Consider the following 144179-nt stretch of genomic DNA (forward strand, 5'->3'; position numbering starts at 1 on the left):
AATAATGCTAGAATGGATGAATAATTCCAGAACTGATGAAAATTCAAAATTACTGATAGACATAATTTTTGAATTTCTGAAACAATTCCAAAATTCAGGGAAAAATATAAATTAATGAGAGAAATAATTTCAAGATATATTGAAAGAAAATATTTTTTTCAGAATCACCTTAATAAATAAAGATTTATTTAAAGTGATTTCACACAGATTAAAATTAATCAGGAGTGGGTGTATTGCACACGGCGAGTTTACAAGCCAGATAGCAAAAAACGCCAGCTAGTAGCTAAATAAGTAGCCCGACCCTATAAAGCCGGGTTTTCCCTAGGAGTATAACTTTTGCGCCGTGTGCAGCGTTTTTGGTTAAAAACCTGAAATTCAGGTTTTTTTACCAATCAGCGTTTTCACGCTGCGCGCGCTGTGGAAACCAGGTCCTAGGGATACCCGGCTTTAACTTTACTCTCTCTAGTAGAGTGAGCGGCGACTAGCGGCTAAAAATCCGACATTCCCTACTGAACTCGACCAATCACAGAGGAGCGGGAATGAGTTACTCTCGAACCGTAAATTTAGCGGCGTAAACACTGTAAGAGAAGTGTAAACAACAGATTGAAACCTTCCGAGCCGGAGAAAAGTTAAAATCAAAGCTGCATTAAGAGTTCCTTTCAAGCGGCTTTGGTTAAAATAGTTCCAGAAGGAAGTGGTTGGGCCGTAACTATAGACCGTTCAAGTATTACTTAAGCAAAATTTTATGGGATTTTACTCCTCCCCAACCCCACTTGTCAGCAAAATCAAGTAAACTGGACCAAAACCTTCTAGATTAGTACCGCTATTAACCAAGGGGGCTTCGGCTGCCCTCCCCATTCTCGAGAGATACGCGGGTGGGGGATATAATGATATATTGTATAATGGGTGACCCCAAGTGACCTCCAAGAGATAAAAATTGAATTTAAAAATTTAAATTCAAATAATTTTAATGAAATATTGTATAAAAATATCTGTACTGTTTTCATTAATTTCTGTAAATTTAAAATGTTTTTTGAAAGCTTGTGATGAGAGGAAATATTTTACCCTGTATCCCCCCCCCCCCTTTAAAGGTAGGTCCTGTGTAAGCCCGCCCCCGGGGCCCTCTTTACTTCTCTTGTTGATCTGAAGCAACCTAGTGGAATAGATTGGGATTTCAGGACATTGCACTGCTGAGGTGAGCACCTCTGCCAATCAACAAAACAACCATTAATTGCCATTGTGCTTTATAATATTTTACTAACATCTTTTGCCAGCAAAACTAAAAAAATAACTTTTTGATTCCTTAATAGTTCATGTACATTTTGAATGCCCAGAAGAGCATCGATCAAGTTGGTTTCAAAACCCCTTTCATCTAAACCAGTGTTTCTTAACCTTTTTCAGCTCATGGCCCCCCCCCCCCATGGATCACACTTTTTTCTCGTGGCCCCCTGTCCTATCCAGGGCCCTTCATCCAAGAGTGAGATACTCTATTTTTTATTATGAATGAAATTTTAATAAACCAGATCAATCTCTGGAATCCTGGCTAGGCACAGATTCAAATGGTGGATTATCATCTCTCCCAGGAGTCAAATTATATTGTAAAAAACGGTCTGTGTGAAATACAGGACGATTCAACGAACATGCACGATAAATCGACCCTACCAACACATCAACCGTTGTTCTGGCGGCCCTCCATACTTAGCTTTAAGTAACATCTTACATATGAAAATCATAGTAGCAGATCCCATATAGTGCAGTCCCCCTCCCTCCATTATAGACATGAAGATCCGGTTCATGCCCACATAGACCCAAGGGTTAAGACGCCCCCTTCTATGGACGAATCTGATGGATTCTGAAAGTAGTCATATTTTTCAACTATGTTTCACTTTTAAAGCTTTTCTCTTCACAGCTCTCTATGACTTCCTTCACCACCTGTCATGTATCACCTTTCTTTTGGTTTTCTCCCGTGGCCCCCCTAGAATATCCCAGGACTGCAAGGTGGCCATAAGGCCCCAGGTTGAGAACCACTGATCTAAACAATAATCTTCAATGCATGGTTTGCTGAGCTGTTTACTAATATGCGTAGCATATCTAAGTGCCCTGTGAGTTTCATTTCATTAAAATGTCAAATGTGGTCAAAATCTGGTCCAAGTACTGATGCATCATTTTCCAAATCACATATCAATGCTTTGATTAAAAGGATGAAAAATGATTCTATTAAAAATCTATATCAGTGCGATGAATGCTCATTTGACAGAAAATTTTTGATAATTATGTCTTTAGTAGTATGAGATACTGTATTAGATTTGGTTGGAAATGAGGGCAGGCGGGTCTGGTGCCTTGGGTGCTGAACCAGAAGGGGCGCCAAATTCACTCTTTAACTGCTTCCTCTACATGCAAGGGGCGCCAAAATTCCAGCTTGCCCTGGGTGACAAAGTATCTAGTTGCAGCTCTGAATGAGGATAAAGTACTGTATGAAGAAATTCGCTCCAGAATCACTTTTGTTTGTTGAAACACAATTTCCCATAAGTTTCTATGGAATATTGTTTGATTTATTCCAGGTATGGCTCAAAATTTAAAATACCAAGGAATGTTATAAAGACGATAAAAACTGACCAAACGCTAAAGTGAATAGCTTTGAGAGCTATAAATGAGAATTTATAGGAGTATAAGATACAGATCTTTTTATTTTAAACTATGCACACAAACACCAGCTTTATTCTGCTTAAGCCAGTGTTAACACAGTCGAGTGTGTAGGTGTCCCCCATCCATTTGTGTTTTTGTATATCTGGAGAAAAGATTACAAAAAAGGGGATGTGAGTAAATCAATGCTCAAGTGACATTCTGACAATGATTAGCTTAAATTCATCTCATGATGCAGCTGATTTATGTCATTGCTTGCATTTGTATCAAAGAAAATGTTCATTAATTACATCCATTAGCCAAGGCAGAAAAACTATGAAAAAAAAAATTGTTAGCCAAGGTACTGTATCCTTGATAAACTGATATATTCAATTTTCTTCAAACCCGATTTGAAGAAAGCCATGCCAATATGTTCTCATCCAAATGCTTAGATAATCTTCATTCCAATCCCTTCCTTCCTTGCTATTAAAAGCAAATATAAAACCCTATTTCCCTATTGGCGCTTACGTAATATTTGAACGGTTGTGAGAATAATAGAAATGTACAAATTATACACAGTGAGAGGGAAAAAATTTTTGAACGTAAAATTTTTTATCAATCCATATGTTATTGAACGACGTTTCACATAAATAAACAAAGTTGCACACACTATGTCATAGTCCCAAAGGCAATTAGAAATAAACATGAGTTTATATATTTTGAAATTTAAAATTTTTTTTAATTGCTGCTTGTATTTCCATAGATTGAAAATGCTATTTTTCATAGTATTCTGTAATACTGTGCAGATGTACGTGGTGTTTTGAATTTTTATACATTATAGAATAAGCAATTTCCTGATATAGCAGAGAGGATCAGACCATCAAAATCAATATGAGATCAGACATTCTATAGCATTGAAGATAAACATATATATACAGTAGATAAACAGATATAAACTGTAGAATAAACAATTATTCTAACAGCCGAGCGGATAAGGCCATCAATAAGACATTGCAGGCACGATTCTACAATATTAAAAATAAACATGATCATGAATTAAATTTTTAATATTATAGACCATGTTGCTCTGCCCAAAGAGACCTTTTTCACACTTTCAGTGGCAATCCTGAGATATCTTGTCAAACCTGATCTGCTTTATTTCTGTCACCCCGAAATATTTTGTCTTCTATTAAAATGCAGTGAAACTGTTTTTACAATAAAATGTTTCCCATTCCCCTCCAACCAATCAACTGTTAGTGGGCAGAGTTAGCTATTGTTCTAGGTTAGATAAGAAGAAGAAGCGAGAAAAAAAAGAGAAATATATGCTCAATATATAAATAATACAAAAAGGGTTCTCTTCATAGAAAGCCATACACATAATGGCAAGGTTTTGCAGTTCCAAATGTGGCAATTTCAAATGCTGATCAGGAAAATTTCAAAAACCACTTAAAGGGTTAAATGGGAGTTTGGCTTAGATTTGCACCTTAAAATTGAAAAACCAACTTAAGCTGACCATCCCAAACAGTGGGGCTAAAACAACTTTTAATAACTTACCACTAATCATGAGCTAATCCCAAAATATCGGTCTGAGGATGTGTTGTATCCATAGTACTGAGTCAAGAAAAACTTTAAGGGTTGTGGAAATGATATTCATTTTCTAAATTCAAAAGTCATAAGCTTGTCACAAAAGTTAAGCGATACAAGCGGAAATTGTAGTAAACCACTTTGAAAGTGCTCAAATGTTAATGAATTTAGACAGCTTTATTTATTTATTTTTTTTTTTGGTTCCTTTTTTTTCCACATTGAATAAATCATGGAAACATGCGCGAAGAGACTTAGACATTGTAAATTCTATTTTATTTCATCCCAAAGATTTCTTTAATTCTATTGATTCATATTTAAAAGGGGTTGACAGAAATTAAACATATAGTTAATTACAGGAAAGCATACGTAGAATTTTCTCAAGGAGAGGATTTTCAGATTTTTTTATCCTTCTTTGCAGGAAAGTACATATACTTACTGTAGAAAATATAATTACAAGAAAATGTACTTAATATGCAGGAAAAATAAGAACAGAAAGGTATATGTAATGTAAGAAAAGTAATTACAAGAAAATGTACTTAATATGCAGGAAAAATAAGAACAGAAAGGTATATGTAATGTAAGAAAAGTAATTACAGGAAAATGCACAATGTAGGAAAAATTACAGGAAAATGCACAATGTAGGAAAAATTACAGGAAAATGCACAATGTAGGAAAAATTACAGGAAAATGTACTTTTAATGTAGGAAAAATAATTAAAATATACGTAATGCAGGAAAAATAAAAAAAAATATACGTAATGCAGGAAAAATAAAAAAAAAATATACGTAATGTAGAAAAAATAGTAACAGGAAAATGTATTTAATGCAGGAAATTGATGAAAAAAAGAGAAGTGTGTAGAAAATATTGATAGAAAAAAATAAAGATGAGAGCCAGAAAAAAATGAGAAAAGAGCGCAGAATATTACAAAATTACGGAGAACGCGCTTGCGCATTGTAAGTTCCGAACAGTTTCCGAAGTATTGTGGACGAAGTAACGACCGGCTGTGATTGGCCAAGTTCACCAGGGAATGTCGGATTTTTAGCCGCTAGTGAGCGGCGGGTGTATTATCATGGAGGAAAGAATGGCGCTGGTCGTGTCACCTCCTGTTATTCTTTCCTTCATGGTGTGTTATAGATCAAAAACGTTTTTCAGAATTGCTGAAAAAAAAATTATTTCGGAACTAATCAAAATTTATAAATGGTAAAAGAAATAATTTCAGAATGAATAAGTCTGGAATTATTCTTATCCCTGTTTAATTGCCCTTCTATTGGTTGACCTATGAAACCCTTCATGGGAAGTTTCAATTTGGCTGGCAAATTCCGTACCTGATTGACATGTGTGGTGTCATCTGCTGGGAAGACTGAAACTTAAGTGTTATTATCAATCTAGATGGCAGTGTAAATATAGTACATTGGTCTATGAAACCAGTGATATTTAAAAAAATAACGAGTTATATATAGATCCTGTGTAAATTAAAATTACTTTTTTCGACGATTTTAACCAAAGATTATGAAAAAAAACAGTCGAAGGGGTTAAAAAATAATGGAAGAAAATGTCCCGTGTAATACAGGTTATATGGTCAAATTTTTTATATGCAAATATATTCATACATACTAGTTGGCAACGTGTACAAGATAAATGAAGTTTCGGCCGACCGAATTGAAGTTTGGTAAGTCATATTTTTGTAATTTTTTCATTAATCCAAGATCTATGTTGCTATTAAAGTGTTGAATTTCATTCACATTTAATCCAGTGCAAATCTTCATTGTTTATCACGTCCATCTTTGTGATTTTTTCCCCTCAATCTTCAATGGTCTAATTACAAATCTGATGACCACAGAATTTAACTAAGACATGCTTTCTAATTTTGAGTGGATAGAAGGCTCAAGTGCCAGAGATATTTGACTTCCCCCCCCCCCCCAATTTATTTCTCATTCTTTACGAACTTCACTTGAACAGCTATACTACTCCCTTTTTGGTGAAGTGTTGGTGATTTTTTTTCCTTTGTCGAGAAAATCCTCCGAAACCATGACGAGAAGTCACCGAGAGTGAAACGGTGGCATGCTTTCTGAAGTTTTTCTTTGCCAAAGAAAAGAAACAGCCAAATGGGGAATAACACTGGCTGTTAAAATGAAAGAAATGACGAGGTTGATTCCTAATGTACTGTAACTTAGGTACACTGTTACTTAGCGACTTTTATATCGCCATACCCGATTTAGCGCTCTTTCCTAGGGTTATCAGCAGAGTGATAAGAAAACCCAATTTTATTTTAAAATTTGCCAGAAAATATGTTGGCGACTTATCAGTTTTAACTCAGAAACTTGGCGAAAAAAATGTATGCGTATGTTGGAAATTAACCAATGAATACAAAAGCAATAACATTCTCAGACTAAATAAGGGATCAAGATTAAAGTATAACAGTTAATTTTTCAAAAGCTTGGTCAGTGCCAACATGGCGAATTTCTTTCATTCCAAAATTGCCAACCCTAATAGCTGAATTGGTATTTGTTAGCTTTGGAAACCCTTCAACAACTGCATTTATTAACCATTCAATTTTTTGTGTATAATTTTTTTGTATTTTTCCATATTTCCCACACATTTTGATTATCTTTCATTAGATTGATTTCATGTAATAAATTGAATTTTTTATGTGATTGTATGTACTCTTTGTCTGCCATCTTGAATTGACTGCTTCAAAAAGATGATGCCTCGGCACAAACCCATGCTTATGGAAAATTAACCTATATATATATATAATATATATATATAACATCCTTCAAACCAGATACAGGATTGAAAATAATAATAATTAGGAATCTCTTTTAAATAATGCAACAGTCAGGGTATAAAAAGTTCTGGGCTTGGTCAGAAAAAATCTCTACGTTCATCAAAAACACTGCGGAACAGATGTAGTATGGTCCGCCGTGACTTTGGCGACTTTTTCCTTGCGATAAGTCGCCAAGACCGCCATAATGCTTCTCTGGGTTGCCGTATTTTTTAACACCTTTCCGGTTTCGTTGGGTGATACCAGTTGGCGCTGGCTTCGCCAAACAGGATTTTTCTTTTGTTCACCGTGTTTTTTCAAAAATTCTAAACAGCCGTTGTTCCATTTCGAGCGCATCTCTCTTTTTGATTATTATTCCTCCCTTCTGTAGCTCACGTCATTTGGATTATCTACTGCTCCTTTTGTATCATACCGTTTTATTATTTCATTGTATTTATTAGTTACTCATACATTACCATGCCTTCTGTTTATCGGTTTATTATTTAAAATGAACCTACAGAATTTTTCATGCCGGATCCGTTTATTAAAAAAAGGGTCCAGGTTTTAGTTTTAATACATACAATATTTATGCCCGGAATTCCTTATGCCCCGATTTTTTTATTATTAAAAAAATGGGCCAGGTGTAATGTTTTTTAACTGATATTTTTTTTCTATTTTTATGCTTGATGGTTTCTATTATGTTTTGCATGCACTGTATTCATTATTTTTTATGGTTAACCCTCACCCTCTGTTTGGGATATGAATCGACACTCAATGTGACAACCCCCTTTGTCCCGTCAAAAATTGATGTTATATTAACAAGCATCGACTGTATCTACATCTATAATAGCCTGTATAACTTTTATTGTTGCAGTGTGAATGTTTCTTCAAATTTATATATATGCACAGTATGTGTAATTATTGATTTTTGCTTTTAGGTTTTGTTCTCTCTTTTCTGCACTCGAAATGAATATTTAGGAAGTATTTTTGGCTGCGACTGTAAATATGACCAGCAAGGATTTGCAAGAGGTTAATGTCTATTCATTTTTCTATTCATTTAGTGTCTGTATTGCATGAATAATTTACATGTTAGGTCAAAGTTTCTTTGATGCTTGATTACAACTTGAATTTAAAGAAAATCACAATTGAGTTGTGCCGGAAGAAAATGCCCAGCAAGGTGGCTGAGAAATGTTGATTCCGTTGTTCCATTGATCTTCCAGATTGTTCTTTCTTTCTTTCAAACTGAGCACAACTCAGGTCTATCACCATCTATGGGCGATTTACTACCTAGTGAATTGTGCTGGAAGTGTAACTGTGTGTGTACCTAACAGTCTTAATACGTATGTAGTGTTGTGTTTGATTTTTCAGTGCTGCCATCTATATTTCAGAAGTGAAGTGAGTGATGTGTTATGATTGAATTTGTGCTGTTTGTAGGTCTGTGGCGAGACTTTTTAAAGGGGAGATCGGCTCGCATTCACTTCTTGAAGTTGGGAACCACAGAAAACCAACTTCAGCCGACCACCACTGTGGCGACTGTCCGATTCGAACCCAGGACCTCGCGATGCGAGTCCGTCACTATGACCACTCGACCACTACAGCGGCTCCAGATTGTTCTGCAATATGTCGCAGATTTCGGCATATTCAGCTTTGGGGTGCTTGCCTACAGCAATTGCTATTTTGTCTGTGATTGTGAGTTCGAATCCAGATTCTCTATTAGAATCACATCTTTTTTTCAATTATATTCAACTTGCAAGTCTGAGTTTGATTACCATCTATCCTTCACTAAAGACATCTGAACAAAAGGAAATTTTTTGTACTCAACCACACTAAAAGTAGCTTTTCTCTGATTATTCCTGCAGCCTAATTGTTAAATCAGGGTCAAATTGATTGAGAGCATAAACATGCTCGAAATGGCAAATTTTAAAAGCTATTTACTCACTTTGAGGTTGCTGTTACAACTTATTACTGACAGAAATTGAAAAAATATCTATATAATCCTATAAATAAGAATTATAGGCTAATGTAACCTATAAATATATATAAACATAATAGGAATTAACACTGAAACAACAGAAGCTGTCATTTTGACCACAAAGCTACTCTAACGTGCGATTACAATCAAACGGTTTATCTCATGTTGTTGAAATTTCATGACTTTTCCCATCTTGTTATGGCTCTTTAAATTCTTAAAATATGAAAGTTCCAAATTTCTCTCTTTCTCTTAGTTAAGTGATAAAATGAAGCTATACCCCTAGAATGGTGGTAGCGGTTATTTTTTGACTGCTATAGAGATATTTAACTTATATGATTGTTAAACACGCTGAAATGGACGGTCTTTGCATGCAAACAATTAATATTGAGGGAACGGTTAAAAGAAATACGATAAACAGTTGGGGTAAATGCAGAAGCTTACCATACGTAGAATAAGACAATCATAAATATTTTTTATTGCCATTGTATAATATTTTATCATGTATATGTAGTTTTTATAATTGCTTTTTTTTAATTGGGTTGCTGTATTTTTAAATATATGACATCCATATTTGTTATGGGCATCTTTTTCCTCAGCCACCTCGTTGGGCATTTTGCCTGTTGTGGCCTTGTATTTGTATAACAGATTTTCTATCATGGTGTTCGCTTTTCTCTACTACTCATTTTGCACCATTCAAAGGTACAGCTTTGAAGTAGCTCTTTGCCATACGTTATTCAATTCATTTAGTGTTTCTATTGATCTTTGCAGTTTTACTGCATTGCATATACTGGTCCAATATCGCACCACAAACCATGAATAGGGTGAAAAAAATTCATTTCATCGAGAGTTTTTATTCCTTAAGTAGGAGTTCGACTTTTATTTTCATCAGAATTCCAAAAGAAATTTGTTCAATTGGAGTTCAACTATATAGCATGGTTTTTCTATAATTTTTTTAACTCAATATAGCAAGTTCAAATGAAAAAGTGAAATTACGGAAAAGATCAGGTGAAACTTCTTTGAAGGTCTTCAAGTAAAAAAAATGAAGATTGGTACACAGTTATATTCCATTACTTGTTGTTTTACTTGTCAAATTTGGTACTTGTTGAACATTGGGGATCATCTCTAATAACTGATGATTTTAATATCTGAGATGATTTTGCAGGCACGGATCCAGGGTGATGTATCAGGAGGGGGCATTTGATTGTGTAAGTTTGTAGTATCGTCCCATAATTTATGAGAGCAGATAAATTTTTTTCATATTGTCTTGCTTTTTGGTGGGACGATCACCTCACTCTGAATCAGTGATTTTAAACACAGACCTATTACTCCCAGTTTGCCAAGGTTCTACTGTAATGCCTCATCGTAGAAATGAGATAATTTATTTGGAACAAGTGGCCTTTAGTTTGAACTAATTATTTTCGATGTCTTGAGACTGCCAATTGGATTTTTTTTTTACATGTCATAAGAAAATGTCCAATCTTAAAAGTGTTGGCAGTAGCATTGTTATCAATGCTAAGTTATCATTTGAATGCAATATTATAAAATACATATTATATGAACGCATCAGTTCTTTTAATTTTCTCCAATATGTTTTTCCCACATCATTTTATTTTAAAAAAAGTTTTGATTTTTCATTAATTTTTTTATTATTACAGGAAGAGCTTGAAGTTTTGCGTTCCATATACTATGGTGATGATTGTTTTAAGGAGCTGTCAGCAACATCTTTTCAGTATAGGGTAAACGTTTTAGAAACCATGTTTTCTGTGTTTTACTTTATTAAATTTATGTTGAACAAAAAAAAAAACCCCATCATGAATTTTAAAATTTTAGTTACTTATAATCTTTTCATTTGCATTCATACACTATGTGTTAATCAACTTTAAAATCACGCAAAAAAATACTGTAATTGTAAGACTATCGTAGTTTCAACTGACTGGCAGTTTTGCGTGCATGTATATACAACTTCTCTTTTCTCCCAGTCAACTGCTGTGCTTGTGTGTGTGAGATATCACTGTCGTATACAATGATACCTCTGCAAACAAACGTCTCGGCTTACAAATTTTCCATGATATTTCTACCTTTGCTAACGAGTATGGACAGGCCACAACTAGATATCTTGTTAGCTAGAACAAGCATATATTTTAGTAATGTAGAAGAAGCATTTAAAGGTGAATTCAGCACCTGAGGCAACCAGGAAGGGCCAAACCCGTCTTTGCCCCTCTAGTTGCAGCCCCGAATATGGATTACACTAACAAAGATTTTTGTTGATATCAATGCACATGCTAAAATGAAACAGCCACATCATAAGCTGAATTTTCGTGCCAATCATCGTCATAGAAATCTTGAGCCATTTCATGTAAAATGAAAGCTTAAGAGAAAATACATAAAAAATGCACCCCTAAATTTGAATATTTCTATTGCACACATGCTTTATTGCAAGACTCCTGGCTTTAACCTGAGCTGCTTATACATTCTGAGAGCTATCTTTTTCATTTGTATGTACTAGACAGAAATGAGCTGGTCACATCACATAGAGATGAGCAAACTAAGGCCCACAAGTCAGATATGCCCGCCAAGGAGTTCCATCCGGCTTGCCAAAGGTGTTCCGGTAGAAAAGTATTAATTCACACAACACAGTAAATTCCTAGGCTGACCATATTTCTTTCATAAAAATAAAGGAAGCAGAAAATCAGGACCCATACGTGTACACAAATTATTGCCAAAAAATTGTCAAATGCAAGTAAAGTTGCCAACTATAACTGAAATTGCTGAAAAATCTCCAATCATGTGAAGTAGGGAACTTCCACAAGAGGCAATGGGTGAAAATTTATGTAACTCACCAAACAAAACATATATGTTTGGTAAATATGTGAGATTAATATGTTTATTCAGTATGATTAAAATTAATTATGATGTAAATTACAATTGGCCCCCTCCGTATTCGCTGTTTTTTTCCCCTTTATTGGAATTTTTTTTTTTTTTACAACACTCAGCAATCGTTGTTCATGTGTTTTGTCTACAAAATTTGAGTTGTGCTTGTTTAGGATGGCTCATTTTTCTAGTGCTACTGATAATGCTTCGAAAAGGTAAATAAAAGTGAAAACTTGACAAGAAAAATTGGATATATTGACTATGCTTGGTGAAAGTAAGTCAATACCTGCTGTGGTCCGCCATTACAGAATAACGAATCTATGATGAGATATATTAAAAAAAAAAAAAAAAAAAAGGAATCAAATTCGTTCAGCTGTAGTTGCACCTGTGGCAGTCAAACTCTGCAGCGCTTACAGGAACCATGTGTTTCTTGTACAGAAAATGCTGTTTTTTGCGGGCACAAGACTGATACTAACAGGTATTCCATTTGATTGTAATATTATAACAGAAAAGAGGCAAAAAATTTTACTTTTCCATAAGGAAAGGGCTGGTGAAACATCTATTTCATCAGAATTTTATGCGGGTAAAGATTGTTTCATAGGTTTAAGAAACGATTTGGATCACACAATGTAAAAATCACTGGTGATCAAGCCTATGGCTACCAGGAGGCAGCCAGAAAATTTCCAAAGACTTTGTAGAAAATTATTGAAGAGAAGAATTATGCACATCAGTAGGCGTTTAATGCTAAAGAAACTGCACTATTTTGGAATAAAATGCCACAAAGAAGTTAAGCAAGAGGAAAAAAAGTGAGCTCCTGGTTTTAAGGCAAGTAGAGATAGACTTACTATGTAGTTTTGTGCAAATGCGTATGGATACATGATAAAGCCCACCATCATTTTAAAATCTGTGAATCCGTAAGCATTGAAGGGAAGGATAAGCCAAAGCTCCCATTATTTTGGACAAACAATAAAAAGGCTTGGACTATGAAAACACTTTTCCTGGATTGGTTTAAACTGTGTTTTGTTCCAGATGTCAGGAGCTACCTTGAGAGTGAATACATGCTATTCAAAGTTCTTTTGATACTGGATTGACCGAGGAGGAATTGATGCAGCTGAGTGGTCCTGAAACTGAAGCAGTACCAGATGAAGAAGATCACGATAAAGAAGTAGAAGACAAGTTCATCACAAATAACACAGCAGAAGGGCTTCTCAAGCTCAAATCTGCAATAGATTATTTTCATAACATAGATCTCTCCATTTTACATTCTTCACAAAAATTAGTAGAGGAAGCTTTGTCAACATACTCCAACATACTTGATGATGTGAAGAAGACAGGGCAAACAGAAAAATCACAACGTTCTTTCAGAAAACATCGCCAACAGTTGCTGCACCCTCTTTTATATTCCCTTCTACCTCTGCATCACCCTGCTCTTTCTCATGATGTTTAGTAAACGAGATATACAAAAAAAAACCCATGGCTTCGGTTATTCCGATTTCCATATTTATTCAGTCACCTCCGGAACCTAACCCCCGTGAATACGTGGGAGGGGAGCAGACAGTACATTATGATAATTATGACTAATTCATGGAAAGAAAATCTTGATTTTAAAAGTTCAAATGAGCCTCACTGAAAATAAGAGAGAAAATGGTAAATGTTATAAAAATATTTGAACGTCCAAAATTATGAAAATGTCCCATAAAATACATGTCATATGGTCACACTATACATACAAGTTTCTGGCCCACGAGCGACAGAAATACTGCATATCTGGCCCGCAGACTGAAAAGTTTGCACACCACTGACATAGAGCAGTGGCACATGACCTTCTGGCCAAATGTTGCCCTTGAAGCTGTTTGATGTGGTCATCGAAGCGCAACCTAATATCAGACCAATATGTAAAACCAAGACTTGAAAAACTGTAAAGGTTCCAACTGATGACAAATCAACAATTCAAAATTTTCTATAATTGAAAATCTAACCGGAAGTAGGGAATTATCTCCGCAGTAAAATTAAGATTCTAATCATGCCTCTTCTTGCTTATAAAACATTTTCAGGTTATGGGCAGCGCATGGAACCAATTAAATGATTTTCTATAGAACCCTATGGTAAATTCTGTTTTGGTTAGTGGGGATTTTTGTTAATGAATGTGATCCTGGAACGAATTATCTTTGGCAGATGAGTTTTCACTGTACACAAGAACAGATTTTTGGTTTCAAAAGGTTGTGTATAAAAATGCTCAGTCACACAGGCTGATATCTAGCTGTTTGTATGGGGAAAAGGTGGAAAAATTTACCAAAACTATTTTGCAATGTCTTTCACTCAAGAGACAACTGTTTTCTAGGTAATTTTGTAACTAAACCCAGATTTTTTTTTTTTTTTTGAAGTAGATTTCCACCCAACCTATGGACTGCCAGTTGATTGACTGATGTCTCACTTAAGTTGATTTTTGATTTAGTGTTCTGCAGGATGACTTTCTACGCTCCCATCACTTTTTTATATCAGGATCTGTGATCAATTCACAGCTGAGCATAGCCTGGACCTAGAATGGAAGTGGGGATTTTTTCCACGGCATTGCTTTAAAAATGAGAGCTTTTGAATAAAACATGATTCAGCTAGCTGATATGAGCTATTTACAAAAGGAAAATTATTTAGGCTTACTGCAGTGCCATGACTTAGAATAGATATTAATGTAGTCCAACAAGTAATTTCAAATATAAATTCATATTCATTGTTATAGCCGCAGCACATATTGTTTGAAGTACTGGTAGTAAAAACTACCAAAAAACTGGGTAGATTTCATGTACCTTTTATTGCCAAATATAGAGAAGAGAACTTTGCTTATTTTTTTTAATTAATTAGGAACTGTCAATTTTAGCGAATTATATATTTAAAAAAATTTTTGATGCAAAATTAAATTTTTTTAAAGTTTTAATTATTTATACTTTTTTATTCTAACAGATAGGAGAGAATGAAGATGCCAAATCGTTTTTATTGGAATTCTGTTGGGTAGAGAATTACCCCAACTGTGTGCCTGAAATGAATTTGAATGCTTTTTATAATAACCATATGTAAGTACTCTGTTTCATTTGATTTCATATGTTGTATTTATCCTAACCTCCATAGTTCATATTCTTCTAAACATGAAAGTTTTATCCTCCCAATCAAGTACAAGACAACCAATACAATATAATTAGAAATTATTATTATATAGAAATTTGCTAATATATTTTTCAAAATAATTCTTGACGAAACTTTCCTTTCCCCCCCCCCCCCCCCCTCATTACATTGAATAAGGAAACCTCTGTATATATGTGAAATAGCAAATATTTTTCCCCTTGTTGCTTTATTTGACGGTAATTTAAAAAAAGTTTTGAACCACAATAAAACTATACTTTTATGTTAGATTTCCTTAATTTTGATTTTTATAATTCTTAATTTTAACCTATGTAATTTCAAAAGTTTTTGTTTATGCCACTGCTCTTTCCTTTCTTGGTAATACCGATGTGTTTGTAAGAATTGGATTTTAAATTCCCAATTTTGAGTGCAGTCAATCATTTCTCTAAAATGCACTGTTATTAGAAAAGAAATCTGAACTCTGATAACTCCTAACTGCTTTCGTCAAAGTTTTCACGCTGCTCCAGAACTTTTCTGAGTTTTAGTGTTAAAATTTTCTTTCAGTTCAAAGTTTTTATCCTTTAAGTTGAAGCTTTTGGAAATGAGAGAAATCTGAAAGATAGCATTTAGCCTCCCAGTGAGAAACCACGGCTGTGGTGTTCATAATGCAAATGACAGTCAATTGTTTTAAATGGATTCTTATGCATTGTTTTGTGGATTTTTCCAATTGTTTTTATGGATTCTTTGGTGATCAAAATGTATCAAGTATGGATCATTTGGGGAATTGAACAATTCCACCATGGAGGGAATCGTGATAGGCTCAATGTAGAGGCTAATAGATACATTTCTCAATATTGATGATATGGTGCTGATTTACGATGACATGTCTGATGTAGAGATTGTTAAGCCGCTGCACGAGATGATATTTCTAGGAACAAAGATGATTTTTTCTTCCTTTTTGGAACAAAGAAGCAACTCGCCAATGTCGCAATAGTGTAGCAATGGTGTAGTGCAATGTATAATGGAGAATGTTGTTGTGACATTTAATGTTCACGCAGATTTATTTTTCTGCTTGCAGAAAGTGAATGACTTTTTTACGAGAGAAGGGCAAAGAAGAAAGAAAAGCAGTCAAAAATCACTGCATTTTTTGACAGAAAATAATCTTGTTTGCACTTTATTTATAACACGTTTCACACACACACATTTATACGAGTATCATGTATGCATCCATTTTGTGATATAGTTATGTATGCCAGTTTATTTTTTAATATTCTCATTCAATAATTAATTGACATTTCATTAGAGTAATTTATCTTTGAAATTTTTTAATCTCCAGCATTTGACATGTGTTTTACTAATGCCATATATATCTTAAATAGCAGTGTTATTTTGATATGCTTTTCTTTTTCCCCAATTTGAATTTGGAATTTCAAATTAGTCAAGCTAACAATAACTTATATGTTTTTTTTTTGGCCGCTGCACATTGGGGCTATTCAAGTATTTCAAGTATTCGTCAGCAGATTTTTTACAATTTTTTATCCCCTCCCCCCCCCCCCCTTTGTCAGCAAAATTTCGTCAGCCGCTTGCAATATTTCATAAAATATATTTATTTATGAAATTATTATTATTTGCAATATTTAAAAAAGGGTGTTTGATGACGTAAGAAATCTTCAACCCCTCCCCCCTTGTCATCAAAGGTCAGCAAATCCGAACCCCCCCCCCCCCCCGGTTACTGATGCAATACTTGAATGACCCCATTCTACTTATCAAGATTTCACTATATATTCTGTTACTTATGCATCTGAATCGAAGTCTTCCAAAATTATTTTATCTCTCCCCCCCCCCCCCCACCTTTCTTGGGGAAATTTTTTTTTCAGCATTCCTTTTTTGCTAAGCTGAATCTATAAGATTCCCCATATTGCATAGCTGCCAAGTCTCCCGAATTTTTCGGGAATCTCCCGAATTTTAGCTTCATCTCCCGACCTCCCGAAAAGTTCTTAAATCTCCCGAATTTTTACAAAAATTGTAATAATCCCTAATTGTCCCTAAAAATTTCCTACTTCATTGAAAAAAATCCCTAATTGTCCCTAAAAATTTCTACTTCATTGAAAAAAATCCCTAAGAATTTTCTTGGGAGGGAAAAGGCTTTTGCTTTTATTCTTTTTCCCTTTTGAAATGACGTCACGCGTAGTAAGTGGAGAATAGTGGGAATTTCTTCTTTTTATGAAAGTTTTGCAGTGTGAACCCTCCAATGGCAACAAGAAAAGTTATTTGTCTTATCGTGCAGGGAAATAGCTTAGCAGCCAATAGTCCTGGATAATAATTGAACGTTATAGTGACGCGCATATGGGAAACCTTCCTCTTTGTTGTTGAAGTCACGTACATGCAGTAACGAAACATGGATACTGATAAGCCGAAAAAGTATTTAATTAATTTTAAAAATACTTATTCCAATGAATTTCCTTTCGTCAACCGTTCCAAAAAAGGGACGACTTTTGCTTTTTGTACAGTTTGTGTTACAGATATCAACATCGGTCATGGTGGAAAGAATGACATCATCGTCCATGTGAAATCAAAAAAACATCAAGCAAGTGCCAAGAAAAGTCAGTGTTCTTTAAAAATTGACTCTTTTTTTCCTTCATCTTCCGATGATTTTGGGGTCGTTCGCGCAGAATGTTTGTTCACATTATTTTTGATTGAACACAATTTGCCGGTCAGCTGCGCCGATCACGTAGGACCATTACTGAAGAAAATGTTTCCGGATTCCGAAACTGCAAAAAAGTATGGATGTGCTCGCACAAAAGCAACAGCTATAATTCGCGTGATTTCTGAAGAAGAACAATCTTCATTAATTGCGGTTTTACGCCAGAAACCGTTTGCTATTGCTACCGATGGTAGTAACAAGGATGACAAACTATATCCCGTTGTTGTGACGTATTTCGATGATAAAACTTTGCAAATTCAAAGTGATTTATTGTGTGCTCCTGTTTTGAACGGTGATGCTACAGGGACAAACATTGGCAATCTTGTTGTTGACAGTTTGGTGTCCAGGGGAATTCCAATAAAAAATTGTATTGCCCTAGGTTGTGACAATGCAAATGTGATGATTGGGCGTCGCAAAGGTGTTGCGTCAGTTTTAACTGATCATCACAGTGAAATTTTTGTAATGGGTTGTGTGAGCCATCTCACTGATCTGGCTGCTGGACGAGGAATGGCCTCTTTGCCCGTAAATGTAGATGAAATTTTAGTTGATGTTTATTACTATTTAAAACGGAGTGCAAAGAGAGTGAGCAAATTTGAGCAGTTCCAGGAACTTCATGGAACAGAAATGAGAAAAATCCTCAAACATGTCGAAACCAGGTGGTTATCCATGGGTCGATGTTTGAATAGATTGATTGAACAGTGGGACCCACTGTTGAGTTTTTTTACTGAAGATATTTCAAATACTTGCAGGAAAAGAACAGACACAAACTTAGATTCTTATAGAATTCCAAAAGTTCGAAAATCATCAGAAACGACCGAGATCACAAATACAGGTTTAAATTTCAATAAAATTCCTGAAGTTTCCAAAACAGCCTCGAGTAGAAATTTCAAGGGGAAGGAGCGAACAGGTATAAAATCAAAACACAATGAACAAAAAATTGATACACCCAGAAATCAAAAAGAGCGTGTCTTTGAATTTCTTTTATCAGATCTGAATAAGGCATTCTGTTTGTTCTTGAAAAATATCATACCTGTATTGGAAAGGTTTTGCTCTATTTCACAGTCACAGTATCCTTTGATACATGTTTTACGACAAATAATTATAGATCTTTTTAAGGAGCTGCTCTCGAAATTTGTGAAAGCAAATGTTGTAAAAGAAAATAAATTTCCACTGCTTGTGGATTACCATAATCCTGAAAACCAAAAAAAAGATCTTGAGATTGTCATTGGCAGTCTAACTTCAAACTTAGTTTCGTCTTTGCCAGATAGAGATAGAGCATTTTTCTTTTTGAATGTAAGAAAATATTTTGTTTCTATTTTGGATTACATTCATCACACTTTCCCTCTTAATTCAGACGTTTTGGTCAATGCTGAAGTTGCAAATCCAGCAACTATTTCATATTCTGACTTTTCAAAGGTCAAGTATTTTGTTGAAAAGTTTCCTGTCATTTCATTTAAGAAAGAAGATGAAACTATGGAAAAGGTCTTGGATAATTTAGAGTCACAGTTCTGTGAATTGCAGATGGAAGATTTGGCTGACTTGTTAAATAACAAAAAACGAGTTGATGTTCAATGGACACGGATTGGCAACATCACAAATGCAATCGGGGAAAAAAAATATGAAAGACTATCCAAAGTGATGCTGTCCATACTTGTAATTCCTCATTCCAATGCTGAATGTGAGAGAATTTTCAGTCAGGTTAGAAAAATAAAAACTGACTTTAGATCATCTCTTTCTAATGAGAACCTGGAAAGCTTACTTGTAGCTAAACATTGTCTGAAAACGAAGTGCTTTCAAAAAGATTTCACTAATGAATTTCTGAAGAAAGCTAAGTCTGCTACACATGCACAACTTCACTTTTAAGTCATACCTTTGCATTGTATTTTTATTTTCCTGTAAATTTTTTCGATCCAAGTATTTTTTATAAAAAATTTTCTTGTTAAAAGTCCTTTGACTTTTTTTTTTTTTAAAAAGAAAGCATTCCCACTTCTGAGTAATAAATTTACATTAAAGTACTTTTTCTGAAGAGGCTGTATTTAGTTTAACCACGTGTTTTAAAATAAATTTTTGATATTCTTTCTGTAAATGCTGCTTTAGATCGCCATTGAAATTTTGGCATCCACTTTCATTTGTTTTTTATGTAGGGATTTTGTTTTCAAGGGTTTAACTTACATGTGGGGAAAATCCCTATTTTATTTGACTTCAATTTTTGAGTAGGGATTTTATTCCCTACAGTTTAACTTTTATAGGTGGAAAATCCCTATGTTATTTGAAAAATCCCTATCTTATTTAAAAAATCCCTATCTTATTTAAAAAATCCCTATTGTATTTATTTAGGGGTGGTTTTAGTAGAAAATACGGGTTCGCGCGAAAATCTCCCTAATTTTCATTTTCAAAAGTTGGCAGCTATGATATTGTATCTGTTGTTTTTATCACCCTTGCTTTCTACCCGCCCCATAATGGGGCAATATAGCCTACTCTGGGAAACACTGACCTACATCATCAATATCACAGTCATCCAGAGCAACTTTATCTTGAAAATTTCCTTTCTCTCAAATATTTTGCATTTGGAACTGCGAATGAAATTCTTTTCAAGAAGAGTTTTCTTTTCCTTTTTTTGTTATGTATAACAGAATATAAAGGGAAAGAGATTACCTTTTGGTAATGAAATAAATGAGAGATAAGCAAAGAGTTACCCACATATATCAACCCCTAGACATCTATAATTTGGGGGGAGAGGAGGTTCCATTTATTTTGTGCATTGAATTTGTAGTTATTTCTTTCTCACAAATATATTTGTTTTATTACAGCGTTCCTGAAGTAAAGGACAATATTATTTCAAGATTGAAGGATGAAGTAAGGTTTCTTTTTTCAGTATATTTTTTTGGGAATGCTAAAACTTTTCATAGTTTGATCATACTACATGGGGTATGTAAATTTCGCCCCAACATTTTGGCTGCCCTGATTGTATGAGTGAGTGGGTGAGTGATGAGTGAATGGCCATAAAACTGATCAAGTGGGTAGATGAGTGATGCTATGAATGAGTGACTAAGTGTGTGACCATATGAGTGACGAGAGACCAAGTGAGAGTGGTCATTCATACGGTCTCTCCCTTTGTCACTCATATGGTCATCTTGATCACTAATATGGCCAGGCACTTGGTCATTCACTCAACCATACAGTCACTCATACTTACTCGTACAATTACTCACACGATCATTCGTTCACCTATACAGTTGTTCACACTCACTTACTCATACAGTCAGTTGCACGCTCACTTGCTCGCTCATGTGTTCACTCATACAGTCAGGGCAGGCAAAATGTTGGAGACGAAATTTCTGGATCCTGTATTTTACTGCTGTATGTAATATAATCAAGAATTTTGATTGGAACTGTGGGTAAAAAAAGTACACAGTTCCTTCGATTCAAAATTGTACCCACCAGAAAAGCATTGTTTATAGTATGATGTACACTGCTCAAAACAATTGGGGAAATATTTCTATTTAATTGTAATTTTTAAGCATTTTAATTGATAAAATATTGGCAAATAACATTGTATTCACAAAAAGTTGTGTCACAATAGTTAATTCATCAACTGAATTTCAATAAATTAAAAAACTACATATCCTCTAATTGTTTTGAGCAGTGTACAATTTAAACTGAATGCATAGAGTAATAGCCATAATCTCTCTGGACACAACCTAATGGAACATGAATGCAGGGCTCCCACTTGTCCTACCAAATCCTATCAACAAAATTTGTATAATCGATTTTAATTGAGGAAGGAATCATTGATATCATACCAAATAATGCAAATGTAATAGATTGCAATTAATGATTCTGCCAAAGTAGAACTTCTATCATTTTTAAAGTTATTTGGTGGGGAGTGTATATAAACCATTTGGTGGTTTATTAATTTTGAGGATTCAACAAGTAGAGCAGTGATTAAAAACTTCTGTCTGGTTGAAAAAAAATAATTTTGTAGATTCCTGTGTATAAAAAAGAACATTCTTAAAAACCATTTGCTGCTTTATGGTCTTGAACAGTAATTAACATTCATCATTCAAAATTATAATTTTGTGTGTAGGTGACACAACAGTTTGCATTACAAAGCAGTTGGATTCATAGGCCTGTTCTAAGTTTCGTGACTCTGATTATACCCAATAACATTCAATTGTCTTCTGTATTTTTAGGGCATGCAGTGGCATAAACAATATTTACAATGCTCATCAAAGAGCTAGGAATGAAAGTGCTTCATTTGTCAAAAAATGATTACGCTAGCATTGAGCGCTAAAATTCAAACAAATCCTTTTAAAAAAAGGGATGGACAACGCAACAAAACACTTTTGGAAGTGGTCTAGAAAGAGCATCATTCTTAAAAACTTACATGTCATCATAATTTTCTGTGTGCACTGTCAAAGAGAGTTGACAGACTGGACTGTGGAAGACTCCAAAAAAAGTATGTAGTATATATATATTGTGAAACAGACAGAAAAGAATTATGTGTGGTCTGATATACCCTATTTTGGCAAAAAATTGTTTTTGTAACCAAGTTATTTTTATCGTTCTGCTTTGGCTCAAGTCAATCTTACAGGATACTGAAATAGTGTGCTATGAAAAAAACAAATTATTTTTCAAAAAAATTTTTTTTCAGGGATTTATTATTATTATTATTATGTGATTATTATGTTGTCTAAGGGGGTACCCCCCCCCCCCATCCTACTCTTTTTAATTTTTTGAGTGGGAGCCCTGTGAATGGTAGGCTATTTTATGATTCATTCGTGTTTATATTATAGTGTGTTTTGAATATTCAGTGATAGAATAGGAATTCAAATGTACTGCATGTGATTTTCTATTTAAAATTCCTTTTGAATTTATGAAGGAATATTCCATTTTTTAATCTTGTTTTTTTTTTATGAATAATTTTCTAATCCATTCAATAAAAAGTAATTGATTTGAAAGTGTGTAGGAAATTTTTTATATAATTATTATAACAATAAATGTTCCATGTATCCATTGCTGATAGGCTGAATTACAGCTTGGCACAGCTATGACCTACACATTAATAGAGTGGGCAAAAGAGCATTGTGAGAAGTTAATGGAGGCACAACCAGAGAAACATTTATCACCTGAATCGTCAATACCTGATATTGATGTAAAGTGTGCATCAAACGGACAAGTAAAGTTGAATTCTAAGTTTTTTCTCACATTCAAATCAAAAACTTGTGATTTGCATTGAAAAATCCTGATACAAAAATACTCTGCAGACCATGAAAAACGTTGTAGTGAAGCAATCATAATTACATGGAGAGGCAGCATTAACATCCCTCATTACCAAATTTATGCTATTGTCGAAATCTCTTTTAAATCAATGTTGTTAGTACCACCAAAAAATAGATTCATGAGCATTTATTCACCATAAAAAAATATAATTTATTAATAAAGTTCTCTGGCAGATGTTTTGCCTCTGTAAAGACGTTTGCCTCAGTGATATTTTCAATTATTAGGTGGAACAAAATACTGTTATCAGATGCCCTTGGACAGACGAACATGTGATGAGTCAATTTTGAGCAAGATGCTATAAAACATCATTGCAACGGTTTTAATAATTCTTCAAAAAATATTGTTATAGAGGAATTTATTGTAGTTAAGAATATTGTTGTATCGAAAGAAGTTTGACAATAGGGAATTCCAAACAAAATTTTTTTAAATATTGCTGAGGAATTTATTGATGTGTAGAGTATTGTTGTAGCAAGGTTTGTCAATATTTATAGGTATTATGGGTATGATTTGAAAAAAGAAAACACCACAAATTTTTTTTTTTATCACCTCAACATTTCAGTACATTTTAGTGCCACTGGGCAGTTGAGAATATGACAGAACAGAATATGACTGGGTATTGTCGTGCTTAGGTTAAATCCCTGCTACTGATACAATGATGGTCAGTTGAAGGTTCCCCCTCCCCAAAAAAAAATTTTAAGATACAAATGCTATATTCAAAAAAAAAAATTCATATCAAAATGATCATTGCTCGTAGGTAATAGGCAGATAAAAATCAGAAATCAGTATGGTATAAATAATGTAATTTATATCTAAAAATCTAAAATGCATTTAGTGGCAGGAAGTGTATTTTTTTTCAATTGCTATAAACATGCTTGGGAAAAAAAATGTCGAAAGTTTCACGAAATACACCAAATAATAAAATAAAAACCTTGTTGAAAAGTCATGCAAATACATTTTTTAACATCATGACTGTAATTACAGGGTTCATATTCTGTCATATTCTGTTCTTTCTAATACATGATCAATATAAAGTAGGGAATCTCATTTTCTAAATTTTCATTTTGATAACACATTAAGTGCTCATTTCAGTTCCTGAAGTTCGCTATTCTTTCAATAATTTTTTAGGAACTGATAGGTTGTGAATTAAAAGTAGATTTGCATATGATTTTATAGCAAGTAAAGATGTTTCAATTGTCTTTTTTTTATTTATCAAAAAAAAATATTTTTTCAGAGTGTACAAACGACAAAAGCTGAAAAAAAACCAAAACTTTCAAAGCAGCAAAAGAGGCGACTGTACAACCAACTAGATGCTAAAGGAGAAAGGCCAAGAGGTTGGAATTGGGTTGATGTTGTGAAACACCTAAGTCAAGTGGGCCCTAAGAAAAGTACTAATGAAGCTAGTGGTGGTGTGTCTTAAATTATATTCACTTCAGTTTTATTTATTCTGGAAAGAAGAAAGTACAAACTATATTTTGTATCAAGGTAAAAATTAAATTATTTTTTAAAAACTTTGGAAAGAGGGAGAGAACAAATTATTTTAATGCAAAATATTGGAAAGAATGAAGTTCAGATTCATTTATATTGTGACATATATTGAATAAAATGTTTTGAACTTAAGAGCATTGTAAGAGAAAGGAAAATTTGATTCCTCATATAATGAAGACAAAAAAAAAATTCCTTGTATTTCCAATCATGATATTTTATTCATCTGCAATTTGAAACATGATCAAGTTTTTATTAGACCCATTTTATTTTATTTTTAAACAAGTTTAGATGATGAATAATATTGTTGCTCATCTATAAAATCCAAGTTAATAATCTGAATCCATGGTTTCACACAGCACTGAAAATCACAAATAATATGGTAAAGGCTCGATTACATTGGGCACGTATACTAGCTACTTGCTTGCAGTTTTACTCGCTGCTACTAAAATCACTTTGTATAATAATGTTATCAAGTAAACTCGCTGCTGGCTCTGCCAGTGCGAGAAAAGTTGAAGGGTAGGCTACTTTTCTCACCACTCGCTGGCTTTTTTGTTATCTCTCAGGTGCAATATGGGTGTGTTTACTTTTTCCCCTCTCGCTTTGGCTCATAGCAATAGAAAAAGATGACAATACACAAAAAGGAAGGGAAAGAAAACCAGTTGCTCACTCATCTAGTGAGAGATTTTACTAATCCTGTGTTTAATTGTAATTTTTCTGCCCTGATTGAAACCAGTTTGCTGGCCAGCTATTTTGCTCGCCGGAAAATAGCTAGTAAACTTGCCCAATGTAGCCTGGAGGATCATTATATCACCCACCATCCATCTGATGTATCATCAATCACCATTTTCAATACATTGCTGGATGTAGTGGGACTCGTGTCGTATACTCCTGTCAATATTTTTTAAACCTGAAAATAATTTATTTTCTTATTAATTCCCTGAATGTTTGGTCATGGCACAAATGCATTCAATTTGCCAATGAAGTTCATTCAGAAACTGAAAATTTAAAATTTTGAAGCATAGCACCTTTTTTGCTTGGTATTTTGCCGCTTCCACGATGAAGAATGATGAGTCCACCCAGTTGTATAGGTGTCTTACATAGGATACCCTGTTATAACTTTGTGTGCACTCACACGAACACTCTTGGATGTCAATTCAGCATTAAAAAAAAACTGACATGCATTTTTCCAATAGCTGCCAATGTGATATTGAGTCAAAGTAGTTGACAGGTTAATGATGGAAGTTGTATTGTTGACAAAATTCATTTATGTGATTAATATTTTGTTTTTAAGAAAATCAAGATTTTATTTAATTTATGAGAAGTACATATATTTTTTTCAGCTTATTCCAAATATTCATTATTGAGTCTTATTTTTTTTCCAAGAGCCATTTCGTCAAAAGTTGAGGTGTAAAGTAGGTTATGATGACATCTGCTCCTATAAAATAAATAGTACAGTATATTTGAGTCTGCATTCACTTCTATTTAAAAAAACAAATGTAAGTAGTCTCAAACCCCTTTGTATTGTAGTGCCAAAATTTTCAGTGAACAAATCTTCCATATATAGGGATTACACACGTTAATTTATGATTTGATTTAACACCAAACTCGTTATAGTGCCAAAAATCTGACTAATGGTGGTGTTACATCAGGGTTCGACTGTATGTCATTAAGTAAAAAGAAAACAGAATATTTTCTGCTCTTCTCAATATATAAACATAAAAATCAAAGAAAAATTTCACATTTCTGATAAATTAGGCTTTGGAGTGAAGAGAACTCCCATCGTGCCTTTGCTAAAACATATAAACATTTATTTTTTTAAAGATTTGGTGGAGTAATAATTTTTTTTATGATTTTTTTTTAATCAGTGTTTTTCAACCGGGAGGCGGAGCATTCTAAGGTTGGCCACAGAGGTGAAAATCAAGTACAAGGGAAGAGTCGTATAACAGGTGATTAAAGGGGAAGCACAGAGGCTGTTGAAAAACTGTGACATGGATCTTTTGCGTGAATTATGGTACAAAAAAAAGTGTGAAAGTGTGACTATTTTAGAATCCAGCAAACCACCTGTAGAAACCCTCCACAGGAGGGAGGGTGATGGCTATCTAGCCCAGGGGTACAGAGAACCATCTTATTCATAAATATTTTGTATGCTATTAAGTTATGAACTTACACTAAAATCAATTTAATAAATTGAAAGAATGTCACTCCTGGATGTTGAAGAAGGGTGGTCTCTCATTGAAACGGGAGGGAATCACCGGAAAAAATGATGATCAAAAGGGGACCATGGACAAAAAAAGGTTAAACACAGATCATTTTAAATTTAAAGCTTTTAAACTGTGCAATTAATTTTGATCTTACTCCTGATTTTTGACATGAGAAAGTCAAGACTTGACATTGTAACTTAAGTTAGGCCTATACTATTATCAATGTTTTTTTTTCTTCAAATTAGCCAATCTGTTTTTAGCAGCCTTATTGACAAAAATTAATGCTGTAAAGATTGTTTTTGAGAACAAAATTGACTGTAACTTACCTGCTCGCCGCATAGAAGTAAGTGCCTCAAAAACTGCTGTCTTCAAATCAAAAGCGCCAGCTTTGGCAGCGTGAACAAGCATTGCATATTCTCCAGAAACTTGGTACACAAAAAGAGGGTGCTCCGGATACTTGAAATAAGCAGCACATCATGAGATGTATTATCCACTTTTATGAGCTAAAAACAGCAACTTCAGTCACTTGCACTTTGATATGGCCGTAATTTAACACTCCATACAGAGGCGTATGCAGAGAGCCCATGTCCCCCCCCCCCCAAGACTATCAAAAATTGAAAATGTTCTACATTTATTTAAAAATAATTAAAATACCAAAAGAAAATACCTTTATATGCTATCTTAATCAATTTCTGTTAATTTGAAAGGCTTTTTGAAGAATAGTAATTGAAAATTCTCTGGAAGAAATTTGTTTGCCCCTCCCTCCCAAATCTGGTATGGCCCCCTCCAAAGATCAATTTTGTGTATACCCCTTGTTCTATACCAAGAATTTTGGTGTAGAAAATAGAATGTAACATTGCAATGTATAGAAATTTGAAGCTCCTGTTCTATGCAGACAAATCTTCAAAGCATTTGAATGGTTTTTCTTTCTTTCTGTGTATACACATTTGATTTTTTTACACCTACCAAATTGTGCTACCCCTGATCAACAGTGATTTCTGCAAGGGGCTGCCTGGAGACTTTACTTTATACCCTGAAGCAAAATATACACGTTGGTTTTTTTAAAAATATAAGCTTAGGAAATTGTTTTTCTTCTTCGGTAACTTATCAGCAGGAAACAAGCATATTCTTTTTCTTTGTATCCTGACTCAAAGTTAGTAAAAACTACTTTTTGTTATGTTGTTCTGACTGTAATGTGCATGCACTTTTGTGAAACGGTATAACAATGGTTCTACCGTCACAGAAAATTTGCAAAATTAGAAAAATAAAAAACAGTCACAGAAGTCAAGAAAAACTTGAAATTAGTTGTTTGCATTCATCAATAAAATTAAATTGTAGTAATGAATGCAAACAACTGATTCACAAAAATTATATGATTATCCGTTGTCCAAAGAATTGGGGGATTGTTGTAATCGGTTCTTCATTTCCATTAATTTTGGTTCACTATTGTTGTTACTGATATTTACGACCATGATGAGCGTCCAAAAAAATTAAAATTTAACAGATTTTAAACATTAGAATTCTCAATGCTTACAATTTCCTCTACTAAAAACTAATAACACATTAAATTTTTTACTTCAAGACAGTGGTTCCCAAACTTTTTGAAGCGCTGAACAAGAAATTTGCCCTTTTGACAAAAAATTTGTTGGCGGCTCTCCCTACATAGCATGACCATATGTTTGTTTTCTGGGGCATTCACGATTTTTTGGAAGTTAAAATGCTGTCTCCTGAAAGCCCTTTTTGGGTAACATTTTTCTTGTTTTTAATTTGGGGATATTGACTTCTAACGATAATTATTTTCCTTTAAATATTATTTTTTCTTGATATAGTTAGCATTACTTATGCAAGATGGAATTGTAGCTAAGTGTATGTTCCTTAACTTAGATATGCAGGGTGAGATTCAAAAAGAATAATCCAATTTTTCAAAATGATTTTTCACTTGAAATCGACCATTAATAATATTGTTCATAAAACATAGGCATTTCTCCCCTTACATTCACATATTAATTATCATTCTGTGTTTTTAATTTTAAAAGATATATAATTTTGAAATTGGATGATTCTCTTTGAATCACCTTATATACGTATCATTTAGATATATTGATTATTACACAAATGGAATTTGATAAAATTACATTATATGATACATGGTATGTTGCTCAGCTGAGTTGAATAACTTTTTTTCAGTTTTAACATATTTTCACAGTTGCATTGAAAAAAATTTCTTATTTGAACGTTTTCTCGCGACCCCCCCCCCCCCCCACCAACCCCAGTTCATCGCGAGAGATTCTCAAAAAACCCACACTTTGGGAACCACTGCTATAAGAAATTGAATATTAAGAGAAAATTTCTCAGTGATTTGATTTTTCAACTCACTTCATCTTTTACTTTCCGAACAATATCCAAATATGGCATTCCAGGCTTCACCATAATCATGTCTGCATGTTCATCGATATCTCTCTTCTGCAAAAGAATTATTCCATTTTGTTCATATATTCCAAAGTATATATAAAGTCAAACCCTGTTATAACAAATTTCAAGACACAGAAAATTTTATTTTGTTTTAAATAGGGGTTTGTTACATAAGCAGATACAGGCTCCTGATCTGCTTATGTAATTAACCAGGGAAGGGGGTGTCCATTTCTATCCTCTGCCTAATACAATTTTTTACTGAACATAACGCTCTTTATCCCCCTATGCTTTATTATAACTAGTTCCTTTCCCTATGGTGGGATTTAAATGTGCAGTCAACGCTTGTTATAGTGACCATTCCATTACAATGACCAGTAGTATAAATCCAAAATGTTTTTCTATTGTGTAGTGACTATCTTATTTGTTTTCCTTTTGATAAAATGACCACCTGATATAATGTCTGTTATGAACGTCAACTGCATAAGCATAAAAATATTTTTTCTTCATTTGTAGAGTTGCACTATTTAAAAAATATATGTTTCACTTTTGTGAACTATCTTGAAGGAAAGCTTTTAGCAACACACTAACACAGTGTTTTCCAAAATCTGCAACTGTGTTTTCTGAAATTTGCATGTACCAGGATTGGGGGATAATAGTTACAGATAGAATATAATATGCTGTGGGATTGCTCAGGAAGTGGAAGTATTTAGAAGAGAAAAGTTTGAAATTTATGCACTCTCTAATGTTCAAAGTCAAAATGGAATAAAATATAGAATACCTTTTCTTGTTGACCTTAAATTCTTCATCACCCCCCCCCCCCCGCTTCTTCAGGAAATCTTTTCCTTCATCACCCCCCCCCCCCCCCCGGATCCTATGTCATACTCATAGCTTCTATTTCTCTCCCCCCCAGAGAGCAACACTGCTCTATATGATTTGATCTGAGATTATTGCAAAATTTTTCTCATTTACTTTTTCTTGTTTTATTTATTCTTTTTTTTATTTATTTTTTGTTTTTTTTTAATGATACAGTTTTCTGTCATATAAATTCTGGTGGCACTTGTTTAATACCTTCCATTTTTGCCCCCTAGTTGCTTGTATCAGTTTCTTTGTAATTGAGATTATTATCAGAAATATCCTCATTCTGAACTTAAAACTAAATATCAAAATCAAATCTTACCACTGCTCTCATTGCTAGACCAGTGCTTCCTGGAGGTAATTGGTAAGCCTTACGATCGCCAAAAGATGGTGCTGAACTCACGGCATCCCTAAAATATGTACTCTTATCAGCAGGGTCATATCAGTTTTGACCGGGGTGGTTTTAAACACCTGGTCAACATCAGTTCTGACCAGTTTCAACCACTTGAAGTGGTCAAAACTCAAACTTTATAAAAAAAATTCCATATTAATTCCTAAAAAGTAGTTCCATGAGATTACCTTAGTAACCCAATTTAATTAATGAGTATTCAGCTTAGCCGAATATCTGTGTAAATCTAAGCAGGGTATGCTGATTTAAATTGTGATTAAAATCATGGTTTAAATCACTTGATTTTTTTTGTAAATCCCAAAATTTAAACTGTTTTTTTCTTTGCGTAACTTCAATGATATTGAAGTACAGTGGAACTTTGGTTAACGAGTGGTTCGGTTAACAAGCAATTCTCATAATGAGCGAAAATCCCAAGATTTTACAAGGGGACACCAGTATTGATTGGTAAGCGATAATTCTAGGTTATGGTGTCGCAGGGAATTTTTCTCTAATAGGGTTATTAATAAATGGAATAGCTTACCCCTGGAGGTAGTAAATTCTAACACAATTGACACATTTAAAAATAAATATGATAAACACGTGTTGGGGTAAATCGAGAAGCTATCCATACTTAGAATAAGACAACCATTTTTATTGACATTGTATTAAATTTTATCATGAATATATAGTCTTCAGCTTTTATGATTACATTTTTAATTGCTGTATTTCAGAAATATATATGGCATCCATATTTCTATGGGCATCTTTTTCTCAGCCACTTTGTTGGGTATTTTGCCTGTGTCCTTTGTATTTGTAGAAGAATTGTTAAATAATGGAAAAATTTCTTGCTGTTTGTTTCAGCCATTTGAAGACACGTATGGTAAACCACCAAAAATGGTCAAAACTGATACCATCCAGGGTAGTTGAAGCATCAGCATGGTTAAAACCACCCCTGGTCAAAATAGATGCAACCCTATGTTCTAACCAAAAATATTCTGATGCCTATTAAAAGTAAAAGTTGATTTTAATTTAAAATTCAATATGAGGTAAAAAAGTTAAAACTATTACTACATCAGTTTTAAGACTATTTCAATGTATTTCAATTGTTTTGACCAATTTTGGCGAGTTGAAACCAATTTTGACCAGTGTCCTTGTCAAAACTGGTTTTGATTTTATACACTCACATGCTAAATCTTGGGGGGGGGGGGGGCAAAACTTCATACCTAAAAGGGCCATAGAAACATGATGCAAATTTTGCTGAATAACTAAGAATAGCAACTCTGCCGCTGAATTGTGATTTTGATAATGTTTCTCGTATGGCACCTATTCTGTAATCCATCATGTCAGAAGGCGCAATAACGTGGCAGCCTATGAAGAAAAATTTTTAATTTATTTTTGACACCAATAGTGGATTTATATATTTTGTAATAAAAGAAATTGTTTTATATTTTGCAACAACAAAAAAAAAGTTTGAAAATAACTTGATGAACAAAGTGGAAATTGTTGTATAAACGAAAAAAAAAGGTAAATAGGAACTATAAAAAGCCGAATGTAAAGACAAAAAAAAACCTGCCTGCTTCAGCATATTTGAAGGATATTTCAGATAACTTTTGTAGCGTTTTTTTCATGTCAATACATCCATCAGAAGTTAAGATTCCTGTAAAATATGAACATAAACATTTTTTTGTTCAATGTTGATCTTTTTTTTCTTAAAATTTTGCTTTTTAGGCTATATTATACAGTAGGGCTCAAAAGTCTTTTGATGACAATAAATTTGTCTACAAATTTCATATTTGAATTTTTTAATGAAATCTATCCTGTGAAACACAAACACTGGATCTCATTACAAGCTATTGTGACAAAAAAATTGTTTATCTACACTTTGTAAAATCAGAAAAAGAAATTAATCACTTTTATGGTGGGTCAAAAGTCTTTTGACACAAACAAACAAGAATGCAAACAACTAATAAATAGTCAAATCTGGCATGTCATGGGCATTATAATAAATTAGAATGAGTCAACTCTTCATTGGAAAACCTTTGGATTGCATAACTACTTGCCATGTTTTGGCATGAACCCAATAGGTTTGTCCCATGGTCAGTGGGTATTTTTTCCATTCATTTTTCACACAAAAAATCATTGAATTCACATAGTTTCTGGCTTGGACTCGTCTATCGAACTCAATCCATAAATGATTCATGGTATTCAAGTTATAGCTCGTTATAGCTCTGACTTCACCACCCATAAAACTCTCATTTTGTTACCTTTCAGTTAATGCCTAATAACTTTTGAGCTATATTTATGGTCATAGTTTTGCTAGAATATCAGTAATAGTGGCATGAGTCACGTCGTTAATGATGACATGTGGTTATGAAATACATTTTTGTAACGAAATCTGTCCCTTGTGTTTTTTTTAAAAAAGATAAAGAGCAGTGGTGCGCAAACGTTTTGAAACACAACCCTCTTTTGACTAAAAAATTTATTGGCCCTACATAGCTGATATACACAGATTTTTTGCCAGTAAATGTACTGTTCCTAAAGCACTTTTCTCTGAATACTTGTTTTGATATTAATAGGCGATATTGACTTTCAAAGCTATTAAATTTTTTTTTAAATATCATATAAATATTTACTTTGTTTTTGATGTACTTAATGTCTTTTTATGCATAAGCATGGTTAAAACCACCCCTGGTCAAAATAGATGCAACCCTATGTTCTAACCGAAGATATTCTGATGCTTATTAAAAGTAAAAGTTGATTTTAATTTTTTTATTAATTTCTTATTGTTTTTTAGTATTAAACATTATATTTATTCCCTATAAGTTGCCTTTTTGGTATCATTTTGGAATTTCTAGAACAAATTAATTCGATTTACATTGATCCATATGGAAATAATTACCTTGGTTTTCATCGGTTTCAGATTTCGCCGACTGTTTTCGAACAGATTATCAATGAAAACAAGGTATCACTGTATTTTTTTATTATTATTATCGTAGTCATTTTTAATACTCGTGTAAAAACTATAAAAAGTCTGCTGCAGTCAAAATGATCCTATCATAAGCTTTTGCAAAGTTCTGCTATCTTGGGATTGAAGAGAAAACTAAGGTAAATAATACGATGTAATTAACTTGAATTAACAAATTTCAAAGACTGAACTAATTTATATAATAAAAAGTTGGTTTTGTGTGCATAAATGCATTGATAAGGGACAGGAAGTAAGCTATGCCAGGGATCTTCAACCTATCACCTGCGGGACGAATGTGGCCCTCTAAGCTTTTTGCTGTGGCCTGCTGACCATTTTTAAAAAATAGCTAATTCCTGTAGAAAAACTATAAAATTCCAATGAAAAATTGTTTTAAAGAGGCTACCGAAATCTGTACTTCTGTATTTCTTACTGTGAGATATTTTCCAGATTCAATAGTAATGATATGCATTTGATGCATTAAAAGGGCCATAGTAACAAATTCAGAGAACTGAGCCAAAAGTTTTTCAGGCTTATGATTTCATATAGGCTACATTTTATGTCGAGAGGCCAAATTCGGCGTCCAAAAGGTTTGCATAATTCAAGAATTTACAGAAATGCTAAAAAACACCTCAATGAAAGAAATGATTTTAGAGTTATTGAAAAAAAATATTTTTTTGGAGTTTTTGAAAAAAATAATTTTATAATTAATGGAAAAATAGTTACAGAATTACTGAAAAAAATAATTGCAGAACTATTGATAAAAATAATTTTAGAATTATTGGTAATAATTTCAGAAATGTTAAAAAGTAAAAAAAAAAAAGCATGGAAAAAATTAGTTTTTGAAAAAAAAATGATTTCATAATCAATGAAAATTTTAAATTTATGAAAAAATAATTTCAGAATTAATAAAAGGAATAATTGATCAAAAAGAGTTGATTAATTAATTAATTAATTAACAAAGGAAGAGATTTAAAAAGTGAATAAAAATTCAAATTTAATAAAAGAAATGAATTCAAAGTAAATGTGTTCAATAAATTTTTAGAACCCTGTTTAATAACCAAGAATACTATGGTATGACTTGGTGGCCTGCAGGCTTCGTGGAAAGTTCAATTTGGCCCACAATGTCTGAAAGGTTGAAGAGTGAAGACCTCTGAGCTAGTCCATGGTTTGCTCTACTTAATTGGGCCACTCTGCTAGCGGGGCGATATTTTTGCTCTCAAAAGAGACAGTAACAAGGTATTCAAAATTTCTGAAAAAATGATTGACAATAGGAATAAATTTCATTTAAAAAAATTACCACAATGTCCATTGCTAGTATAACCACACAAGCATACATCACATGCAACAAGAAGTTCTGGAAAAGATTCTCTCAAATGTTTTACTGCTTGTATGACAGGATTCTTATTCTCATCAGTGGCAGCACTTCCACTTTCATCCTTGAAAAGAAAAAAAAAAATAGGGTTTAGTAGAAATGTGAATTTCATGTGAAGTACAGAGGAAGAAAAAAAAATAGCTTGTAGTGTGTAACATTTTGTACCTTTTTTTCTTTTGCTATGATGCCAAATAATAAGATGCCTTTCAAACCACAATTGACAAGGGGTTTTAGGTGACTGGCAATTTTGTTCATTCCATATCTGTGTACGTCAGGTAAGCTAGGTATTTCGTTTATTTCGTCAGGCTGGTCCCTTGAAATAAAAACAAAAATTATGAGGCTATAGTGATACCTTGGCAAACAAAGATAATTTCTGTGTGCAGATGGCAACATGTCATAAGTCACTTTTCCCAAAAAATTGAGATTTTTTTGCATTCCGAAGTCTCATTCGTCAAAATTTTCTCTTTCAGTTTATGAGGAAACAATGATAAATTGTAATTAGTCAAAAAGCCACAGTATCACATTTTGGCAAAATACTGTTTACAAATTTACCATTGTGAAATTTTGAAAAAGTGACTTATAACATCTTGCCATCTCAGCACCAGAATCTCATTCATTAGCCAAAACACCATTTCTCATAGGTTTCTATGGAAAATCGTCCAATTCATTAAAGGTACTGACCAAAATTAAAAGATAAGTTTTTGTTTATGGAACACTCACGGAGCACTGTAAAATAAAGGCAAAAACTGACTGAAGAAGACATGCCACTGTGCTCTAATTTACCTGGGTCCCGGGGCCCAGCTTATTGGCCAAATCTGGGTCATTTTTGAGTGAAAGTGGGTCCCTCTTGAAAAAAATTTCCCCCCCCCCACATCATTCACTGGTATCCCTGTGAATCAAATAAGTAATTAATTTTTAAACACATCTTCAATCTAAAGGTTCATTGAAAAACAAAAAAAGATTAATTTACCAGCTTATAACTAGGTTTTTTTATTTTCATTGTCTACTGCTAAAGAATAAAATTTTTATGTGCATCCTTTTCCGAAATCCCAGGTATTTGACGTGCTATAGCGCATCAGCAGCAGCATCTCTGTGAAGGCACTGTTAGATAAATGATAATTTACGAGACGAGAAACCAAAGATCTTTTCATTTTACACTACGTACAAGCACAGAGCTGCCCTTACGAGATGCAGAGCCTGGGGATTTTTGACAATTTTGAGGCCCCAAAATGTTTTGGATCACTTTTGCGCTGATTCTATGCATTTTGTGGGAAGGGGGGAATCAGCATCAAAAACTTTATTTATTATAGAATATACAGATATGCTGCTGTCAGAAATATAGTTGTCTTTTTTAAAAATAGTTTTGACTTTTTTTTGTTTTTATTGAAATATTTTTATTTCCTTTTTTTAAAGTAGATTTTAGTTCATTTTATTTTATTCTAATATTTTAATTTACTTCTTCAAATAGATTTTAGTTATTTTTAGAAATAGTTTTGGTCACACACACATTTTTTATAAATAGTTTTAGTCTGTTTTAAAAATAGTTTTGGTCTTTCTAGAAATAGTTGGTTTTTTTAGAAATAGTTTTAGGCTTTTTTGTTCCAATAAGTTTTTTTTTTTCCCAAATAGCTTTAATACTTTTTTAAATATTTCCATTTCCTTTTTTTTAATAGATTATAGTTCTCTAAAAATAGGTTTGCTTCTTTTTTTAGAAATAGTTCCTTTTTTTCAAAAATGGTTTTAGTCTTTTTTTTCCACAGAAATATTTTTTTATTCCCTGTTTTCTAAATAGATTTTGGTTCTTTCTAAAATTGTTTTGGTCTTTTCACACAAGTTTTTTTTTTGTTGATAGTTTTAATATTTTTTTAAAAATATTTTCATTCCTTTTTTTTTTTAAAATAGATATTAGTTCTTTAAAAAAATATTTTGGTCCTTTTTTTTCAAATACACTTTTAGTCTTTTTTTTTTAAATATAGGGTTTTAGTCTTTTGTTAATAATGGAAATATTTTATTCCCTTTTTTAAATAGATTTTATTAACACAAAAATTAGAAACTTTGCCTGGTTTTAATTACAAATTTTGTATAAAATAGATTTGGTCCCCCTCCTTTTTTTAAATGGTTTTGTATTTATATTTTTGGTCGTTCTTTAAAAAAATAGTTTTGCAGGAATCACAAGAAAAGAACATCTTTTTTTGTTTTTATCCACTCATCATAATTTTTCTTATCTCAATAGATGAAGCCTCTTCATCTTTTGCATACTAAAGCAGAAAGTGGGTGAGAAATAATCATATCCATTAACATTGAAAAAAAAAAAGTTGCTTAACGGCAGGGGTTGGGTCTCACAGACCCAGATATAGATAAATTGGAATTGCGATTAAAAAAAAAATCTTTCAAAAGTTCCGGAAAAAGTTTGTTCAGTAGATAAACGAATTTAAATGGGAAAACTAGCCAGAACACCTAAGGAACAAAATTGTCCTGCCACCTGTCAGTAAATGAGGGAAGTACACGTGCATGGGTCTGTCAGACCAGCACGTCAGACTCAACTCCTGCACTGGAGGGTTAAAATGACTATATTATAGAAATGATACTTTTTTTTTTACTTACGTGACGAAAACAGGGTATAGCAAGTTCCATGGTTTGATGTCAGTGTTGTTTTCTTGAATTTGTCTCAACACGGGATGGAAATAGCCAGGGTGAAGTGATTTCCCCATGATTTTTGATCCGAAATATGAATCAGTCTTTTATGATCCGAAGTCTTACGGACTCAGTCTTGTGCATGCAACGTGCAACCGCTATCTAGCAAAGCCGCTTGAAAGTTAACTCTTAATGCAGCTTTGCCTTCCCCTGATTATTATTTTTTTACATCCCAACTTTTTGATAAAAACCAAGGGCACACGTAGACACGTTTGTAAACAATCTATATACTTGGGTGAGGTGCTGCCATCTATGTGCAGAAACGTATACTGATAATATTCAAAAAATATTTCCCGCTGTCATTTCAAATATTAAATAGCATTCGATAAAATTATTTAATCTGTTTTTCAAACAACCGAGGGAGGGGCAACAGGTCCGGCACTCCCTGAGAAAATGTTGTCCGCTAGGTCAGTCGGTTTTTCAAACAAATGATCGACCATCCCTGGCCAAGGGGGTTGAGGTGTTGGTTGAGGCCCTTCCTCAGTAAAAGTAAAAAAATATGATTGACAATTTTTTTTATTTAACGCCACGTGTATATAGGTACCAGAACCTGGGGGGGGGGGGGTGAACCACAGTTGGTTAACTCTTTAACCAGCTTTGGGGCGAAACCGGGTCCTCGCGATGCGAATCCGTCACTATGACCACCAAAGCAGCTAAATATGCCCCTTGTCCTTAACAAAGCTTACTTGAATTTCTTATCTATACTGGAGTTCGGGATGAAGGTAATTTGCAGAATTTATAAATTGTGTCATAATAAATGACGCGAGTTCTCCGTGAAATACATTTTAGACTTGCTGTAGCACGGTATTTCTCGCGCGCCAAGGGTTATTCATAATCATTAGCAATGTTTCCTGATTTCGCCGACAATTGGAAACAAGCTGATGAGAAGCGGCAGAGCCGTAACTGGGGGAAGGAGCAGGCGGGTCTGGGGTGCCGAATTCAACATTTTTTGTTTCTTCTACATGGCAAAAGGGGCATCAAAATGCCGGTTCGCCCGAGTGACAAAGTAATCTAGTTGCGGTCCTGAGAAGCGGTGATGTCATTTATCAATTATTTCAATTTCCCCCGATCAAATATGGTCACCGTAATCATAAATAAAAATTATAAAATTTTTCGGATGACCCATTATTCTTTGCTTGTCGAGGCCGAGCGCAATTTTTTTAAGTATTAACTTTATTTTCTGAAATCTGAGCATTCGAACAGCACAATGTTTTATGGTAGTAGTTCTCAAACTTTTGTCACCCGCGACTCCCTTACCCGATTCGTGGTTCATCTGCACCTCCCCAGAATAGTTTGGTGGATATTTTTCCATATAAAAGAACTCTTTCATAAATAGGCACACAAATCAATCTCCAGCTCGCCGCAACACCCACTTCACGCTATTAGTATACCATACCCACACTGTTCATCAATTGGCCTCTGAAATCTTCCCGCACGCGCTCTAAATTTCTTCCTTTACTCAAAAAAGGGAACAGATTCCTACCCCCCCCCACCTTTTTTTTTGTTTCTAAAGAACAGCTGAAAGGAAGTCAAATCTTCGAATTGTAGTTTTGGGTGATGAGAAAGGGGCCGTTCAAGTATTACGTAAGTAAAGTTTTAGCCATTTTTGACCCCTTCCCAGAAAAATTTCGTCATCGGTTCTGCCCCTCTGAATCCTAACGCTATTGGTGGGTTCAAAGAAGTACACAGGAGGGGGAATAGGGCACTCGTGCCCCCCTTGGCGATCAAAAATTTATTTTTTTTATGCAAAAAATATTTTTTTTTAATTGAAATTTCGGAAGAAAATACCTTTATATGTTATAATCCATTTCTGTTAATTTCAATGCTATTTGAAGGCTATGAACTCAAAATTTATCTTTAATTCATTGCGACCCACCCTCTAAGCCATATAATGATAAATCGCATAAAGGCCTTTGACTCGCGAACCAAATATGGCCCTGGGGGGTTATCTGATGCGGCCTGCCCTCCTCAAACCTAATTTTGTAAAAATGAAATAAGCGGCTTATTTACAGATCTCTTAAGTGTCCCATGGTACAATTCCAAGCAGCCTGTGGCACATTTTCAGATCACTTAAATGACCCAGGACACAGTTCCAAAACACTTAAGCGATTGGGGGAGCATAGCTTCTTTCCCGTATCTTCACCCATGCAATAGTACGAGTTTACTCTGTGAAATTCATAAGTGGTTAAGTAAGAAAGCAAATAAATGAAGGCAGAAAATTAAGTTCCAATGACTTTATACTATTTACAAATGTATACGAAAACAAGAGTGTATACAATAGAGCTATAAAACATAATAAATCAATCAATAAAATAATAAAGTTTTTTTTTTTGAAAATTTGAAATCAGCAAATGATATCAAGGCTAAAATTTTATACATGGATATAGAGATATAACAGATATACAATATGGTTTGGGTCATGACACATTTTTGGTCACAATCTGCTTAATCAAAAATTTTGATAATTTCAGAATTTACTTTCCCCCCCCCCCCCCATATACATATAAGATGTAACACATCTTTGAAAAAAAGGGGAAAAGTAATAACATATTAATATTGAATGACAAAAATAAAATAATTTTTACAATATGTTTGGCTACCTGAATTTGATTTGACAAAATATATTTTACAATTTATAGAAATTGTTTTTATATCTAAAAAAGTTACATTCTATTAAAACTGACTTTAAATCTTATGCATTCATCTAAAAATAATTCTATAAATATTCCGAGAACGTTCAAAAAGTTCTGCGACTTATTTTATTACGGAAAAACAAATACAGATAGAGCCTGTTTATTTAGTGTTTTCTTCAAAGTGACTTACCCTGTGCAATTATGAATTTTTTTTATTGTTTATTACGATGTAAATGCAGATTGCAAGATTTTTTTTGTCACACTCTACAGTGCCTTCCTCGCTGCACTTCTTTGGAACCTGAAAATTCTTGTCCCTTATGCTAATTTTTTATCCGAGGGAAAAGGAAGAAACCACACTGCAAGATCGAGGGGAATAAGCTGGTTGTAGAAGTGTCAGAATATGATGTTTCGGCAGGTAATCTGTCACCAGGAAAGACCCAGGGCCATCTTAAGAGGATCATGGGGACCCCCAGGGCAAGTGATTTTTCTGAGACCCTACAAGGCAAATTCTCAAAAATTTCAATCTCTTTTTTTATGAGGCCCCTCTTATCTTGAGGTGCCCGGGTGGGCCCATACATTAAGATGGCACTGGAGAGACTTGCGAATCCTTAAACATCTGCTTGATTTGGTGAGGCGCAAGCAACCAGATCTTTGGATGGCCACGTCGAGAGTGCTATCTAACGATAATTCACCAACTCACGGTCCCTCCAGGGCTGTCTTAAGAGCATCATGGGCCCCCTGGGTCAATTGATTTTTCTGAGGCCCTACCTGGCTAATTATCGGAAAATTCAACCACTTATCGTTTTTCTGAGGCTCCTCTTTTCTTAAGGTTCGGGTGGGCCCATGCATTAAGACGGCACTGCCCTCTTGGCATCCGATTACCAGTCAAAACATCACATTCTGATACTTTCACAATCAACTTATTCCCCTGGTCTTATCCCATGCAACTTTTTTTTTTGCCTGAAATAAAGTATTTACTTAAAGGGCAACGATTCTCAGGTGCTGAAGAAGTGCAGTTAGCAGCGATGAAGGAACTGGAGGGTGTGACAAATTAAAATTAGGCTTGCAATCTGCATTTATATCTTTGTATGACAAAGACAAAAATTCATAATTGTGTGCACTGAGTAGTTACTGTGTAGGAAACAACAAATAAACAGGTATTGTATATTGTCAAATGTCGAAGAGATAGATCATCATTCCAGCGAAGGTGATATTTTTTTTTTACACTAAACAATAAAAACAAAAATAAAACTTATAAGAATGTTAAGCTCCAGTTTCCTGTCACTCTGGTAGTTCACAAACAAGTATCACTCATAATGTTGATAGGAACTGAAGCTGAACGCATCTGCATGATATTCATTACCCATTACATTACCCCCCAAATGGTGACACAAAAGATGAAACTTTTTTTTTCTTTTGTAATCATGCATTGATAGACCCTCTCGATTTTTCTAAATTAGGTGAATCATGGTGTACTGGGTATTGAGATTCTTCATTCTCGTTAGGTAATAAAGTTTTATTCTCTTCCTCCTCCTCGTCAGACAAACCATAACGGCACTTCAAATAAAGAGGTCTGATGATCACATTATTGTACAAGCACATGCCGATAAACAAGATGATGAATCCCAACAATTGCAGAGCGCTGAATGTCTCCCATTTTACAAGCAGGCAGAACAACCACACAGTGAATGTACGGATACTATCTAAAACCATTCGGGTCGTGGCACTGAGTTCCTTCGTCACACTTAATCCAGCAAAGTTGAAGAAGGCGATACTTATTATAGTACCTGCAGAAATTAATAGAAAAGATAATCACTAAGTTTTAATATTTTTCTACATTCATTAGCTGAATATGTACAGAACAGAATGGACAGGCATGACCAAGCTGTCACTCATGCGATATAAGCTCATTACCCTGGAGGGCATGGTTGGGTTGGAGAAAATTCCGAATTACAAAGAGAAAAAAAATTGGGGTCCTTATCATGGGATCTATAGGATCCCTGGTCATGTATGTGCATTCATATAAAATTACAAAAAAGATGTACAAAGTCAGACATATGAGTAAAAGACCCTTTGACAATATGAATTCAAATACAAAATTCAAAGTAACAAATGTATACACAAAAGTGTAAGACTTACAAAACAAAAGAGTAGAAATAAATCTGGGGTCCTGGTATGGAGCCTAAAGGACCCCCCTATCCTGAGTCATATACAGATACAATCTCAATAAGCACATGCAAAAGTAGGCAAATACGAAAATGATCAGGTTATACAAGGAGTTCAAGGCTTCTTGCACCCCAAAATAGAGGACTATTTGATAATATCCACTCCAATGTTAGTTTTGAAAAAGCATGTACAAGTATACATATATGAACAAAAGTCTGAGACAGCACAATAAAATCAGGGGGAGTGATGGACCCAAATGACCCAGCCAGAGTCATGTTCATTCAGATGCAATTTCAAAAACCATGTGCGAGGTCAGACATAATGAAAATAATCAGGCTATACAAGGAGTTTGGGTACCCCTTTGACAATATGAGATGTACAGTGAAACTCTGAAGTAATGGCACATCGGCTACAATAATTGGTTTTCTGACCCGATTTCCATTGAGAATAATATTAATGAACCTTACTTATAACGTCAGTCAAAACACTACCACAGGTATACAGACATTTTTTGTCACTTTTTCTTCGGTGTTTTCCCAAGGAATTCAAATAGTTGAAGCTGAGTATTGAAAAAATTTTCTATTTGATACCTCCCATTGAAAAAAAAATGTATTACACATTTGATGCTTCTTGCTCATTGACCTGACCCTTTTATGGGATATAATGTATCCCATATTTTTATGTGATTTTGCTTTTGCCTACACATTTTTTTCAACAAAGCTCACTTTAATTCATAATCTCTATCTACTAAAATCAGAGATGAAAGTAATTTGCATAATTTATAACATTATAAAAATTAATCTCACATATTAGCCACGTTCAATTTTTTTACTTTTCAAATACATTTTAAATCACCACAGACATGTGTAGCACTGTATTTCTAGCCAAGGGTTATTTATAAGCAATATTTGGTAATTTTGCTGACCATTGGCAACATTTTTGGTGAGAATCTGTGAATGTTCTGTATTTATGTGAACCCTATTTCCCATATTCTTCTTGATCGAATATGGTCACTTTCAGGGACAGCTGAAGCAAGGGTGCTGGGCGGTAGCTTAGGCTTTAGAGACACTAAAATTTCCAAAAACAAAAAAAACCACATAAAATCAGGCTTTTAAGCCATATTTTGAAGACAGATGTTGAGGAAAAATTTGAGGGAACAGACAGAGCCTGGGACAGCAATACCAGAAACAAGAATGTGCTCTATCACATGGGAAACAGCAAGTGTGTATTTTGGTGCCCACACCCAGCAATGTTTCTGAAATGGTCAGATGAAGGTAAATTAAAAAAATTCAGATTCTCACTTGTCCTGTTCCTTGAGCACCAGAAACACCAAAAATTGTCTCGTTATATTTCTTCTTTGCAAGATAAATGTAAGTTATGATGGTTTATTATTAGCAACTGTAATGGGGATTGAGTTATATGATTAGGACATAATTAAAAATGATAAAATAATTTCGAACCAAAAAGGGGGAAATTTCTTTAAAAGTGGGATATGGTCACGAGAAGTTTAGCTTGGTGATTAATTGTGTGTGGCTTTATACTGAGAAAAAAAGATCAAGTTTATCTCTGGGTCCCCTTGGCTAAATCTGTCAGCCTCCCACCAGGGCATCTACAGAGGTGACGTATGAGGCTTTGCTTCCGGGTGGCAGGTGAGTTTGAGCTGCCCATGGTCACCCTAATCAATGTGATACAAAGTATTTTAGTGTCAGATTTTTCGTATAAAAGTCTTAAGAATATCAACCTCAGTTATGACAGTGAAATAAATCATGGAACCTTCAGTATCATTCTGAGTTTGACTATATGTGTATATGCTCTCTCTCTATCAGGAATTGGCCCAGTAAAAAGATGATAATGAGAGATGCACAAAGTATGATAGAGCATGAATTAGCTTACATATTTAACATCTTTATGCCTTAACTGCTCAGACTTAAAATAATAGCCACCTACTTCAGTGAATTGTGTGAGGCGAAATGGGGCTTTCATTGGTTATAATAGTGAAATGTTCTCCATCCTTCTACTTTCCAAGTTATCTCATAAGTGGAAGGGATTCATAATTTTTCTTGCACATAAGAAAATATTGAAAGTATTCATGTACAAGTACTGTGAATTCACAATAAGTCAAACTGCGGTAGCTCTGACATCTGTTTAATTGGAAGTTTTTACTCAGCCCCAGATGTTTTTCCACATTTTAGTGTCAAAAATTTTCCCTTGACTCGAAGTTATCCTCCTTGAAGTTGGGTTTTCTGTGTTGCATGCAATGCGAATTGCTCGGTGTGACATGCCTTCCACTCATCAATAGGAAAAGCAGTATGGCTATTTTCCTACAAAACGCAACATGTCTCTCGACAGAGCTTTATGTTAGGAGTGATAGGCTGACTGCTTTTGTAGGAGTCAAATGTGCTGTGCACCACGTGTTTCACCCATCTTCTCTTCACTTTTGTTGTGTTTTCTTTCCCTTCCTTTGTCTTCCATTTCTACTGTGCAAAATGGCAAAAATATATGGATGTGCAGATCACAGAATAGATGATGTGCTACACTAGGAAACCACAAATGTGTCGCATAATAAAATTACAAGTCTCTTATGATGCGAAACGGTCCTATTTGGTTCATGCCGTGCAGAAAAAATTCTCCTAAGAAAACCTGGCTTTAAGTCAAAGTTTTTGGGAAAAAGAAAAAATTTTTAAATTGCATTTAGTTATAAAATTTAGAATTTGACAACAGAAATTAGCATTTAGCAATAGAATTTAGTGGATCCATTTGCTGCTAGCAAAAAAGTAAATGACTGCCTCACGAAAGAAGAACAGAAAAGAGAGAGAGTCAGTTAGAAATCACTGCATTTTTTAACGAAAATATATATGATCTTGAATATTCTTTATTTAATTTGTTTCCTTTATACAGTATGTATATCTAGTTTATTTCAAAATATCATTATGCAATAATTAAAATGTAATTAAATTAGAATAACTTTAGAGCAAAAGAAGGGTGACAGTTAATCAGGGGTTTGAAAAGCATACTTTTATTATACACTTGGAAATTATTATTTGGCTGTAAAAAAGTGTATTCCACACCTGAGGGATGTCCGTTGAGAGGGGTTTTACTGTAAATAGCTATTTAAGTATTTCAGTAAATCTCCTTAGTTATTTTAATATTTTTTCCCCTTATTCCCTCTGAAATCAGAATTTTGATAAGTCAAACCAATGATAACTTAAGGTTTTTGGTCAACTTATTGAGATTTTTGACTGTAAAATATTTGAAGTAACTGGTAAAAAAAATTTACTTACCAATTATCGCTAAAGAAACTTGCCAACTGTTGTAAATTTGAACGAAACCATCGATGGCATCTTCTAGCGACCCATTGTGAAATATTGGGTTTTTGGGGAACCGGATGTAGTACATGGGAATCAATAAGATTGAGAGTGTCACAAAACCAAAAAGACCTAAATTTAGTGTCGAAAAAAAAAGGTTATATTAGTATCTCATGATTAATTGCATCTCTTTATATATACTTGAAAAACTAAATAATGTTATGATTTTGGGTTATGATTTCTAGGCTTGAAAGCTCAGAAACTCACACTTTCAAAATATATTATGTTTTCTAAAAAATATGTGTTGTTTTGCAATGCTTCCTCTCAAATGTGTTGTTTTAAAATCAAAAATGCTTCCTCTGCATTGTGTTGGAATGGCATCACGAGGATCTAGGTTCGAACAACATCATGATGGCCAGCTGAAGTTGGTTTTTTACTAGACCTTATGGGGGAAAAAAAAGATTATTTGTCAGTTACTGTTTGGAGCAGTTGTTGAATGGCATAGGTGGAGATCTATTTAGCCTTAAATATTAGTATTCATGAAAAATAATATTTTATAATGATCCCTGAAAGTCCTGCTAGTAGGAGAGAGGATTCTGAAAATCATCAAGACTTTAGGTATAGTAAATAACTATCTCTCCCACTCTCTCAGGTAAACAACCCCATTTCCTACAAACATGGCATTAAAAGCCCTCAATATCTGCTGAAAGTGTCTAATTCAAAAACATAATTTTATTCACCACGATGATGTAAAAACAGGGTGGCATAAGTTGGGGTATTGCTGTATATATTAAGGTCCCAGTCACAAGTCTGGTCTGACATCCTTGCCAATTGAAAAAGCAGCTGCTGGCCGGCCACTTCACAAAGACACTACTTAACCATACATGCAGCTCGATTTCTAATGAACTGAATTCTAATTGGTACATACAGGAATGTGTTGTGTGTGTCCCAATGTATTTATGTTGTCAGACTTATGCTTGTTCTATATTATACTGATGCTGCCATTTGTCTTCTATATTTTGAAGTGAAAAAAGCAAGTGAATATTGGGACCTAGGACCACAAATCAAAAAAGGTCCTCAAATTACTGAAGGTTTGCATAAATTCCAAAATTACTTTTTTTTTGGTTGTAAATTTAAAATTTCCATTGATTTCAAAATTATTTCTTGCATTTATTCTGAATTTTTATTAACTGTGGTTTGGTGTGTGTATGTTTTTGAGTATTCCTGTAATAATGCATGCCTTTTTAAGTACTAACACCCCTGCAAAAAATGTGTTTAAAATCAGAGCTCACAGAGGAGGCCTAGACTTTGCTACGATGGTCCTGTCTTACCAACATACATATTGTAACTAGAAAAGTGCTCGACACTGCCAGAGAAAAGTAGAAGGCTAAAATAATTGTCATGGGTCTTTGGCTAAATTAATGGAATTATGAGAGGGTTAAATCTGAATTACTTGATATCTAAAATAATTTAAGATGCAATGCCATTTAGTAATCATGTGGCAACATTTTAAAATTTTGAAAAAAACCTCATTCAATTTTCAAAGAAAGTTTTTTATACCTTCCCATCCAACGCCTTGCAAAGGATTGACATTATGTTGAGATAGGAATTTTTCTTCAACAACCATCTGAATGGAAACAACAACTTGAGCGAGAATGATCAAAAGATCTCCTACAAAGTCAGGAAAAAAATATAATTTATGTTGCAAATAAGGAATCTGAAATAACCTTATATATGGGGAGAACTTGACCTAATCTGTGAAACAAATGGGGGGAGATAGATGAGCCCATCAGGAGCATAAAACACTGTAGCAATCCTGTCCCATCTCTAACCATTTGAGTTATGGTAAATAATGGAAGAAAATGCATCAAATCTGGAAAAAACCCAAATTTATAAAGTTTTTGAAAAACCTTCATGCAAAATAAGCACATATTTAGAAAGAACAGGAAAAAGGTGAACAGAAAGGTGACACCATTTTCATTATAATATCTAGATTTAATGGTGAGCTACAAGTGCTGAAAGATTGAAAAAAGGCCAAAATCAAATTGTCCCCAAAATCTGTAACCGTGAATTCCGAAACACCATAGCTATACAATCGATCAAATTTACTAAAAACTTTTCCATCCCAACAGCTTCTGAAAGAGTCTACAATAAACAATATCAGTGTTCCAGTTCAGGAGTAATTTAGCCTTTCACTTGCAATACATTATTTAGATATGGAATATTTGGAATTGACAGTTACAGATTTTAACGACAATTTGATTTTTCACTTCGGCAATCTCTCATGCTCGTAGCTCGCCATTAAATCCACATATTCTGTTAGAGGCGGTTTCACCTTATAGGATTTTTTCTGTAAAATCAAAATGTGACCAAAATCTGTAACCACCAGTTCTTAATGTGTGTTGAATGTCTACTTTGACGAACGTCGATTTCAGCAATATATTGCAAAAAAAAAAAAAAAGGCTAAATTACTCTTGAATTAGAATACTAGTATGGTTTATTGTAGGCTCTTTCAAAAACTGGTAGAATGGAAAAGCAAATTCAACCAATGTTGTAGCTAGAAGGGTGTTTGTGGAATTAGCAGTTACAGATTTTGATGGTAATTTGATTTTGCACTTTGTCAATCTTTCGGCACTGGTAGCTCGCCATTAAATCCAGAAATTCTGATGGAAATGACGCCAATTTATATGATTCTCTCTCTCTCTCTCCTTCTTCTAAATATGTGCTTAGTAGTTCCTTCAGAATCTTCACGAATTTGGGGGTTTTTTTACACTTGACACATTTTCTTCTATAATGAATTATCGACTATAACTCAAAAATGGTTCAAAATAGGACAGGGTCACTGTGGCATTGTATGCTCAACATGCGCTTGTCAGACTTTTTTTGCAGAGCCCAAAAATTTCTGTTTTTGTGAAAAGTTTCCTTATTTTTGTGAAAAGGATTATTAATTTTGTGAAAAATAAAATAATTTTGAGAGAAGCGAAATAATCTAGTTAATTTATCACAAAAGAAATGAAATGCCAAATTTATGGTTTCATTTATTTGTATTTTGTGAAGGGTCAGTTTTTCAGATCTGAAATTTCTTGAAGGGTCTGGAAAGACCCAAATTTTGGCTGGACAGACCCCTGATCACCCCTTTTTGTTTGGTAGATTAGGCCAAATTCACCTTGTTTAGATCATCAAATACATATTTATAAACCCAAATAATTAAGAAATGTGTATCAAAACTTGCCTGTCAATACTTTGTTGTCAAACTTTGATTTACCGTCACTCGAGAACAGCATATCTGAGATACCCACACAAACGAGACCGATAAAAACAACAACGATGCCACTCCATTGATAGATTTTCAACTTGCGATTCAGGAAAGCCACAGACAGCAGACCAGTGAATATTATGACAGCTCCTTCGGATTAAAGAATGTTTCAATTAATTAATGGAATAAACCTTCATGAAACATATTATTATTTTGGCAATCCAATGCAAACTACCTGGCCAGGAAAAAAGAAAAAGTCGTACATTCTAATACTTTGTTGGACCGTTTTTTGACAGTTCCACAATTAATTTTTATGAGGGGTTATTCAATATTTTAATACTTATTTTCTGGGGGGGCGACTCTTGAGCCACACAGAAAGCTGCTCTAGAAGTGGGTGCCAAATTCAAAATGAAAGGGAAAAAAATTTTATTGACCAAAAAAATGTTAGGGAAAATGATTTCTGTCCATTTTAGGAGGATGCCAAATCAGAGGCGAAAGCAAAAAAAAGAAAAAAAATCATTGACCAAAATAAATTAGAGAATAATAGAGGAGAAATAAATTAGTTTCAGGAGGGGGTGACAAATCCAAAGTGAAACAGTGAATTTTTAAACTGTATTTTGACCCAATCATCTTGAAACAACCCTTCACCTTCAGAGGTGTTTCTACTGACGAATGAAGGTTAAAGATATTAACATGAAGAACGGGGTACAGTATTACAGCTGATTCTCATTTTCATGAAATAAAATGAACTCGTGCAATTAATTTATAAATGGAAAAGATGATCAAAAAATTACGAATTTTTCAGGATTAAGGACTAGTTTGTAAAAGCGTGTCAATTTGTAAATTTAGTCAGTTGGTAAATTTTAAAGGAAAAAATGTCTATTGACAGGGGGGCGGCTGGAGACAAAATTTTTATTCGTGAGAGGCATCTTTCAGGCACCTTTCCAGTGTATGGATCGTATCAGTACAATAACCCAAAAAACTTGCAGATTTACATACACCATGCGTATCATGGAAGATAATATAGACATTTTATAAACAGACAAACATTTCTTATCTGGTTATATAAAAATTACATTTTTTGCCAATAATTACTCCATCCAATACATTCATAGTTTGACATTTACAGAATGTTTTCTGTAACTATTTTGTCCTTACCCCTGATTTTTTACCCCTCCTATAGCGGTGTCCGTGTGACAACATAGCCCCAAAGCCACCCAGTCTATGGATAGTAAATATGGCCATTAAGTGTGCTGAAAGGGGATCCATAAAAAATTCTAGTCCCCGGGAGGAGAGGGGCATGCTTCATGATGTAGGTGCCCCGTCAACAGTATATTCAGAGCTTACATTACAGATAGTTTACAAAGCATAAAATTTAATTGGTCCCAGTTATAGCAGCCTTGGTGAGTGATGTGGCATGTTTTTGCCTCAATTATTATTAGCCTTGATTATTAAACATGCCAACTCTTCATTTCTCTCAAGGCAGCTGTAACATATAAGTACCTTCAATTATAAATCTATTAACTGACCTCGCAACATCTGAAAACTGGAAGCATTAGTGAGATTCAAGCCAACATACATAATCGATGTGCCAGTCATATCACAAAGAGCAGGAATATAAAATATGAACGGATTGAAATTCTGGTTGCCCTTAACAATATCGGGTAAAGGATCTCCAGATTTATCTGTTTTCTGCTTGTGAATCCTGTAAAATATTTGAAAGACGACCAGACAGCAAAATTCACCAAGGAACATAGCACAAGCCTGCAATAGAAAAAAGAAATCCTTATTACAATAAAAGAACTCGAAATTTCATACCTTTCAAACTATTGCTATTGAAACAAAGTATCATCGTAAATTGAAGTAATTAATTGAAAATGGGTTGTGAGGTTAACCACCTCGTCAATGCCTTCACGCAACATTTACAAGATATCTTGCTTCCTTGAAAGCCTCTTCTTTCAGCATTTGATAAGCCCAGATATTTTGCAACGTTTATTTCTCAATGGAGCACTTTATCCTAAGGTGGTGGAAAGAAGTTAAAGGACAACCAAAAAACCGCTTTATCTTGAAAAACTTATGCTTGTAGATGCATGAAAATTTTAAAGTGGTAACTACAAGTGGAACTGAACATATTTCATTAAAAATACTTTCAAGTGCTGCACTTTTTCAGAATTTTTTTTTTTTAATCATAGTAAATGTCAAAACCTAGAAAAAAGTATAAGGACAATAAAAAATTGTATGCAAAAATTTTGTTTTAATCAGAAGACACACTTTTTTTTCCTTTATATGCTTTATCTTTGGGGATGTAATTGATAGATATAAGTCATTGACAACTAGTTGTGTAATCGTCTTCCACAAGCTTCTTTGATCAAAGCAATAATGAATGTCAAAATGCCACTCAAGTGCTCTGTCTATAGAACTAAGAAAAGGACTTCTGAATCCCCATCGAGAGGGTTCCTCTGAATTGGCTTCAAACCAATACCTTATAGACTTTAAAACATGCAGGATCATCATCTTGTTGAAACAAAGTTATGAGAGGTGCCTCAGAAAATAGAAATTCTGCCAAAACTGTCTCTATATAGAGAGAAACGATGTCACTCTCCACTGTTCATACAAAGTACGAAAGCCTGGATAACCAAGCGGATATCGAGATGTAGTTTGGAAAAATTTTTCGAAAGAGGAATATACATTTTCTTTCTGAACTACATCTCAATCTCCGCTTGGTTATCCAGGCTTTCGTACTTCATATGAACAGTGGAGAGGGACATAATTTCACTCTATAGGTCGCCATCTGGGGGCTAACGTCGTAAGAGCTATTAGCTGAGCTAGGAGGCTGTCCATGCTCAGTCCCGTTCAGCATTAATACATATGCTCTAAGGAAAGAAAATGTCTGTCCTCTGTAGTTCAATGGTTAGAACACTCACCCAAACAGTGAAAGATTGGTGGTTCGATTCCCTACAGAGGAATATGAATTTTCTTTCCAAACTACATCTTGATCTTCGCTTGGTTATCCAGGTTTTTGTACTTCGTACTGCCTCTATGTGCCTACATTCCCAAGACTTTTCTGATGAATGGTAAGAGAAAAAAGCCCTTTTTGCGCAAGCTTGAAGTCCTAATTTTCGAGCCCATTTATGAGACTTTTGCTAACAGCCTTCAATCTTTAAATTATTTCCACCATTTCATAAACAGGTATCAAAGTTCTTTTTTAATATTGTCCAAAAAATATACTGGCTTCGGCATTTTCACACTTTCAGAAAAAAAAAAGATTTTACAGTGTACGACTGACCAATAAGTCTCAGCTGTTACACCAATATGAGAATGCGGTATGGGGGACAGCCCCCCGAGCATCAATGATGGAACTGACTGATATAATGTAAATGTATATTCATATATATGAATGGATCATCATCATGCCCCCCATAGCTTTTCAAGTCTATCTACACCTATGTATTGAAAGGAAAAATACAGGCCAGTTATATGAAACCATTAGGGACTTTTCCTACAAGTCATTGTAATGGAATGATCACTATAACGGGAGGAATGCAAAGTGACCAACCCTGGTTTGTAGATAACAGTGAAATAAAGGTACTCTGTATATTTCACAGTTTAGACAATTGACCTTTTATTTCACAGTGTTGCTCTCAAGCAACACGAGTTTCATACATTTTTCAAATAAAGATATTGTATATTTTGAGCTCGTTTTAGTACTGATGCTTCTAAGCAACTCCTGAACATTTGATTTTTACTTGTGAGCTGCTCATGAAGTTTCTATAATTACCAGCAGAACGGCTAAATAAAACGTGTCTCCTATTTCTTGTCAAGACAAGCCAGAATGATTTTTGGCCCTAGCATTTTGCAGGGGAATTCCATGCCTGGAGGAGAAATATTGCTTTGCATTCTTTAACAGTGATAGAAAAATAAGTTGGCAAACAATAAATGACATTTGTTATACTATTCAAATCTATGAAAATCACATAAATACAGTGTGTGCCTTGAAATGCAACATCCCATATTTTTTAATATTTGCCAATAATTGTTTTTTGTCGTGTAATAACATTCAGGGTACCCCATTTGCTTGATATAACCTCTCCAATTTTCGTCCTCTGAATGTTTCAATGCATGCCAATTAAAGGGTTAAAAAATCCACCCTTATTAATTAGACTCCTATGCTGATGTATTTTTTTCAATTAAAAATATGCTAACAGCACCAATTTATACCTGCTTTTGTATATATATATATATATATTTATTTATTTATTTAATACGTTTTCAGGGGGTGAACCATAGAGGGTTAAAGCACTTGAATAGTTTACAAAATCAAATACGATTAATGAACTCTAACCTGTAAGAAGGGGTGGTCAAATAATCTCCGTTCACCACCATCAGCTCCAACTGATTTTGTTTGGTCCGCCCATCTAAATACAATAAAGACCTTAATTAATAATAACAATCAACACATCAAACTTAATTAATCAACTTAATTAACAGCTATAGAGTATATATCAGCTCATATATGGAAATCGGACAGCACTTACAATGATAAATAATGAATTCTTTCTAATTAAAAACTAATAATATTTAACAATTATGACGTAACTTAGGAAGAAAACTTACTTCGTGGTTAATGTGTTTATGGATCCAGTGACAATCAACAGTATTGCGATACTTTTTTGGTACCATGTCCAGGCCATCTTTTAATTAGTTTGATTGAGCGGTATCTCAAATGTATTTAAATTTAAATAATTTCTCACCACCATGCACATTGATGACAACGAGCAACAAAACCACATTCACGCATTGAATGGACAAAAGCTTCAGTGATGATGTTTACAAGCACACACACACGCACACACACGAAATATTTTCTTATCTTTCCACATTCTTATGAAACGCAAAACATATGATTCGCCAATTGGCATGCCACGAGAAAAAAAAATTGCCAAATTTATCGCCAGGTTTTAAACGGGGGGTCGTACTCATATTACTATACGCCATATCTCTCATCCGATGATTCTACTACATTTTTTCACATTTTCTCTTTTTTTTTTTACTGGTCCAAGGCATGTTTTTTTTTTAATTCTCTTCATATACAGGGTCCTTACTTAATTTCCCTTGCCGCATTTTATTGGCGTACCATTGATCCTAGAGGCACTTTTCCAATTAGAAGTATCCAAATAACGTGTAGAACTAAGATATACGTCATTCACGTTGCATTAACTTTTTATACTGGCACCCTGTGCCTACCACAAAAACTCAATTAGAAAATTGTTGCCCTGCACTCCTGATGCCAACAAAAAAAAAAATTCCACGTTTCTAAGTGTAATATTCGCTGAGATATTTGAATTTGAAAAACGGTGTAAAGTTGGGAACGGAAAAATATTAAAAATAAATATTTTTTCTTTCGGAAGATCGTAAACGGCAGCTTTTCGGAACCCACAGTATTTGTAATGGTGTCAAACATAGGCGTTTTTTCTCAAGGTGGTGGGGGGGGGGGTCAGTTTTTTTTCTTCTCAGGAGGGGGGGGGGGTTTACGTTTATTCCTGAAAAATAACTCTATAATCTCGGCTTGAGGGGGGAGGTTAGAACCCCAAAACCCCCCTTTGCGTACGCCAGTGGTGTCAAATATTGTGCTTGACGTTTTTTTTTCCGCCTGTTCAGAAATTCACAGAAAAAAAAACAGAATGCTTTGCAAGTTTTCTAAAACACTAAAGCATATAGAAAGTTTTTTTTAATCAAAGCTGACTTCCTGAGTAATCACACTCATTGTTACACGCAGTTGCTATCATTGCTTCTCAGAAGCGTGAAAATCGCAGTGGACACCAACAATGAGTGGTACGAAAAAAAAAATTAAATAAAATGCCAGATGTATTAAGAATAAGACGAAAGAGAATTTGGGTGAACATCCCAAATTTGAAAAAACATCCATGTCCCCGATTTGAAAAAAAAAATTCCCCGAAGTGTCCGGATTTGGGGCTCAGGGTTCCTACTGTATGTATATCGGCACCTATGAGAATTCAGAATTAATAAAAGAAATAATTTCAGCATATATGAAAACTCAGAATTTTTGAAGAAAATAATTTAAGAATTTTAGAAAACCTGCAATCGTTTGCATCCCCCCCACCCCCGTTTGATTCGGAGCTCCGAGTCCCTTTGGCCAGAGCCACCCTTAAAATTAGAAGTGAAGGACAGATGCGGTCGCACCGGATACCACGTTTTAGGGGCCCCGCAATTAATAATTAAAATTCTTAATTTTTTTCATCAAAATTCTGGAATTAATTCTTCAATAAATTCTGGAATTAGTTCTTCAATAAATTCTGGAATTATTTCCTCCATAAATTCTTAATTTTTATTCATTGTGCATTTCAAATCTGTATCTTCATCCAGAAAGAAACAATTCTGAAATTATATCTTTAATAAATTCTGAATTTTGATCAATTCTGGAATTATTTCTTTTATCAAAATATATTAAAACTTCGTTCAATTTGAAATTTTCATTAAACTTTTTAGCTAATTTATATGTAACGCAAATTGTGTCTATACTGTATATGTTTTCGTATGAATATTTTTCAGCCTTTTCCTCTATATTTGGTAATAACGTATGAAATTTTAACTCCCCTACCCCACAGAATATTTAAAATCGGGGAAAAAAGGGTCTCAAAATTATTAAGTCAACTCTGGCTTCGCTATTATTTTTGCAACGGACCCCTGACTCTAGAAGAGGGTGGCCCTGCCTTTGACCTCAACTAAAAAAAATGCATTTACTGTATTTACCCTGGGGGATGGAGTCCCTTTCGCGAGACGAATAAGCATTCTCTGATGTATTTCTTGTTTTATTTTCTCAATTGCAGTTCAAACTCATTTTACTTATCAACAAAAATTCATTTGATCAGGTATTTTTTCATTTCTATTACTGTGAATGCGGGGCCTGATGCGACCGCACCTGTCAGGCCCGTAGCCAGAAATTTCGTTCGTAGGGGGGGGGGGGTGGATCACTTTCATTTCGGGGAGACATGGCCCCCACATCCTGAAGCAGGGCCCCTAGGCTGGGATCTTTTACGGGCCCCCGGACCAGACTTTTATGAGGCCCCCTTTATGATGAATTTATAGCGTGAAAAAAGAAAAAAAAGATTAAAGTCCTTCCGGGCCCCAGGGCTGGAGCCTTGTCAGCCCACCCCTTGTGGGGGCCATGCGGGGAGACGTGACCAAAGTGATAGAACAATAGATTTGACCACCTTTTTCCCTTTTTTTTGGCCATTTTCTCATATTTAGTGGGGGGGGGGGGGCGACCAGACTCCCAAGTACCTCTTCTACGGCCTCGACAGTCGCACACTCCTAAATGCGGCTCTGGAAGTCAGCATCTGAAAAGATGTGTACTACTCTCTCGGAGCCGGGAGCGCCATGGATGCTCGAGCAACACGGTATGTTTCAGCACCCCAAGAATTAATTTAGCAATCAATATTCTTTATATATAACTCAACTCGAGCACCCACAGGTTTGAGACACTTCCGACGCTCCTGTAGAAAATATATAGAAATATAAACTTAAAGAAAAAAAATACTTTTATTAAAATACGCACACGCTATGCAGAAAATATGTGAAAATTCATAAGCAATTAAAGAAATAATTTCAGAATTCAAGTTTAAAATTGTAATTTTTAATGAAAATTCAATTTGTGATGAGCCCCCTCCCTCCCTCCCTCCCATTAAGTCCATGCAGGATAAATGAAACAGCGATAGCAATCAGTGGCCAATATCACCGAGGTGCAGGGCACGTGAAAAAAAAGAGAGCTGAAATGATAAAGTCTGTTTGGCAGCGTTCGAGAGATTATTACACATTTCTGTTCGCTTTCGCCTAGTTTATGTGAGTCATCGTCCTCCCAAAACATCACGTGCATCTTAGTTGTATTTGTAATAGAAAATGAGTGCATTGAAACGCCTCCAGCAGCAGCAGCATGACAACAGCCTGCTCGTGTTTTTTTTTTTTTTTTTTGCCGGCATCCAGAGAATTTCTTTTTTATCAGAAATAATGTCACATGAATGATAATTATTGAATTATTATTTAAAAAAATATCACTAGGAATTTTTTTTTCATTGCCAAGATTATCTAGAACCGGGTCTCTTGAGCTTTTGCGTTTTTTTACACGGACCCAGGGTCGCAACTGGAGGGGAGAACCGCTGGACCAGAGAGAGCGCAAATTTCACCTTTCAGCCTCTTCATAAATAAAACAAGGGGGCCCGCCTAAATTCGAGCTTGTTCCAGCTGACCAAGCATCTGGTTACGGCCCTGCACGAATCTTACATGTATCAATTAAATTACCCAGGTTCTTAACCAATGGCATCGTAGCCGGGGAGCGCAAACATCCGAAGTGTGGGGACGAGTACCCGCAGAAATATTTCAGAAATCAAAACCTCCTACTCGAAGCCACAGCCGAGCAACCACAGGACCACGAGCAACCACAGTAGAACAAGTTCTACACCTCCAAAGCAGTAATCCGATGTCGGACCTTAAGGTCAGGATCCAACCCTTCCCCACCCCTCCCCCACGTCCCAAAAATGCATAGACTAAAGATATATATTATTATTATTACTCTGTGTAAAAATGTGAGAAAATGACTGATTTATACAGAACCGCCTTGTTTTGTCCATCGTGCTGTTAGTGTTAGTGTTTTCTCCCGGAATACCAGTCATCGTGTAATGAAAGAAATTTGTGGCTACGACCCTACACGCCCCGCTCTTAATTTATGGATCGCGACCCTAACTTGGGTCTCTTAACGAGCTTCCAAGATGGGTCGTACAAATTCACTTCAATCGTCTATCAAATTTTATACGCAGTTTATCAGGACCGCAATTAGAAACGATAATTTAGTTTGTCGTCAGAGCCAATACCCATTTTGGTGTGCTCTCCCCTCGGAAAAAGAGTAAACTGAAGGCCTCATCACGTTCCATCGCCCAGGGCACTAGACCCCCCCCCCTCCCGTACTCCTTGAACTGCTGCCCTGTATTTTATACGCCGTAAGTTACCACTATGCATGCCGTACCACTGTGTTTACATTGCCATGTACTGTGACATTCATTTTATCAGCGTAGGGAGCCGGGAACTTCATGTTATTGCACAAAGGGTCAGCGTGGAGCACAAAAAAGTAAAGAACCCCAATGCCCTAAAAAAATATGGGGTCCCTGGGTTTTAGCAGAGCCGCCATTGGAGGGTGTGTGACACGTGTGGTCGCACTGGGCCCTTAGAGAAGAAAAATAAGTACATAATAATATTAATTCTAGTATATATATTAATTAAGTATATAATAATATTAATACTATTTCTTCTCTAAGGCCGGTATTACGCTATAAAAGTTTGGTAAAAGTCCTTTTATAAAACTTGAAAACTGCAGCCAATAAAATTATTGGTTACATTCTAGAAAATGCAACCGGTGACCTTATTGGCTGCATTTTTCAAGTTTTATAAAAGGACTTTTACCAAACTTTTATAGTGTAATACCGGCCAAAGACTGGGCAGCACTGGTTTGGGGATTTCCCACCGATTTCACTTCTATTACTGCTCTTACGGTAATAGATGTGAAAAATATACATGTATATATATATAAATTAAATTCTACTTTTTTTTGGAGTAAACAAGGTTGTCTGAGCGTTAACTGATTCGATTCTGGAATTATTTCTTTCGAAAATTATGAATTTCCATCAATTCTTGAACTATTTCTGTCACGATTCCGAATTTTTTCATCCTTTCTGAAATTTTTTTTCTCTTTCGTCAATTCTGAATTTTCATTGGTGCTGGAATTATATCTTTCAATTATTTCTAATTTTAATTCATAAATTCTGAATTTTTATAAGTTCTAAGATCATTAGGCCCGAATCTTCATTTTGAAATTTTTTCTTTCATCAATTCAAAATTTTCTTCAGTTCTGAATTTTCACACATTCAAAACTTTCATTAATATTTTTGTGTCAATTTACATAAAATTGCTTCATTTTTTTAAGTGAATATTTTTCAGCATTCCTGTATATTCTGATAATGCATGAATCTTTGGATGCAGATTCCCCCCTCCCCCACAAATATTCGATTATTATTAATCGGGGATTGCTCGCTGGGCTCCGCGTCTGATGAGGGTGTTCTGGGTTTTAGTATTTTTACGAAACTTCATCTTGCAATAAATCCACGTGGGTATGTTGAAAAATAAAGAAGATTGTCTTTTATCTCAAAGTGTTTATAATCTTCTGGAATCTCTTGTCAATATTTGACATATATACACAATATTTCTTTAATACACACTATCTTAATTGTGTACTTATTTTTATATTTGTCATTGTTCTTCTATCATATTATTACCGTTAATACCGAATAACTTTATAACGTTATCTCTAGCGTTTCTCGTCGGTCATCGTATTGTTATCATTGCCAAAGTTCGACTCACGTGAAAGATTCCAGAGATGAAAGCGCATTTTCGTAATAATGTAATCGAATCTTAAAGTTAAGCAATAAAATTAATGGTTTTGGTGCCACACTACCATCACAGCTGCAATTTTTTTTTCCTTTTTTTTGTTATCATGATTTTTTTAGGCCAGACCTAGATTTATTTTGATAAATCTAGCATTTTTTTGTGATAAGTTTGAAACAATTATCGTTGCATGTATAATGTTCTTTGTATTAATGATAATTTGTATGATATGCCTTTCAATTTTTAAAGTAATCAGAGAAAAATAATAATAAAATACAGACTTTTCCCCCTTGAATCAATTCAGACTGTGGGCCCTTTTGTGTGTGTGGGCCCACTTTCGACTATATTTCTCTTTGTCCCTGTCTTATCTAGTTCTCTCCCCCCCCCCCCATCCAATAGCAAGATCTTTTCTACTTATTGTTGCACTGACTTTTTTTTTTTCCAGTAAGTTTATAGCGAACAAAATTTTTGTTTTAGACAGAAATAATGTCGGTCTCTAGCGAGAGTTCACTGTGAGCTTTCCTCTTGTTTTGGTTCCATGCAGGGTGGTCTCAACGTGATACCCCCCCCCCCCATCCCTGAGCCACTACTACATACTTTGTCAGTCGGGGTGAGCACGCATTTTGGCTTCCCTCGTCTAATATGGAAGGAGCAGTTTGAGGGTAAATTCGGTGCCCTATCAAGTCCAGCGCCCGGGGCACCAAAGCGCTTGAAGAGCTTTTCGGTTCTCTTCAAGCGCTTTGCGGGGCACCAGATCAATGCCTCCTATGCCCCACATGAGCCAGAATGCGTAAGAATGGGGGGTTAACATTAACCTGCTTGGCAACTTTTTTCCCTCGCAGAGAAAAGATCGGGAGGGGAAGAGATTTATACACATCTCCTTTCGTGGGAGTTTGGAGTTTCATACCCCCTTTCACCAGCGCTGTCTTAACGCATGGGCCCACCCGGGCACGGCCCGGGGGCCTCAAGAGAAGAGGGTCCCCTCAGAAATATGAGAAGTAGTTGCATTTTTAGAGAATTCGCCAGGTAGGGCCTCAGAAAAATTACTTGGTCCGGGGGCCCATGATGCTCTTAAGACGACCCTGCCTTTCGCATAATTCTTTGAGTTTTTCCCCTATTGCGGAGTGCAGAATACCGGGATTTTTAATTATTTTCATTATAAACGGGGCTTTAGATTACGGGTTTCCAACTGGTGTTCCGTGACAGCTTTTTTTTGGGGTTCCGCATGATCATACACCACGAAACCCATATAAATCGCGGAACCCGGAGAGCTTTCAAAGAAGAAAATTGTCTTGTATTTCAACGAGTGTCGTTAAAAAACCACCTACGCCACTTGGATGATTAACCTACAGAGCGTGCAAGCACTTGAGCAGAGACGGCGCCAGGCATGAGGCGACGAGGTGGTCGCCTAGGGAAGAATAAACACAGGGGTGACGTTTTTTTACAGGGTGGAAAGTGCTAGTACATAAATAAGTGCAGGTAAATACAATACTTTTCTATATATTCAAATGCTATTCAGTAGTAAATTCATTTCAACACACCTCCTACCTTGCATTTCCAAAAGTGCCACCTATCTCTAGAGAAGCTGGTTTCTGAAAAAAAAATTAGGGTTCTTCTTCTTTTTTGTTAACTATCTTCCCACTCTTTATCAACATTTTTTCAATTGACTTTGCTGTCTTTAGTTGAAATCCCCTCCAGCAAAAGTTTGGATTCCTTGTTCATCTTCCCACACAAATTCTCTTCCAGCCAACGCCATAATAGAAGAATCTCTAGTATGGTGCTGTTTGGCTCCGGAACCTATGTATATCTGTTCTATATATCAGGGGTTTCCAATGTAAAATTTCTCACAGAACCCTTGATACAATAATCGTGACGCTGTTCTACAGAACTCAAACAAATTTTTGAATATTTATCCAAAAAGTGTGTCCCTACTGTCGTCTCAACAACGTCATAGCCCCAGGGCAAAATGAAAGAAGGCTTAGGCAGCACCTCTTAATTTACATATTTGTTGTCATAAACCATTGTGCCAAAACTTATCGTGGAAACCCCCTATTCAACCGATGTCCCTGCGTAGCCCCACAAAGAAGGTGTGTCTGGCAGGGGTCAGACACACATCAGTCGAGATGATTCTCATCAGATGTGATCCTTTTTTTGTGTTTAACACTACAAATTCATATTGGGAAGGGGGGGGGGGCGTGAAGTGTCTGATCTGGGGACCCACCAAAGATCTCGGTCTTGGGGACCTACAGTGGGATGTGGGACACCGTGCCCGGTTAAAGTCATGGTAGGGACTCCCGATGTGTTGGAACCTCGTAAGCATGGGCGGAGATACCCCCCATCGTCAAAGGTGGAGTCGACTGATCTAATGTATATATGTATATATGAAATGACATCATCGTGCCCCCCCCCCCCCACCCCCCAGACTTCCAAGTCAATCTCCGCCTATGCTCGTAAGACATAATGGCATCTTACTCGGTGCGCCAAAAACGAGAAAAACCTTTCGATAGTTTGTGTGCACTTGAAGTAACATTCCCCCCGCTATTGAGATAAGTGCCCTACAGATATACTTTAGTGATCTCGAAATGTTCCGCGGATCCAAGTGATGTGGAAATGTGCCACGCATCAATCAAGTGATCCGGAAATGTGCCACGCATCAATCAAGTGATCCGTAATTATGTGCCGCGGATCACTTAAATAATCTGAGAATGTGCAGCGGGTAACTTGAGTGATGTAGAACCGCACTGGGGGGCCACTAAGTGCTCTTAAGTGGAATAGAGACAGCCCTGCCTAGCTGCTGCCCTGGCTATGACTGGCAAACGGAGCCCTGGAGAAGAGACTCATTTTTTCTGATATTTTCCTCGAAGAAATATGGTCAGTAATTTTATAAAGCACGATCAAAACAAAACCGGAAAATATAGCTTTGTCATATGGTCATGGAGTGTTGAAAATAACTTCATCATCATCACTATCATCACAAAAGTTGTTTTTGTCCCCCCCCCCCTCGCGGTTTGTTTACATCAGCTTGAGTTGAATCCTTGATCAAGGTGATTCGTACATTAAATTTTACTTTTATTTCGAAATAATTCTTTGTTTAAGTAGTTAGATAATTAGAGATGATAATTCATGAAATAATTTGTATTTGAAAAGTGTCTCATAATTTCTAATTAATCTTTTTTTGTCCGAACCATATTTGATTTGAATTTCCCGCCAATTTTTTGAAATGTAAAACCATCTATACATCTATACCAGTGATTCCCAACGTGGGCGTTGACGCCCCGTTGGGGGCTTATGGAATGTTCCAGGGGGCGGTAGAAACTACAGGTATAACATAGGATTTTATGGGTTAGATTGCCTTCGGGGACGATGGCAATCTAACAAAATTTCTGAACAATCAGTAAAAATTTCAGAACAAGGGGGCGATAGGACAAAAAAGGTTGGGTAACTATGATCTATAGGAAATATACCCAAAGTGGGCGTTAACGCCCCCTTGGGGACGATGGAATGTTCCAGGGGGGGGGGGTAGAAGCTAGGGGTATAACATAGCATCCTATGGGTTAGATAACGTTGGGGAGCGATGGGAGAAACATTTCTGGAGAACGGGGCGATGGGATAAAAAAGGTTGAGAAACTATGATCTATATACCAATGATTCCGAATGTGGGTGCTGGAAGGGTAAAAAATTCCTATTATACAAATTTATGTCCATGAGCTCTTATTGTGTCTTTGTAGCTCTAGTGAGCCTTTTGTTTTCTGTGGCACGGTACCAGGTCCTGGACCACATCTTCCCTTCTAGGCTTGTTGGCTCGGGTGAGCCCTCTGCAGTGGCTGGACCAGGTCTTGGACCACATCTTCCCTCCTATGCTTGTTGGCTTTTCTAAGCCCTCTGCTGTGGCCAGACCAGGTCCTGGACCATGTCTTCCCTCCTAGGCTTGGTTAATCAAAAAAAGTAATTAATCAGATTCTTTTACGGTAGATTTCAGAATTGATAAAAGGTATAATTTCAGAATAAACAGTCTTCAATTATTTCGGCCCCCTTCTGTTAACTGTGAATATTTATTCCACCTTATAATTGTAAATACCTCAGGTTCGTGACTCGCAGGTTTTGTGGGAAGTTTCAATTTGGCCTGCAATGCAAGAAGACCATGGTCCAAATCCTGGCAGAGACCAGTAGAATTTTCTTCCAGATTTAACCTCAGCATAATTTTCAGACAAAGGCTCATTCCTTCATGCTGAGAAAAACCCATCTCACTCTCGCTGTGGTAGTATTACTATTCTGTGATTGTTTAAAAAAGAAAAAGAATTACTTGAAACTGGTCGTCAAAGTGCAATGATTTCTTTTGAATTATGCAAACTTGAAAGGCAGATTTCTTGGATAGACTAATGCTAATACTGTACTGTACATGCACTTTGTACATGTTTGTGTATGGAATTTCTAACGAATTGGTACATGCCAAAATGTGAGTGTATGTGTTGTGAACTTAACGCGAGTTTTGTTTTTGTGCATGCTTGTTACGTGTAGTGCCATCAGTTTTTCTAACTGTGGGTGAAGTGTAATGATTTGATAATTGTTCTGTTGTATATGCCTGTTGCTCTGTGTGTTGAGACTTTTTAAAGGGGGAAGATCAGCTCTCTTGGGTAGACTGCTACAAAGCAGTGTTGATTTCAATTTACTTTAAAAAATCACAGATGTAGCAGGGTTAATGTTATAATCAGAGTGCATATAGTATGTTATGATTTTGTTTAATTTTTTTTTTTCAATTCTCCAGGTTTCATTCCATTATGTTATGACCAACACATTTGATTGTTGATGTGAAACATTCAAAATAGGATGAATTGTGTTATTGGAGCATCAAATGTCAAGTGTGAGTTGATCTTTATGAGTCCTTATCCCTTTCAGACCTGAGCCTTCATTTTTTGGAATTTTCTAGATGTTTTTGCATTTTTGCTACTCAAAAGAAGGGGAAAAAAGATTGAAAACATAAATGTCAGCAAATCTATTTTTTTTTCTTCTTCGAATTTTCAATTTTTTTTTTGTGGAGAAATAATTTACTTCATTAAAAAAAGTTTCAGCCAAGATGATGCATTGTATATTCATCTTCACGTATAATTTTTTTCATAATTTTATTATTCAATTTTATTTAATAAATCACACTTTTCCCAGAGGCACATTCTCTTAGGAGCTATTTAAAAAACCCTCGAAAGTTCAACCTTGAGTGCTGCCCTCTGATTAATTCCCCAAAGTTCATATTCACCATATTTCCAACTCAAAACGTACACAATCCTTTAAGTCAGGGCTCAACTGCCTGAGGTTAAAAAAATATTCTGCAGTGAGAAAAAGCAACTATCACATTTGTGCATACAGGGTCTGAAAGGATTGCACCATACTATGTTATAGTTTTATATTTGAACTTATTGACAAAATTTTGTTGTTTTTAAGCTTTTCGTAAACGAAAGAACCTCATTGGTCTGCTGAAGTTGGATTTGTGTGGTTTCCAATTTCAAGGTGCAAATGTGAAAAAGATTCTACCTTTTGAAAAAGATTTTATCGCATCGAGTAACAGACTTTACAATATTAATTGCAAACATTAGATGCTAGTTTTGTCTGCAGGTTAATGATGAATCTCTTTCAATAAGTCTGTTGTCTTAAATCCACTCGAGAGCTAAAGAAACCTAACCTCCAAAAAAAACGCTTTCATAGCACTATCAGGTACACAGGTTGATTCATATATAACTGGCCCTATATTATGGGGTGTATTACAAAAGATGTCATACATATTAGGGGCACGATGAACAGTGATTTTTGGCCTAATATCTAATATTCGGCTAATGCTTTGACAGAATATTCCCCAAATATTCGGCGGCCAAAAATAAATTTTCTTAAAATTCATCATAATAGATATACTATAAAAATGCTTTTGTGTGTGTGCATATGCGTGTCTGCCTGCCTGTGTGTTTGTTCTCTATACAAATCTGCAATTTTAGACCAATTTTCACCAAATTTTGCAAATAAACTAAACACGGCTCGACTTGAACGATAAGATAGTTTAAAAGTTCATCAAAGTAGGGCAAATGCCTGAAATGAGCAAAAAAAAACAAAAAAAAAAACACACATGCGACTATGGTTTGTGGGCCTCACCAAGTAACTTTTAGAATGTTACCAAACAATGTGTTTCAGAACACGTTTATCCCTTTATAACGGTTTGTCATTTCTTCAGTGGAGAAAGCCCAGGCAGCGCTGGGCGTTTTAGATAGTTATAACTAAAATTGTTAATTAAAAATAAAATTTCATTATCTTGTAATACTGAAAAATTTTCTAAGTTGAAGCTCTCTTTTGTAACTGTAGATGTTCAAGCCAAACCTTGACTAGCCCACGTAAATTTGAGTAGTAAACTATTTCAACATTTCTTCCCTTTTCAATTAGCAAATGGGCATGGTAGCCCAGGTCGATAAGATACTTGCCTAAAGTACCAAAGGATGTATAGAGGTGTCGCGAGTTTGATACCCGGTTCGTCCTTGTCAGCAAACGTTCCTGACACGGGTACAACAGAAACGGTGACATGACCACAGAAAAAATTGCTACTGCAGGGAGTCCCCCATCGAGGGGTTAGCACACCAACCTCTTGATGAGAATTAAAAAAAACAAGCCTGCCGTTCGGAATCGACAATAAATTTTAGTCCCGGTCTAATTAGCCCTCGCATGCAGAAAATGACAGTGGTGCGACAAAAATGATCAAATGATTATTTTGAAAAAAAGTTGTATACATTTATTTTTTGTCGCCCTGTAGCCTACTTGTCCGAGATAAGATAGAGTGGGTATCTGATGTCTGAGATACAGAGTATTTAGGGCATTCGGTGGCATAGGATTATGGTTGCTTTCATTTAAAACTATCCAATAGAAAAGTGTCCAAGCTGACCTGTTTTACTATACATACCATAGATCAGGCCCGTCATTCGGGAGAGGGATCAAATGACGGCCTGCATAGATCCCTTAAGAAAGTTTTTTGACCGAATTATTCTAAATCTAGTCAACTGAAAGAACTGATTTCTTTTTCAACCTTGTATTTGCCTCCAATATTATATGACTTTGTGCAGCCAAAGGATTAAGCACCATTTAATGTATAAATTATTTTGGTTTACACATACATGTATTAGTTTGATTATATATATATTTTTAAATTTATATTTTATAATAGTTTGTGACATTGTTTTCACTTTTTCTTAAAAGCTCTAGCCAAAGCAGTCCATGCTCTTGCTCGAATTGGAGATGATTTGTATGTTGAGTCTTTGACAAATTCTGTAAGTAAACAAATATTTTTATTGTTTACACAGTCCGCGCTGCTTAATGTGATCACACCTGGACTTCAGGTTTCTGATATGATTTCTCATAACCAAATTTTAAGTATATCTGAAAGAAAAACCATTTTTTGCAATTTATTGTGACCATACCTCCTATTTGGTCAAACGGAATGTATGGTTAAATCGGTATCACATGACAATCATTCCTTTCTTTTTTTTTTTAATTCTAAAACAGGACTTTTTTCCGTTCAAATTAAAAAAAATCCTGTTTATTGGATTTTTTTTTTTTTTTGTTTGGTTACTGAGGCGTTGGAATAAAACTGTCTAATTAATGTATATTACAATTTAAACCTTTTTTTTTTAATATACAGTACATGACATATATCCCTTAAAAAAGTCTCCTGGGAAAAAATCTGGTGAAATAAGAATAACTAATCACGTAATAAAGGAAAGGGTTCTTTTTTTTAATACGTTTGGTTTCACTAACGGAGGCCATTGCAAAAGCAGCTCCACATGTGCATGGATCACAGTGAATACTATACAGTCTGATTACAGCATTAAGTATGGAAATGTGTGTCAACTGAGTGGGGAGGGCTGTGAACACCGTCTAGCCTCCTACATAGTTTTGCAGGCTGATAACAATAACTTACAGAGAGAAAAAAACATTAGTCTGGTTAATTAGCTTCAAAATGCACCAGAAAGTTTTTAGCCGAAAAAAATATTAACATTATCTGAAGTCCTGATAACTATAAAAAAAATTTATTCTTATCTAATGATGTTTGTCCATTCCATTCTTTGCAAAAAGTTATAGCAATACCCAAATCATAGCATTATCTATGATTCTAATAAGCAGCATCAAAATACTTGTTTCATTGAAATTTATTACAAAATGAAAACTTTTTTTTTGTTTTCAAACATCTGAAGTTAAAATAAAAGATTCTGACTATATAATATGCAGAATAGTGAATGATATTGCATGTGATTATTTTATTTCTAAAAAATATCTTTAATTCACCAAAATAAAATTCAGTGTTATTAAAAAGTCAGCTTTGTTGATTTTTATAGCTAACTGAACTTATTGATATCATAAAAATGGTAAAACAATGTTTTAAATTTATTTAAACACGCCTTCCTTTCAGAAACCCCATAACTGCAGAGGCTGGAATTTTTTTTTACCCCTTTTCCCTGGACTTTAATGAATATATCACATTTCCATTTTATGTATAGAATCATCCTTCACATTCAGGAATTTTTTCCGTAAAAAAAATGTGCTTTCAGTTAAGTTAGAAGGTTTTTCTTGAATATCTCAAAATTTGAAATTCTGTACTTACAAATGGGGTTTCTGAAATAAGTTTTTCAGTTAGAAAAAAGTAATAAAAACCACAATTTAATTGAAATAAATAAAGAAAAAAAATCAAATACACACAAAAATAAAAATCTCACATCAATTGGAGAAAATAAATTTTTTGAATTTACAAATAGGTGTTGCAAATATATCAAATTCCTCAGGTTGACTATTATATAAAATAGAAAGTCTGTTTATCGCATAAATTTCACAACATGTTGTTATAAAATATATGAAAATACGTAAATGTATTTGAAAATCTTACTGCAATACAAATTATTATACCATATTTATACAATAATGTATTTATACATTATGAAAAGTGTATTAGGACTAGAGAAGAATATTGTTACATGGGTCATTATCTTTATATATGATTTTCGCACAGTGTCATTTTTTCTATGAAAAAATTCTTTTTGCCTGCAAAAAGTTTTTCATTCAGTTTTTTTTTCTTCCTGTATAGCTTATTTTTCGCACTGTTAATTCATCACGTTCAGCATATGTGTGTTTCACTTTCAAGCCATCATTTTTCATTCAGTATCAAGACAGTAGCAATGCAAAGTTCAAGGTCTCATTGAAAGTAAAGTATCATTTGTTGACTGTTAAAATAAGATTCAAAATTTGCATTATTACTATATATTAAACTAACCCCTTTATACAGTTGCGGGATATATATGCCACACTTTTTTAATGCTTCTAAAATCATTGTTGGGACGTGTTTGACCCATTTTTTTTATTTGTGATGTTTTCTCTTTTTTATCTTTATGGGAAAATCTTAAGGTATAATAAAATAATTATTAATTAATTGTATCCATTTTTATTACTTTTCTATGTATTCCTTATGGTGAAGATAATTAAATGTCTGTTTCTAGCTGCTAAAATTGCTGCTAACCACATTGCATAGGCGTAAGAACCAATAACTGATTCTGCAGCAAACTTTTAAGACATTTTAAAAATCTTTTGAAAACCTGCATGAGGCTTACTAGATATCAATTTGGTTTTCTTGTAATTAAAAAAAAACCAAATATATACAACCTCAACAGTCCTCAAGGTCTTTTTGAATTTAACACTTTTGCATTTATTTTTAACTGTGAAATTGGCCAAAATCAGCTCCTACTGTCGCATGAGTATGGATAAGTTACTTCCAAATGTTTACAACATCAAGAACTAATTTTGAGGTCTCTGTGAGCATTTCATTTAGCTACATGTATATATTTTTTTAAGTGTCTCCTATAGACGACAAAGGAACTGAGAAGGTTATGACAGAATGACACGCTTTTATCAATTTTTTTGGTGTTGGAAAGATTAACTTGAACTCAACTACTGAAAGAATAAAGATGTTTATTATACATATTGAATTAATAAGAATGACAATGCACATCGAATCAAATTAATTGAATTAATAAAGATGTGCACTGTAAGGACGAGTTCACTTTGTAATGGATGGGGTCTGATTTACACAGTTCACTGTGTGCAAGTTAAAAAGTTCGAAAACTTACAAAACCAATATGTTTCTTACATTTCAGCATGGAACAAAATAGTTTAGGTTATGATCGATAACTTCATATCTCTATCAAAAAACTACTGATAAAAGATCAATTCATTCATTCCATTTATTATTCATTCATGAAACTGTTTATGCAATAATGATCTTGCTATATTTTCTTTATCAAAGAATGTGATTTTATTTTCCCCCAGTCATGTTTGATGGCTTTCCGATCATTGCCTGCTATGGAGAAAAACGTTGAGAAATGTGTCTTAGACACTGGTTCTAATGATTGTGCCCTTGTAATACATTTTCACTGCAAACACGGCAAGTAATTTTCTCTCAATATGCAAAGTTTAAAAATTTAAATTGAAATAATAACATTTTTGCAATCAATGTTTCTTTTTCCTTACTGCCAAGCTATTTTTTTGAAAAAAATTATTGCTCGCATAGAATGAAGCAAAGTATGGTTTTTGGAAGCGAAGTTTCCGAAAACCATGACAAGACTTATGTCAGTGATTTGTTTCAAGATTGAAAACATAAGTTGGTTTAAATTTTTCCACTGGTGATACATCTCCCTTCTCCAAAAGAGGGAAAGGACTGACAATGTATAGATTTAATTAATGTATAGATTTTCTTTATACTTTTTGTCTATTCATCTTTTTGATTCTACTCTCACTGAGAAAAATTTCTATTCTAAAAACAAGACATTAAAAGCCTTCAAAGATTTGCTCCAAGTGCATCTTTTTTAAAATAGTCATTTTCAGGACAAGACGATGTAGATGAGAGGGGTTAACTTGAGTCAAAGGGATGCAAGTGTGGGTATCACTGTAGTCATCTAAAAGAGTATTGAAATGAATTAAATTACTAAATTATATTGCGCATTAATGGGAAAATGAAAACTATATTCATTATAATAAATTAATGCTCATGTTGGAATTTATTTTGAAAGCAGGAATCACTCTTCACAATACCCACAATACTTTTATTTTGGTGAACTTTGTTTTTGTAGTTTATAATGTTGCTGTGAAATTGAATTTCACAGATGGATTTGTGATTTCATTTTCCTTCTTAGATTTGACTAAAGTGTACAGTTTGCCTTTCATTGAAAATGAAACAGTACAAGCTGGGTTCAAGGGTCAGCAAACACATGCTATATTGACAGCTCAAAGCAAGTGAGTATTTTTGAATTTTTCCAAAGACAATCATCATTGATGCAAGTTTTAAAAAATAATATTAGTGTTGTTTTTTTTCTATGGTGAGGTAAATCATGAAATTTTAAAGGTTACCACACAATATTTGCGTGGAAAATCAAAGAATAATTTAGGTGCCAGCCAAATTTTTTAGCAATCCAATATGTTGTCCACTGTCTAAAATGGTTTCATTTCTACTCATCCAGGAATTTGTGACCTCATCCCCTTCCATTTTTCACTGACACATTGGATTTGTCAAGCCTTGAATCAAGCCCCAATAATATCACAAATTTTGAAAGTGTAGTGCTGCCATCTGCCACCAGTTTTTCTAACTATGAGTGAAGTGTTATGATTGAATGATTTATTGTTGTAGGACTGTTGCTCTCTGTGGCGAGACTTTTTAACGGGGAGATCGGCTCGCATTTGCGCCTTGAAGTTGGGAACCGCAGAAAACCAACTTCAGCCGACCACCACTGTGGGGTTCGAACCCGGATCCTTGCATCGCGAGTCCGTCACTATAACCACTCGACCACCACAGCGGCGATGTTTTTACGATTTTATTTACTTTACGATTTTATTCCACCATGCTAAATAGACTACTACTACGAAACAACACGTGCAACCTCCTCCATATTCCTCTATGGAATTTCTAATGAATGAATGCATGTTGGAATGTGTACATGTGTTGTGAATTTTACATGAAGTTTGCTTCTTTGAAATGCTTGTTGTGTGTTGCCATCTGTCTTCGAATTCGGATGCAGACAACTCGGTAGGTTAAGTTTTGGTCTTTGTGTGAGACTTAATTTTCTTTTAATGTTGTAGGCCGGATTGCTCTCTGTGGAAAGGGTTTTTTAAATGGGAGACGGCTTGCACTCATGTCTTGAAGTAGGAAAACTAACTTCCATACCGAAAACCACTATGCTGTCAGTAGGGTTCAAACATGGGTCCTCACGATGTAAGTCTATCATGATGTCCACATGACCGCATAGTGGTTTATGCTAAATAAACTAGGACCTTAAACTCATTAATGGTTATTTTCAATTTTTCTATCATTTACCAAACTATATTCAAATACCATAATCGGAGCTAATTTGCACCAATGCTGAAAAATGGATTCAGCTTTACCAAGGGCTGTTCTAATGAATATTTCCAAATAGTTTTGATTTCGTCTGATGGGAAATACTATCGGTTAATTCATGTATTTGATTTACTGATGCATTCGACATTTCATGACTGCAAAAATTTAATTTTTTCTTGAAAAAAGTTCCCAGCTAAAATTGAGCAGCACAAATATGTTTAGCAAGAGATAACCAAAATGGCAGATGCATCAATAGCTCAAATACATAAGTTGTCAGATAGCGTCTCCTGTCAAGCAGAATCAAACTGTTTGGAAACATTCATTAGAATAGCCATTAGGTAACAATGAACCTTTTTTTTAGGATTGTGGAGCAAATTAACCACCTGTAGGTGCAAAGTAGCCCAGTATTTACAGAGCTGACAGAACAAACTGATTAAAATCTTCAAGTATCATGAACTGATTGTATAAAGCATTGCCAGCTGAGCTCATTATATGGCTTTCAAGTCAAAATTATTGTTGAATCATAGCTCAGCTAAGGATCTAATGTTTCTATGGTCTAAGATAAATAGGCACCTTTGCAATAATATCTATACTCTTTCCAAGGTGCTTATTTATCTTAGGCACCCATTTATCTTTTATTTCGGACTGAGAAAAATCATTTCTATCATTTTTTTTAATGTGGTAAAACTGTTTTAGGTTAATGTAATAATTTATTATCACTATAGAAAATATTTTCTAATATAATAACAAGAAAATTTTTATTTTGATAGAAAATTGACTGAATGACTTAATTTTTAATTTATATCCAAGGCTACTAGCAGATGGCATTCAGAATTTCAGCAGCAATGTCGAAGAAGTTTCTCTCAGTGTTGCAACTGATGGCTTAACAGTGAAAAATTATGTAGATGATGAAGTTGGTGAGTAATAATGTATAATGAATTCTATTCAGATGAAATGAGTTTAATTTTCACAAAAGATGTATGCACACACACACAGGCATAAGCAGGTTTTTTTCAAGAGAGAGAGGTTTTCTATTTTATTTTCTTCTGGGGAGTAGGGCTTGCATTTTTCCTGAAAAATAACACTACTATCTCAGCTCAGCCCCCCCCTTGTGTGTTCACACATGACAATTCTACAAAATAAGTAGTCTCTAAAAAAAAATTTTTCACAGGAACATTTTAATTTTATAATTTATTCGACTTTTTTTTACTCTGTAACAGTTTTGTATTCAACAATTTTTTGTGGAACAAAAGGACTTCATGAAATGCAGACTCAAATGTATGTACAGGTATCCCTCTCTTTGAATATTTTAGATGTAACACAATGTTTTGAAAGTTAATTTAAAAATCGTTACACATAAAATTTGACCTGGAGTTTGATTTTAATCCTGAAAATGAGTTTGCAAACTAAAGAAATGACATAGTTGAAATGGCAAAATCTGTTATATTTGAGGATTGAAATGCTCAAATATTCCACTTATCTGAGCTTATTAATGATGCAAATGAAAAACAATATGAATAATAAAAGTCAAGAGCACTTTGTAGCCTTGAACAATTTTTAACCCATGAAACAACTTTCGAGTAAATAACTAGCTTATTGAAAAAAAAAACATATTGACAATTTATTTACGTCCACAAGATATATATATATATACTAGGGGGGCTCTGCCCCCCTTCCGCCTTTGGAGGCCAACCCCCCCCCCCCCCCCACTTATCTTCCCAACATATCTTGTTTATTTCGTCCCACTTCATCAGCGTGCTATGGAAAGGGGGAAAGGGACGTGTGAAAGCACCAGCTTACTGAAGAAGCGAATTTTAATAAAAATAATAATAAAGCAACAAAAAACAAATGAGATTCATCAAGTACCCCCAGAAAACTTCCCCATGGGGGTCCCCAGATTCGATTCGCTGAATTTCAGTGGGGCCCGACACTGGATATATCTTGGGCTACCGATGTGTTGCAAATTTTACAATGTTAAACCACAAAAATCAATGAGATTCATCCAGGGGCACCGAATTACAACCTGCCAACATTTCCATGGAGCCCTGACCTGGAAGCTTGTCGGACACCCCCCTGTGAGAATTTTTCATTTTTATGAATTTTACAACAAATAAAATCCAGGGTCCCACATCCAGTAGTGGGGACACAATACGCAGATTTTTAGTGGGACCCCAGACTGGCTATATCTCGGGCTTCGGCTGTTGCAAATTCTACAACAGAAAAGAATGAGATTCATCCAGGGCCCCCAAATTGAAACCTGTAAACATGGGGCCCCCGACTTGGAAGCTTGTCAGTCATCCCCCGGTGTGAGTGCCATGAAAAATTTTCATTTGTATTTGTTTTACCCACGAATAAAATCCAGGGCCCGCCCAACCAATTACCCGGGACACCAATTCGCATACTTTTGGTGGGGCCCCAGACTGGATATGTCTTTTGCTTCCGCTATCGCAAATTTTTCAACGTTAAAGCAGCAAGAAAACAATGAGATCCATCAAGGACCCCTGGAAATGAAAACTTTTTACTTATACGTGAAATCTCCCCCGGGTACCCCGACCCTGTGTTGGGAGCACTGCTGTTGTGTGTATATTATACATATACATACCTCTGGGCATGGACCCCCCCCACAAGGGCAGGGCTGACAGGGGCCACAACGATTCTTATCACTTTTTGATTTTTCACACTATAAATTAATCACAGAGGGGGCCCCTGAAAAGCTGTTTTGGGGGCTCGAAATCTAAATTCCAGCCTAAGGGCTCTGCTGTAGGACGTAGGAGCCCCTCGGTACATGCACATAACATGGTCCTAATGGGTCAAATGGGTCCCGATATGTGCTACAGTTAAATGAATATTTGACCCAAAATCGTAACCGACTTCCGTAACACAAAAACGTAACAGATTTCCGTCACTCAAAAACTTCACCCACTTCCGTCACTCGGTTGCTTAGCAACAGGCCCTTTTCGAGTTTGTGATTTTATATTGTAGAGTAGATATATATATATATTAAAATGGGTATCTGATCACAAGAAGCTCAATGCCACATCAGAATTGTAATTAAAAAAATGGACCTTACAAACATTGTTATATTTGTGAACGATATTCTTGCTTGCTACAAAAAATTTTTATAGAGACCAAAAACACATTATACGCCAGCCAAATCCTGACTATTTCATTGGAAAAGTTATTAGTCTGTCATCCCAGAAACTTCATAAGAGCATGGATCCGCTCTTAAAACCATTATATTTAATTTCCCATTGAAGACTTTCAGAAGTATATATAGTGATAATGAAAAGGTAATTAATTTTATTCATCCAGTGTAAATTTGCAAGATTTATAAGTCTGAATAATTCCTTTATAAAAATTTCTTCTGTTACTGTTTCTTTTTTATCCCTCTGATAAAATCTCCTATCCCACTCCTCTTAAATGCGGTTCACTTTATATGATTTAGTCTTGCACTAAATTGTAGAACTGATTAATCAAGTAAAGTGAGAGACATCTATACTGCAACTCTATTACTAAACCATACATTCACCTACTGAATATTCCTCAAAGAAATGACTAGTAAGACTTTGTGAAATCCTATCTCACCAATGCTTAAAAGTTTGCCCATTGGTTTTCTATAATAAACAATATGCACAAATATAAGGATGAAATCTCCTAAAAAATAAATTTTTCAAATGGTTCTTGTTTTCAGATAAAAACAAAATGGTTTACACAGAGCTTACATTAGAAGCAGATGAATTTGAGCATTATGATATCCAGGAAGAAGTAGAGGTGACATTCTGCTTGAAAGAAATGAAAGTAAGTGTTATATGTTTTAAAAAAAGTTACACTCCTTCCATTGAATAATTTTTTCTCTGCAAATTTTTTTAAATACTATTTTATTACTTTTCATTTATTAAAAACATATTAATTTAATAATTGTATGACTATGCATAGTATCTGTTTGTGCCTGTATGCAGTGTTATCCGAAAAAAAATAATTTTGAAGAGTAATTTCACTACTCTCCAAAATTTTAAGGAGTAACTTTGCAAAAAATGGGTATTTTTTATGAAAAACAGAGAAATAACTCTATTTAAAAATAATTAAAATTTGAAGAAGTATTTTCACTCAACAAAATTTGGAGGGGTAAAAACAAATTTTTGTGCATGGATGCATCTGGATGTGTATTGGCAAACACTGCCGTATGTATTCATATCAGTATGGGTATGCGTGTACGTTAATTTTTTTTACAGGCCGCATCAAGATTTGGGTTGATGTTCATTATTTTTCCTTTCATTTTCTCTTCTGATCCTTCAGTTTAGAGATATCAACTGAAAAAAAATCCTTTGTATTTTTTCTTGATTTGCACATCCCCATAGAAACATTAAAATAAAAACAAAAAAAAGAATTAAATTTTACTTTTTATTAGAAATAGGAGAATTTAAAAAAAATCAAAAACTTGGTTTGGATCTACAGAAAGAACCCACTTGACGAAGATGACATCATAAAGGAAATAGAAGGAATGCCAGGGCACTAAAGGACACCACAGAAAGGAAAATAAAAAGGGGAGAGACAGGGAGGTGCTGGTAGTAAGAGGTAGCATGGGGATATTTATGTTTGTCATTGTTTTGTAAATTCCCCCGACTTTTATCATATAACCAAAAAATCAAGTGTATGACAAGAACTGTTGGTTACCAGTGATATGACTAGAAAGCTGAGTTTATCACTGTATTGACCAACACACCTAATTTTCTAAATATTTTTCAAATGCTTCTAAAATTATACTCAGTGGGAAAGTTTCCACATAAAAAAATAGAACAGATTTATCTCAATAGTTAGTTTCATTGGCATCATTTTGTTGCGTATTGACAAGAGAGCAGAATACATAGTAAAACCTCTCTTTTGCATACATTGACAGGACAAAAAAAATTTGTCTGTAAAAGAGGGGTTGACCGTTAATCAGGTGTTTAAAAGGTATATTTTTATTATACAAAGGAAATTATTATTTGGCCGTAGAAGAGGGGTGATGGCATCTGATAGGTGAGCATTAAGAGGGGTTTTACTGTACTGAGAATATCTAGTGTGCATGCAGTACAATAAAAATCATCAAATTAAGTTATACCAATTAAATTTCCTCATGATGGTATAATAAAAATAAATATTTTCTGTTTATTAATTAACATTCATTCTGAATTGTGATTCACCAAATTCACTGACATGAAAATATTTAACTTTAAGATTGTAATAATCTCTTTGTAAACACTCCTATTATTCCTTATTATTCTCAAAAAGATTTATTATCGTTTAAATTTACAATGGTGCTATGCAATAACACGATACTAGTGTTACAATTTTATGCATAAATATTTTTATTTCAGACGCTGCTGAGCTTTGCAGAGGGATTTAATGTTCCAGTTGTCATCAAATGTCACAGTGCTGGAAAGTATGAATTTTTTTTTCTAGGCTAATATGGAAATTGTACGTTCACATGGAAATATTTGACACCTTATGATATATTTTTTTTGGAATTGTGATTTATTGTGATTATTTAAACATTGTCAATGTTTCACTTTTAATTATAAAATATATTAGCTTTTGATTTAAATATTAATCAGATACTGCCAGTTCACTGTACTGCTGCTACTACTGAAAGGAAAGTTTTAAACATCGTCATATGAAATTGCAATTTAGTATCAAACAATAATTTATTGGCTTCCAAGATGAAGACCCTGATTTAAAATTTAGTAATTATATTCAGTAAATTTATTTGTAGCATAAATATATATTTTAAGGAGAATATATTATATTATTATTAATAGGCCAATTACATTCACCATCAATGGTTTGCCTGGAGTAGAAGCTGATTTTGTTCTTGCAACTCTAGCTGGAAAGGAAAGCTCTGAGACTCAATCCGTTGCTGATGAGCCAACAGGAACCAGCAAAGGAAGGAAAGCCAAAAAAGCTAGAATTGAGAAAAAGTAATTTTAAATTTTACTTTTTCTTAATCTCAATTATGTGAATTATTTTTGTATTTTAACTTTAATGACAGTGACATATACAAATACAAGACCACAATGGGACTAGGTGTGCCCATAACAAATATGGATGCCATATATTTCAAAAATACAGCAGCCCCTCCCACCTTCAAATTAAAAATGCAATTATAAAAACTATATGCAGTGTCCCATAAATTCGTAAATAGTACAAAAATGCATAAAACTATAGGAATCGATTTATTTGAGTGCGGTTTGCAAAAATGTTATTCTCACAAAGGGGGGGGGAAAGATTTTTGTACAGAAAAAAAAAAAAGTTCAATTTTTATCCGATAGAGGGTGCTGCACAAAAGCCAATCATAGAATTCCTCACCTGTATCTCATTTCAATCTGTATCCAAAATGTTATTTGCACGAAGGGGGATTTTTATTTATTTTTTGATTTGGGGGAAAAATAATTCAAATTTTTGTCAATAGAGGGTGTTGCAAGAAGTCTAGTAGGAGTGATTTGACCAGAATCTTTCTACAATCTCTGGTGTCAGAACCGTAATGAAAATTTTGTGCAAGCGAATGTGCAGCAGGAAAATTCAGAAATGAGCTGTTGATCGTACATCCGGCATTTTGTAGGACTCTGATCTGCTTTTCTGCAGCTCCATCCATTGACAAAAATAAAAAATTTGAACTTTTTTTTTGTACCAAAAAAAAAAAACCCTTCGCAAGAATAACTTTTTTGCAAACCACATTCAAATATTACAAATTTCTTACACTTTTATGAACTTTTGAACTATTTGCGAATTTATGGGACACTCTGTACAATATTAAGGTGTTAAGAATGACCAAAGAAAGAAAGAAAAAACAAAAAATGGTGTAATTTAAATGCTTGGTTTTTCTCGCTGATTAAATTGCAATAATAATTTTTCTTTTATGCATTTGGAAGAAATGGGGAATCAAGAGCTCGTGGTCATAGTTCTCATAGAAACGAGGATGCACCAGTTTCTGATGAAAATTTAGCAAGGAGAGATGATGAATCTATTCCAGATATTATATGCACAGATGAAGCAGAGACATCGAGGTTCCTTGCGATGTGCACCCAAGATGAGGATGATGGGAACAATGATGATGATTGTTTGCAACCATCGCCACCCCCTAAAAGAAAGGTACAGCATCACATCCAGTTCTTTTATTATTATTATAAGTTATACGTGTGCTCGTTATATAGCATTAATTGCTAGCATTCGTTTACTTGGGTGGATGAAAAATGCCACCTGACAATCAACTTTTTTAAATTCTGTAAGACTACAGCTAAACCACACACACACTTCAATAAACATTCCTCTCAGAAATTTCTAACGAATTATTTATGCAAAAAGTATTGTATGTATGTATTGTGTGTGTGACAAAGATATTTATCAGGGTCTGAGGTGTGTGCTGGTGGTACCATTTATCTTGGAATTCATCAGTGAAAGTGGCAGCATGTATGAAAATGTAGCAATCATTATAATTTTGTGTTTGTGGTGTGCCTTCTCTCTTGTAGAAATTCTTTTTAAAAGGGAGGCCAGCTCACATTTCCTCCTTCAAGTTGGAAAACTACTTGTATCCCCTTTGTCTTTTCCACAGGGATCACACCCAGGTGCTTGCAATGATTTATGGAAAATTCAGTCACACGCAATTCACCGATAGGAAAATTCGCTGATGAAAAATCACCACTGGGCAAATTCATCGAAAAACAATTCACTCACAACAGTTCGTCACCAGGGAGTGAGTGACTGAGTGAATGAATATGGGACTGACCAAATGAGTTGGACAATGAGCTACTAAAAAAGTTAGTGAGTGAGTGAGGGAGTAACTGCATGTGACTGAGTGAGTGAGAGTGAATAACCATATGAGTGATCAAGTGATTGAGGTAGTGAGTGGGTGAGTTACTGAGTTATTTATTGAGTGACTGTGAGTGATCGAGCGGCCTTATGTAAACAGGTGAATGAATGTGTGACCAAGTGAGTGAATGAGTGACTCACTTGCTCACTCACCCGCTCATCCGCTCACTCACTATGCCACTTTGTTGATAAATTTTCCTAGCCGTGAATTATTACACTGGTGAATTGTTGTCTGAGAATTTTCAGAGAATGAATTTTTCGCACACAGCTTGCAATGCAAGGCAGTCACAATATCCACAGCAGCTGGGTCTTCAATACAGGAATTACATTGTTACCTCTTTGTAGTAATTTTAAATCAATTTTTTCAATTTTCAGATCTTTATTTAAACAGTATTTTCACGCTTAATTTTATTTCTACATGGCTGTACAATTATTGCAATGCCAAATAGTCTAAGTTTTGTTTACTTTCTCCTACCATTACATTCTGTCACTACCAATTTTGAAAGACAGATGGTAGTTCACACATTTCAAGATAAATCTACTTCTACACATTACTTATTAAAATCTTGACATGCAGTTGACACAACTTTTTCTTTTTAAGGGAAGGGGTGAAACATTAGTCTTTTGCCTTATAGAAATAGACCAAGATTGGACCAATTTGGATGTTGACAATACTCACACGTTTTTTTGACCATGAAAAGAATGAAAGACCTTTTTTAGAAACTCCACTAAAATGATAAGCCAGCCAACAGATTTCAAACATTCATTCTTCACATACATGAACCCCCCTCCGCCCCCAATGCAAAAAAGGGACCCATCATAGAGAATAAAGAAACAAAGAATTCTCAAAGTACACATGAACAATGTCAAAAAATTCTTATAACTGATAATAAAAGGCCAATTGTAAAAACCAGTCGTGGTGGAGAGACAAAAATCGTAGTCGACTTAAGCGGAGTTAAGCCAAACATGTGTCGAATTAGAGAGGTTTTCCTACATTGAAATTAGTATTGTGCCAACCAAGGGAATAATAGATGTCGAGTTATCCACATGTCGAGTTACCGAGAGTCTACTGTATATAAAAGGTACTATACAATCTATATATAAAATTAATTTTCTCTCTGTGTGTATGCTCTCTATACAAATCCACAATTTTCGACTGATCACCGCCGGAGGCGTATACGGGGGCGGGGGTCATGGGTCCTCCTAAGTTGACCAAAAATTTGGGGGAAAAGTAATATTCCGGTGAAAAAAAAAATTAAAAGAAAATACCCTATATTAACCAATTTCTGTTAATTTAAATGTTTTTTGAAAGATGGTAACTCAAAATTTTTCAAGAAGAAAACTTTTGTGCCCCCTCCAAAGGTCAATTTTGCTTATGCCTCTGATCACCCCAAATTTTGCATATATACCAAACAGGGCTGGGCAAATGCTGAAATGGGCGAAAAACTGTCGGGCATCAATAGTTTCATGGTCTCGTGGAGTGTTTACTGTGGTTACAGTGGTTCCCAAAGAATGTGTTTCAGACACTCCTTTACAATGGTTTGCCACTTGTTCAATACTCCCAGTTATATGAAGAAAACCCGAGCAGGGCCAGATATTTTTTTACTAGTATACTATATATGATAATTTATACATGTTTTGTACTATTGTATCTGTATCTAACTATACAGTATTCATCACACATACTAAACTCATTTGCAATTTTTTTTTTCATATTTATCAAATTCACCAATTACACTAGGGTATTATGCATAATCAAAGATAAAGGCGATAAATTTCAAGTATTTATCAGATTTACCAATGACACTTGGTTGTTATGCATAATTGCCAGTAAAAGTGTCTGTGCCTGAGTGGCGCCGTGGTAAGATGCTCATCTGCTACTACGAAGGTTACCATCAAGGTCCATGGGTTCGAATCCGGGCATAGAATGTTAGAAGCAAGTTCTTTACCTACCGAACCCGGGGCGGCCACCGATGGATGGAGCCTTCATTTCCCACCTAACTCCTATGGTTGAAAATTGCTGTATGGCGATATATGACTGGAGTTTGTGTGCGGTAAAGTAAAGTAGTAGAAGTGTCTCTCCCTCATAGGACAGAGCCTAAGTCATGACTGGTCTTACAGTAGAAGTGGTAATATTTTCAGTATTTATTGAATTTACCAACAGTGCTTGGTGTTATGCATATTCACAAATAATATAATTTTATCAAACTTATCAAGACACGTGGTAAGTTTGCATAATAACTGATTTATCACATTTATCTAACATATGCATAATGAAAATTCAGTCATTCACCATGTACACTTCAAAATATGGGAAACAGATAGCAGAGCAGCAGCATAATGCAAAAAATAAGCTCAACTCTTGTACCATATATATACATGTTCTGGCATGTACCAATTCATTAGAAATTTCCAAGTGGAATGTTTACAAGGTGCATATATGGTTAAGTAGTAGTAGTAGACCACCAAGATATGGATGGTTCACATGCATGCATAATTAACTGCAATGGCAGTGAGGAGCGAAGTTTTATATTGAAATTAAAGCAATGAGATGAACTTATGAAATTTTCTCATTTCTAGAGAAATCATCTTATGTTTCTCTTTACTCATTTACTAGTTTCGAGACCTGTTCCTGGGTTTATCACAAGCATCAGAATATACATCAATGATGCCCGATCCTGATGAAGTGTTAGCTGCTGCGAGTGATATTGATGACTGATAATATAATTTTGATGATCAGCTGTGTACAGAAATTATTTTGTACATAAGTAAATTGTAAAATTTTTATTTTATGAAATGCATCTTTTTTAGACTGAATATGTCAATCTTTGTTGCTTTGTCAATTTTACTTGTATGTGAATACAGTGTGTTACGTTGTCTTGAATATAGGTTAGGAAAATATTAAGCTTCAAGATTATTCCTAAAACGACTACCATTTGTCATCAGATGCTTTTATGTCCCCTCAGCATAGAAATTCTCAAAATTTAGGCAGTCTCAGCTACCTTGTCCTGTAGTGTAATCACATACCTGCAGTACCCTCATGAAAATAATAACCGCATAAGCTACATCTTCATCCTTAGAACACTTGGTTAGTATTTAGGACTGGTTTTTAATTGGGTGCCAGAAGTTTGTTAGCCTTGTGGGTGCTCTACTTGTGTTTTATATACATTAGATTTTGATTTTTGAATTAATTTTGAGCACCTTTAACACCCCTTGCTCCAAAGCCAACGGGTATAATACACATTTAGTTGCAGCACTAGGCTCCGTGAAACCCCACAACCCTTTATCCAAGACCATTAAAAAAATTTCAAGGAAATTTTCATTACCTCTTTAATTGTGCAAATGATGTGACAAAATTTGCAGGACCTAGCACTATCTGGACTCAGAACATCTTGGGGGGGGGGGGGGTCTGTGATGTTCTTGGGACCGCCCCTGTGCATGGGAAAAGCAAGAGAGCTACTGAGAAAGTAAAAAAAAAAAATTTAATCACCAACATCACACCCTTGAAAATTGCCAAGGTTTCAAGGTAGCCCCTAACGCAGTAAATGGATGGAAGTTCATTAATGAAGCACTTCTACACATCCTACGGATTCTGGAACTCAGATTCTACTGTTCAGAATATTTCCGGTAATCTCTCATAGGGGTTTGCAAGTTCATAACAAGAAGCAGAATTTTTATAAGAATCAGAAATAGTGTTTACTATACATCGCCCCATATTAAAAACGGCAGCATGATGCCAATAATGAATTTTCTGTTTTTTATTTTTTGCCAGTTGTCAAATAGGGTTTAAAAGCTAATTTCTTGTAAGATCATGGAAGTGGTATACTCAGGGTCATCTCAAGAGAATCATTGGCACCCAGGTTAGTGATGTTCAGGGGGGGGGGGGGGGAAGCAGTACCTCCGTCAAACCTGCCAGTTTCTTTGTTTCTCTAGAATAGTGTTTCTCAAAGTGTATGTCGCTACTCCTAAAAGCGTTGCAGTAAGCTGGAGATATTGATTTGTGTGCTTATACAGTAGTAGTTATTTTATATGGGAAAATATCCACCAAACTATTCTGGGAGCCGTAAATGAACAGTGGAATTAAAGGAATATAACCAATAATAAAAGTTTGGGACCCACCTCTCTAGAAAATCATGGTACAGTATAACCTGCCATTTCGGACACTGCTATATCCAGGATACCTCCCCTTATTGGACAGCTTTGTATGGAACTGGTTATAATCCTATATCAAAAAGCATGTGTTCACAATACTCTATATCTTGGACATCTGCCTCTATCTTGGACACTGGACACCCTCTAAGTTCTTTTCTTGGACAGGTACAGCTCATTGTCTGTTGATTATCCGCTTAAGTGTTGAATACTTGACAGTGTATGTATATGGACTTGTTGGAAGAATAGGTTTCTTTGCCTCTCAGACAAATTTAAAAAACATTCATTGTTAACCTGCAAAATAGGGGTGTAATAGTCATATTATGGTGTTTTTCTTACAACTCTGTGCATCCTTTTATTTCTCATGTTTTGTTTTTTTATCTTTCTGCATTTCAAAATTTTATTCAGTCTTCAATAGTGTTCTGTATGTGAAGTATCAGTTTTGACATCCCGCAAGTGTGCAAGTATGAGTAAGCTTAGCATTACAAGTAAGTGAAATCATGACATCAATATGGGAGGAGGGGGGGGGGGGCTGACAGGGCCCAGAACGATTCTTATCAATTTTTTTTTTGCTTTTTAGCATTATAAATCTGAAAAATTTTCAACGATGATTCCCCCAAATTCACCGTAGGTGGTGAAGATTTTCACAGCCCATGAAAATTTGACCTGTGGAGGCCCTCCAAAGATCTCAGCCCAAGGACCTTGCTGCAGTATGTGGGTGGCCACGAACGGAAGTTTGTAGAGTTGACCATTGAGAAGAAAAATGAAGTTATTGAGTGTTCTGTGACTTTCAATCAACCAGAAATAATTGAAACTGTGTTTCATAAATTTTGTTCATTAAACTTTGTTCATAAAATTGAAAGTGAATGGGCATTTTCAACTGTCGATAGAAAAAACAATGCCTTTTAACGAATTTTTTCGATTATCATTGATTTTATATAAGTGAAAAAAAATTAAATGGCTATTACACTCAAAAATACATATTTAATTAATGCATTTAAATTTCTTCATAGTAAAATATTATTAGTAATTTAAGAGATATTTATTCAAACATCTGTTCAAAAGGTTAATGCTTATAAATATACATGGTACAGTTAGTTTTTTAATGGTTCTGTAAATTATTTCCTTGTACCTCTCTCACTTGGACATATTTTAATGGAACCATAGGTGTCTAACTCAGTTTTAACTGTACCAGACCAGTGTTCTTCAGTATTCAGTGTTCTACTGATGGTCTGTTAGAATTTCCTGCTTGTATGCAAGTATAGCCGCTATGTAACTTTTAAAATTTAATACAATATTTATACCTCTATATCATCTCCCCCCCCTTCTCCAAAATTTTTTTTCTTCTCATTGCCCCCCCCCCCCCTCTTGGATCTTTCCATCTCCCCCGGGGACAATATTGCCCACTTTAGGAAACAGTGCTCTATATAAACCTATATTGGTTTTTCATTGCTATTTGGGCCATCAGCAGAGGTCTGAAAATTATTTTCTCCACCCATTTTTTTTGCCTCCATAAATTATTTCTTCCATTTATTTATTTTTTGGTGGTCTGCAAATTATTTATCTCACTTCCATCGGAAATTTTTTAACTTCTTTCACTGGCCTTCAGTTGTAAAAAGGTTGAAGAACACTGTACTAGATCACATCCATGCATTAAGACGGCAATGGGTGTACGCCATGATTATCATTCATGCTTAATCATTCTTATTAACACAATAGTTAATATCTTTAGAGAATGAAACAAAAATTGAAACAGGTTTATTACAAAAATTTTATTTTATTTGTATTTTTTTTCCTCATTAAAGCTTGATTACTACTAAAAATTCTAAATCAACACAATTTCCTCAAGTTGGAAAGAAAAAAACAAATGTTGCACCATAGAAGGAAAAGCACAAAAGTAACTTCCACAGAAAACAAAGCGTGTTAGTAATAGTAGTATTATACAGAAACAGGCTCATACACGGGTGTATTAAACTCATGCAGAGTCTGGTTTAACTTGAAAAATACAAAACGATGAGTTATGAAATGATGACAGTTTTTTTTTTAGTCTATTGCAAGAGATTTTTTTTTTGTTGCCGTGTCTTGAGGAGCTGCTTAAAGCGGTGGCAGTTTCGATTAGTGTCTCGTTCAAGAGAGCTGCTGAATGTGCGTATGATTTATTCCCTCTTGTATACTCTGGTAGATACAACATCACCTGATGAGCACACCTGTAAGTATAAACAAACATTTAAGCAAGATGACACTTTCTTTCATTATTTCATTAGAAATATATATATTTTGTGACCAAATAATAATTTGTACGTTGGTCGGTCTTCCATGTTTCCGTTGATTTCAAATGTTAATTCTTGTCTTTTATCCATAGAACTATAGCTGTGAAATTATTTAAATAACTTTATAAATAAGCAATGACAGCATGTTATATGTATGACCTAAAATACTTTTCTCACATTATGGCCAAAAATAATGAAATTTTTTGATGAAACTCGTTTTTTTAATAGCAAAAAAAAAAAAAGTTTTTTTTTAAAATTTCATCTATTTTTTATTTATGACCTGAAATATTTGCATTAGATTATGACCGAAAAATTATAATTTTATGGCCTAAAATATTTTTATCATATTTTGACAGGATAATAATTTTTATGACCTATAATTTTGTATCTGATACGACCGAAAAAAATTTTGACCTAAAATGCAACTTGGTATAAGCAAAAAATACGAAAATTTTATGCCCTAAAATATTCACATCAGGTTATGACTAAAAAATATTTACATCATATTGTGTCCAAAAAAACAGCGTAATTTTATGACTTATTTTATGACATAAAAAAGATGTCAAAACAGCGTTTTTCGAACGAGTTCATGCGAACAAAAATGCCTAAATTTTCGTCATGTATGACGTCAAGCAACTGCTCTGGTATCCTAATGGTTAATCAGTTAGTCTATTAATAAATAATTCTAATCAATATATTTCAGATGTTCAGTACTCACCACTGTGAGCGTATCTCCGGCAACACTGCGTGTGATGGTGCATTCTTTCTCACCAAATTGCTTCTGGATGAGCTTGCCGCCTTCCAGGGTCACAACTGTCTGTAATTATGAGAATATATTTTTGTGACTAATTTAAGATAATTTGCGACCCATCATGCATTCTGTAATATAGTCACGAATTGCACACAAATCTCTTGTTAAGCATATATTCAGCAGAAGCTACTGTAAAAATTTGGCACATTATTTTGCTCTTTTGGAATGAAGACATATTTCAGCCACTCTCTGACTTATGAACTTTCGAAATTGCAAACAAAATACTATTTCAGTAGGCTTGGTGACTTGTGGCGAAAATGGGTTCAAATTTGCCTGATGAGATTGATCGCGATATAACTGTGGGTGTCTGATTCAGATTTTTGAGCATTAGCTTGAGTATTACTTTGGAATTCGTTCGAATATCGGTACTGTCCCATGTTTTAAACCTGAAAATGGTGACAGCTTGGTATGATTTCACTTCTTCCAGATCAGGATACCCTGGCGCACCCTCTCCCTCTGTCTCATATGTTGAGGGAGGACTTGATTGGTGGTGGGGGAGCTCGTCCAGCCTGGAATTTTTTTCTGACACAACCACCTCCTTCTAAACACTGAGCTAAAATCAGTTCGGTGACAGAGCATGGTTGTGTTCGGTTCGCCCTGTTTACCTCCCGCCCCTCCGCTAGTGAAATGAAATTATAATTTCAAATACGTTTGAGCAACTTTTATGGTCTTGGACTTCTCAACAAATAGTGTTCAGTGCACTCAAAATGCACACGAACAGTTCGGAAGTTACTGACTGGGGCTCGTAAAAGAGAGCTCGAAGTCGAGCAATGGGCGTTTTTACTAGAATGGTTTTACATTGTCAATTTTTCTTTACCTTGACTGTGGCGCCATCTAGCCTCTTCTCTTCGAACTCCTCGCCGAGCTTGAATTTAATTTCTGAGTTCTTGAAAGCGTATGTCTTGATCACGTAGCTATCGCCCTCCTCGATTATTTCAACGGTGGGCTTGGACTGTTCGGCAAGCTTCCTTGTCACCATAGAGACACCTGTTCAATCAAGAAATGACATATTGCAATTTAAATTACATGTACACATATACAAAGACGTATACAAAAACATTTTGTATATATACTCCGTTATCTTTTATGAGTATAGCGGTAACTCGGTATTCGTCAGTAAGGGTACGAACATACTGCGCGCTTGTTTCCAAATCTGGAAATCGGCGTCGTTACTGATTGGTTAAAAACCTAAATTTCTCAGGTTTTTTAGTTTTCAGGTTTCGGACGATTCGGCGAGATAGACTTGAAAGTCCCTGGGGGGGCACGATGATGATGTCAGTTCATATATACACATATACATTAGATCAGCCGACTCCACCTTTGACGCTGGGGGGGGGGGGGCAGCCCCTTCCCCGTATGTTCGCATGTTCTGCGCTGTCTACAGCGTTGACTATCCATCATTAAAACTTGGATCAATTTTAAAACTATTGGTTTCAAAGTGACCCTTAAAAATGGGTCTGACGAATTCCGAGTGCCGAAGTATTTTTTTTTTCTCGGTGTGACACAAGTACCGAGTCTGATGAATTCCGAAACTGTCGAATATTGATAGTAGGAGCGGGGCTGTCGAAACAACACCATCGGTACCCTACCAATTTTACATGCTTCCGAAAGTCATAGTATCAGATTTCATTATCTATGGGGTCCCCCCCGCCAATACGCCGGAGCCGCCCCCAGTGGGCACATACGTTAAGACGACACTGTGTAATGACCATTATATCTATCATTATATCAGAAGTTTTCGTCATAAAAACTTCCATTTTTAAGGTAGCGAGTGTCAATTGTAATATAAAGCTTTTGTTTTAGTGCAAGGGTGCTAAACTCTTAGGGGAGTGCGGCCCTTTTCAATCACGAAGAAATGTGCCGTGAGCCGCTTGGGTAACCTGGAATTGTGTCGCGGGTAACTTAGGCAATGAGGAACTGCACCATGGGCCGCTTGATTGCTCTAGAACGGTGCAGCAGATCATTTAGGTGCTCTGAAACTGTGCCGTAGGTCACTTAAGTTACTTGGAAATGCTCTATATTTATCCGTGCCGTGGGTAACTTGAGTGAAATGAAACTGTACCATGGGCCGCTTAAGTGCTCTGGAACTGTGTCGCGGGTCACTTGAGTGATCTGTAAATATGCCGGGTCACAAGTGATCTTGACATGGACCGTATGCCACTTAAATAATGTGGAATTGCACCGTGGATCCCTTAAGTCCACGTGTAATCTTGAAACGTGTCGCGAGCCGCTTGAGTGTTGTGGAACTTCACCGTGGATAAACGTGCTCTGCTTCGTCCATTTTTACAAAATCAGGGTTGAGGTCGCGGCATAGGCGAAGATGCGGGAGATGATCCCCAGCGTCAACGGTGGAGCCGACTGATATAATGTACGTATATGCATATACTCAATATGAATTGACATCATTATCCCCCTCCCAGTTTTTTAAGTCTATTGCCTATGGGTCAGGGGGTCACATCAGATGACTCCAAGTGCCGAATTAGGCCCGCGGGTCATGGACTGAGCGTATATGTTTTAGTACGTATTATTTTGTACGTCGATTACATTATATTTTGTGCATATTTATATCATTCAATATATTAATTCAGTTTCACTGAAAATGAATCAATCCGGATAGGTGGTGGGAAAAGAAATCGTAACGTTCCCCCTTTCGTAAGAGATGATAAGGCACCACCTTTGACGAAAAAGGTCATTTGCCTCCTCCTATGTCTGGAAGTCACGTAATTAACGATAAGGGGCACCGAGACGATATCACGAGAAATAGAACAGTATAAAGAAAAATGGAAATCTATCTTCAACGCGTGGCGTTAAAGTTCATGTCCAAAGTCCGAAGTATTTAATATCTTTTGTTACATTTCCTTCGTATGTACCACTACTGTTCCACGCATGTAAGGCAATTCATTTTTTGTTGTTGTTGAAGATAACGTCTCTCAATATGCATCCGAAGGCTGGGAATATTCACTAGATGTCGCTTCTGAGTGACCCGTAGTAATACTTTTTTTTTTTACTTCATGTCTCGAGGCGTGATTAGTTTCTCATAACCTAATCGCAAAAATTAAAAATAATAAAAATCGTAACCTTGATAATGACCTTTTGGTTCCCATCGTGGAAAGATAATAAAATAGCTGATTCGAGTGATTATTATTTTCTCGGGCACTTGATACGAACTGTTCCAGTAATTGCTTATCTCGGAATAATTATACTTGAGACTTAATTTATCAACGGATAATTGGTTTTATCTGATAATTCTCTGCGGATTTTATTTATATAATATATATATATATACATACATACTATACAAGAGTGCCAATCGTGTAATAAATTTTCAATGTTTTTTTTTAATTTTCTATTCAGAAAGGGTCTTCGACCAGGGGCGTAGCCAGAAATTTCGTTCGGGGGGAACCAAAGTGATAGAAAAATAGATTTGGCCATCTTTCCCTCCTTTTTTGGTCATTTTCCTACATTTCGGGGGGTGGGGGACCAGACCCACAAGTCCCCACCCTCGCTACGCCATTGTCTTCAACGCATGGCCCGGTGAGTTCTTTGGTAACGAGTGTGGTGTGGTATAGCTTAATGGCCCATGGGCCTCAATGAAATATCAAATGTAGCCCTCACAGTGTGAGAACGATTAAAGGCATATATTGCTAACGTGGAGGGGGTTCCTTAGAACGGTTGTTTTCCAAACTTTTTCCACTTCCGAACCGGTGAAGTTAAGTGAACAATTTCGCTGACCCGCGTAAATGGGAGAAATAATTTGCGACCCGGCAAAAAACAATAATAATAATGTAGGAAAATTTCCTATCCTTCTAAATTATTAAATTTCATAATTATACTCTACTATTGCATTCGGAAAACAGCTTTGAGCTGGAACCCCTGCTGCCATCTATCAAATGAAAGTAAAACTATCTGAATAAATCTTCAAGCAAAATTTAAATACAGCAGTGGTTCTTGGAAGCGCTACCCTGTTTTTCCGGGACATTCTTGATTTTTTTTTTTTAAATAATAAATGTGCTTTAATTTTCGTAATCAATAATGAACGAAATAAAATTATTTTTGAATATTTAGTTGGCAGATCTGTTTTGCTATGAGATTTAGAACTACACACATGATTTTTAGCTTTGAATCCCGCGGACAGTGTCGTCAAAAGAGACGCAAGTTAGGACTGAATGTGTATCTTGCGCATCGTAATGCTGCAGAGTGGATAACTTGATAACCAAACTCAGGGTCACCATTACTAATCGCAGGGCCTAGTGCAAAAATATTTTCGGGTTTCTTTTGCAGGAAGAATAGTTTCAGTTGATTTGTTATATTGATTTTTATTATTTTGAATATTCATAACATTTTCATGGTTGTGGCACAGCCATCCACTCTTTATTCTACCAAATTATATTACTATAGTTTTTTCTTTCATATAGTATATTCTTCTATACCCACTGTAGTCCCCCACAATATATTTTTAAGCCTCACCCGCCTTCTTTTCGATATTTTTAAGTCCTCTCAATATTTTTGATGACTTCACATCATTAAAAGCGCTTCATAAACGATGTATTAGCGTTATTACTTGCTCATAATCTAAAATGTGGACATTTCCCCTATACATATTACTCATCGTTCTGCTTTAAATTTGTTTTTTAAAAATTATATAAAAGTATATTAAAATCAGTTGATTCTTTCTGAATCCTCTGTATAAGCAAGGCCGCAACTAGGGGGGAGTAGGTGGTTCTGCCGCCCCGGGTGCTGGACCAGAAGGGGCGCAAATTTCACACTTTTATCTCTCATTCAACATTACAAGGAAGCCTAAAATGCATGCATTCCCTTGCTTACCAAGCTTCTAGTTGCGGCTTTGTGTATAAGTATTAACTTAATCTGTTGATCAATGTACATGTAGAATTTAGTAAAATTAAATTGTATGATACGCGTATGGTAAGTAGCTGTTCAGCTGAAGGTCGAGACATTTTTTGGTTTCGACATATTTTTACTATTATGTTACGAAAAATAAAAATTAATTTCTTACTCGGAAGTTTTCATTTTGGTGAATCTCCCGCGACCCCACTAGTTAGTTCATTAACACGACTTACACTTTGGAAACCATTGAAATATAGCATGACAATGAGCACCGTAAGGTATGATACGAGATATAGTGTTTTCTCTCACAAGTCCAAATTCCATTTCTCTTTTTCATGTATTGGTTCGATAAATGTAGATCTACACATCGAGTGTAATAGCAGTACCATACCAGCCTCCCTTCATTGGTTCCAAGCATGTTTTGAATTTGAATCAGTGGAAGAATGGTATAGAAAAGAAAAACTTGATTATCTCGAATTGAGAATTTCGGACTGTAGTATACCGTTCTTCTCACCGATTCAATTATATTAATCATATTACTATACCTTCGCTACAACGATAACATTTCACGGAATCTTCGTTATCGTTATAACCCAGTTTGACTGTATAAATATAAAAATGAGATCTTATATAACTGACTAAACTAAAACTAAATCTCGTAACTACTGAAATCCAGTGGAACAAAAACGCGTTACCCGCGTATACTCGGGATAAACTGTTTAGTAATTGAGGTTGCTATACTCATCGGATGCTTTGTAAGTAACTTTGACCTTCGGTCCATTGATAACTAACGCTATTTTAGTAACGGACGCGAAATACACTTAAATCAATGCAAGAGAGGAGAAGGTAGCGGTTGAAACTCGTATCGCGTTATCTGAGAATTCCACCCCAAAAAAGAGGAAAAGTCGCCTCTTATAACTGATTATGGAAAATTTCTAATCTTTTTATTGCCTTGCTGAGTTTCCCATAAAACTTTTTTCTTCTCCTTCGATATCAGAGGAAGGACATGTACGTGTACAACAAGAACTTCAGATGAATATCTTTGGACTTTATAACTACTTATAGATAAATATGAACGAGAAAAAAATCGGCCGAGGAAAGCTTTATGTCAGCAGTTCTTACTCAGTGTGTATATATATGTGTGTGCAAATAATATATCTCTCTTTCTTCAGAACTGATAATAATATACTACTACTACTTATATATTAGCTACCACTCTCACATAGACGCCATTTTTTCATTTTCTGATAAGGGAATATGAGGGGTGGGGGAATGCTCAGTGGTGAGTTCGAAGTTGGTGCAAAAGTAATCGATTCTGATTTATCTAATTAATTTGCATAATTTCATCACCGTTAAATATATACACGGTGATTTAAGTAATCACCCTACGGAACTTGATTCTCCTCCTCCCTTGCCACATTTTACATGTTGATCCAAGAGGCATACTTCCAATTGGAAAAAGTATCCAAGTAACGTGTAGAACTCAGATACGCCATTCATGTTGCGAGGGATTGTATTGTTATTAAATTTTTTTAAAATAACTTTTTATACGGACACCCTGTTTTTAACACCCAATAAGAAAAATGTTGCTCTGTCTCTCCTGAAGCAACTTCCACTTTTCTAAGCGCAGTATTCCCTGAGATATTCGAATTCGAAAAACGAAAGAAAGTTGAAAAAAAAGAAAAAGCAGCATATAAACTAACGAGCAACGCTTCTTTCCACTGACTTATGCTGCTCTTTCCTAATTTTCGTCCGTTTTTTTAAAATCAACTATCTATACAAATATTGCACTTAAAAACGTGGAAGTTTTTTTGGTTGGCCTCTGGAGAGACAGGGCAACAACTTTTTTATTAGGTTTTTCAGCGCTGTTGAAATGCGGCAAAGGCAATTAAGTAATCACCCTGCATAGGCACGCATCAATTTCTCAATTTCTACGTCCTAAACCCTCTCGCTGACATTAACGAGATATCTCGCCTTTTTTATTAAAAGCTTTTCATTTTAGTAGTGACAATCCCTGGTATTTTGTAAAGCTGATTTCTTAGTGGAACATACAGGGGGATCAGCGAATAAGTCCTGATTTCAAAATTAAATATCTCTACAACAAAGATCAGTAGAATTATGCGGTAAACGGTACGTTTATTAGCAAAACTGTAAGAATGTTGTACAAAAATTTCGGAAATTTAGTTTTTTTAAAAAATTTTTAAAATTAAAAAAAAAAAACGAGATTTTTGGGTTCCGAAAATCCTCATTTGTGTGAAGAGAAACCACTGCATTCGCCTTAAGTTACTGCATGGGCTGCGGTATGGGCCATGTGTGCTGACAAATTGTTCCAAAATTGTAACGTAACGTTCAGTAGTAATCGTTTCTCGCACGAAGAAGGGGCCGATAATGCCTCTGGCGCATACCGTTGCCCATGCAGTAACTTTAGGCGAATGCAGTGATTTCTCTTCACACAAATGAGGATTTTCGGAACCCCAAAACCTCCAGTTTTTTTTTTTTTTTTAAATTTTAAAAAATTACAAAAAAGACTAAATTTTCGAAATTTCTGTACAACATTCTTACAGTTTTGCTAATAAACGTACCGTTTACCGCATAATTCTATTGATCTTTGTTGTAGAGATATTTAATTTTAAAATAAGGGCTTATTCGCTGATCACCCTGTATTATTTTCCTATCTCCTTTACTTTGCACTTGCTGTTGAAAATCGGAAGAGAGCCTACTTCATGAAACCAAAGGGTATGACATTCTTCCGGGGTTAATGCTAAGCCAGTTTAAAAGGTTAACAATTAGCAACTATACTTTTATCATCTGCCTGCACTTCTACAGTGTGGGGGGGGGGGGGTATTAAAGTTAAATTTGCCTCCCTGACAGTTACGGCTCTTCATGTGATATCATATTCTTACACCGTACTCACATTTTTTATCACTAACCCCGGACTGTTCCAACACATCCTCCTCCAAGGGGCGTTACTACCTACTTTTGAGAAATACTGGCGTGCACATCTTAAACATTGATTTTGCTCATACATGTATCCCATAATTTTACATATAGTTTAAAAATTCATAAAAATTTAAGGAATTGGAAAACTTGAATGAAAAAAAAGAAGGTTATCTCACGAAGGGAGGTTTTGGTTTGTTTTCCCCCTTCACAGGAAAAAAATAGTTTAAATTTTTGTCTATAGATGCCGCTGCACGGAAGCCGATTATTGGAAATATGCAAATCGGAATCCTATAAAATGCAGGGTGTACGATCAACAGCTCATTTCTGAATTTTCCTGTTATATATTAATCATTGTGATTGATATATAACAGGTCTTTTCATTGTGATGGTGAGATTAGTGGATAGAGCAATATCGGTGAAGTTGTTTTACCTCCACCACGAACGGTTCTGACACAGAAGAGATTGGAAAAAGATTTTGAGCACTAATTTCAAAAATTTTGAACTAATTTTTTTTCTAAATTTAAAAAAAAATCCCCCTTCGGGAAAACAACTTTTTCGCAAACAAAAAACATTCAAATTTACCAATTCCTTCCATTTTTTTACGAATTTTTAAACTACATATTTACAAATTTATGGGACAGCCGGAATTTATGAAAGTGTGTAGGAAAACTGTCTGAAATATATAGGCCTACATAAGATGTATTTTATTTTGTTTTGCTCACACAACAACACACACACAACGCACAACACATTTAATGAGTCTAACTTTATGCGTTTCTGTATAAAATGTCCTCCGAGATGTCACACACAAATACTTGTTCTGGTACAGCATAATATAGATTACTGTACTGTTTTTTCCGAAGTGGACAATATCTCCCTGGGGGCGATAATAATAAGAAAGTTTTATGGAAGGGGTCGATGGAACAAAAAGTTTGGGAAAAAGAAGGGTGTAGATCAGTGGTTCTCAACAGGTGCTCCGTGTGCACTTCCCAGGGGCTCCGCAGCCACTCGAGGATAATATAATAAATCAATAAATTTGATAAACAAACAAAAAAAAAGAGACCTATAAAGGGTATTGCCATATAAATAATATACTGAAAAGGTATTTGTAAACCCAAGGCCCGCTAGCCAATATGATGCGGCCCGCCAACTCAAGCCTAATTTTGTAAAAATGAACCAAGCGGCACATTTACAGATCGCTTAAGTGAACCGTGACACATTCACAGATCACTTGAGTGATCCGCGGCACAGTTTCAGAACACTTAAGCGATCCGTAGCACATTTAAAGACCCATTATGTGACATGTGACAAAGTTTTGGAGCACTTAAATTGCCCGCAGTCCAGTTCTACATCACTCAAGTTACCCGCGGCACATTGCTAGACTACTTAAGTGATCCGCGACATAATTACGAACCACTTGATTACTACTTAATTACTACGAGTGACGCGCGGCACTATTCCAGTACTAAAGCGGCCCGGGCACATTTCCAGATCACTTGAAGGACGCACGGAACATTTAGAAATCACTAAAGTGACTCTATAGAGGACTTATCAACAGGAATGTTAATTCATGTGCCCACAAAATAGGGGAAGGTTTTTATCGTTTTTGGCACACTAAGTAGAGATGCCATTAGGAATATTCCGTACTTTTATAAAGGGTGGTTGATGACGTAAGCATTATTCAACTATTCAACCCCCCACCCCCCCCCGTCATGAAAAGTTAGCAAATATCTGAAAGCCCCTCCTCCTACCTACCGTAATGGCGTAATACTTAAAATGAATCTTATAGCAATAGTTAAAAAAAAGAAAAATAATTAAATAAACAGAAACCTATTGCAAGACAAAAACACAGACGACTGCTATTGTAATTAATAGTAACGCGGTCTTCACGTATTCCCAAGGGATCAGCATGATCCGTCCAGGGAATTTGTTAGTGTTAGGTTAGCAGACCTCCATGCCCGAGCCGGGATTCGAACCCAGACCTGCACAGTGAAAAAGCTAGTTCCCTAACCACTCTACTGTCAGGCGGTATTACTCAAGTAAAATTGATTACTGGTTTTAAACTGATGTGTGTAAATCTTGTGCGCCATAATACTGGTAAATATATTTCTTTTGGGTTTGGCCAGTGAAAATTATTCGGCCTACTTCCGAATTATTCTTGTACCACCAAAATATAGTAACCGATATTAAGACGCATAAAATTAACACGAGAATGCAGCATAAAAATATAACATACATCGTATCATATCTTATGTTGCTCATTTTCATGCTGTATACGGTTTAAAACTAAAAACCAATTTCACTCGAAGATTTACAGATAGCTATATTTTCATTTGATAGGTGGCAGCAGGGTTTCCGGCTCAAAGTTGTTTTTAGCATGTAATACTGTAGTAGAGTATAAACATGAAACTTGATAATTCAGAAGGATAGGAAATTTTCCTTTATTATTATTATATCTTTGCCAGTTCGCAAACTATTTCTCTCATTTATGCCGGTCCGCAAAAAGAAAAAGATCGAAAAACACTGTTATAGGGAAACGTCCCAGAAAAGATTTACCGAATTCAACTATTTTTAGCTGACACCCCCAATAAGACCAGGGATTCCCAGTTTTTCACAATTTCACGTCAGCCTTGGAAGATTTGGCATAAGATTTAAATTTTAAAAATTATATGAAATTTTAAATAAAATTTAAAATTTATTAGATTTAAATGAAATTTAAATTTTTAAATATCTTGTGGAATCTTTACTTGACATGCACATTAATATTTCAATATAATTAGTAAAATATCAATTTCAAATTGAATCGGAAATATCAACCACAAATTGTATTGAAAGTATTAATTACATTTTTTCCAGCATAATTTGTAATTAATATTTTCAGTATAATTTGTTGAATTTGCTGCTGATCAGATATCATTATCATGGAGGGCCCCAACAGAGGCCCATGTGTTAAGACGGCCCTGATGCTTTTCAGGGGTCAGTCCAGCCAAAAATTGGGTCCATTTTCTGAACCCTTCACAAAATGCAGATATCGAAACCATAAATTTTAAATTCCATTTAATTTTGTGCAAGATTAACTAGATTGTTTCACTTCCCAAAAAATTACTTACTTTTCATACAATTATGGATCATTTTCACAAATATTAAAGAATATTTTATCAAAACAGGGCCCTATATAAAGGGTCTGGACAGACCCCCTGCTTTCTTCGACACTATTTTTTTTAATACCTTGCCATAGTTTTAAAGAATTCCACAATTGAGATAAGGTCAAGCGAATGCACACAAATTTAAACAATACTGTCTACAGCAAAGATATTTAAAAAAAATACACTCTTGATATTTTATTCTTGATTTACTCTATCATTTGTCAAATTTGAAAAAAAGAAGATATTATAATAAAAAGATCAATTTAAACAAGATTTGTAATCAGATACTAAAATTTACTCGATTCAGAAAAATATAAATATTTTAAGATGAATCAACAATTTCGATCAACGCTCATTCGAAAAATTAATTAATCGCATCATACCCCGAAATTTTTAAATTTAGTAAAACCTCTCTCTTGCGGTCACCGCCGGTACAAAAATATTCATCCGTAAAAGAGGGTTGACCATTAATTGGGGGGGGGGGGGTGGTTTGAAATGCATACTTTTATTATACAAAGGGAAATTATTATTTGGCCATGAAAGAGAGGTGACCGCATCTGAGAGGGTGTCCGTAAAGAGGGGCTTTACCGTATTTTTCAACGTAAAGATTTCAATTGTATAATTCTTTTCTTCGTATGCATTTAAACATCGTATATAATTATGAAAAAATTTCCGGATAATTTTAAAAATGTATACTAAATTCAATTCCAACAAGATATTGGTTGATCGATTTTAAAATAATTATTATTATGCATATTAATTAATCATCACCAACATATTTAAAGATTTCAGTTACATATTCTTTTCTTCATATATATTGAAAACATTTTTAAATATCTTCCATAATCATAAAAATCTCCGTCGAATTTTAGAAAAGTATATGAAATTTAATTCCAACGAGATAATGATTGATTTTAAAAATAATAATTATTATTATGTATAATTAATTAATCACCGATATTTTTAAATATTGCTTCATGTAAAGATTTCAATTATATAATTTTTTCTCTTTTCTTCATATGTATCAAATACCTTTAAATATCTTATAAATTCATAAAATTTTCCGGATAGTTTTAAAAATGTATATTAAATTCAATTCCAACCAGATATCGATTGATTGATTTAAAATAATAGTAATAATAATAATGTAATTTTACCGATTTCTTTCAGGAAGTCTCCGAAGTTTTCGCTGGAGACGAGCTTGAATCTTCCTGCAAGTGCCATGTTGATGATGACTTTTTTTTTTGGTGATTCCTCCAAAAATTATCAAATTCACACTCAGAGAGAGAGAGAGTATTAGCTCGAAGAAAAGCTTGTGAAACAAGACGGGATGTTGGTAGCTATCGCCTCCATTTTATTCAATGATCCGGAGGAATCTTATCACCATTTCGGGTCAGAGTTCGATTCCCCCCCTCCTTCTCATTTTTCTTGTCTGCTCTAACGACCATTTCCTTCTCCAACAAAGATAAAAACATAAATTGAAAAAAAAAAAAAAAAAAATAGTGCTTTCTGCATAAACCTCGACATGAAATGATAACGATGAAGACACACACTTAACTATTTCGGTTACGTTTACAGAAAAAAAAAAGACAAAGAAAAAAATAATCGAAATAATGATAATTATTATGCATTATTTTTATATCAGTTTCCTTTTGTATGATTCACTGAAATATGATCGAAAAAGATAAAAAAAAAAATAGTTCTGCAACATGGAGGACAAAGTCATCGGTAAAATGTTTTCCTGATACACGTGTCGTTGAGCCTAAAATGAATGGTGTTTTAATTTTCCTGTTTACCGAGTCCGAATCTGGGTACCATTGTGCAATGTACCAATACCTGCGTAGTTCCATACAATTATGCGGTAATGTATAGTATTGAAATCATGCGAGTATGTGATTATGATGGTGGTAATTTCGGGTGCTTTTACGTCCGGAGTTACCTTCTAAGGTGAATGGTAAAGCGTGGAAAAAAACTTCGACGTACCGAGTGGTTCTGAATCGAAGGAATCAGTGGAAGGAAAACGGCATCGAACGGGTAGGGTTTATGTACTCCATACCAGGACAGTAATTACAAGATGCGTTCTTTAAGAACTTACAGTAAAATCATATAAAAAATAAAGAAGTACAGTAGAGCTTTGAAAATCTGAGCCTCCGAAGTTTGAGTTTCCGGGTAATCCGAGACACGGAAAATTTTCGAATTTCCTTCTTGAGACCCTCTTTTGTCTGTTTTTTTTTTACTCCCAACTTCTTTATTTATTTTTTTCCAGAATTGTAGTATGTACGTATTATACAGTAACTTCAGTTTGAAAGGAGCTAGGCTGCCCCCAGCCTTATAAATGTTCCGTTTCGTACAGGTTTCACAGTATTAATCTCTTGAATGGACGTAGACCATTTTAAATTTCGGATGAGGAGGGGGGTCGCACACACAGAGAGAGAGAGAGAGGGACAAGCTTGACCGTTTTCCTCATAATGGTGGACAATGGCATTGTCCCGTAATTGCTTACGTAAAATCATTGGAAAGGCAGCGGAGTGGGAAGCCGGAAAGCTGTGAGTGGCTCAGAGTCATTCACCATCGATCCCATTCTAAACTCTTCTCAATCATCTCTCATCTTCGCACCCTTTTCACATTCTTCATTTTTTGTAAGTACTTACAGTAAGTACGCTAGTACCGCTTTTTGATTGTCTTTTTTTTTAATAAAAACATTTTTTTTTATTTTTTTGGATAATTCGAGTTTTTCGACAACCCATGGTGACCTCGGTCCCATCCGCCGAGGATTATCGAGTCTCCTCTACCGTACCGGAAGCTGCCACAGCTCCCATCCTGCGCAGCTGAAATAACTGATAGTTCTCTCGTAGAGAAAGTGTCGTGAATGGGGTTAACCAGAACCTCCTAGAGATAGAACAGTATCATCGTTGTGAGGAAAAGAAATGATCGGGTTCAGAATTGCCGATTTCTATGCCCCACATCCAATCTCTACCACGACCACCTAGATAATTAGGTGGTCGTGTCACTACGTGGTATTTGTGCGCCAATCAGGAAGATTCTACGCCAAAATAAGAAGAAACGAAATAGGATGCCGTGTTTCAAAATGTGGCAAACTTGCTAGGTAGTCTGAATGACGTTTATGGCAAACAGTGCAGAGGCCTTCTATCTCTAGGAGGTGATGGGTTAACCCGTGGGTTGGGTTAATTTGTTTAACCCCTCACCCCCTCCCAGTTATTGCAAAAGTCCATAGTTCTGTAAGGGTCCTTTCATACGGAGCGGATGAGGATGGGGAGGCGGGTCCTGAAGAGGTTATAACTATTGGTACGTAAGGAGCCTTTCAGACGATGCGGAATGCGCCCGCAACTTCAAAGTGAACTTCAAATCCGAACCGCGTTCGCATCCGCATCCACTCCGTGTGAAAGGGGCCTAACAAAGTGACTTTTTTTCATTTCGAATTTTTTTTGGCAAGGTTTCAAAGGAATTTTTTTTAGATTTTTATCCCAAAAATTTTCTGCACATCCGAAGATTACCATCCCTGGGCCGGTTGTCACCTTTTCTTCTCCCCCACTCCCCTCTAGCTCCTATAGATTTAGTTCTAAAAATCACCGAAATGGGCCAACAGTGGCTCTAGAGCTCAGTGACCGCTGTAGAGCGATCGCACTCGCCTCCGCTTTGTGAGGGGCACGAAACCAGGGGTAAGGGAAAAAATTAATTGCCGAAAAATTTGGAAAAAATGTTTTGTGTGTAAAATTCACAAAATGAAATGCAATGAGTTTAATAATTTGCAGAGAAAACTCTAATTTTATACTACGCTTAAGAATGGCGTATACAAATTTTTAAATTTTCTTTGTCCTTTCACTGGTGTGACTAACACGCACAAAGGGGAGCCGAAAAGATGTCTATTATATGTAAGGATTTTGTTCGGGCCTCAGCTGGAACTTATGCAAATTTATTGCGTTTTACCATAAAATTTGCTAAACGTCTTGAACGTTCGTGACGGGAAAAAAGCCACCAGGAAATGGTTTTGTAACTGATGAAGTAACCTTAGTTGATATTGCTGTTTTTATCTCAGCGTGCTTCACAGCCAAGTTCAGTCTGTAACAAAGGGTGCACAATCTTTGCAGTCAGCGGGCAAGAGATAATTAGCATTCGTGGGTCAGAAACTATCGTACAGGGTGAAATAACTGAAGTTCCCGTACTCCGAGTAGTGTTTTTAGAAAACTGCTCATCCGAATACAGCCAAGTTTGAATGCGAGCCAGTTTCACCCAGTTAAAAATTCTTGCCACAGAGAGCAGCATCAGGCTTACAAACAGTACAAATATTCAACCAATACACCTCACTCACTTCATTTCTGAAATACAGATGGCAGCACTGAAAAATCAGACACACGCTATACACGCACTCAGACTGTTAAGGTTGCACACACTTACACTTCCAGCCCAACTCACTAGATAGTAAATTGCCCATGACGATAGACCTGAGTTGGGTTCGGGTTGAGAGCCAAATTTTTCAGATATATATTTCGGGAAAAAAAAAAAAGTTCAATTTTCGACTACCAGGTGAAAAAGTGGCACTTTTTGTATTGCATTTTACATTTTCTCATTGCCTTGCCCCATAAAGCGTATACATCAAGTTTCAATGAGATACATTGGCTAGAACGGGCGCTACATAGGTCTGAGTAGTTTCCGTATACTGATGCTGCTCAGACTGATGTAGCACCCGTCAGTATACTGACACTACTCAGACTTATACAGCACCCATTCTGAAGGACTTGGTCAATTGAAATATGGTATATACGCTATATAGGGGGCTATGGGAAAAAGGAAAATTCAATAAAAGCGACGCTTTTTCACCTGGTGGTCGAAAATTTTACTTTTTTTTATTTTATTTCTTTATTCATGAAGCTCTCGCTATGCCATGGTCTCATTAAGATATCCTAAAAATTTGGCTGTATTCAGATAAGCAGTTTTTGAGAAAAACTACTCAGAGTACGGGAATAATTATAATCGCCCTGTACTTCCTTAAGCGGATAGATCCTTTCAGACGTACACCCCCATATGAGACGCACTGTTGCGGCGGATCCTCCAGTGCCTTACAGTCAAATCTTTTTCCGACCGTGGCTCCCTCATGACCATGTTGCCTTCGACCATATCCTTCATGAAGGATATGTTGCCCATATCCTTCAGTCCTACAAGTTTGAAAGCGACGTTAAGAATGTAAAATTTTTGATTCAAACATATTTTACCGTAATTGATAAAGAACGCGCAACGTACAATAATCGTATAAAATTTACTGTTTCAAATATTTCTCGATATATATGCGACTTTCGTGTAAGGTTTCCAGGGACCCGGAGCCACCCTTAGGGGTGTGCGACAGGTGGTTGCCGCTTTTTCCGCAACAATAATTTCTTTCATAAATTCTGAATTTTCATCAATTCTGTAAATCTGCATTTTCATCTATTTTCATCTAGAAAGGAATAATGCGGAAGTTCCGCATTTCTATCTAAAGAGAAATAATTCTGGAACTCTGCATATTCATCTGGAAAAAAATTATTCTGGAATTCTTTTTCTTTCATAAATTCTGAATTTCCACCATGTCTGGAGCAGTTTTTTAATGAATTCTAAATTTTCATCATTTCTGGAATTATGAAATTTCATCGATTCTGCAATTTTGAACTTTTATCGATTCCGCATATTCATCTGGAAAAAAATTATTCTGGAATTCTTTTTCTTTCATAAATTCTGAATTTCCACCATGTCTGGAGCAGTTTTTTAATGAATTCTAAATTTTCATCATTTCTGGAATTATGAAATTTCATCGATTCTGCAATTTTGAACTTTTATCGATTCCGCAATTTAGAACTTTTATCGATTCCGCAATTCTGAACACATCAGTTCTGCAATTCTAAACTTTCATCGATTCCGCAATTCTGGGATTCTGAACTTTCATGGATTCCGCAATTCTGGAATTCTGAACTTTCATCGATTCCGCAGTTCTGGAATTCTGAACTTTCATCGATTCCGCAATTCTGGAATTCTGAACTTTCATCGATTCCGCAATTCTGGAATTCTGAACTTTCATCGATTCCGCAATTCTGGAATTCTGAACTTTCATCGATTCCGCAGTTCTGGAATTCTGAACTTTCATCGATTCCGCAATTCTGGAATTCTGAACTTTCATCGATTCCGCAATTCTGGAATTCTGAACTTTCATCGATTCCGCAATGGAATTATGAACTTTCATCGATTCCGCAATTCTGGAATTCTGAACTTTCATCGATTCCGCAGTTCTGGAATTCTGAACTTTCATCGATTCCGCAATTCTGAACACATTAGTTCTGCAATTCTGAACTTTCATCGATTCCGCAATTCTGGAATTCTGAACTTTCATCGATTCCGCAATTCTGGAATTCTGAACTTTCATCGATTCCGCAATTCTGAACACATTAGTTCTGCAATTCTAAACTTTCACCGATTCCGCAATTCTGGGATTCTGAACTTTCATCAATTCTGGAATTCTAAACTTTCATCAGTTCTGCAATTTTGAACTTTAATCGATTCCGCAATTCTAAACTTTCATCGATTCCAGAATTATGAATTTTCTCTGATTCCGCAATTCTCAACTTTCATCAATTCTGCAATTTTGAATTTTCATTGATTCCGCAATTCTCAACTTTCATCAATTCTGCAATTCTGAACTTTCATCGATTCCGCAATTCTGGAATTCTGAACTTTCATCGATTCCGCAGTTCTGGAATTCTGAACTTTCATCGATTCCGCAATGGAATTATGAACTTTCATCGATTCCGCAGTTCTGGAATTCTGAACTTTCATCGATTCCGCAGTTCTGGAATTCTGAACTTTCATCGATTCCGCAATGGAATTATGAACTTTCATCGATTCCGCAATTCTGGAATTATGAACTTTCATCGATTCCGCAATTCTGGAATTCTGAACTTTCATCGATTCCGCAATTCTGAACACATTAGTTCTGCAATTCTGAACTTTCATCGATTCCGCAATTCTGAACTTTCATCGATTCCGCAATTCTGAACTTTCATCGATTCCGCAATTCTGAACACATTAGTTCTGCAATTCTAAACTTTCACCGATTCCGCAATTCTGGGATTCTGAACTTTCATCAATTCTGGAATTCTAAACTTTCATCAGTTCTGCAATTTTGAACTTTAATTGATTCCGCAATTCTAAACTTTCATCGATTCCGCAATTCTAAACTTCTATCGATTCCAGAATTATGAATTTTCACTGATTCCGCAATTCTCAACTTTCATCAATTCTGCAATTTTGAACTTTTATTGATTCCGCAATTTTGAACTTTTATTGATTCCGCAATTCTGGGATTCTGAACTTTCATCGATTCCGCAATTCTGGGATTCTGAACTTTCATTGATTCCGCAATCCTGAACTTTCATTGATTCCGCAATCCTGAACCTTCATCAATTCCGGAATTGTAAACTTTCATCAGTTCTGCAATTTTGAACTTTCATCGATTCCACAATTCTGGAATTCTGAACTTCCATTGATTCCGTGATACGGAACTTTCATCAATTCTGGAATTATTTCTTTTATTTATTCTGGAATTATTTCTTTTATTTATTCTGGAATTATTTCTTTTATTTATTCTGGAATTATTTCTTTTATTTATTCTGGAATTATTTCTTTTATTTATTCTGGAATTATTTCTTTTATTTATTCTGAATTTCTATGATTTTCATTCTCTGAATATATATTTTCAATTCCACCCCCCACAGAAGAAAACAATCGGGACTAAGTGTCCCCGCTGTTATTCTCGTACCTGGTAAGGGTGAATAGGCAAAAACCATCTTCATAATTCGATCTATTCCTATCGAATACTCTTCGATTGTATTTGCGATTCAAAGATAGCTGTTTTCTTGGACTAGGAGTTATTTTGGCTGGTTGTGATCTTCAGTAACCTCCCGTGACAGAAAACCCACGTCCAGTACATCACGGAAACCGACTTTTACATCAGTGTGAAGATTTTTAACATGTGTGCACAATTATTTCGTCATATTTTCATTAATCATTAATCCACTGCTAGAGATGAAGCTGCGCAAATAATTCTTGACATCAAATAATGGAAGATACATTATTCTTAGGCTTGAAGAAAATTATCCGTAAACTTATAAAAAAAAAATCATCATGTAATTACCCTGTTGCTTAAAAAATAAATACAGTCATACCCAGAGGCACGTTTATGATTTTACCGCCTGTGGTTAAGGTACAGGCGGGTACTCAGCCTTCTGGATCGTGAGGGCCACTTCATTGGTTCGAAAACGTTTCGCGGGCTATTTAGGGGATTTGTGAATCTGCGCATGCCACTCAAGTGATTTAAAATTGTGCTGCGGACAACTTAATTAAAGTGATAATGTACCGCGGGCCACTTGAATTATCTGGAATATCACCCGAGGTGACTTGAGTGATCTGTAAATGTGCTGTGGGTCGCTCAAGAGATCTGAAAATGTGCCGCAGACCACTTGATTGAAGTGAGAATACGCCGAGGGGCGATTTGAATTATCTGCAACATCACCCCAGGCCACTTAAGTGACCTTTAAATGTGACTCAGGTCATTTGAGTGATCTGTAAATGCACCGCGGGCCAATCGATTGATCTGAAAATGTGCCGCAGACCACTTAATTCAAATTAGAACGTGCCGACAGCCACTTGAATGATCTGGAACAGCATCATAGGTCACTTAAGTGATTTGTGAATGTTCCTCAGGTCACTTGAGTAATCTGTAAATGTGCCGTAGACCACTTAATTGAAGCGAGAATATGCTGAGGGGGCTACTTTAGTGATCTGGAACAGTACCCCAGGTCACTTAAGTGATATGGAACTGCCCTGTGGATCACTTAAGTGATCTGGTGTTATGGGCTTGTGGTTAAGTTTTACAATATTAGGAAGTCGCGGGCCAAATCAGATGGTTACGAAGGCCATGGGTTGAGCTTGCATGCTATAAAGTCACTCTTTAATCATTCACACGCTTGCGCACTGTGTTTGTCACTCACATGCTTGCTCACTCTCCAAGTCGCTCTTCTGCTCACTCACGTGTTTGCAAACTCTCTAGGTCACTCATTTGATCACTCACTGACTTAGTCCCTTGCTGTCTGGGCCGAGGCGGATTTATTTAGGTTATACTGATTTCGCCGTCCTTCTCCCGTTCTACTAATTTTCTTGGCCACCGGCCACTCATTCCTCAAATTCGCCGCCCCCTCTGAACTTGCCGCCCTGGACTATAGCCCGCTAATTCCCCCCTGTAAATACGCCTCAGCTAACGAAGATAATTCGTTCCGGATCGCATTCGTTAGCAGAAACACGATTTCCCATAAGTTTCTATGAAAAACCGTTTTATTCGTTCCATTTACTGCCGAAAGTTTGCGAGGTAAGTTTTTTAAAACGCAAAGAAGCACTATAAATAAAAAGACAAAACTGACCGAAAGGTTATTTGAAAATTTTCAAAATCGGATGAGCATTAAAATTATCATGACCATATTTCATTGATTAAAAATGCGGGAAACTGTGATCTTAAATACGGTAAACTACGGAGAATTCACCAATTGTTGAAATTGCTAAAAAATGACGAATGAAAGGCATATTAATTTTTCCACCATGAATGGAAGGAGAAATACAAAAAATAAACATTAAGAGAAGGCTGCTGGTTGAAATGCTTTGCACCAAGCCTGACAAATATGCGAGATGAAAGTGACCAAAACACAGCCACGCGCTCTCTTGTTGATACACTGAGATTGAGCTACGAGGAGAAACTTGATTTATGTTTGCATTGGCGGAGCGCAGGTGTTGGGGGGGGGGGAGAGATAAGATCGAAGTTTTTAAAATTTTCAATGGGATGGATAGGATAGATATGAGTTATTAATACATCATCAATCAACTGCTTCGACAAGGGGACGCCAGTATCGATTGGTTGGGGACAATTCCAGGTTGCGGTGTCAAGCGCTTGAGTGGCGTGGTGGTAAGACGCTCGTCTACCACCGTGGAGTTTGCTGTCACGGTCCTGTGTTCGAGGGCGGGTATAGGTAAGATGTTTTCCCTAACTAACTTTAGGCAACCACCAGTAGACAGCGCCTTCATTTCCAACTCATTAATGGCAGTGAATAGCGATATGGCCAGAGTTGGTGTTTGGTGAGGTTGTGGTGTCACAGGAAATTTTTCCTCTAATAGGGTTGTTAATAAAGGGCAGGGGGACGTAAATTCTAAAACAATTGACACATTTAAAAAGAAATCGATAAACAGTGGAATGAAGCTATGGGCAGTGTATGATATTTTATCATAATTAGTTTTTTTTAGTTTGATTTTAGTGTACACTAGCTGATACCCGGCGACGTTGCCCGCCCCGTAAAAAAATTATGTATGTATACCTTAATAATTATTTAACGACTGGCAGCTGGAGTTGAACATTTTTATTCTCAGTTTTGTCACCGTAGTTGTTGTTCTCTGCTATTAGTGACGTCCCATGTCCAGCGAATATTATTCAAACGCGTTTTAAGCATTTTCTAAATTGAAACTATACCTATACTATGGGCGGTTGATGAGATAAAGGCCGCATTAGCACTTACAGGATACCCTGTATATAGGCTAGCAGAAATACCCGGTGCTTCCCGGGTTTTTTTCAATTACTGGTAGGATTGGAAAAGTGACAAACCGTTATAAAGGAATAAACTGTTATAATAACAGAATTAAAGGTGTGACAAACCATTGTAAAGGCATATATTCACGTCTGAAACGCATTGTTGGAAACCACGGTAACCAAAGTAAACGTTCCGAAAGTGATTGTTGAGGCCCCCAAAACCATTGTTGCCCGACAGTTTTTCGCCCATTTCGGGCATTTGCCCAGCTCTGACGAACTTTTAAAGTAGCCTACGGCTCAATCCCGGACCTGTTTGGTATATATGCAAAATCTGGCGACGATCGGTCTAAAACTGTAGATTTGTATAAAGAGCATACATACATACATACATACATACATACATACTTTCACATTTATATATAAGATTGTTTTTTCTCGAGATTAATTGCTCTTATTTTGTATTGTTGCATTTTAGTTATATTTGACATCGATATTTTTTATCGGCATCTTTTTATTTTAAGCCACCGCGTTGAGCATTTTGCCTGTTGTGGTCTTTGTATTTGTATAGGTTGGTGACGTCTCTTGGATCCACGGCGCACATTACTTTGAGGACTACTGCGCAGGACACATACTTCTTATCAATAAATTGAAGCTCTGACCCTGTGTAGCAAATATAGTCAATATGCGAACAGTGGCGTATTTACAGGAAGTCTTAGCGGGCTAAGGCGGCAATTTCAGAGGGGCGGAACAGCTGAGGAATTAGGGTCCAAGAAAATTTGTAGAATAGGAGAAGAGCTGCGAAATTTGTATAGTCATAAATAAATTCTCCTTTGCCGACACAGTAAGGGAGTAGGTCAGTGAGTGACCAAAAGCGTGATCTAGAACGCGTGCAAGCACGTTAATGACCAAAAGAAAGACAGAGAGTGTGAAAGCATGCGAATGACCAAAAGAATGACATAGAGCAGGTGTAAACGCGTAAATGATCAAATGAGTGACCTATAAAGCGCGGAAAAATATCAGTGAGTGACCAAAAGAGTGATCTAAGGCTGTGAAAGAATATGAGTGACCAAAATAGTTACAAGCATGTGAGTGATCAAAATGGTTACAAGTATGTGAGTGATCAAAATGGTTACAAGTATGTGAGTGACCAAAACAGTGGGCAAGGATATGAATGACTAAAAGAGTGACTTAGAGATACGGGTGTATTTGCTGGGGGAGGGGAGGCCAAGCGGGTTATTAGCAAAGGGTGGCAAATTCGAAGAAAGAGTAGGTGAAGCGGCAAAATTCATGTAGCCCACAGGCGGCGGCAAAACCATAAAAGCGCCTCTGTATGCGAAGCAAGTTATCCTCAAGCATTTATATCTACTTTCACCAAAAATTGAAAAATATTTGGAATTTTTATGAGTCACTTCAAACAAGTATTAGAAAAAAAAAAGGGGGCAGACACAAGAGAATACGTGTACATATCGATTAGAAATCGAAATTTCGGCGCCGCTGATAAACCGGCAATCACGTAGCAGATATATATCCATTATCTTTCCATTTTTCTTCTTGTTCAGTTCAGAAAAGGAAAAAAAAAAGAATTATACGAGTAAGGAGGGCAATTTTGAGTATGAATAGGAATTAGTGCAGAGGTTATTCGCAAAAATTATGTAGATGACAACCAAAGAAAGAAAGACTACCAATCGGGTTTCTGCTGATAACTTGTGGTTGCGAATGAGGCACATGATAATACCAAAGACCAGCAGAAAAAAAAAAGAAATTGAATATCAAGGTTGCACACATATCCGCCACCGCCGATAGAGATAACATGAACCCACACAACGGAACAATTTTTCCACCTCTACTCTAGCTACTTATCAGCATTACATAGTATAACGGTTGTGTTTGTTGCTACGATTCTTTATTACGAGACTTTCTTATAATTTTACGACTTTTTATCCGAGATTCGTGAACTTAAGATGAAATGTCTTCGTATAGCTGAGCACCATCAAGTTCTGACTGATATCAGTCAAACTCGGTTATAGCGACATCGAAGATTCCACGTTACCGTGTCCAGGGCCACAACTGCAGGCTGGTCTTGTGCGCCCCAGGCGCTGGACGGAAGGGAACACCGAATGCACCCTTTAACTGCTTCTTCTACATTACATGTCGGCGCCGAAATGCATTCTTGCTCCGGCTGAAAAAGTTTCTCGTTGCGGCTCTGACCATGTCGTTTTCACCGAGTTGTCGTTAAAAACAAGAGCGGCGTTTTTAAGGAATTTTTTGACAAAAAATATAATTGAAATCATATACACAAATAGTGTACATGAAGTTTTTATTTCTTTATGATTAGGGGGTGACCATGTTTGATAGAGAAAAATACAGGAAATCGAGATAAAACTAATACGGGACATCGCTGATTCTCGCCAAACGTCGGCAAAATTGCCAAATATTGCTTATATTCGGTGAGATTGGATACAGTAGACCAGCGGTGCCCTTTTTAATGAAAATTTTCTACGGCAGAGCCCCGTGTGTGGGCATATTTTTTATTTATTCGTCAAAGATACTGATTTATTTTTATGATTTAAAAAAATATTTATAATTATTTGTTTTTCAAATTTAGTTTTTTTTATTTTCCTCGAGTGCCCTCGGAGTCCCGGGAAAGTGCACATGGAGCCCCAAGGACTCCGCGAAGCACCGGTTGAGAACCGCTGCAGTAGACTCTCGCTTATCCGGCACATATCACACCAGGGTGTGCCGGATTATTGAAATTGCCAGATTACTTGAAGCAAATTGAATAAGCTCATTTAAATAATATAAACTTTGGCGCACAGACATAGTGCCATGTTTTCCTCTTCTATGCTCGAAGAAAACTCGCCGGATTATCGAGAGGCTACTGTATTTATATATGAGATGAATATTTATAGTTATAATCATTATAGCACAATTTGTAAATTATGCAAAATGCCTTCATTCTTGATTCTAGTAAAGATTAAGAATCGAAGCACGATTCGCTAAAAAAATAAAATTGTTCTTGAATGTCGGCTCATGTGTGTGCCTCCAGTCTCATGGTCTTCCCCAATTACACAATCTCTTCGGAAATGGTGGCCCTTGTTCTTGTTCATGAGCAATTTTTATTTTTTATTCACGAGCAAAGGGACATTTTTATAAGAAGTCGGCAAGGATAAAACACGGAAATTTTTTGTGTATAGTGGTCGTGTCAGAGTGAGCAAGTTGGAGTGTCAAACATGTAATAAATATTTTTTCCCCAACGGTTAGGCATAAATAAAACAACAGACGAACATTTCCTGTAGATGATCAACTCGTCTTAGGAATTTCTTGCGGAAACAAAAGTAATGAAAAGTGATGAATTTGAAGTGAATATATATATACATTTTGAAGTAGTTTATCACTGTAGCACTTCGAGGCCATTCCTGAAGGCGGCCACACAAGTGCTGTGAAATTATAGGTAATGTACTTACCTACAGTCTTCGGTCAGCGTGCCTAACTCGAAAAATTAACACTCTTACGAACGTGACTGTTTACGATATGAAACTAGATGTAACATCGTAACCACGTGCATCGTACGCTTGAAGTTTTTTAAAATCTTCTTGGAGAGAAACTTTTTCCTGATTGCTTTATTGACCGCGACTTTGAGGGGCAAGCTCATGAACAAGGGCCACCATTTCCGAAGAGATTGTGTAATTGGGGAAGACCATGAGACTGGAGCCCGACATTCAAGAACAATTGGAGGAACATGATCGTATCTACAGACGAACTGATGGATATCCATTATGTGCTCTAATGTGCTTATGCACATAGAGCTTATTAAGATCTCGCTTATTATGATTAACGCAAGAAATTATTATGATCTCGTCTGAGGAAGACGAAGAGAGGAATGAAAAGTCCCTCACTTCAAATGAGATTGAGAGATGTGTAGAACGTGGGAATCTTTGTAGAAGAAAAAGAAACACCCCGAATAAAGCTGTAGCAGTGCGAATAATAAAGGATAATGCGATCTCCCAGTTCCAAAAAATAAAAAAGAGGCAAAAGCAAGTGTCATAGATCGGGTTCCATTTTTTGTCACACAAATAAGTTTACAGACGGTGAGTGCAGTGCGTAAGTCCTCCTAAACGGCAGTCCTCCTCCTCCTCTGTTTTGTCGTTTAGAGTTAAGTTAATTTGTAAACATTATCATATTGTATATTTATTTATGACGTTATTATTTTTCAAATATTGTATTGTATTATTTATTATATTATCGTTATGTTGCATAATTGAATGACGTTTTTATTAGTCATTTTCACGTGAATGAATAATTGTGGAACGAATTATCCAATTTTACATTATTGGTTTGATTCGCATAACGAGAGATTTGGATAACGAGCACAATGGTGGAACGAATTAAGCTAGCTCGTTAACCGAAGTTCCACTGTACTCGACTGTACTATATGTGTTGACTAACTTTAGATCTAGAGTCTAAATCAGTCGCAATATTCAAAGCAATGTTTTGTAGAATATAAGAAACCAGTGATTGCAGGAAACAAATTTTCCCCGGAAAAGGTGAAGGGGGCGTTTATTTTAGGGATGGGATTTTAATAGTGAATTAGCTGAATACCGAATATTCGGCTGCTGAATATCAATTTCCTTAAAATTCATCACAATTACAAATTAAGTTGATGTTTTAAACTAAGAACATTTATTGGTAATTTTAGTTAAGCAATTTATTATTTAAGTAAATATTTAAAAAAAATGCAATTGAAAAAAAGACTTTCATTATCACGATACTGACAATCAAATTTAACGATATCTTTTTTTCCCCTACACTTTTTACCCAAATTAAAAAAATGCCAACCATTATTTACTCTTAACTAGTAATGCATCATGGAATTTACGACGCATTTTCTTACTTTCCCTCTTTAGTTCAAGTTTTGCCAAGGTACGTTGGTGATGTAATTCATGCTCTCTTGTACCTTATTACTCCAGAAAACAGTACAGGGTGGGAAAAAAGTCCGTAAAAATAAAAATCGGAAAAATAACCGAAATAAAAAACGGTTTGCAGGGTTAGGTCATCGCTAGGTTACGGGAATTGTTTTTTTAAGACAGGAAAAAAAATAACTAAAACACAACTGATAGGTGGCGCTGACGTGCATAAGTCAAAGAAAAGATACGCAAATAACGAACAGAATGCCCCAAAATAGTTTATTACAGCAGTATGTGTTCCACATGACCACCACCACCACCACAGGGGATAAACACATTACAGGCGAGTCACAAATCCAGCAACGGCAGAGTGCAGCAGGTTCACATACACGGTTTACAACGGTGAACTGATTGTGGATTAGGAGCGCGCGCAAGTTCTCATAACCGTCTCATTTGCATATTTCCACCGAAGTCGCTCGTACCAACGCCACCTACCGGCTGTTTTTGAGGAGTTTTTTTCCTTGTCAAAAAATTTCCCGTGACCTAGCGATGCAAACCGTGACGATATACCCTGCAAACCGTTTTTTAATTCGATTTTTCCTGTTTTTATGAATTTTTAAAGTTTCTACACACGGACTTTTTGCCCTCCCTGTACTTTCAGTTTCATGTTTCTCCTTATCTTAGAAATTCACCCTGACATAATCTCTTGCACAGAAAGGATAAGTATGCACCACACAATAAAATATAATCAGTAAATTGTGTTAATTTATACGAAAAATTCCATTTAATATAATTTTTTTTAAATCAGTTTGTTGTGCTTAGATTTTTGGAAGTTCCCCGATTTCCCAAGACATAAGGGGTTATAAAAAATTTAAATCATGACATGATATAATTTTTGGCATTGTTGTTATTGTTCGTACCCGCATTATACAAATACAACGCCACCACAGGCAAACTGCCCAACGAGGTGGCTGACTTAAGAACATCATGAATCCCCGAGCCATTTTTTGGAGGCCCTACCTACTACTGCTACACCACACATGCACCCCCACCCAAGGACAACCGGGATGTTGTTTTTGATCAACATTTTAGCGACACGATTGTAATGTTTTCCAATGTTAACTATGCTTCGATAACGTATTCATGTGTAGTTATTTTTTTCCTCAATTATTTGTCTTTTCTTTAATTGGCAATTATAATACAATCTCTCAGGACCTGTGAAGTGCCCTATTCGGCTCCCACAGCTGAGTCCTGCTCGTATTAGTTTCTTTCTCTAGCACAATATATGATCCTCTGGCTGGTGGGTGCTCGGGAGTGCTCGTGATCGTACTGGGAGGTTTGTGTTTGGGGGGGGGGGCAGGGGTCCAGTCCTTTGTTTGCCTGTGTGGCCGATCTTGGGGTCCCGTGGGGAAAGATGATCGCATAATTCACAGTGACCTTTCAGTTAGAAAATCCTTGGAATATGGACTGGGTCACCGTTCGGTTAGGATGTTAGGATGATGTCATAGACTCATACAATTTTGTTTATATATAGGATCAATTCAAATTATTTTTCGTTTTGAACCCCCCTTGTATTCCTTATCACCCGATGAAAATGATTTATTTTTAATGCCCTTTTCTCTAAGAAATAATATTTATTTCTAAATACGTGTCATATTGCAAAGATAAGAATCCAAATTTTATAGAAATGCCAGTTTTTCAGGTTTCTATCATGTTTTAAATTGGAACAATCCGAAGAATAAAAGAGCTATTCCAGGCAATCTGAATGTATAATAAGTATCAAAAATTCTAGTTATTATCCGATCAAAGAATATAGGCAAACGTATTCAACGTATGTTATTCCACAACATACCATCAATGGAGTCTCTTGAAATCTAGCTTAGTATAGGGTGAACATACGTCCCGTACTTCCCGGGACAGTCCCTGTATTTTCTGTTTTTTTGGTTGTCCCGACTTTTTGGCAAAAGTGTCCCGGTTTTTTCCGTATTTTGCACGAAGCCTACTCGAATTTTTATTCTTTATTGAAGTCAAAGATTAAAATTATTTTTCAACTCGTAAATTATATTATGATAATTACAACTATAAATGAGAATATTAATCTCCCAAATTTGTCTTAGTGGACGTTTTTTCTCGTGGAATTCATTTTAATCCACTGCAATTAGAAGTAATGCTATATTTCCCGCCATTGTGATTTTTCCGTTATTTCAACAATATTTGGCGACTTTGTTCGGTTTTGGCGTCATTTTTGGCAATAATTATCGATGTCCCGTATTTTCCCGTATTTCTCTCGAGGAAATATGGTCACCTTAGCTTAGTATAGTATTGTATAGTATATAGTAATAGAATGATTCCTTTTAAATATTAAAAATTTAAAACTAGTGTGCAACCTCCGGCCCACGAAAGGTGTTCCGGTAGAAAAATAGTGAAAGGCTGACCATAATTGCTTCATAAAAATACAGGCGATTGAGATCCATACGGGGATCAATACCAAATATCGTGGAAAAAGTGAAGTTGAGAAATACCGAAAGTTGAAAAAATCTTTTATGGGACAGACAAATTTTCTCATATTATTCGGCCCTTGGGGAGGGGGGGATCGTTCCCATCGCCCCCGTCTAGATCCAAGCCTGAGGGAAGCTAGACATCTTCAGTTGCAAATGAAGCCGAGGTAGAAATCTTCAGCTTGAAATGGAGCGAAAGCAGATATCTTCAGTTGAGAATGGAGCGGAGGCAGGCGAATCGAGAACGATGTGTTGGAGAAGCGACTGTTATTGTGTAGGGGGTCGGATGATTCCGTATTTTACGGGACAAATAAATTTCATTCGTATTATTCGGTTCTTGGAAGGGGCGGTCGCCCTCAACCCGGAACCGCTCTTGATCGTCAATCATAGCCAAGAAAAAATTGTCAAAGGGAATTAAAGTTGCAAATAATTACTAAAATTGCTGAAAATGTCGGGAAAATAGAGAGCTACTGCAGCTCCCAATTGATTAAAATTTAATTTAAAAAAAAAAGTATATATATATATACAGGGTGATTATAAAAAAACTATCCCGACATATGGGCCCCTAACTATCATACCATTCACAGAAACTGAATGAAATTTTGGCATAAGGTATTTTGATGTATGGTATGGTCTGGTCACCCTATAGGGGCCATTCAAGTATTACGTAAGCAGATTTTCAGCCATTTTTGACCTCCTCTTCCCCTTGTCAGCAGATGTCAGCAAAACACTGAACCCCCCCTCCCTCCCTCCCTCTCCTGTCAGCAAAATTTCGTCAGCAGCTTAGAATATTTCATATCATCAAAAAGGAGTGGTTGATGACGTAAGCAACCTTCAAAACCCCCTCCCCCCCCCCCTTGTCATCAAAAGTCAGCAAATCCGAAACCCCCCTCTCCCCCCTCGATGTTGACGTAATACTTGAATGGCCCCATATATTTCAGTTTGTAGCCAGCATGTGGCAGAAATACCAAATGTCTGGCGGTAAAGGTTGCGTACCCTTGATTCAAAATGAAAGAGCGTGTGTTCAGAACACTGAGCTATAAGGAAAGTCTCCTTATTGCTCAGTGGTTCACAGAATAAGATTCAGAAAAGAAAACATTATTTATATAGAGACGGAAAAGTGCTCCTTATTAACCCACTCGGAAACTGAACATTTTGTTATAATAATTCCCTCGAGACCTGGTTACATAAGACCAGTTCTTAATATTTTCCCTTTAAATTGTGTACCTTTGCATTTTGCAATCAACGTTTCCTGCGCCATTAACTGGTGTCTGTTATGTGTTGTCACTCTCCTGCCAATGATCATTGAGACAATATAAAGATTATTATTATGCAGTCAAACTCGGTTATAACGACGTCAGTTGTTACGACAACTCGGCTATAATTGCAGGTCCGTAATAATTCCCATTGAGAATAATGTTAATAAACCTTGCTTATAGCGTCGATGGAAAAACAGCCACCTCAGATATGACGACAAATTTTACGTCACTCTTGTTTATGTTTCTGTGACGTTTTCGCAAGATCAGAGCTGATCACATCCAGAGAATGTCCGTCCCTTTTTCTATTTAAAGGCCCTGAAAGGTCAGCGCTTCACCTGCGATCAAGCGGTGAGTGATGCTGTGGAAGAGAGTGATTCCACCATCAGCCTTCGTCATTCTTCACGGAGGGTATCGGAAAAACTTTTACAGTACTATATATAGGTTCTCTGGAAGCCTCATCACTATGCTTCTCGATTGCTGCAGTGTTTTTTCCCCAATAAAGTATCTGTAACTTTTCAGACACCAGTCTATGTTTCACTTGAACGACAATATAAAAGGGGGAAAATCGATTTTGAAAATTTCTACCAAACTATTCTGGGAAGACGCGGATGAACCGCGAATTGGGAAAAGGAGCCGCAGGGTGACAAAAGTTTGAGAACCACTCAACTAAGACCTTGGCTATAGGCAGTGCCGTCTTAATGCAAGGACTCACCCGGGCATCACCCGGGAGCCTCAAGAGTAGAGGGGCCTCACGAAAACGAGATCTAGTTAAATTTTTCTAGAATTTACCAGGTAGGGTCTCAGATAAACCATTTGGCCCGGGGGCCCATGATGCCTTAAGACGGCCCTGGCCATAGGCTCAGAATTTAATATATTACATTTGTTTGAACAGAAAATTCATTTTTTTTGTCAAAACTCACGTATTGTTTCATGAAAAAACTGCCATACTTCAGAGAATATTTTGTGTACCTTAAAACTATTAGTTCATTGCACAGATAACAATCATAGCAACTTGTAGTATCAAACCTATTCGAATATGTGCCGTAGTTTTTAGTGTACACTGTCTGGCGTAAGTGCCGAAAGTGATATAAAATTGCTTAAAAAAAAGTTATACAAACATTTCAGAAATCTCACTGGATTTCCTTTTTTCTATGGTTTATCTGATCAAAACCACGCATATTTTAAACTTTTCCTATATTTTTCATTACGGTTAATACATTTCTGGTAGTTCTACGATTTATTTCATTTTGTTCAATACATTTCTGTTATGTAACTTTTTCTATATTTTTCGTCACAGTCAATACATTTCTGGTAGCCTCTCCGATATATTTCATTATGCTCGATACATTCCTGTATTGTGACTTTTTCTGATACTTTTCATTACGATCAATACATTTCTGGGAGAGAACTTCCCCAATATTTTTCAATGCGATTAATACAGCGTATCAATCGCATCGTAATTCTGTCATCAATCGATGAAAAAATTACGATTCCTCGTCTTTCTTAACTTCTCCGATTTAACAAGATCACACGCATCGATTTCTGATCACTCATGTCGATCATAACGTGATTATGCCTCAGTAGCGCAGTAGGCAGCAGCGCGTCAATCTTATAATCATAACGTGACGTAAAATACATCCTATACGTGTCATACTGTTTCGCGTCTAGACTTCTATTAATAGAAATGGAAAAGAAGATATATAATATGCTATACTTCATTATTTGAGATATAGCAGATCCAATCTAGAGATTATCGGTAGTGATTTCTCACCCGATAGAGTTTTCTAGAATGTTTCTAATATTAGAAAAATACGCTCGGTTTTCTTCACCAGCAATTCAAATCACGAGGGAAGTTGCTAATCTCTTACGATATCTGATAAAGCAGAGGTATGTCACTCGGCATACATAATTCCGTTTCCTTTTTGAAGTTGAGAAATATATGTCGAGGAATTCCGTTCAATATCAATGATCAATGAACGATTACTTAATATTTTTCTACCTTTGTTCAACTAATTTGATATCAATATCGGTATTATAAGCTAGAACAGAGGCTCCCAAAAAAATTTCTAAACCTTCCAAAAATATTCATTCTCTTTGACTCCATGCTCTCCCTTCCTCACATCATAGAGCCAGGTGAATTCGAAAATTTCGCCTCTGACATTTCGCTTGCCCTGGCCATAAGAGTGACCATATCAGTGACATAGTGAGTGACCGTATGAATGACCAAGTGAGTAACCGTATTGACATGGGAGTGTGAGTGACTCACATAATATTTATACATGAAGGTGAAATGTCGGGTGTGAAATATCCGGGGCTGAATGTCCAACTCACTTAGTCACTCACTTCATCACTCATACGGTTACTCATTTGGTCCCTCATACGGTCATCGCTCGGTCACTCATGCAGTCACATACCTAGTGAATTATACAACTGCATACTTGGTCACTCATACAATTACTTATTTAGTCACACACTTGGTCAAACATGTGGTCATGGCAGGTTAAATGTCGGGGGTTAAATGTTCAACTAACTTTATCACTGGTAGAGTCACTCACATGGTCACTCATTTGGTCGCTTATACGGTCAGGGCAGGTGAAATGTACCGGGGACGAGACATCCCGCGGGCGAAATTTCGGAGGAAAAGTTTCTGTAAACCGAGCCAGGTCCCTAGACTGAGAACTCTGGGCTCTCAGACAATAATTTTTTACTACTTTCTACAGCAGGGGTTTTCAACCCATGGCCATCCGACCATTTTGAGAAAATGGCTGTTTTACATAGACAATAATTCTGGATTCGACAGTAATTCTCGTTAATTCATCAGGCTATGTGTGTTTTGAATGCTATTCATAACTATGATTCGTTTCACAAACGCTCGAAACGTCATTTTTTTCCAAATGTCGTACAAGGGAAGGGCTCCAAGGTGACGTCTTCTTATGTTCCTTAAATGTTGTTAGGTTGCATAGCAAAAAGATAAGTTTTTCCTACCTTTTCATTTATACGTTGCTGCAATATTTTCCAGTGAAGTAACAGCCCTGAGTTCATACGTTTGGGACCAGAGGCGTACTACGCAGAAGAGAGCATAGGGGCCCCGTGCCTTTATCCATTTCTTTTAATTAAAAAATTTTTTTTGGAGGTTAGTAGCCCAGAATTTTTCTCTAGGAGAGATTCTTTGTGCTCCCCAAACCCAATGTGTACCATCTAGGAGTCGATTCGATCTTGCGTACGTCAATGCTCGTGCACAGGGTGCAGGGTAGTGTAATGTGGTAGGTCTTCTCATGGTGCAACTTGAGTAGGTGGCGAAAGGAGTTCTGAATCATTGATGTCTTACTGTGCTGTACAAAATTTGAACCTCCGCCTTCGAGAAAATTATGCGTACGCCTATGGTTGCTTATGTTTAAAAGTGTTGATAAATGTGAACAAACTGCGCACGTAATCTGAAATTCTTCGATTTCATGCATCATATTTAATACTGAAAGAGGTCAAAATTTGCAAATGCATGTATGCATTTGGGCACAATCCGGGCTCTAGTTATTAAAAAGGTTATTCGAACTCACCGGATGCGCTGTCAACAAAGAGAGGAACATTGTGAAAGCAATAGCCATTATGATTTAGAACAAAAAATAATAACGGCCCGTCTCCCCTCGCTTTTGCCAGAGGAATCAGCATTGAGTGTTGTTTGGTACCTGTTTTCTTTATTTTTAAATGGAATAGGTAACACCCCCCCCCACCCCCCACTCAGGGCCGTCTTACAAGCATAATGAACCCCGGGCCAAGTGATTTTTTGAGGCCCTACCAGGCAAATTCTTGAAAATTTCAACGAGATCTCGTTTTTGTGAGGGCCCCTTTTCTCTTGAGGCGCCCGGGTGGTCCCATGCCTTAAAACGGCACTGCCCCCATTGCATCTGCTGTTGGCGAACAAACTACTATATGCTATTCTCAAAATGGATATTTCGATTTTCTTTTTTCACAGCTGTTTTTCCGCCTGTCTTTTCATGTTATCCTGGGGAAGTTGACCATGGTTAGGATAGCATCTGACCTGCTTGGACCTTGGAGGCAACTTAGATTCGTCTGGGAATTTCGAGGGCGTCGGTCAAAGCGTGTAAAAATGTGTAGGAGGAAAAAAAACCACACACGCAGACACTGATGCCAGTAAAGCTATATGTTTCAGGGTGAAAAAAAAAAATTTCCCCTGAAAAAAATAGAATGATCCCGGAAACCTGAAAAGGAGGAGAAAAGGACGAATTTTCTAAAACGTAGGAGGACGCTTGAAATAACACCAAAAAGAAGGACGGTTGGTAATTATATACATACCCCATTTTAACACGGAAGAAGAAAAAAAAAATTACACTACTTATAATGCTGCCATCTATCGTACTAATTTGTAAACCAAACCAAAAATCGAAACGATGAAAAATAATATTGAAATATAAAGGCAGTGTTTTCTCTCTCTCTCTCTCTTCAGTGACCAACGAAAATACATAAACAATTTCGCGGACCAGCAGAAAAGACGGAAATAATTTGCGAATCAAAAAGAAAATTAATTAATAAGAGAAATAGTTTGTGGACCGGCAAAAAATAAATAAAAGAAATAATTTGAGAGAAATAATTTTGAAAATATATGACTAATAATTCGCGGATCGGTAAAAAACAAATTAGTAAGAGAAGCAATTTGTCGACTGGCAAAAAATAAATGAAGAAATGGAAGAAATAATTTGCGGATCGGGGCACGGAGATCGGCAAAAAATAAGCGGGAGATACAATTTTCGGACTGGAAAAGATAAAAAAAATATAGCAGTAAAGCTGCTGATCGGCAGAAAAAAATAGGAAATGTGATAAAAATGCATTTTGTGGATTTTTTTTTTGGCAAAAAATAAACAAATGTGAGAAATAATTTGTGGGCCGGAAGAAAACAAATAAAAGAATTTGTGAACAACAAAAAATAAATACATAAATAGTTTGCAGATTGACAGAAAAAGAGAAATAATTTGCGGATCAGCAAAAAAAAATTAATTAATAAGAAAAACTATTGGGGACCTACAAAAATTAAATAAATATGATAAATAATTTGCAGATTGACAGAAAGATAGATAAATAGAAAAAAAAATAATTTGCGGACCTGTAAAAAAAATCAAGAAGTAGGATAAAAATAAATTGTGGACCAGAGAAGAATAAATAAATAGGAGTAATAATTTGCGGATCAGCAAAAAATAAATCTATAAAAGAAATAATTTATGGATCTACAAAAATTAAATAAATATGATAAATAATTTGCAGCTTTTCAGAAAGATAGATTAAATAGAAAAAAAATAATTTGCGGAACGAAAAAAAAAAATTCACAAATAAGATTAATAAATTGCGGACTGGAAAAAAAATAAATAGAGGAAATAATTTGCGGACCGGCAAAAAATAAGTAGGAAATATAATTTGCGGGCTCTGGCATGACAGCAAAAAATAAGTAAAGACAAATTATGGTTCAATATTTATATATTTTTTGCATCTTAAATTATATGTAGCTGCTACATTTGTTGAAAACTGGTATGAAGTATAACAGTCCCGTTTCCGATTATTATTGTAGAGGGCGCAGATGGCAATAGAAATTAAACTGGGGGGGGGGGGCGAAGAGCACCTATTTTTCGAACACTTGACAGAAAAATTAGATCTTGATCTCGATTTCTTTTTTGTTAATGTCCATTGAACGGAATTGATGCTCCTCTTCTTCCTCGTAATACTGGTTTTGTCCAAAAAAAAAATGATCAAACAGACACTCTCACACTATACACCATTAAGTTGAAGAGCTTCGTCAATACACTTTTAGCCGTTTTATTTTTTTTTATTTATACACCTGGTTTGAAGACTGGTAAATTGCGAAACCGTCGGAAAAACTCTATCGAGAGAGAATTCTCATTTTTTGAGGTGTCTATTTTTGTATTAAAGGCAGGCTCCTACTTTTGTTACGAATTTAGTTTGACCCGGTGGCGCCATTTCTGAATTAGATCAAGAGTCGCATCTTATAGATGAGGATTGAAAAGGATGCGGATGAGGATTGGACACACCTTCCTTTCGTATAAAAAGATAACGATCATTAGCTTAATATCCGTCGGAACAAAAATGTCTATACCTACCATTCCTCGAATCACGATCCAAAATTACATGGACGACATGTACAGCAGTATTTCTCAACCTTTTTCAACTTATGATCCCCTTTGGTCCTTATTTTCTTCTCGGAATCAGCCGGAATGTAAGGGAAACAGCAAGGGAGACCAGCATTCTTGGAATACTCGTATTTTTCGGCATGAAAGGAAATTCGAGTCACAGATTCCGGATATTATTTATATCCGCCCTTTTCATCTTTTGCGACTCTATGTCGAGTCCACGATGGCATCAGGGAAAAAAACGGTACCTCATTGTTGTAAACGGTCCCTTAAACCGGCTTTTCCTACGAGTAGCATTTCTGCGCCGTGTGCATCGTGAAAACGCTGATTGGTTAAAAACCTGAAATTCAGGTTTTTTGACCAATCAGCGTTTTTACGCTGCACGCGCTGTAGAAACCTGCACCTAATAAATGCCTAGCTTTACGATTACAGGAACGCCCCTTTGAATCCGGCTTCTTAGCAAAAACTAATGAGAATCAGCATACAAGGGTCTTCCTTATTGTGGAAGGGGTACTACAAAGTACAAACTGTACCAACGAAGTACCGAAAAAACCTCTGGACCGTTAAGGACTAAATGCGTAGCTTTGCATAGGTGCAAAGGGTCTCAAAGACGATCATTACTACAGCCAGATTGAAGATAAAAATTCAGAGTCACTTTGCACATAAGGTGAGGTCATATTCTTTCCATTTCATGTTCTGAATTCGCTGTTAGATGTCCCAATTAACGTCAACAACTCTTTGTTTGTTGCTGAGCATATCTGTCTGCGACTTCGCTAATTTAATAAAATTCTTGTTTATGTTTCTTTTCTTTCTAACCTTGAAGTTTTCAATCCGATTTTTTTTTTCTCACTGTAGCTTTGAATCGCAAAGAAAGTAGTTATATAGCGTGAAACTTCACTACAACGATACTCGATATACCGATAAATCCCTTCTACAACTATTCTTGTTTTTCTAAATCTTCTTTGGAATTGCCTAATGGTCTGATGTTAAACTCCAGTCTTCACTACAATGAATGAACGCCAGGGGCTCTGCCACCGGACTTATCCCGTTGCCGAGATCTCTTCCAACCCAGCTTCGTGGTTGAGTCTGGAGCAAAGTGAGTGTACCTAACAGTCTGAGTGTGTAGCTAGTGTTATGTCTGATATTACAGTGCTGCCATCTATACTTCAAATAGTGAGTGAAGTGTAATGATTGAATATTTGCAACGTTGTAGGCCTGTTGCTCTCGGTGTCGACACTTTTTAACGGAGAGATCGTCTCGCATTCGCGCCGTGAAGTTGGGAACCACGGAAAATCAACTTCAGCCGACCACCACTGTGGTGCCGGTGGGGTTCAAACCCGGATCCCCGCGATGCGAGTCCGTCACGTTTACAGATCACTTGAGTAACTCCTTGAGTAACTTTGGCATATTTAAAGATCACCGTGCCAGTTCCAGAGCACTTAAGTCACCCACAGCGTACTTACAGATCATTTGAGTGACTTGCGGCACAGTTACAGATCACTTAATTAAGTGGCCCGCTACACGTTTCCAAATCAGTGAAGCCCGTATCCTCCTAAATGTTGAACACCCTTGATCTAAGCCCCCTATGGACATCAGGCCCCATGCCATGTTGAGTCCATGGTCCATGGTCTTTTCCACATGGTCTAAGATAGCCCCGGTTCCCTGAAAGCTTTATTTCTTCACAGCTCACTGTGGCCCATTTCGCCATTCGTCGTGGCTCCCTCTTTCATCTGATTTTCACCCGCGGCCTCATTGGAATATCCCAAGACCACAAGCATATAGCCCCAGTTGATAACCACTGATGTACAGTATATACTTGGAACTTATACTTATACTTCCACATGGTCTAAGATAGCCCCGGTTCCCTGAAAGCTTTATTTCTTCACAGCTCACTGTGGCCCATTTCGCCATTCGTCGTGGCTCCCTCTTTCATCTGATTTTCACCCGCGGCCTCATTGGAATATCCCAAGACCACAAGCATATAGCCCCAGTTGATAACCACTGATGTACAGTATATACTTGGACACACGTAAACTAATTATCTCATAACTGATCATTAACTTTTTTGATGTATATTATTTCCATTAAGTAGAACGAGAATAAAAGAAGTCCAAATATTCAATAACCAGAGATTAATTACTTCATTGTGTAACTAAAACTTCATTAATAGCAGAAAAAGACTGATTATGTCAGTTCGGGACAACTTAAAAATGGCGCCGAGAGTTTTTTTTTTTCTATGGTTATTTATTTTACTTTATTTTTTTTCTCGTGACTAACGAACCACACCTTACATTGCTGATCTAATATGACCTCATAAAGATATATTCGTGTCTTTCAAATGTTAGGGTGTGCCTTGCGGTACGGGGTTATCCAGATCGCGGTAAGTTACGCTATCTTTGGAATTAGGTTCAAAGACTGTTTGGATTGAATATCGTAAGGTCAAAATAACTGATCGCTGTAGGTCCGACAGATTCTGCCTGGCGTTTCCTTCTTTTTCTCATTATTGTAGCATTCTGGTAACTCTGAACGTCTCGGGATACAAACAAGATGAGCAGATGGGGTTCATACTATCCCAGAGGTTCCCAAATGCTTTCCGTCCTGGGGCCGGCTCTGGAAATCTTGGCGTCTGCCATGGACCCCCATTTATAGCAGCAGAAACTACAGCCATCTATCATTGAGAATGTTCTCGAACAATGGAGAGCATTTAATACAGTACTAGTAAATGTTATGCAATTGCAATGCAATCTACTGAACTGCAAAATAATTCAAACAACCTTTCATACCGCGATCGAAAGCTGTCGCCACAAGTGCAATTTTTTCTTGTCAAATCATTATAATATTACTGCTATAGTCTGAAGTAGTGGGAAAAAAAGGACAACCGAAAAATCTCCATGTCTTGAAAACTTGTGGATGAAAATGTATGGAAGTTTTAGAGAAATAATTACAAGTGGAACTAAACATTTTCTAGTGAAAATAATTTTGGTGAGTGCTGCACTGCTCCAGAAAAAAATTTCTTAAATTATATTGAAGGTCGAAACCTGGAAAAAAAATATAAGGACGCGCATTTTCTGAAGTCGGGGAAAGAAATTTGCATTTTTGTCATGTTGGCCTAACAGTCGAGACTATTTTGATCAGTATAATGTGCTATTAAAATCTTTTTTCTCTTCTGAAAGTGTGAAGAGGCCAATGACAACATAATTATTGGATATTGAAGGGACAAAAAGCTCGCTCTCAGAGAAAACGCAATGTCTAATCGTGAAATGGCGAGAAGAATTAAAAGATTGAAGATTGTTGGCTAGAGTTTCATGAAGGTTGACTGAAGGTTGGCACAAGAACGCTTCTTTCCCTGGCAAATTATAAAAAAAGACGATTATTCGCAGTGTTTACTTGAAAAAAAAAAATTCTTGGTGTAATTCATAAGAAACACAACTTGCCTCGTGCAAGTCGAACAGTGCGTAATGTGTTAAAAAATAATCCGAATGTCCAGTATGCAAAAATGAATAGCAAGCCTCCCCTTATAAAACAGCGCAGACAAAAGCGAGTTCTATTCACCAAAAATCGTGTATCTTTTGGTGCCAAGTAGAACGATGTTTTCTCTGATGAGATCAAGTTCACTGTAACAGAGCTATATTATCGAAACGCCAATTCGGAGTTGGATTAGTGACGGTTTGGTGAGGTTTTGCATCCCAAGAAAAAACTCCAATCGAGTTCATAAGCTGCAAAATGAACTCAGAGGCGTAACACAAGACATTTCTGGCAGAAAATCTACTACATGAGGCACCTCTTATAACTTCTGGACAGTACATGTTTCAGTCTACAGAGTCTTGGTTTGAAGTCAGTTCGGTGGAACTCGTTGACTGACCAGCTAGAAGTCCTAATCTGAATCCTATAAACTCTATAATATAAAGAACTTGTGGGGTATTTTGGCACGAGAAGTATATTGGTACGCAGTACGAAAATAAACATGGCCTCATGCAGCAATCAAAAAGGCTTGGAAAAATATTCCACAGCAAATTATTTATGACATCTCGATCGATGACAACAATCAGAAAGATAAAGATTATAGAAAAAAAGGGTGAGATTTTCTTGGTTGCTAAAATAATTTTGTGCATAATTTTCCAGTGTCCTTATACTTTTTCCCCAGGTTTTGACCTTTACTATAATTTCAACAATTTTTTTGCTCAGAAAGTGTAGTACTTATAATTTCTTTTTTTCACTCAAAAATGTTTAGTTTTACTTTCAATTACCACTCTAAAATTTTCACATGTTTACATCAATAGGTTTTCCAGATATAATTTTTCAGTTGTCCTTAAACAATTTTAGAGCACCTTAACCCTTTAAGCGGCACAAAAAGAATGACTAAACCCCTCTTAAAATGTCATATCCTTTTTTTAATGAAGCGAAATTACTTCCGATATGCAGCAGGGGCAAAATTTTCTGTGGTTCCCAACTTCGAGGCGCAAATGCGCGCCTATTTCCCCGTTCAAAAGTCTCGCCACAGAGAGCAACAGACCTACTACGGTACAATCATTATACTTCACTCGTAGTTAGAAAAACTGATGACAGATGGCAGCACCACACAAAACAAGCATTAAACAGAAACAGACTTCGTGTTAGGTTCAGAACACGTACACGCACATTCCGGCATGTAGCAATTCGTCAGAAATTCCGTAGAAGAATGTTTACGAGGTGTATATACGGTCAAGTAGTAGCAGGTGTAAAGTAAGGGGTATAGGGAAAAATGTTGCACTGAGAAATCACCTTTATAAAATATCTAGGCTTGTCAATAATAAAATAAAAGGCCTTTAAAGGAGACGAGGTATCTCGTCAATGCCGCTTAAAGGATTAACGAATCAGCACTACGAAATGCATTGCAACGGGCACCAAGTTTTAAACGTTATTTCAATGGTAAAGGCTCATGAAGGCAGAAGAAAAATCGTATTAACCGATATTTCACTATATCTGAACTTTTTGGGAGTGACATCAAAGTAATCAAATATTCTTCCAATTTTTGAGAAATTGATTTTTCGGATGAAGGAAATGATAGAAAGTATAAAGATATCACAAAAATTTTTATGTATAAAAATCAAAAAGTATCGTTCAACCCTTCAAATGGCGATTAGAAATCATTAAACCTCCCTTCAAAATGCCGTAACTTTTTTAATACGGCATTTTTTTTTTTCAGATTTTCAGAAGATGCAAACTAAGCGTTATAGAGAAATTTTTCCAACTTTACAGAATATTTGTGTTTGCTAGTTATAAAATAAGAGGCTTTTTATGAAGACGAGATAACGCGTCAATGGCGCTTAAAGTAGAGAATAGGATAGATAACGCTGAAACACGGAACTAATTCATTTCCGCACGTAAAAGCACAGGAACTGCATAGTTAAGTACACAAATTACACGTTGCCCGTTTGAGGAATTAAATTAATGTATATATATGTTAACCGATATTTGACTGTCAAATTTCTCCATGATTGCATTTATCTGTAATAAATTTTATGAAATGAAAACTTACAACATATATTTTTTACAGAAAGAGGCATAAATATGTTTCTATAACATGCATCATATCAGAAATTAATGTTTCAAGTCAACAGCAGAGGACGCTAGTATAATTTTTTTCTGGCACTCGCATCACCGTATTTCTTATATAATTGCGCTTCCAATTTCCTAACCAAATTGCACATAATTTTCACATATGATTCTAGTTACTTAAAAAAAAGTTTGAGAAGTTTCAAAATCCAACCCCCCCCCCTTAACGACTGAAATCATACTGGGGGCAATCGAGAGGTTGCGGGAACACTGAAAATTCACACACTTCGATTGTGAGGGCAATCCAATAAGCCACATCCAGGGCCACAGACGCGATTAGAATGTAGAATAATTTTCTTTACTTCCTTATAGGGGCCATTGAAGTATTACGCGCGAATGTAATGGATGAATAATTGTACCGTTGTAAAGGCCTGATGCTCCAAAAAAATCGTGAGACTTTTTAACGTGGCTTGTATTCGCGCCTCGAAGTTGGGAACCCCCAGAAAACAAAGTTCAGCCGACAACAACTGCGGCGACGGCGGGGTTTGAACCCGGATCCGCGCGACGCGAGTCCGTCACTATGACCGCTCGACCACCACAGCGGTTGTATAAGAAGGCTGAAGAACACTGATCTAGGTGGTCGTGGTATAGTACGTTTGCCGCAACAGTAAAATCCAAGACGAAATACACTGGTGAAATAAATTAAGAGAATTAGCATATTTTATCGAATTTCATGAAAAGAACTGAACTGAATGTAAAACCACTGCTTCTTGACAAAAATGCAAATCTTGTACGTCAAATACGTAAGCGTACACGTGTGTGTAGGCGGAACCAGTAGAGAAACAGGCTTTTTATAAGCGCGAGTAAGTTAAGACGCATTTCGTTCGCTAGCACACCTCGGCGAATTTCTTGGTGTTATTTTGCAGCAATAGGTTAATTTCAAATTGTAACAGTAAAAATGAGTAACCACCAACGTTTAGATGATGGAATGAGGTGGCGGATTGTGGGGAGGCTAGAAGCAGGCCAATCTCAAGTCCACATTTGTAGAGAGTTCAATTTAACGCCCAGCGTCGTGTGTAACTTATGGAAACAGTTCCAGGATACCGGATCCATCGAGGGAAAGCCTGGGCAAGGTCGTCCAAGAGCCACGACGGCCAGAGAAGATCGCCATTTGTCGATTATAGCGAGGCGTAACAGGACTGCTACAGCTTCTCAGCTCTCTCGTGACTTGTATGCAGCCACAGGAACCCGTGTAGCAAGGGTGACTGTTTCCAAAAGACTTCATGAGAGAGGGTTGTTTGCAAGAAGACCTGCTGTTTGCGTCCCGCTCACTTCTACGGACAGGAGAATCCGTTTATCATGGTGCAGAGAGCATAGAGATTGGAGTATGGATCAATGGGCGACCGTTCTCTTTACTGATGAGTCCCGGTTCAGCCTAAGCACCGATTCTCGCCGTACGTTCATATGGAGAGAACCAGGGACCCGCTACCTACCCTCCAATTTCCGCGAAATCGACCATTATGGCGGAGGAGGTTTAATGGTCTGGGCAGACATCGTGTTGGATGGCCGCACACCTCTCCATGTCTTTGAAAGAGGCACTGTGACTGGTGTGAGGTATAGGGATGAGGTCTTGGAGCCTTATGTTCGCCTTTTCAAGGGTGCAGTTGGCCCTGAGTTCATTTTAATGGACGATAACGCGAGGCCACATAGAGCTCTTCTGCTCGACGATATTCTAGAGAGTGAGGATATTCGCCGGATGGATTGGCCAGCCAGATCTCCAGACCTTAACCCTATAGAGCATGTCTGGGACGCTCTGGGGAGGGCAATTGCAACTCGCAACCCCCCTCCGGGAACCATCGAGGGAATGAAAACAGCGTTGCTGAACGAGTGGCCAATTGCCACAGGAAATGATAAACTGCCTTATTTCAAGTATGAAACCACGCTGCGAGACCTGTATATCTGTAAGAGGGGACCATACCCCCTATTAACCGATCTATTAACCCATTTTTTTGTTTATTCTACAACCGCTGTTTCATACCTTCCGACTCCAACGAGTGTTACGCACGATCATGCGTGTGTATTACAATTGTTGAATGGTTATTTGTTTTGTATTGTATCAAAGTATGTACATATCAAATTTCATTAAAATCGGTGCAGTAGTTCTAGAGATAATCGACCAAGTCTGCAAATTCTCTTAATTTGTTACACCAGTGTATTCTTCTGAAATGTTCCTATTACCGTAAAAAAATCTCGATTATTCAGCCCTCGTTTATTTGAAAACCTCTGTTAACCTATTTTGCATCCACAAGCAAAATATTTTCCGTGGGAAATTTTTATTCTCCCTTATCACAAATCGTGGAATAGTCCGCAAAATAGTGATTGTTCCTCATCACCGTGAGTGGAAATAAGTTTCTCACAACAGTCGCTTCACGGCAAATTTTCAACAATCTGTGATCTGCTCTGGTGGTAAAAGAAAAAAATACATGTAGAGGTTGTGTAATTCGACTGAGCTCGCTAAGTCAAATAAATTCACATTCTATATACAGGGCTGTCCCAAACTGTTTGCACAGTGGATACCTCTGCAACCGTTTAGTTTAGAAACATACTTTTAATTACAAAACGTTTTCGAATGACGGTTATTCAAAATGTCTTACATTTCCCAAGTCATGTGTCAAGTCACATGCATAAGAAAATAGAGAAGCGTTAACTTTTCCAATTAGTGAAATGCAAATGCGTCTCTGACAAGTTATTTATAAAAAATTGCATATTTTCGAATGAGATATTAATGGAAATGTTTCACATTTATTACTAGGGGTGTGGTTCACAAATTACGAAATTTTAATCAAATTCAAATTCCGTAATTTTTAAAATAATAGTGAAAGAATGTAATTGCTAGTTATTGTTCAGATTGTTAAGATGCATCGAGTTCATTCTAATTACGTACAGTCCCTAAAAATGGCAAAATTTGGGCAATTGAAAACTTGCTAACACAGTGAGTGATCAAGGAAACATTTTATTTTCTGGATATTATGCTGAGGTGAACTCGGAAAGAAAAGTCATCTTGTCTCCGGGCTCTTTCATACCGGGCAAGCATGCTACCATCTACACCACTGGAGACACGACCCATCCTTCCTTATTTCACGCACTGTGGCGTGAGGCACTGAAGTAGAGAGTAGCCTCAACTTCAGGAATTTGCCCCCAGGCGGGACGGTTTAAAGATAGATGGCTTTCTCTCAGCCCAAGATATCAAGGAAACATTTTATTTTCTTAACTTATATTTAACTTTATTTTCTTGACATTTTATTTTCTTTTCACTACATCACAGTGAGTGATGTTTTCAAAACACATATATTTTTTTTACATATATATTTATATATGTATATATTTTTTACATATTATATATATAATTGTATATATTTATAATATCTCGATAAATACGTCATTTCAAAATATGGAGTTTTTGCAAATGACTTTTTTAGAGTGGCATCTACATTTCAATAATTCAAATTTGCACACGGGGCTGTGTAAAAAATTAATTTCTTTTTTTTTTTTATACATGCGACCCTTCAATAAAATTTGAGATTTTAAGGGTTCTCCTACCTTTTAACATGGTAAAAAACTTCCTTATGTATAAATATTATTTAAAATATTATTTATCCATTGATTTATTTCAATTTTTTAAAACATATATTTGATTGTGCGTGCTACCTTAAAAGCCAGTACAAAATTTTGCATATACAGGGTGGACAAAAAGTCCGTAGAAACTTTAAAAATTCATAAAAACCAGAAAAATAACCGAAATAAAAAACGGTTTGCAGGGTTAGCATCACTAGGTCACGGGAATTTTTTAAGACAGGAAAAATAGGACTGTACACTAAAAACTGACGTACACTAGCCAAATAAAATATACGCAAATAATTTTATTCGTTCGCATTCTGCGAACAGAATGCCTCCACGTGACCACCACCACCACCACTGGTTCACGTAAAACAACAACAAAGCTTTATACTTCGTGCTCAGCATCTGTGTTCATATACACGGTCTACAACGGTGAACTGATTGTGGATTAGGAGCGCATGTTCTTATACCCGTCTCATTCGCATATTTCCACCGAAGTCGCTTGAACTAGCGCCACCTACCGGCTGTTTTTGAGATTTTTTTCCCGTCTTAAAAAGTTTCCGTGATCTAGCGATGCTGCCCTTGCAAACCGTTTTTTAATTTCGGCCATTTTTCTTTTTTTTATGATTTTTTAAAGTTTCTATGGACTTTTTACCCACTTTGTATTTTTCTAATACTTAATTTTTAACAAATTTTCAATAAAATCATATTAAAAGTATATTTAGTGTTGCATGAAATCGAAAAAAATTAGTGTAATTGAGTAGAAAATTATTCAAAAGGAAAGAAACTGCACAGTTAATGAAATGATGGAAAAACATTGAGATTTTATCATTTGAATGTCTTATAGAAAACTAAATTTAAAAAAAAATTGAAGTTTATTAAAATTACTTAGGAATGGAATCTCAAATCTTTTTCGTCATTTTATGAACTGAACAGTTTTCCTTATTTCGAATAAATTTTTATTCAATTCCATATTCATGTCATGTTATTTTATCATGCGCGCAACATGTTTTAAGGCATTGCTTTGAAAATTTGTAAGTATTGGAGACATGCAAAATTTTTTAACGTCATAGGATAGCATACACAATCAAATATACGTGGTAAGGATCTGAAATAAATCAAAGGGATATATAAATATTAATTTTAATGATATTTCTGCATAAGAAAGGTTTCACCATGTCAAAAGGTAGAAGCCCAAGTCAACGGTTGCAGAGATATCTGCTATTCAAACAATTTAGGACAGCCTGTACATTGACGTACGCAAAGGAGGGGTTTTGGGGCTCTAACCCCCCCCCCCCGCTCCCTCAAGCCGAGATTATAGTGTTATTTTGCAGAAAAAATGTAGCCCCCCCCCGAAAGAAAAAAAATTGAAACCCCCCCCCCCTTGAGAAAATTCTACGTACGCCTATAGGGCCGTTCAAGTATTACGTCATCATCGATGGGGGGGGGGGGTTCCCGATTTGCTGAGTTTTGATGACAAGGGGGGGGGGGTTTGAAGGTTTCTTACGTCATCAACCACCCCTTTTTGAAGATATGAAATTTCTAAGCTGCTGACGAAATTTTGCTGACGGGGGGAGGGGGAGAGGAAGGATCAGTGTTTTGCTGACGGGGGAGGGGGTCGGAAATGGCTGAAAATCTGCTTACGTAATACTTGAATGGCTCCTTACGTCATCAACCACTCTTTATGAAAATATTAAATATTTTTAATGGCATCTTACTCGGTGCGCCAAAAACGAGAAAAACTTTTCGAGAGTTTGTGGGCACTTGAAGTAACACCCCCCGCCCCCATATATAAGTGCCCTACAGAGCCACTTAAGTGATCTCTAAATGTTTCGCGGATCCAAGTGATCTGGAAATGTGTCCGGGCCGCTAAAGTGCTCTGGAACTGTGCCATGCATCATTTAAATAATCTGAGAATGTGCCGCGGGTAACTTGAGTGATGTAGAACCGCACTGGGGGCCACTTAAGTGCTCTAAAACTATGTCACATGTCACTCAAGGGATCTCTAAATGTGTCACGGATCGCTTAAGTGTTCTGAAACTGCGACCCGGGTCATTTAAGTGATCTGAAAATATGCAACGGGTCGCTTAAATGCTCTGGAATTGTACCACGGAACACTTAAGCGATCTGTAAATGTGCCGCTTAGTTCATTTTTACAAAATCAGGTTTGAGAAGGGCAGGCCGCATCAGATAACCCCCAGGGCCATATTTGGTCCACGGGCCAAGGGTCTTTATGTGATTTATCATTATATGGCTTAGAGGGTGGGTCGCAATGAATTATTTAACGATAAATTTTGAGTTCATAGCCTTCAAATGGCTTGATATTAACAGAAATTGATTATAATAACATATAAAGGTATTTTCTTACGAAATTTCAATATAAAATAAATTTTTGATCGTTGGAGGGGGGCACGAGCGCCTATGCCCCCTCCTGTGTACGTCTCTAATCCCACCAATATGCGTTAGGATTCAGAGGGGCAGAGCTGATGACGAAATTTCGCTGACAAGGGGGAGGGGGTCAGCGTTTTGCTGACTTTTGCTGATAAGGGAGGGGGAGGCGGATCTCAAAAATGGCTAAAAATTTGCTTACGTAATACTTGAACGGCCCCTGTGAGCCTGCATAATTGTGAAACTACATCCTTTAAATTGATGCATATTCGATTATCATCCGGGAATTTCGTTTTCCGGGGTAGGCTCGTCTCGATTGCATCTAGTAATCTCTGTACGCAGAGAGAAAGACAGACGAAAAATCATGAAACGATTTGTTTTTGCCAGCTGTTCTGTCTCGTCGTGTTGAAGATACGTGACAAGTATGACTGAATGACTTTCTGCCGTTCTGCTTGTTTGTTTGTTTTATTTATTTGTTTTTGTTGACCTGATGACAAGACGAAAAACATCTTTGGCGATTTAATTTTTCGCCCGTCACAATTTAGTGACATTTCATAACCGACAATCTTTCGCTGTGATTTAACATCCATGTAGTAACGGGTCACCGATTGGACACAGTGGGACCCGATGGCTTTTTATTAATTGAAGCGATTCGGCAAATCAGACAAAAAAATGACTTGCAGCCAAATGAGAAAACCAACTCACCAAATTGACAGTATTAGTTAATTATTTATTTATTCGCGCTATGTGGTGTATGAAAGGTCAGTAAGCTCTAACTTCACTAGGCGCGGACAGTACAAGTAATTAATTAAATTTTCGGGGGGGGGGGGGAACGATTTTATCAGTAAAACCAATAAAATATATCCCACACACGTGAAACACAAGCAAAGTGGGAAAAACACATACAAAGATGACACTATTTAAATAGATTAAAAAAAAATAATCCCCGAACACATAATAAACAATGAAACAAACATACAGGGTGGTCATAAAATAACTTTGTTGATAATCCAACCTCTAGTGTCCGCAAAAAATAACAGATGCGAGTGAAATTCGAGATTTTGGTGTTTCAAAATATGCACACGAGAAGGAGAGGGAAAATAAAACCTTAACTTTCTCGTGGTTACAGTCACAGCAACAAAATTTCGAAAAATTCAAATAACAATACTCCTTTTTTATGCACTGCAAAGGGTAGTATTCATCGACAGGGTTTAAAGTATAGTTACAATTTTTGGAAAGGAGATCGACACGGGTTGGTTACATTTAAGTTTTTAACCAATCGGAAAAGATCGACGCAGTGAAAAAAAAAGAAAAAATAATGCCAGCACAGGTCGCAGATAAAGAAAGATGATCTCACCAAGAGGTAGGTACACTAAACCCTGTGGGAGAGGGGGACTTTCGGCGACAGAAATGCGATCAGCACTGGTCGTTTCCACATGTTTCTGCATCTAGCTACGGCGTTTATGTGCTGCATGCAGGGCCGGAACTGGAGAGGATAACTGCCCGGGTGGAAAAATTTAGGGGGAGGGGTAGCAGTTTTGGGAGGGAACAAAGAACGCCATTACAAAATTATCGAATTTTAAAGTTGTGGGTGGAGGGGAAAAGTCCCAGTTCCGGCCCTGGAATACAGGTACCGTTTTAATGCCATTTATGTTTTTTTTTTACTGCTGCAATCTCAGTTTGCAATGCATAAAAGTGAGTGTTGCTGTTTGAATTTTTCTAAATTTTGTCACTGTAACCGTGACAGCTATGTTTTTGTTTCCCCACTCATTTTCGAGCACATACTCTGAAACACCTATATCTCGAATTGCATTCGTTAATTTTTGCGGCCGCTAAGGGCTCGTATATCGGCAAAGTTGTTTCATGATTACCCTGGGTGCACACAAAATTCAATATTTGATAAATTGAAAACCATAGCACGTCGAAAATGATGTGAGATCAAAAGCGCCAAGAGAATGACAAAAGCTGTGACATGAGGATGAAAACGCGAGATCCGATGGCAAGTTTCGAAGCCTTGTTAGCTGGGTGAACACGCTCGATTAAAAACGCACAAGCCGGCTGTCTGTAATCGCCGAAGATATTGTGAATGTGTCGGCCTTCCTCAAATAGTATATAATCCATTTTACTTACTTTGATGACCTCACTCATAGCATTTGAACCACGCTTGCAATGAATTTCTGCCGAGCTTTTTTCTTTTAACGAAATGTTTGACAGTGAACTAATAGAAGCAGGCCTTCATTTAGGGCTACTTACGTTTACTATTTAACAAATATATTATATATAGAGTAGTAAGAAAAGTCCCTAGCCCACATTTTACTGACGAACTGTTGGTCCTAGCGACATACTTCCAGTTAGAAAAAGTATTCAAATGACGGGTAGAACTCAGATAAGTCATTCATATTGCAAGTGGTTGTATAATTATTAGAATAAAAGATTAACTTTTTATACGGACACCCTTTCCTCAAAAACCCAATTAGAAAGTTGTTGCTCTGTCTCTTCTGAGACCAACAGGGAAAAAAATATTCCACGTTCGTAAAATTTTTCTCCAATTTTTTAATTCAAATATCTCAGTGAATATTGCACTTAGAAACGTGGAATGTTTTTTGTTGGCCGCAGAAGAGACAGGGCAACAACTTTCTAATTCGGTTTTTGAGGACGGTGTGTCCGTATAAAAAGTTAGCTCTTGTATTTTTTAATCACCATATAACCCCTCGCAATACTAATGACGTACCTGATGTCTACACGTTATCTGGATACTTTTTCTAATTGAAAGTATGCTCCTGGGATAAACGGTTCACCAGTAAAATGTGGGCTAGGGACTTTTAGTACACATTTAGTTGAAACGTAAGTGGTATGGTTTAGGAGATCTGACACCAGGGTCATAAATGGACTAGGGTCTGGTAGCACCCCTGATCGATTTCAAGACACTGTGGCGAGTGTTGCTAAAATGGTGAAGACAAACGATGACAAAAAGGCATGAACAGGCAAATGTTCATGAAAGCAATAAATATTAAATAAAACTTCAGGATGAAGTGATTTAAGGTCTCTGTTGTTTGCCCTGGGCCAAGTCTCCATCGGGCCTCCCGTTCAGACGTCACTGATCATTGCATATCACACTGAACAACAAATTTAGACAAAGTTTCTGCGTCCGAAACAAAACTGATCGTTTCTTGTGTAATTCAGTGTGCTGAACATGAATTACACAATAAAAAAAGCTGGATTGGCTATGGTTTTCCATGGAATTGCACATTTAATACACAACACAATACATTGAACCCCACAACATAACTACTTTATATAGAAAATTAAATATACACAAAAAACCTCACAAAAACGTAGGAATTTCACCAATATATAGAGGCATAACATTAGTATACATAAAAAAACAAGACAAACACATAGAAACGCAATTGTATAACAGCACAATAGCTCATTTTCCAGCTTCTGAAACGTACTTCGTTTTGCATTTCGCTTATACTGGACATAAAGAGCATCTCTAACAATTGTCCAACATCAGCCAGCCAACATCGAGCTTGACCACTTTCCCTGATAACGTTGTTCAATGGTCCTTTACCACTTTTCACCATACAATAACGATCGTAAATAATTTTTTAACCATTAACAGCGTGATATCTCAAACGCAACAGCCAATATAACTTTTTCATGGTGATATTCATGTTCAGCCGATCAAAATCATTCGGCAGATTTTCATGTCGGACTCAATATCATTGATGTCGTGTTATCGTTTGAAATTTTAATTGTAGTATTCAACTACTTTACCACGCCCCAACTCCGGCCATATTACTATACCGCAATTTACTGCCATTAACGAGTTGGGTTGGAAATATAAATGCCCTCCCAGACTACAAAAAATTAAAAGTATTTTCGAAAATTTTTGTAAAAGAATTAATCACGTTTTTCCCGTGTCAGACCAGCACCTCCTAGAGACACAAGGCCTCTGCACTGATTGCCATAAACGTCATTCAGACTACCTAGCAAGTTTGCCACATTTGGAAACACAGCATCCTATTTCGTTTCTTCTTATTTTGGCGTAGAATCTTCCTGGTTGGCTCACAAATACCGCATAGTGATTAGATGTGGGACATAGAAATCGCCAATTCTGAGCCCGTTCATTTCTTTTCCTCACAACGATGATACTGGCACGAGCAGGGAATTTTTTTCCCCCTTGAATAATCTGAGGGAAAATGGACTACTTACTGACGTCACAAGCAAATTGCGGAGTCCTTCTATTTCTAGGAGGTGCTGGTCAGGCACGGGCATCTGCCATCACCTCCTAGAGATAGAAGGCCTCCGCACTCTGCCTGTGACGTCAGTAAGTAGTCTATTTTCCCTCAGAATATTTAGGGAAAAAAAATTCCCTGCTCGTGCCAGTATCAATGTTGTGAGGGAAAAGAAATGATCGAGCTCAGAATTGACGATTTCTATGCCTCACATCCAATCACTACGCGGCTTTTGTGAGGCAATCAGGAAGATTCGACGCCAAAATAAGAAGAAACGAAATACGATGCTGTGTGGCAAACTTGCTAGGTAGTCTGAATGACGTTTATGGCAAACACTGCAGGGGCCTTCTATCTCTAGGAGGTGATACATTTGCCCCGATAAAGGGCGCTAACGAAAAGTAAACATTTAATTAAATCTGCGCAAACGCTATGGCTTCATGCAACAGCAATATAATGATATCTGGATGGATTTACATAATCTTGTTATCTAATTACATAATTTAATTCAGTGTTATGAAAAAAAAATTGTAATTTAAAAACAAGGTAAGAAGTGTGTGAATCAAAATTTTAAGATTTTTAAATTAAAAAATTAAGTACGATTTCTTGTAATTGTCTGTTATTCCTAGTCATAGACATATGAATAGAATGAAAAAAGGAAAAAAACTTCACATTTTCTGTGCAGAAAAAAATTAAAAACCCATCAGGCAAGTGGTTAAAACATCGAAATGAAACACCATTACATGCTATTATGAATTTCATAAAAATTTAAAAAGGTTTTTGGAAGTTAGTAACTCACAAAAATCTCCGGAAGAAATTCCGCGTGTGGCCCCCACCCCCCTTCCAAAAAAATGTCAATCCTGCGTACGCTTCTGGTCCACGAATATTCAACATAATATATTCGTGTGATCCGTGCTCAACAAATGTTTATCGCCTTTATAATATGGAAATACAATTAGCGGATCCGCAGCTTTTAATTACTACAAAACCGAAACCAAGCAGATCAAGAACAACGATTCCTCAATATAAAGGAACTCTAACCCAAACATTAGAACCGTTTCACCATCAGGTCAACGAAGATAAATAGAAAAGGCACGGAATTTCTCCTAAATCGATTTCTTCACCATCGTTATTGATTCATCGATAATAGTGCGAGAAAAAGGAGACGACATTTTGACCGAATGAACCAAGAGGAGGATAATAACATGGAAAAAAATAAAGAAAAAAAGTGGAAAGGACGCGAAAGCTGCCTTTTTTTCTTATTTTTTGGAAAAATTCCGGTAGCCTATTGATATTTGACGCTTGTAGAGGTACTGCACTTCACTTCGTTCCGAAAGAGATGATGAGACGAGTATTTTTAATAGCTGTAATTTTTTTTGTGAGACATATACAGTTTTTCTTGTGGGGATCGGATCTAAGAGATTCGCTTCTTCTTTCTTCTCTGTTCGTAGGTCCTTTTCTTTTTTCATTGCCCTAAAACTGAGTCTGACCCTTAAGAGAAGAGAAAAAGATAAATATATATATATATATATGTGTGTATTTCTTCTCTTTTCTGTCTTATTCTGTCGAGAGTTCAAAGACCTAGAGTTGAACGATCTCGCGGGCTTTTCGGGATGACCGAGTCAGGTATGAGTGAAAGCAGAGTAAACCCTCGGGGGCCATTACCTACGCGCGCACACTCACAAAACGACATTTTGTGGGCAAAAAGAAAAAAAAAATAATAATAAAAAATCTTCGCCACTGGTGGCACCAACAACAGTCGCTGTTACTACTACTACAACTACTACCGCCGCCACCACCACCACCACTTCTGCTTGCTTTTTTGCTGCTACCCGGTGATTCCCAATGACTTAACCTCGATAGAATCCCAGGTGGGTCACTTTTTAAACTTCTTGTTGTTTTCTTGGGTCGGAAGACTTTTTTGCGCTATAACTGCTGCTCGCCCGAGACCACCCTTCATTGTGAAAGCGTTTTGAACTTCTGTGAGACCAAATTCTGTTTCTCGGGCGATCAGCTTCTTTCGAGGAAAATAACCGTTAACGTGGATTAGGAAGAAGTAGAAGAATGGGAGAAACGCAGTTTTTCCCGAAAAATTCCAAGTAATAAAATTCGTAAACAAGAAAATACCTGGGTAATAAAAATTCGGGATGGCAACATGATGACCAACGAAATCGATTTTCAGATGTAGGCTTAGAGCCTATGTGCTCAACCCACGGCCGGCGAACGAATGTGACCCTCGGAGTCATCTCTCGGGCTCGCAACCTCAAACCGAATCTTGTATAAATGAATTAAGCGGCACATTTACAGATCGCTTAATAGAGCCGTGACATAAAAACAGGGCACTTTACTGCAGCGCGGCACACTTCCAGAGCAATTGAGTAACCTGCGGTGCATTTACAGATTCTTTATTGACCTGCGGTGCATTTACAGATTCTCTATTGACCTGCGGTGCAGTTACAGATTACTTAAGTGTCTCGCGGCACATTACCAGATCACTCAAGTGACCCACGTCACAGTTTCAGAGCACTTAAACTGACCGCGACACTTGAGTGATCTGCGGCCCATTTACACATCACTTAATTGGCCCCGCGACTCGTTTTCAAACCAGTGAAGTGGCTCCGCACTTTCTTAAAAGTTGAGCACCCTTGGCATAGGAAGCCCTAGGAAGTCTTTTCCTCTGTTATATAGCTTTTGAGGTTTAAAAAAAATCTCCAGTTCCTCCTCCCGACCACAACCTTCATAAACCATCCTATAGAGTGTGGTCCTATGGGGTCCTAGAGTCCATAGAGTCCTACATTGCGGTGTTTCTTAACCTTTTCCAGCTCATGGCCTCCCCTTGCACTATATTTTCTTCTCGTGCCCCGCCCCAATCCAAGAGAGAGAGACCCTTTCTCTGCACACATCGAATTGAAATTAATCGAAACCGAATATAATTTATAATTAAGATCGATCTCTGGAACCCTGGGCAGGCACAGATCCAGAGAAGGTGGGTGATTATCTCTCTTAAGGACCGAATTATATGGGATAGATAGGTTTGTGTAAAGTACGGGACGATCCAACGAACGTAGACAATAAATCAACACATCACCCTGGGTCTGACCAGCTTACTCTGATCTAGAGTTCAGTGAGCTTCCTTCATGTGGGGGTTTTATGCATGGCCGTCTCGACATTATGGGTCCTCAGGCAAAGTGATGTTCTGGGCCCCCCCCCCCCATACTCAGCTGGAGAAGTAACAGCTTGTATATATATATTTATATACGTACATTTAAAATCATTGTGCCAAATCGCATTACCCTATAGACATGAGGCCTCAAGTTCATGCCCACATGAACTTGTGGGTTAAGATGGCCCTACGTCTATGAACAACTTTGTTGGATTCTGGCAGTAGTAGTCACTTTTTTCCCACCATATTTCACTGGAAAGCAGTATTTCTTCACATATCTTTGTGGCTCCCATCAAGACCTTCCATGGCTCCCCTTTCATCTGATTTTCGCCCGTGGTCCGCTTTAGAATATCCCCAAGACAGTAAGGGGGAGCCGGAGCCATATGCCTCTTTCCCCCAGGTTGGGAACCACTGCTATATTGCAGTAATTCTGTGGAACCCCCCCCCCCCCAAATTCATTCCCGTGCCTCCTAAGGAGCTATATCACCTCGGAAAACACTGCTGCTACTTAGTCGTACATCCACTTCGTACACATTCCTCTGACGAATTGGTACGTGCAGGAATATGTCTGATTGTATCTGCGGCCCTAACGTATTTGTGTTGTTAGAATTGTGCTTAAATTCTGTTTCATTGGCGTTGCCATCTGTTTTCATGATAGGTGCCTGAAAATGGTAGATGCCTAAATTTTCGTGGTATGTAGGCATCGTTTTGAAGATCTGGTAGCTCTCTGCGGAGAGTCTTTCTTAAAATGAGAGACCGGCACTCTCTACAGTGGTTCTCAAACTTTTGGCGCCCGAGGGTCCTTCGCCCAGTTCATTGTTCATATGCGGCTCCCCAGAATATACTTTAGTAAATATTTTCGCTTATAAAAGAACCACTTCAAAGCATAAATAGGCACACAAATCAATATCTATAATTCGTCGCGACGCCCCTGACAAATTTTTTATTCTGTGATTGGTTTTTACTTGCAATTCAATTACAGTGATTTTTTTCTTTCTAATTGGGATTCTTTGCAAAAATTGACAACATGATCTCCACTTTATACAGAAAACCAACTCAAAGGAGAAATCCCGTCTGTCTGGATAGTATGTAGTCCGGATGTGAAATTCGAAACAGAACTTTCTATTTGAGAATTTAGTCCTTCACTAAATATTCGCGGTTTAGTGCCGTGAAATACAATCAGAAACTCAATTAACCGAAGGATGAAGATTGAAAAATTTTTCATGTTTATATCATCATCACTGAAATTCCAAATACCGTGAAGTAGAAATTTTTCTCGTGGAGTGGCATCTTAACGTACGTGAGAACGATGGCTGGGCCTAAGTCGAAAACTGGTTTCTAAATTACTGAAGGTATAGGAAAATCATGGACATACCAGATTTTTTTAAACCACCTTACGATAAGGGACATGATATGTCAGCTCTAAATTGTAACTCGCGAGTAACATTTGAATAAAGGCGGTCTTCCTCGCGAGAGGACGAGTCTCCTTAAGAGATTTTAGGAGTGACGCCACAGTAGCACAAGTTGTGCTTGTGGTATTTGGGATTTTGACCCTTGGCCTTTGACACGAGCTGTGTCAGGTCTTGTTTAAATTGACCCAATGATGCAAGTGAATCTTTCGCGTTGAGCACGCTTTCTCTTGCAACTGAGATTATCAGAATCTATCCCGGATGCCCCTGAGGTGGGTCGGGAGTGTTGTCAATGCATATCTCAGCGTTAGGCAAATGGAAAAAAAAATACCTTCCAGCTCTCTCTGTTTTCTTCAACCTCGCAAAGCTTCATTGTAACAATATGTGAACGGAAGTTCTTTTTCCCATCTTTCTACACTCCCACATATAACGTATCTTTCTACTTAGCTATAATACCCTGCGTGTGTGTTCGGGCTTTCTCCACATACTGGAAGCATCGAAGAAGTGACAAACCATAGTAAAGGGATAAAAATGTCAGAAACGCGTTGTTTGGAAACCATGGTAAACCAAATAAAACATTCCGAAAGTCATTGTTGAGAACCATGAACCATTATTTCCCGATGGTTTCACGCCCATTTTGGGCATTTGCCCTGCTCTGACAAACTTTTAATGTAGCCTATTGTTCGGGTCGGGTCCTGTTTGGTTTATATGCACAATTTGCGACAATCGGTCTAAAATTGTAGATTTTTTATAGAGAACACACACACTCACAGAAAACCATTTTATATACATATAGATGTAAGAGAGAAAGAGAACACACAGGGAGAAGGCTGAAGAATTTCATTTATCATGAACGAGAAATCTATTGCATTCATCTTTCTTTCTCTTCTATTTCAAACATGTGAACA

The 144179-nt window shown here is 36.2% G+C and overlaps 5 protein-coding genes across 9 annotated transcripts; 2 read left to right on the forward strand and 3 right to left on the reverse strand.

Moving 5' to 3' along the window:
• The first annotated feature begins 5820 nt into the window (after positions 1-5820).
• Positions 5821-24425, forward strand: LOC149089945 (RWD domain-containing protein 4). 2 transcript variants are annotated; one of them, XM_089231219.1, is made up of 7 exons: positions 5821-5875; positions 7909-7999; positions 10598-10678; positions 14772-14881; positions 20442-20487; positions 22658-22810; positions 24146-24425. In XM_089231219.1, exons 2-7 carry the CDS (start codon positions 7976-7978, stop codon positions 24329-24331), a joined length of 600 nt encoding a protein of 199 aa, XP_089087345.1. In that variant the 5' UTR covers positions 5821-5875; positions 7909-7975; the 3' UTR covers positions 24332-24425. The 2 variants fall into 2 exon arrangements, with proteins under 2 accessions (XP_089087345.1, XP_089087353.1); XM_089231227.1 differs by lacking the exon at positions 5821-5875 and having other exon boundaries at positions 7855-7999.
• Positions 24426-24592: 167 nt separating this feature from the next.
• Pbgs (Porphobilinogen synthase) lies at positions 24593-37531 on the reverse strand. 2 transcript variants are annotated; one of them, XR_016192522.1, is made up of 10 exons: positions 37197-37531; positions 34758-34905; positions 34518-34656; positions 31829-31912; positions 31479-31623; positions 30190-30277; positions 28977-29063; positions 26927-27056; positions 25425-25834; positions 24593-25306 (listed from the first exon to the last, which is right to left on the reverse strand). XR_016192522.1 is itself a non-coding variant. In XM_089231203.1 (9 exons), exons 1-9 carry the CDS (start codon positions 37301-37303, stop codon positions 25767-25769), a joined length of 996 nt encoding a protein of 331 aa, XP_089087329.1. In that variant the 5' UTR covers positions 37304-37531; the 3' UTR covers positions 24593-25766. The 2 variants fall into 2 exon arrangements, 1 of the variants encoding a protein (XP_089087329.1); XM_089231203.1 differs by having other exon boundaries at positions 24593-25834.
• A 2238-nt stretch (positions 37532-39769) lies between these two features.
• On the reverse strand, positions 39770-53518 carry Tango9 (transport and golgi organization 9). The gene is made up of 7 exons (XM_089231443.1): positions 53261-53518; positions 52989-53061; positions 50176-50410; positions 48623-48796; positions 46951-47061; positions 45367-45522; positions 39770-41706 (listed from the first exon to the last, which is right to left on the reverse strand). Exons 1-7 carry the CDS (start codon positions 53335-53337, stop codon positions 41342-41344), a joined length of 1191 nt encoding a protein of 396 aa, XP_089087569.1. The 5' UTR covers positions 53338-53518; the 3' UTR covers positions 39770-41341.
• An 8565-nt stretch (positions 53519-62083) lies between these two features.
• Rad9 (cell cycle checkpoint control protein Rad9) lies at positions 62084-82154 on the forward strand. 3 transcript variants are annotated; one of them, XM_089231238.1, is made up of 12 exons: positions 62084-62139; positions 63861-63956; positions 66320-66390; positions 68199-68315; positions 69434-69548; positions 70297-70396; positions 72303-72409; positions 75184-75290; positions 76850-76914; positions 77291-77449; positions 78401-78620; positions 81955-82154. In XM_089231238.1, exons 2-12 carry the CDS (start codon positions 63923-63925, stop codon positions 82054-82056), a joined length of 1197 nt encoding a protein of 398 aa, XP_089087364.1. In that variant the 5' UTR covers positions 62084-62139; positions 63861-63922; the 3' UTR covers positions 82057-82154. The 3 variants fall into 3 exon arrangements, with proteins under 3 accessions (XP_089087364.1, XP_089087372.1, XP_089087380.1); XM_089231246.1 differs by lacking the exon at positions 62084-62139 and adding an exon at positions 62337-62416; XM_089231254.1 differs by lacking the exon at positions 62084-62139 and adding an exon at positions 63494-63551.
• A 3089-nt stretch (positions 82155-85243) lies between these two features.
• On the reverse strand, positions 85244-98816 carry LOC149089949 (fatty acid-binding protein-like). Its single transcript, XM_089231299.1, has 4 exons — positions 98656-98816; positions 87385-87554; positions 86475-86573; positions 85244-85693 (listed from the first exon to the last, which is right to left on the reverse strand). Exons 1-4 carry the CDS (start codon positions 98720-98722, stop codon positions 85643-85645), a joined length of 387 nt encoding a protein of 128 aa, XP_089087425.1. The 5' UTR covers positions 98723-98816; the 3' UTR covers positions 85244-85642.
• Positions 98817-144179: the final 45363 nt, after the last annotated feature.

Source organism: Pholcus phalangioides, unplaced genomic scaffold, assembly GCF_987345545.1.
Source record: "Pholcus phalangioides strain wild (caught in Gottingen) unplaced genomic scaffold, Ppha-v1.0 ptg000001l_1, whole genome shotgun sequence".
Lineage (NCBI taxonomy): Eukaryota > Metazoa > Arthropoda > Arachnida > Araneae > Pholcidae > Pholcus > Pholcus phalangioides.

Excerpts from the sequence above, each read along its gene's own strand:
- LOC149089945 (XM_089231219.1), top strand. The coding sequence starts at position 7,976 with ATGACCAGCAAGGATTTGCAAGAG. Across the intron at positions 8,000-10,597 it reads CCAGCAAGGATTTGCAAGAG|GAAGAGCTTGAAGTTTTGCG; the intron begins GTTAATGTCTAT and ends TTATTATTACAG. Across the intron at positions 20,488-22,657 it reads TTTCAAGATTGAAGGATGAA|GCTGAATTACAGCTTGGCAC; the intron begins GTAAGGTTTCTT and ends CATTGCTGATAG.
- LOC149089949 (XM_089231299.1), bottom strand. The coding sequence starts at position 98,722 with ATGGCACTTGCAGGAAGATTCAAGCTCGTCTCCAGCGAAAACTTCGGA. Across the intron at positions 86,574-87,384 it reads TAGATGGCGCCACAGTCAAG|ACAGTTGTGACCCTGGAAGG; the intron begins GTAAAGAAAAAT and ends TCATAATTACAG. Across the intron at positions 85,694-86,474 it reads CCGGAGATACGCTCACAGTG|GTGTGCTCATCAGGTGATGT; the intron begins GTGAGTACTGAA and ends TTATACTTACAG.
- Pbgs (XM_089231203.1), bottom strand. The coding sequence starts at position 37,303 with ATGGGGAAATCACTTCACCCTGGCTATTTCCATCCCGTGTTGAGACAA. Across the intron at positions 31,624-31,828 it reads CTTCAAATATGCTGAAGCAG|GCTGCCACGTTATTGCGCCT; the intron begins GCAGGTTTTTTT and ends TTTTCTTCATAG. Across the intron at positions 27,057-28,976 it reads TTCGGAAAGTAAAAGATGAA|TATCCGGAGCACCCTCTTTT; the intron begins GTGAGTTGAAAA and ends GCTTATTTCAAG.
- Tango9 (XM_089231443.1), bottom strand. The coding sequence starts at position 53,337 with ATGGCCTGGACATGGTACCAAAAAAGTATCGCAATACTGTTGATTGTC. Across the intron at positions 53,062-53,260 it reads ATAAACACATTAACCACGAA|ATGGGCGGACCAAACAAAAT; the intron begins GTAAGTTTTCTT and ends TATTGTATTTAG. Across the intron at positions 41,707-45,366 it reads AGTTTCTTTAGCGATAATTG|GTACTATAATAAGTATCGCC; the intron begins GTAAGTAAATTT and ends TAATTTCTGCAG.
- Rad9 (XM_089231238.1), top strand. The coding sequence starts at position 63,923 with ATGAATTGTGTTATTGGAGCATCAAATGTCAAGT. Across the intron at positions 75,291-76,849 it reads TCTGCTTGAAAGAAATGAAA|ACGCTGCTGAGCTTTGCAGA; the intron begins GTAAGTGTTATA and ends TTTTTATTTCAG. Across the intron at positions 76,915-77,290 it reads AAATGTCACAGTGCTGGAAA|GCCAATTACATTCACCATCA; the intron begins GTATGAATTTTT and ends TATTATTAATAG.